The sequence below is a fragment of the Lactuca serriola genome, chromosome 7 (genome assembly GCF_051521515.1).
Source record: "Lactuca serriola cultivar US96UC23 chromosome 7, Lser_US96UC23_V15, whole genome shotgun sequence".
Taxonomy (NCBI): domain Eukaryota; kingdom Viridiplantae; phylum Streptophyta; class Magnoliopsida; order Asterales; family Asteraceae; genus Lactuca; species Lactuca serriola.
Genome location: NC_136414.1, coordinates 58,567,444 through 58,711,622, shown reverse-complemented (window position 1 = coordinate 58,711,622; position 144,179 = coordinate 58,567,444). Strand labels below are relative to the sequence as shown.

General features: G+C 37.0%; 3 protein-coding genes and 1 long non-coding RNA gene across 6 annotated transcripts; 1 reads left to right on the top strand and 3 right to left on the bottom strand.

Annotated features, from left to right (window-relative positions):
• Nucleotides 1-42,281: 42,281 nt before the first annotated feature.
• On the bottom strand, nucleotides 42,282-43,729 carry LOC145064880 (uncharacterized). Its single transcript, XR_013688124.1, has 2 exons — nucleotides 42,838-43,729; nucleotides 42,282-42,583 (listed from the first exon to the last, which is right to left on the bottom strand). It is a non-coding gene; the product is annotated as an uncharacterized LOC145064880 (long non-coding RNA).
• Nucleotides 43,730-45,051: 1,322 nt separating this feature from the next.
• On the top strand, nucleotides 45,052-50,834 carry LOC145063590 (protein unc-13 homolog). The gene is made up of 5 exons (XM_079011186.1): nucleotides 45,052-45,817; nucleotides 45,926-46,795; nucleotides 47,036-47,500; nucleotides 49,549-49,738; nucleotides 49,817-50,834. Exons 1-5 carry the CDS (start codon nucleotides 45,401-45,403, stop codon nucleotides 50,692-50,694), a joined length of 2,820 nt encoding a protein of 939 aa, XP_078867312.1. The 5' UTR covers nucleotides 45,052-45,400; the 3' UTR covers nucleotides 50,695-50,834.
• An 8,253-nt stretch (nucleotides 50,835-59,087) lies between these two features.
• On the bottom strand, nucleotides 59,088-61,055 carry LOC145064799 (uncharacterized). Of its 3 annotated transcripts, none has more exons than XR_013688088.1 (2): nucleotides 60,699-61,055; nucleotides 59,088-59,822 (listed from the first exon to the last, which is right to left on the bottom strand). XR_013688088.1 is itself a non-coding variant. In XM_079012167.1 (2 exons), exons 1-2 carry the CDS (start codon nucleotides 60,444-60,446, stop codon nucleotides 59,301-59,303), a joined length of 528 nt encoding a protein of 175 aa, XP_078868293.1. In that variant the 5' UTR covers nucleotides 60,447-60,665; the 3' UTR covers nucleotides 59,132-59,300. The 3 variants fall into 3 exon arrangements, 1 of the variants encoding a protein (XP_078868293.1); XR_013688089.1 differs by having other exon boundaries at nucleotides 59,088-59,819; XM_079012167.1 differs by lacking the exon at nucleotides 60,699-61,055 and adding an exon at nucleotides 60,441-60,665 and having other exon boundaries at nucleotides 59,132-59,822.
• A 12,072-nt stretch (nucleotides 61,056-73,127) lies between these two features.
• Nucleotides 73,128-77,515, bottom strand: LOC145064005 (uncharacterized). Its single transcript, XM_079011536.1, has 3 exons — nucleotides 77,318-77,515; nucleotides 73,706-75,007; nucleotides 73,128-73,289 (listed from the first exon to the last, which is right to left on the bottom strand). The coding sequence occupies exons 1-3, from the start codon at nucleotides 77,513-77,515 to the stop codon at nucleotides 73,128-73,130; spliced, it is 1,662 nt and encodes a 553-aa protein (XP_078867662.1).
• Nucleotides 77,516-144,179: the final 66,664 nt, after the last annotated feature.

The following is a 144,179-nucleotide window of genomic DNA, read 5'->3' as shown; positions in this document are numbered from 1 at the left end:
GAATAACATTCATCTTCTTTTTCATTACCGAAACAAAGGTAAGGATGGAAATGAACAAAATGAATTAAACTGTTATAGGCCTTTACTACCTTTCATAGCTACTCATGCTTGTCCCAAGAATTGCCTTGTAGTCCCTAAGTCATCGTACAAGAAATTTATGTAGTAATTTTAACTCATTGGGTAGTGTAACATAATTAGGGATTGTATTACTTCTTGAAATACATTACAGTTTTATTCAAGTTCGCCATATATTATGCCTCTTTTATAAGGCTACATCACAAAATACTAGCTATATGAGATGACTATTTTATATTTTAAACACTCAAGATAAGCAACTTCCTTTTGTTGGCTTCCTAAAGCTACTTCTGCTTCTTCCTTTACACTATCGATAAACAGCTTCTTTCTTGGGCAGTTACTCTTGAATAGCCTTGCTTCTCCACACTTGTAACATATGCTTTGGGTATAGTTGCTAGAGTAGTGACCAATCATTTTTTGGATTAGGTGCTAAGTCCATAACTATTTTGGTATGTACTTGACCCGATTACGAGCATGGTCCTTTTGGGTTGCCTTCGCCATAGCAACTGATAGGATGAATTAAGGAGAAAGGGGATTAATCATGATTTATTAATATATTATGTGAATAATATATTAAAAGAGAAATCATATTATTTAATTAATATTGATCAAGAATTAATCTAGAATTAATTTTGTAGTCAAAAGAGATTAATTAAATTAAAGGGACTGATACTGTAATTATAAGATAGTTACAAAGTTGGGCTTAGGATCCATAAGGATGCAATGGACGAATTCTATATGAGAGTCCATATAGAAATCGTCCAAGTGCCTTCTGGAAGGATCCATTGGGTTGATTAAGGACTAAGCAACTAGATTAGGGTTTCCAAGTTGATAACCCTAGAAGCCTAACTATAAAAAGAACCCTCTAGGCCACCAAATTTGTCCCTAACACTTCTAAGAGAACCCTAGACGTTTTTGGTGCCTCCTCCTCCCTCTCCTAAGTCATCTTGTTGCTAGTGGTGTTTGTGACTCCATTAGAGGTGCAAAATTTGAAGCACTAGGCTTTCATAAGTCAAGATCAAGGAGGTTTGTGATTGTTATTACTACATAACAATCAAGGTAATATTCCTAACCCTAATTATATGTGTTTTTCAGATTTGTATGCTAGTCAATTAGGGTTTATTTCTTTGGTATTCAATATTGTATGTTTACTTAGAAAAACATAGATCAAAGCAATTAGGGTTGCATGTACACCATAGGATTGATGTTATACACATAATCCATTAGTTGTATCAGAGACTAGGTCGTTTTTCTAGTTGAATACATGCAAAAGTGAACTGCCAAAGGATCAAAAAGTCGAATTTTTGTTGTCTACGAAGCCGACTCGGCGAGTCCATCAATGGACTCGACGAGTTGCATGAACTCGGCGAGTCCAAGGTGCAGTTGACGGGATTTTCGATTTTTTGAGCAAGTTTTGTTAAGGATAATCACCAAAACTCGTTTTTATTGCCTACAATCGATTTTTTATGTTTGGAATGATTATCCTTATCAAAATTAATGGTTTTAGTTAAATTTGGATAATATAGGATTATTATGAGTTAAATATTTGACCTAGTAAGTTTGAAAAGTTTCAAATTACACCCTTTAGGTTTTATAGTTTAAATTTGAACTTAAAAGTTTTAGTTTTTGAAAATTAAATAGTTAAACCCTAATATTTTGAAAGGTTTCAAAATTAGTCCTCAAGTTTTGGAATTTAAAATTTAATTAAAAGGTATTAATTTTGAAATATTAAATTCTAGAACCCTAGTATTTTGAATAGTTCAAACTACACCCTTGTGGATTTTATTAAATTAATTAAAGAGTTTAATTAAAGGAGATAATTAATAAATCCATAATTATATGGATCGAACACAACCTTCCATTATAAGTATAATGAAGTACGAAGTAACTAAACACTCTTATAAATTCCTAAATCTTAGTTACTTTAAGAAAAATGTGGAGTTTGTGCTAATCCATGAAATTGTACATTGCACCTTGTTGGTCGTGTAGGGTTTTGAGCATTCTAACACTCCTAAGGTGTACATACTACCCTAGAAACCTTGGATCTATGTTTTACTATGACACATGCAAAATTGATTTTCCAAGGTCCTTAACCTATCTAGCATACCATGGGGAACTTTTAAACATAAATGCTAGAAGAAGAACATACCTTTTGTAGTTTGGATTCCTTGAGAACCTTGTGAGCCTGGAACCTCAAGTGTGATGCCTCAAATGTCTCACACAACACTACAACTCTTGGAATAGACTTGAGAGAAGTTCACTTACACCTCAAAATCAGCTAGCCCTCTATCTTGTACAAGTAGTGCAAAATTTTCTAGACTAGGGGTCTTTATATAGTTGTGGCACAAGTAGGGTTACACCATGTAAACCCTAATTGTCATGGCTTTTCATATTCGATGATCCATGGGTTTGTAACCTCCATGGATTATCCATGGAGCACCTTATAGGTTTTATCCCAATCCATACAAACCATGGATCATTAGCCCACTATAATAAAATAGATTATTTACACAATCAACCCCATATATTTAATTAGTCTCTTTTTGATCACTTAATTAATTCCAAATTAATTCTTTGAACAATACTAATTAAATAATATTATTAATATATTAGAACTTATAATATATTAATAATCCTTAAGTGTCCTTTCTCTCATTTAGTCTATCCAAGTGTTGCAATGCCATGCAACCCAAATGGACCATGCCAACCAGGTCAAGTACATCCCAGAAATAGTTATGAACTTAGACACCTAATCCAATAGTCTCCAACTTGGATAAGTCTAATAACTCTATCTGCAAGAATAACTTCAGGAACCAATCAGCAATCGTAGCTCTTTCAAGGTCTCACGAAACTGAGATGATGACGATACGCCATTTAAGATAAGTGATCATATAATCCTCTATTCTAGATATCAGTCGGACAAATGCATGGAACAATGTCTTACTTATTGTCCAACAGTTTGTTTCCCGATTTCCGATTTGTTTGACATATAACTTAGTTGAATAGATCAACTTAGTTTTGACCGGGCCCGTTACATGGGTCAACACAAAATCATCGAAGGGCCCAGATATAGCTTCTAATCCAAGAAGGAACAGATAAACTTCGACTCATATGCTTGTTCTACTACTTGTTGAATTATACACAAAGGCACATTTTATAACATCGAGTTACTAATGCGTTTTCCTACAATCAATGTATAACCAACTAATAGGCAACAAGTCATATATCTAGGTTTGAAGAATTATATGATATTACCGTCTCACGATCACTCGAGATAAATTCCATGAAGTGATACCAGTGAGCGTGGGTTGAATCCAATACTCAGAACTTATGAGCACTCATGAATGTTGCGGCAACTCGTGTTATGTCCCATACCTTGTACATCTATAATCCAGCTTCATGACAGTCTTGATTCATATCTACTTCCAACATATGACCGACTGTGGATGGTTTGAATAACTTAGTCATTCGGGAAGAATGACCTAGTTATTCTGGAAGTCAAAACATGCAAAGAGAAACACAAGAATAATTGAATCAAGTATGGTCTCAGAACTTATGAATATAAATAGAACATCTTTTATTTATCATCATATTGATTACACACTGTTTCAAACTAGAAACTTTATACTTGAATTAAAACAATAGTTGTCCCATGCTCCAAGCATGTACACTATGGTTTTTTTCTAAACACTGGAGACGGATGAGGAGAATGGATTGGACTTTTCCAAGGAGAGGGTTGCAGTAAGGGTTGTGGAGTAGGAACTTTTTTCATGAATGATGGGAGAGTACGGATGAGAATTTTGATGAGAGATTTGATTCGAGTTTCGGTCTTCACTTCCCCCTCTTGAGGAAGGACCTCCAGGTTCCTCCTCAAGCCATTGCTTAAGACCGTCGATTTTGTCGCAGACATTGTTAAACTGAGCTTTTAGGATGTCCGCAAGCTGTTGATTGTTGGGAATTATGGTGTTGAAGAGTAATTTGTGGATGTCCTTGGTGAGGTTGAGGATTTCTTGACTGTGGAAGTTGGAGGATAATGATATACGGAGGCTGTTGATGGTTGATTGTAGGACCGAAATGGCAGATTCATATGCATTGTGCGTTTCTTCAACAAATTTCTGGGACTGAGCAGATTGATCTAAAGTGATGGAGTGAAGATCAGATTTGATGGAGGATACCTCAAAGATAAGTTTTTCGGCGGTGGTGATGAAATGTTGATGATCATCCTTATGATTGTTATCCAGGGCTCGGATGCCCATTTCCACTTTAAGAAAGATGTGTTATGTGACAAGACACTCTCTGGCTTCAAGTCTTTCGACATGGTCAATGAGAGACTGCGGGCCAGGCAAGTCCTCAGATTGCGGTTGAGAAGATTTCACCGCAGCTAGAATCTGATCCACTTTGTCTTGCAGAGACAATAATTCTTTTCTGGAGATGGCAAACTTCTTTTTCTTCTTCTTCTCCTTGGGCTTAGAAGTTGAGTGCTGGGAGCCACTTGATTCATCCTCGTCAAAAATCATCATGGGATCATCCGAGGGATCTGGTTGATTGACTTCTTGGATATCAATATCATCAAAACCAAATGTGGGTGCAGAACTGACCTCGATTGCAGTACCATCCTTTTGAGAATCCTGGATTGGAGGAGGCTTGGATGGACCAGCATTATGTTGAGCAATTTAAGAATTACGGACGGTCTCGGCCATTTCATCCATCCAGTTCTGGACCTTTAGAATTGTAGCTACGGTGTTGTCATTGTTTATGGCGTCGGCCCAATACTTGGCCAAATTCTGAATTTCTTGTTGTTTTTGTAGAAGTTGCTTCGTTTGTTGATCTTTCCTTGCTTGAAATGCCCTACGGAAAGCAGCATACTTCTTGGCATCGGATTCATTGGTGGGTTTGTAGTGTGCCCATGAGTTATTAGAATAAGTACCGTCAATTCCTTTGAAACGTACCGAGGCGTCCCTCGGGTTCACAGATCCTTGTACATTTGTGCTCACTGTGCCTAAACCACCTGGAAAAGATATAAGCAGAATAGGATTTCCGGAGTGTCCTTGGTCTCCTTGACCCATGGTCAAGTATGGCCTCGACTAAGTTCTGGCATGGGCTGAAGAATCTCCCTGTGGGGGGTAGGTGTATCGAGTGTTTGGATTACAAAGTTTAGAATGGAGCCCAACTCCAGTTCTTGAAAGAAATGAAGTTTGGAATCCCTGGAGACCTTAGGGAGAGAAGAACCAATTAAATCCTTTTGGGATCTAGTTGGGGGTGAGTCTGCACGTTGAGATGAAATGAGCACACTTGTTGTGCTTGATTAGCTGGATAGGGTAGAAGCAAATGGGTCTACGGGAACCCCATGGACTACTGGAGCCTGTAGAGAGGCTACGGTATCAGTCCGGTCACACATTTGGCCAGAAGATTGATTGGACTCGGAGTCATCATCTGATGATACAACATGTTGGAGTTTTTGCTTCTTCGAGGGTTCTGCTTGCTTGGGAGCTTTGGATTTCTTAGATGCTTTACGTTTCCTGTGAGTTTCACCCGTTGTATGTTTTATTCCCTTATTACGGGGGGGCTTGATTTGGAGAAACCAACTGTTGAGCCTTGAGGCTAAGGGAACATGGGTTAGGAGTAGTAGAAGATGGAGCTGCGGATCGCTCTGGTTGATTGGGTGTGGTAGAGGCTAATATGTTTTGACTTGGGAGAGGCAGGGTATGGGTCAATACCTTCCATATCCTCAATGTGATCTGTGACTATTTGGGTCTCAAGTCCAACCGTAGTCAAGATATGAATGGGTAAACGTCTGATTGGTCCAAAGATAGATTGATCTTAGAGTAAGCGTACCTTTTGAGATCGCGTGTGATAAAGAAGTTGATGTCGTTGTCCATAATGAGGTTGGCGTTTTGATGAAGATCTGAGATGTAGAGTGCCCAAAACCTTGCAAAAGTAAGCTCAGTTGGGTTTTCCTTTGGAGTCTCCTTAGGGATGTACTGGAGAAAATCATCCCATAGGATTTGATCGTAGTCTACATCATGACCCGTGAAGATGCTTCATACTAGCTCAAGTAATTTGAGGTCCATATTATCAGTTCCTCTGGTCCTTCCTGATAAACTGAGGATCACAAAATGACACACAAACTGCCATACCCCAGGAAGCTGGTTCTTCTTGAACTCTCCAATACCCTTGATCTTCTTCTGGTATCCCATTTGATACAGAGTGGAGGTGATGTCTGTGACACTTGGTGAAAAGAACTTGGTCGAGGGATGCACCAGGAGATTGATCGCAGTAAGAAACTTGTCTTTGGTCAAGATGACCAAAGAGTTATCTACCAAGTTCAGATGAACTTCTTGTAGATTATTGAGAGGGCGATATGCTGAAAATGCACATTTGAACAATGTGGAGATGGGAATCACATCAGTGAATGCATCGAATGGACCAAAGAGTGGATGATTGGAGATGAACTTGATCATGAGACGAATCGAGTCATTATAAGAAGAATGATCATCGAAAATTGCCCTAAAATTGCTAGATGCAATTGAAGGCGATTGGTTCCGTGTAGCAGAATCGGAACCAGTCTGATGAGCAGAGGCTGATGCCTTTGATTGTTTCTTTGAGATTCTTGATTTCACCATTTTTGAAAAAACTTGAAGAACTTGCAGAAAACTTTGAAGTGCAAGAGGGAAGAAGATGAAGTTGTTCGTCTTTGAGGGATCAGATAGCGTAAAGCTTTCTTGGGGAGGATAAAAAACGTTTATGTAGTGGCGGATCTAAAGAAAATTGTTTTTACCCTAAGTAAGAGTAAAAACCCTTGAATTCTTATGGTAAAAGCGATCATTATTAGCCACACAAAATATTAATGAACAGTTTTTTTAAAAAAAAATTATATATATTTTTTTAAAATGACATTTAATGAAATGTCAGAACCAATACCCCACGTATGAAGAACGTGTGGAGAGGGGCGATAGTCCATTGAATAAAGGTAGAATTTGTAACGGATTTGACATCTTGGGGTAAAGAAGAAAAGACAATTTAAGGAAAAAGATTTCCTAAAAGATTTCTTTTATTAGAAACTATTTTATTTTGGCATCACACCTAAAATAGGTCTGACAAAAGGTTTATTTGAAAAGAAGAACTGAAACGATCATATGCTATACAACGAATATTTTTGAGAATGTTTTTCTTATTTAATGGGGGGTCATTAAATAGCACACAATGTTTCAAGATTTTATGAAGTAGTTGAAAAACAATAAATGTGATTGCGGATGGATCACTTATTGCGGATTGAGACATCATTGTGGATGGATGGTGAGATAACTGCGGTAGAGGAAACTAAGAGAAACACTTGAACAAAGTTAGAAAACGCAAAAAGAATAAGGACCTCGAAATAGAGGTATGATATATGGTTGTGGTATATAATATATATATATATATATATATCGAAACTATGTGTGATACTTATATTTGAGTAGGACTGCAATGGGGACCAGAGAAGGTCTGCGGTACCTAACAATTCAAAAAGAATTTCGGGTCCGGATTCATCATTCCTAACATTTGTAAGAAACTGTTGAGTTTTGTAGAGTCAAGTGCCTTTGTGAATACGTTAGCAATCTCTTCATGAGTGTTTACAAAAATTAGTTCAATATTACCTTTGAGAATGTGGTCTTTGATGAAGTGATATCGTAGTTCAATATGCTTTGTCTTAATGTGATGAATAGGATTGTGAGAAATCGCTATTGCACTCTCTGAATCACAGTAAATTGGTATCCACAGCATCCTGTATCCGTAGTCCATAAGTTTGTTTTCATCCACAGGACTTGTGAACAGCAACTGGCTGCATCCACATATTCAGCTTCAGCGGTAGATAAGGAGACACAACTTTGTTTCCTTGATGACCAGCTGACGAGCCTTCCACATAGAAATTGACATCCACCTGAAGTGTTCTTTCGATCTAATCTACATCCAGCATGATCAACATCAGTAAATGCTTGAAGACTGAAGTCGTTTCCTGCGGGGTACCATAGACCGAGGGCTTTGCTGCCTTTTAAGTATCTAAGAATTTGTTTAACTGCAGTAAGGTGAGACACTTTCGGATTAGCTTGGTATCTTGCACATATGCTTGTGGCGAAGACTATGTCTGGTCGACTTGCGGTGAGGTACATTAATGAACCAATCATTCATCGATAAGTTTTTTGATCTACGGATTCGCCGGTAGGATCAGCAGAGATCTTATATCCGAAGGCCATTGGGACCTTTGCTGAGGAACAGTTGTTCATTGAGTATTTCTTCAGCAGTTCAGGGGTGTATTTCTCCTGATAGATGAATAGTCCTTGTGGAACTTTTTTTATTTTAAGACCTAGAAAGAAATCAATCTCTCTATTCATGCTCATTTGAAATTTACTGGTCATGAGCTTTACAAATTCATCCATCATCCCTTGATCTGTAGATCCTAAGATGATATCATCAACATAAATTTGTACGAGCATAAGGTGGTTACCGTTTGCTTTTCTAAACAAAGTGGGATCAATCACTCCTCTTTTGTATCCGGACCAGACAAGAAATTCTGAGAGAGTCTCGTACCATGCTCTTGGAGTTTGCTTTAGACCATAGACAGCTTTTTCAAGCTTATAACAGTGATCTGTAAATTCAAGACTTTCGAAGCCAGGAGGTTGTTGAAGATAAACCTTCTCTTTCAATTCACCATTGAGAAAAGCACTCTTCACATCTATTTGATGTACTTTAATGTTCTTGTGAGTTGCGTATGCTAAGAAGATGTGGATGGCTTCCATTCATGCTACAGGGGCATATGTTTCATCATTGTCAATACCTTCAAGTTGACTATACCCCTCGACGACTAATCTCGCTTTGTTTCTGACGAATGCACCTGATTCATCCAATTTGTTCTTGTAGACCCATCTTGTACCAATAATAGTGTGACGCTTTGGCTTCAGAGCGAGTTTCCATACAATTTTTCTTTTGAATTCTTCTAGTTCTTCTTGCATTGCAGATATCTAGTCAAGTTCCAATAGGGCTTCGTTGATAGTTCGAGGCTCGATCGATGACATGAATGTTGCATAGTGACTGTGATCAGATAAATCCTTTGAAGATCGAGTCTGTATACCTACGGATGGGTTGCCGATGATTTGACCAGGTGGGTGATCCTTTGTCCATACATGAAGACGAGGTTGCAAATGGTCGGCGGCTGCGGTGGAGGGAATGTCTTCTATGTCAAAGGATAGTTCGGTTAGGGACTGCAGTCCCCCCTAGACTTGAGAACAGCCTACAGAATTATCTTGAGCTAAGGGAGTTGGGTCTGTACTTTCTTGGACAGTTGAGAAAGGTTCCCCTGGATTGTGGATGTTCCCCCTAAACCTGAGAAGGTTTCCCCTGGATTGGAGGTAGTGGAGAAATCCTTGAATACGTTCGTGTGTCAATTGTCTCTATGTCGCCATCATCTGAGTCTGAGGATACCTTCGAAGGTAGTGTTCCTATGCGGGGTGAGACCGGAACTACTTCCTCAAGTATTGGAACTTCAATGGTTGTTTCTTGATCCGGAGTGGAACTTTCTCCTTCAGTTGGCAGTGTGGAGGTATTGAGTGAAGCTTCATCAGATTGAGTAGGACCATATACTTCGACATGTTGTTGTTGAGCTTCAAGAGACACAGGAACTTCGGATAGTTGAGTAGTCTGAATGGAGTCAAATAGATCATCATAATTGACTTCAACTATATTGAGAGGACCCAAAGAGGATGGAATATCACTTTCCATGATGACTTTAGTTTCATTAGATGGAACAGTGGCGCGGACGTAATACTCATCAAATTTGACATCGAAGCTTTTGACTATTAGTCTTGTACGTCTTATGAGTACGCTATAGGCTACTTTATTTGTTGAGTAGCCAAGAAAAATGTCTTCATCAGACTTTGGTGCAAACTTGTTTAAGTGATCCTTGTTGTTGCTCACAAAGCATCTACACCCGAAGATGTGACAGAACCAGACATTTGGTTTACGGTTGTTCCGACCCTCATATGGAGTTTTGTTGAGACGCTTGCATATTATGCTTCGGTGTTGAACAAAACATGTTTTGGCCACTGCTTCGGCCCAGAAGTAGAGAGGAAGGTTGGCAAAATTAAGCATAGATTTGGCTGCTTATACCAGAGTTCGATTTCTTCTCTCTACAACTCCATTCTATTGCGGTGTGTAAGGAGCTGAGAAATTGTGGTTAATGCCCTTTTAAATCAAGAAACTATTTAGGATATGATTGGTGAATTCAGTTCCATTATCACTTCGGATGCGGCGAGCAGGTAACTTGACCTGTAGTTCAATCTCCTTGATGAAATTGATTAGAACCTGCGGTGTTTCAGTCTTTAGTCTTAAGAAAAAGACCCATGTGAAGCGAGTAAAGTCATCTACTATAACCAGTATGTACTTCTTATGATGGAGATTAGCTACGGTAGATGGACCGCAAAGATCAATGTGTAAGAGCTCTAGAGATTCAGAGATTGAAGAATCAATCACCATTGGATGACTTGCTTTTAATTGTTTGCCACATTTGCAGGCGGGACACAGTGTATCATTGCTGAATTTTAGAATTGGGAGACCTCAGACGAGTTCTCCGTTGAACAGATTGTTGATATATCTGAAATTAAGATGAGCTAGCTTGCGGTGCCATAGCTAGCTGAATTCAGTTACTGCTTTTGAGAGAAAGCACAACTACGGTTTTCCAATGATCAGAGAGAAATCCAAAGGGTACATGGTCCCTTCGGATTTGGATTTGATTAAACAAGTGCTTCTATCACTTGTCATTATGTAGCAGTATTCATTGTCAAATTCAACTATGTGGCCTGCTTTACATAGTTGGCCTACACTGATGAGATTGTGTTTAAGGCCTTCCACATAAGCAACCTTTTGAATAGAGAAGTTTCCTATAGTAAGGACACCATAACCTCGGATTATCCCATTTGCGTTGTTACCGAAGGTGACATTTCCACCATTTTTTATTGGCCTGAAGTCCCAAAGGTATTCTAACCTTCTGGTCATGTGCAAGGAGCAGGCACTATCAATTAATCATTCCACTTCTTGTTCCTCCTTGCACAATGCCTGAGAATTACACGGTTAGTTTAGGCATCCAAACAAGTTTGGAGCCCGGGGCTACAGATGAATTTTTTATGGATGCATGAGCCAAGGTTGCAGGGACAGATTTAGTGTCAACCATGAGTCCTAGATCTGGGTACTTGTGAGTTTTAGGAGTGTTGTGAGATTTTAAAAAGTTATGAGGTCTATGATAGATACGAGGTTTCTGAAAAGTATGTGAGTTTTGACAAGTACAGGTTCTTTGAACAATGGAAGTTGTTTGAAAAATATGAGGTTGAGCTCGAGAAAACCCCTTTTGATGAAAATCAGATGAGTGTGTTTTAGCACTTGCCCTGACATTGTTCATAGTCAGCGGTCCGTTGGATGTGAGATTATGTTTAGGACCGGTCTGATGATGAGATCTGATATTTGTGCCTTTTCTTTTTGAGTCAGAGTGCCTTGTCACAGTGTGTGCACGTGACTGTTTCCTAGGATGTGTCATTGCAAGAGACTGACGTGATTTGAGGTGGGTTGGTGTAGGCAAGATTCCTTTCCATTTTGGTTTGTCTAAGGAATAGATGATAAAATCATTGCTTCGAAAAAACTTTACTTGCTTTTGGGGTTTGTCAGATTTCTTTGAACAAGTTTGAGGAACTGTACATTCCTTTTTGCTTGATTTTCTAACAGTCGAGATTTTAGAGAGATAGTTTGAAAAAACTGGTTTTTCTGGACTCTTGAAATTTGAAACATCGACTTGTCTTTTCGAAAAACTTTTCTTCCTTTTGTTGCAGAACTGGAGTTCCCTTTTGAAAGCCATTTTTGCTAAAGTTTTTGGTGTACCACAGTCAGTGAGATTCAATTGCGGTTTCCTTAAATCCTTAGATTGTTTTTGAAAACAAGGACTTGACTCATCCGAGCTGGATGGTTTAGGATTCTGGGAACATTGACCGTATTCAAAGTTTTCTATGAGCAGTTCGTGATGAATTGGCTGAAGGGTTACTGAGCTTTTGACTGGAGACTGTGGTAAGAATGATTGGACTACCACACAATAAGATTGAGTTGTGGGACACTTTATAAGGGGCAGTTAGTCAAACTGTGGTGTAGAACTGCAGTTGGCGAGACTGCGATCCGAAGGCAATGAAGGAAAGTTTGTGAAATCTACTGGGTTTTACATAATAATTTCTTCATCACAAACAGATGACACCTGAGAGTTGGGATTAATTGTTCCTGTGACAGGTTTAGGTGTGATCTGAGGATTCAGGAAGAATTTCCTCAATGACACAATTATTGCTTAGATCATGAAGGCGACCGAAGTGCGCTTTGATGTCCTCATGGAAGGTTTTATCATTGACAGGGTAATGGAACTCTCGATCTAGAGGGACATAGGGACGGTCCTTGTTAAACTGAGGTGATGAGTCTTTTGCGGTATTGTACCCATTGGACCAACCCGAATTATAAGTGTTATCAATGGTTCCATTATTCACAAGCTTCTCAATAGCTTCACTTTCATTAAAGAGTTTTTCTATTAAAAGATTTAAACGTACAATTTCACTCTGAGCTAAATCTCTTTGATTCAAAGCTATCTCTAACTGTGTTTCACTAAACATCCTTGCATCTTTATCTAACACTAAGTCCTTCTCTAACATAGCTACTTTGAGTCTTTTGTTATCCAGTCGTCCTCTCACGTGAAACATCTCTTGGGACGCAATATTGTTCTCATCTAGAGCTTTGTTATAGTTTGAAAGGACGGCATCACATGTGTCATTTAAGTTGTCTATGAATGGTTGACAATCATGCATGCTATAATTAAGAGTTTGGATCATGAGTTTTACCTGCTCAACGATGCTTAGAGTTCCATCTTTAGCCATGTAGCAATAATTCTTTTCCAGTTTGGTTGATCCATCCTCATCCGAAGTTTCCATCATGTAGATCCTGTCTTTTCCCTTAATGTTGTTATTCTCATCTTCATCTTCGGATGACCACACTTGATGGTCTCTCTTGACTTGGGCTACATATGCTCTAGCTTTCTCCTTTTCCTCCATTTCTTGAGCCATTCTAATGTAGAATGCTCGGTCTTTTACTACATTGGCTTTGAAATCCTTGGCAAAGTGCTTCTCCTTGTTACACTTGTGACAGATTATAACATCAGATTTGTCTTCATTTGAGGTACCAGGGTCATTTTTGATAGGTTGCGGTGTCTCTTTGGGTTGAGTGTTCTGAGGTTATGGAGATGGGTGGGATTTGTTTAGAAATCGAGAGTGGTTGTTTTGAGAATTGAAATTGCGGTTAAAGGGAGTCTTAGTGAACTATTGATTCTTGCGGAACGATGGAGGTGGCAGCCTGTTAAACTGTTGACTAACAAGAGCAATTGCATACTGGAACTCTTCTTCATCATCATACTCTGAGTCAGCTTCGTATGACTGTGGAGGGTTGTCATATGAGGGATAGTAAGATTGAGTATGTGATGCTTATGCTACGAGGGCAAGAGGTCCTCCGAAGTCAGCACAGTCTTTGAGTACGGTTGATTCTTGAGCTTGCAATTCACCATAGAGCTTATACAGAGATAAGGAGTGAATTGTTCTGTCTCCTTAGACTATCATCTTAGTAGTAGTCCAATGTCTGCGCAAACCATTAAGAAACTGAAGATTTTTCACATGGTTGCTTCGGATGGTGCCTGCATTTGACAGTTTCCTGACAATCTGTAACGACCGAAAAATTTCAACCAATTTAAACTTTTCAAAAACAACCCGATTTCATTAAATTATTACAAAAAGGTTTTCAATACAATTTATTTAGAGTATTCCCAGAACCACGTCACAACATAAACATGAGGAGCGGTACGATCACGCCTTCGCCTTGCCACAGTCTCCTGAAGAACCTGAAAAACATTAAACCACAACTGTAAGCCCGAAAGCTTAGTGAGATATCCCCAAAATACCAACCACATATACCATACACGCATAACATGCCATATCACATCCGAACACAAAACAACCATGCACTTCGATCTACTGTGTGACTGGTCCGCCGCACCGGACAACAGTCCACCTGGTCCACCCTCCGAGTCTAGCCATATACATCGAGTCTGTAGTGTGATTGGTCCGCCCGCACCGGGCCTTCAATCCACCTGGTCCACTCTCTGAGTCTACGGTATGACTGGTCCGCCCGCACCGGGCCTTCAGTCGGCCTGTTCCATTCTCCGAGCCTCGGCACGTCTGGTCCGCCCTCTTGGGGCCTACAGCCTATCCGAACCGCTCGCTGGGCCTTCGGGACAACCGGTCCGCCCTGGGTATCTTGGCCTACAGCACAAAGCAGGACCCGCCTCAACCCAACTCCAGTCCAACAACCATGTGCACAAAAACATACAATCATATAACAATTCACAGTCAACAGGCCGATCAAACAGATCACATAGCATATCATCATCCTAACCATGATCCCGACCTAACCGGTCCCTAACATATACCATCCTAACTACCAGGATGCAAACATATCAAAGCAGTAACATAACAACAAATACCCGGACCTCAATCCGATAAAGGGCCGGCCTTGGTGCCTTAGACCCTATTGATATAGTGAGGATAACTCACCTCGAAACTGCCGACTGAACAGATAACCCAAGCTGCTCCGATCACTGATACGATCTCCATCACTGGCCAACCACCAAAACACTGAACTCAAAACAATATCCAACAATTACCAAAATGCCCCTGGAAGTCAACTGGTCAACCCTTGGTCAAATTCAAAGTCAACCCCTAACTGACTCTACTCGCCGAGTCAACCCGATGACTCGCCGAGTCCCCATGCTCAGAACTTTCCCCAATCCGCGACTCAACTCGCCGAGACTCGTCGAGTCCAACAACTCTGAGTCCTTTCACACTCGACTCACCGAGTCATCCCTTGACTCACTGATTCACAGCTCAACTAGAAGAAAGGATAGGACCTCACGACCAGACTCGCCGAGTCCAAGAACAGACTCGCCGAGTCCAAGGCTATCTTCAACCTACTTGCCGAGTTGTTCTGCCAACTCGCCGAGTGCCTCTAGATCTCATTCCAAACAGAACCTTCCAGGCCATGCAATTGATCCAAAACGTAGATCTAGCCTCCTACAACCCATCCATCACGTAAAGTGGCGAACTTTACGTGAATCCAAAGAGATCTAGGCATTTTACACTTTAGGGTTTGGGTTTGGGACAGGATAGCTTCACCAATCACTTATCAATAGAAACTTTATGCATTTTTGGATCATCACTACTCCAGATCTGAGGTAGCATCCTCAGATCCGTCTTCCAATCCCGAAATAACTCATGAAATACTCCAAAAACCCCAAAACAACCACCATGGATGACAATAAGGGAAAAAGGGGTTCAAGACAGAGGATTCTTACCCCAAAGATGAGCCTAAACTGTTGTAGACTTCAGATCCACAAGTCCTCTTGATGCTATCCTCGAATTCCTCCAACTTCTCTTCACAAATCCCTTCTTCCAAGCTTCAATCCTCTCAATAATGGAATTTCTCACGATTAGGGTTTTCTCTGGAACTCTCAGCGTAAAATAGAGGCTGAAGAGAAGGTATAACATCCTTTAAATAGGGGCAAACCCCGAAGATTAGGGTTTTCTTCACCCAGCACCAACTCGCCGAGTCCAGCCGCCGACTCGCCGAGTTGGCCACTTAACACGCGACCAGAATCGCGACTCTACTCGCCGAGTCCACCCATGGACTCGCCGAGTTGCCCTTATACATTTTCACTTTGAACCCTGAACTCGGGGTGTTACAATTCTCCCCCACTTAAATTAGGCTTCATCCTTGAAGCCTGCGGCAACTCAACTCCAGAAATACTCCCGCCACGCACCACCTGGCATTAACCAAACCAGGTTCCTCAAAGCACAACCATAGAAACCAGAAACTCACTTTCTCCTTTCTTGCGGTGTCCTAACCACCGTCTCAAGCCGGCCTCTGGCTTTACCCTCTGATAACCACACTTAGCAACTAAGTACTACCCATGATGCAACACTGATCCAAATCACAACAATCACTCGACCCATATGAGCTAGAAATAACCATGAACCACCGGATTCCCGATCCGAGTCCAACTCTATCCATTCCATGCTGACAGAAAGACACATTCTTCAGAGCAACTCCCATGAGTTCTCCTCTTGCAATCACATGCACATGCTGAACTAGCCCTAGCACTCTCGGGTTGGGGAAAACCAGACACCCTGATGACACCTCCGAACATCCCCCCCCCCCCCGGATGAATCACCATTACATACACAACTCCTTGATCAGAATCAAGCTGGGAGTCCAAGACTCCATCCCTGCATCCCTTCCAAGTCTCTTGGCTCTATACCCGCGGAATCCCTTCCGTGACCTCAGCAGACATCCCATCCGGATGTGATTCCATGCCACTATCGCAATCACGCTGCTCAAAGATCATAATTGGACCACTCCCATCATAACCCTGCGCTACTGCTTTCACTTCCGTGAATTTTTACACTCCCCCCTCATAGCAACATTCCTCTCTCTTTCCTTACCAAGGAAATTCACTTGGCCGCCTTGTCACTACGACAAGTGCCACGGTGCTCACCCAATATTACACCATTTCTTATAGCATAACCACTATCCCATGCACCACACATACTCTGAATCTGATCGCAAGGACTCTCGAGTCCATGCACTACCTCCACTAATCGAGATCAATATCCGGGGCCAGACCTTCTGATGTTATCACATCGCGACATACTCATTCCATAACCTCATACAGATCTATCAACACATGCAGAGTCTTCAGCATGACTGGACCGCCTTACCAGGCCTTCAGCCCATCTGGACCACTCTCAGAACCTTCAACAAGTCTGGACCGCCCTCCAGGGCCTTCAGCCTGTCTGGACCGTTCTCCGAGCCTTCGGCCTGACTGGTACGCCCACCGGCCTCCATTCTATTCGGACCGCTCAACTAGCATTCATCATCCCGCGTTATCCCTCCATAAAACTCTCCCATGCATGCCGTTCTAGCCCTCTAGGGGTTCCGAAATCTATCTCCACCCTACATACTCAAACCCGGCCTGATCCCAGGCCTTCCACAATCAATCACCCTTAGCCTGTATCCCGACCCGCATGCCTACCACTTACTCATATTAGCCTACGCTCTTGGCTGACAGAACACTGTTGAATCCCGAACAGCTAAACAACCTCACATGCTCATTCTCCCCCACATATAGCACTGACTATCAATCATCGGTCGCCATCACCGACCTCCCTCAACAACCTTACACAACACAACACTTACACGCGAACTGCGCCCCGCAAGCATAAACAACCTTAAAAAAAATCACATTTCCACACTGATCAACCCGAGCTCGAAAGAACTCAATCTGCAGTTAACCACTCCTCATAAAGCAGATGCTATCTGGCATTCAGACCAACGCCAGATTCCCACTAATAAACCCCACGAATGATAACCAACGAAATTCCCATCACTAACCCATAACCATACCATAACTCTCGAAGAACAACGAATACCTCACCGAAAACCACACAAGGAGACTAGCATATAAACAATACTCCACAATAATCACAAGATAAACAAGACATCAAGAAAGAAACATACCCGCGGCTGCATCCGACACTGCTTTGACCTCCTCTGCTGTAAGCTGAAAAGCACGACCCTGAGCCCTTGGGGGCTCCGCTCCACCCTGACCTCCACCCATGATCCTCAAAGTGGCCGGTGCTGGAGCCTGCACCGGTCCTGCAGCAAGCTGTGGACAGTTGACCCTCAAGTGCCCCACCTGATGACAATGATAACAAATCCTCAAATCTCGAACCGACGCTGACTGCCGACAATCCCTCGCATAGTGCCCCTCCTTTCCGCACTTGCGGCATGCACCACCGGACCTACAAACTCCGGTGTGACCCCTCCCACACTTCCCACAAGCGTGGCTGCTCTGATCTCCCACCTTATAATCAACGGTCTTGGACCGTTTCGGTGCCAGCTGCGACTGCACCGGAGCCTGCCTCAGCTCACGCAACTGCAACTCAATCTCTAACTCACGCCGCCTGGCGGCCTCCTGCAACTCCAACAAAGTCTCGCACCTCTGTGTAGACACAAACTATCTGATATCCCTCTTGAGCATGCTCAGATATCGAGACATCTGAGCCTGCTCCGAAGCGAACTCAGGGCAGAACATTGCCCTCTCAGTGAACATCCTGGTGATCTCAGTCACCGACTCCAAACCCTGCTTCAGCTTTAGGAACTCCTGAGCCAATCTCTCTCTCTCTCTCTCAACCCACGAAACATAACAAGCGCTGAACATCTCTCTGAACTGATCCCATGAAACCACAGCCCTCTGCGCATCCGAATATGACCCCGTGGTCAATCTCCACCAATCCTTCACCCCGAGCCTCAATAGGTTCAGAGCACACCTCACCCTCTGATCAGCAGGGCATGAACACGTGAAGAAACACCCCCCCACGTCCGATAACCATCTCATAGCAACAATCGGGTCCTAAACTCCATCAAAGGTGGGAGGCTTCGTATTATCGAAGTCCCGATACTAAAAACCACGACCAGCTCCTCCCCCTGCCGCTGCTACAGCCGCTGTAGCTGCCGCGGCATCCGTCTCTGTGAGGGCTGCATAACGCTCATCAAAATACTCAACCATGGCGGTCTTGATCGACCCAAACAGTTCCGGCAACTCAGCCCGGAACAATGCAGCAACCTCATCATGCAGGATCTCACGAATCCTTGCATCCAACTCGCACGTGCTCATCTGACCAACAACCTCGGGCGGTACTGACCCGCCCGGAACTCCCTCTCCTGCTCCCGATCTTGACCCGGATCCACTCCCAGCATGCTTCGGAATCTCCATACTGAAAAACACCACAAAAAAATCTCAGGGACTTCCCACTAACCTGGGAACCAACTCTCAACCCAACCCTAGAGGTCATGGTTTCCCTGATACGCGTATGGGTCCTGTGCTTTCAGTAGTACGGGCCCATACTACCTTCCACACCTACCCATATTTATATGAAGTACTACCACAACACCCTAGTGAAAACATACAAAACAAGTGCTCAACCCTCACTACTAGAGGAACACTGGAAATCTCCCACAAGGAAACCCTAGGCTAACATGCATCATGAATCAGGCAACATTATCATGAAATCCTGAAGATCCCTAGCCTAGCACTAGCATGCTGTTCTATCAATGTTCAAAAATAAGTATCATGTATGGTATTTTGGGGTTACTTACTGGCTCCGGCTGATCGTACCTCCGCGTCCTCCTTTACCCATTTTGAAAACCATTTTAAATTCTCTTTTGAAAACCCTCCTCGATTTGAGACTGGAGTCACACGAGTGTTCCTCCATATCACTCAAACCAAGGCTCTGATACCAACTTGTAACAACCGAAAATTTTCAACCAATTTAAACTTTTCAAAAACAACCCGATTTCATTAAATTATTACAAAAAGGTTTTCAATACAATTTATTTAGAGTATTCCCAGAACCACGTCACAACATAAACATGAGGAGCGGTACGATCACGCCTTCGCCTTGCAACGGTCTCCTGAAGAACCTGAAAAACATTAAACCACAACTGTAAGCCCGAAAGCTTAGTGAGATATCCCCAAAATACCAACCACATATACCATACACACATAACATGCCATATCACATTCGAACACAAAACAACCATGCACTTCAGTCTACTGTGTGACTGGTCCGCCGCACCGGCCAACAGTCCACCTGGTCCACCCTCCGAGTCTAGCCATATACATCAAGTCTGCAGTGTGATTGGTCCGCCCGCACCGGGCCTTCAATCCACCTGGTCCACTCTCTGAGTCTACAGTATGACTGGTCCGCCCGCACCGGGTCTTCAGTCGGCCTGTTCCACTCTCCGAGCCTCGGCACGTCTGGTCCGCCCTCTTGGGGCCTACAGCCTATCCGAACCGCTCGCTGGGCCTTCGGGACAACCGGTCCGCCCTGGGTATCTTGGCCTACAGCACAAAGCAGGACCCGCCTCAACCCAACTCCAGTCCAACAACCATGTGCACATAAACATACAATCATATAACAATTCACAGTCAACAGGCCGATCAAACAGATCACATAGCATATCATCATCCTAACCATGATCCCGACCTAACCGGTCCCTAACATATACCATCCTAACTACCAGGATGCAAACATATCAAAGTAGTAACATAACAACAAATACCCGGATCTCAATCCGATAAAGGGCCGGCCTTGGTGCCTTAGACCCTATTGATATAGTGAGGATAACTCACCTCGAAACTGCCGACTGAACAGATAACCCAAGCTGCTCCGATCACTGATACGATCTCCACCACTGGCCAACCACCAAAACACTGAACTCAAAACAATATCCAACAATTACCAAAACGCCCCTGGAAGTCAACTGTTCAACCCTTGGTCAAATTCAAAGTCAATCCCTAACTGACTCTACTCGCCGAGTCAACCCGATGACTCGCCGAGTCCCCATGCTCAGAACTTTCCCCAATCTGCGACTCAACTCGCTGGGTCACCCCGAGACTCATCGAGTCCAACAACTCTGAGTCCTTTCACACTCGACTCACCGAGTCATCCCTTGACTCACCGATTCACAGCTCAACCAGGAGAAAGGATAGGACCTCACGACCAGACTCGCCGAGTCCAAGAACAGACTCGCCGAGTCCAAGGCTATCTTCAACCTACTCGCCGAGTTGTTCTTCCAACTCACCGAGTTCTAGACCATCTTCAAGCAACTCGCCGAGTACACCCTTGTGACTCGCCGAGTGCCTCTAGATCTCATTCCAAACAGAACCTTCCAGGCCATGCAATTGATCCAAAACGTAGATCTAGCCTCCTACAACCCATCCATCACGTAAAGTGGCGAACTTTACGTGAATCCAAAGAGATCTAGGTATTTTACACTTTACGGTTTGGGTTTGGGACAGGATAGCTTCGCCAATCACTTATCAACAGGGACTTTATGCATTTTTGGATCATCACTACTCCAGATCCGAGGTAGCATCCTCAGATCCGTCTTCCAATCCCGAAATAACTCATGAAATACTCCAAAAACCCCAAAACAACCACCATGGATGACAATAAGGGAAAACGGGGTTCAAGACAGAGGATTCTTACCCCAAAGATGAGCCTAAAATGCTGTAGACTTCAGATCCACAAGTCCTCTTGATGCTATCCTCGAATTCCTCAAACTTCTCTTCACAAATCCCTTCTTTCAAGCTTCAATCCTCTCAATAATGGAATTTCTCACGATTAGGGTTTTCTCTGGAACTCTCAGGGTAAAATAGAGGTTGAAGAGAAGGTATAACATCCTTTAAATAGGGGGCAAACCCCGAAGATTAGGGTTTTCTTCACCCAGCACCAACTCGCCGAGTCCAGCCGCCGACTCGCCGAGTTGGCCACTTAACACACGACCAGAATCGCGACTCTACTCGCCGAGTCCACCCATAGACTCGCCGAGTTGCCCTTATACATTTTCACTTTGAACCCTGAACTTACACTCATGAACTTGGGATGTTACACAATCAGATGGAACCTTTTAAAGGAGTCTTCCAAGTTTTCACCAGCATGAGCTTTGAAGTTGTTGAATTCATTGAGTGCGGTTGTAAGCTTCTTATCTTAAGCTTGTTCAGTTCCTTCATACAGGTTTTTGAGTACATCCCAGATCTCTTTATCTGACTTTCAATTTATGATGATATCGAAGTTATCAGGAGCAACTCCGCATGATATCTCATAAAAGGCAATCGCATCATTTTCCATTTTATCAAGATCATCCTTTGTGGGACGATTCATGGCCGGTTGACCGCCTCCAAGTCTGACTGTGGCACCGTCGGTTTTAACTGGTGTGAAAACAGGGACATGAGGTCCTTCTTCCACAGATCTCCATACATATCTTCTAATTCTTCGTAAATACCTTTCCATTCTTTGTGACCAGTGATGATATTCGTTTTCCACAAGTATCGAAGCTTTATTCAAACCACCAACATTGTTGGAAACATTGAGAGATAATACTTGTTCCATATTTCCAAGATTGTGTTTTTTGTTTTTTTTAAGAAGTGAGCTTCAGTGGTATAGAATGCTTTTTAAAGAAATCCGAGTTATTCTTCAATAGGCAACCACTTTGGCTCTGATACCAATTATTGAGAGAAAAACTTGAGTCACACTTGAACAAATGTTAGAACAAGTAATAATGCGGAATAAAGTTTAACTCAAAGTATCATTAAAGCTCAACAATAATAATGAGTTAGAGTTAGAAAGTTAGATGTGGAAATATAAATGACAACAAGTATTATATCAAGTATACACATAAGTTGATACTTAACGAGAATTGCAGGCAATCCAAGTTAGTGAGTGAGATGAAACTTAGTGATGAAGTCTAGAAAGACTTGTTCCGAAGAGAGATTTCAAACAGTTGAGATTATATTTAATTGATGAGTAAGAAGAGAGTAAGATGATCTATAAGATTCAAGATGTGTAAGAGATGTATTTCATTCTGAAAATGAGAACTCCGTTTATAGAGTCTCGAAGATTACAAAAGTCCTATCTGTTAAAAGTTACCACGTAGGGCACCTTGGATAAAAGAGAGTACTTCTAGAAAAATAGATAAAAGACTAAGACTAAGTGCTGATGATGATGACAGTGATTTCGGTACTTGACTGCAGTGCGGAGCTTTACTACGGTTCTTGATGACAGCTTCGGATCTCTTTTAAGTTTAAGAAGGTCACTTTTATGTTTCAACAAATTAAATATATTAATAAATGTATCACGTTTTAAATGTACAATATGTCTTAAAAATTTAGTTCGTGAAATAAATCTAAACCATCAATATCTAAGCTATTATCATGCTTTAATGATTTTTCAAGATTTAAACAATGTTTTTTTAAAGTATTTTCATCAAATGATTTTAATTTTTTTATACTAAATAGAAAACCAAAAATATTTTTGAACTCATTTAATTCCTCAAATCTACTTTTAAGTGAAATAATAGCTTTATCTACTATAGATAAAAAGTAATCAGTTTAAAATAATTGAAGAGGAGTTTTAATAGTTTCATTAGCAATATTTTCATCATATCGTTTATTTCCTTGAATGATACGTTTTTCATGAAATTCCAATTTTACTTTCATTTCTAAAGCCAATTCTTTTGCATAATCTAAAGCCTTTTCAAATCCGTTTTCTCTATATTTTTCAAAGAAACACAAAAGTCCATTTAGTTGATTTATAGCTTCATCGATACACATATCATTTGATTGCAAACTTTTACTAACAGTGATAATAGCAAACAAAACATCATACCAAATAATCATTCCTAATAAAAATTCATAGTTTTCAACTTCTTATGAAGCTAAACATTTAGCCTCACTTTTAATTTTTGGATCTCCACAATTTTTTGGATAATTGTAAAAGTGCATTTTTTAATTGTAAAAGTGCATTTCTTAATTGTGGTGCATTTCTTATTAGTTTGTTCGTTATCATTTTCAATATTAGTTTGTTCGTTATCACTTTCACTATTAGTTTATTCGTTATCAATATCAATATTAGTTTGTTCATTATCATTTTCACTATTAGTTTATTTGTTATCAATATCAATATTAGTTTGTTCATTATCATTCTCGATATTAGTTTGTTCATGATCATTATTATCAACATTAGTTTGTTCTTCTTCATTATCAACATTAGTTTGTTCTTATTCATTATCAACATTTTTGTTTGATGTTAAAATTTTTAAAAATGATCCTTTTTGTGATTCAATAAAAGCTTCTTGTTGCATTTTCCTTTTCCTTTTTAAAGCCCCTGATTCATATTTTCTTTTTAACATGATTATTAAGTATTTTATTAATAATAACAATGAACAATCACCGAGACAACTACTCTAAGTATAGAATATATGAATTAGAGTTATACCACCCTTGAGATAATGGAAATCTCAAATCTAGAGAACTGAAAACACAAATTCTTTCAAACCTGATTCACTGAGTGTATATTATGTATGTTGTAATCAATGAACAATGGAAAAAAATAGATAAATGAACAAATAAGAAACTAAAATCTAAAAAGTATTAACTAATAGGTAATAATTATTAACCCTAACGAACTTTAAGATTAAGTATTAACCCTAATTAGATAATCATATGACATCATGACAATGGAAAAATAAAAACTGTATCTTTACAAAAAAATAAAAACTCGATCCTGATGGCATGAAAACAATAGTTATTACTTATTAGTTCATACATTTTTCAGTGAAATTTGAAAACGATTTCATGACATTTGACTATAAGACTACAAGTCTACAATACAATTATATGACATGGAAACAAGTTAACAAGATTAGAAGAATAACATATGGATCATGGAACTTAGAAGAAGTTGTATACTATCATTTATGGAGAAGGCTTCAATGGAGAAGGAAGAAACGACTTCAATGGAGAAGGAAGAAGCCGAAGAACAGATGGAACTTGGAAGAAGCCTTGTGTCGTGAATCAGAAGAAGAAGAAGAACAAGATCAAACCGAACACAGAATCTGTATACAGAAATCAGAATTGAAGAATGGAGAGGAAGAAGATCAAGCGTCGTTATTATTATTATTATTATTTTGCGATTAGTTTAGCCGTTTAGTGCCTTAGCCGATTAGGGAATAGGGATATACTACATGGACTCCTTGGTTTGTGGGGTCCTCTAGATGTAGGGGCCCTAAGCCCTAACTTTGTTTCAGTAAGCATAAAGCCGACCTTGTATACATACCCAATAAAAAAGAAGGGAAAATGTCACTGTAGCCCCACCAACTTTCACATTTTGGTTTAAAAGGTCCCTATTGTTATTTTTTTGGCTTTATAAGGGCATGAATTTTCTTTTTACCGGCTTTTAAGGCCATTTTCTAGAAAGTGAAGGGGTCACCCGGTCACCCCTTTCACAATCAGCCAGTTATCTTGTGCACATCATTAAAAAAAAAGCCAACTCATTTGCCAGATCAAATGCCACCTAATGTATACGAACAGGAGAGCACGAAATTGAGGGAGAACAACCATGTGGAATCCATCGCCATTATCATCACTTCCCCTCAAAATAGCATTCATCATTTCTTTCTTTCTTTCTCATTGCTTCTTCTTCGTCTTACTCTCCCCCAACCCCGGTTATCATTCCATTTCAATTCCGAAAGTCAACTCCAAGAAACAACGACCACTTCCACCGTTGGAGACATACTCGCACTCCTTGGCACACCTCAACAGGCTACATCCGTCGACCCCCAATTGAGAATCTGAGATAAGCCAATTATCCAACAACGAACCCATTCGTCCAAATCGATCAAACACAACGCCAATTCCAAGCCGAACGTTCGCATGTAACATAATTTTGAATTTCCCATTGACCCGTAAGAACATCTGTTCAATTTCCAATGGCAGATGAAAGTTGCGCTTCTGATATATGTACTTCAAATCCGATTACACCGTTCACAGATCAATAATTCTAATTTTGACCTTTTTATTTTGACTCACAAGAACACCCTTACAAACGCAATTTCATTCCATTGAGTTCCTGTCACGATTTCATTTGCTGGTATGACACAACCTGTGAGTTAAATTAGCCATTCGGAACCTAGCACATCATAAACACCAAATCCCTTCTTCAAATCGATTTTAAGATCAAACAGCTCATCAGTCGAGTTCATTACCACAATTATCTGTATTTTCAAAACTTTAAAACATCGAATCTTCATATCATCATTAATTTAATCGAATGACATAAACAATAAACTAAATTGATGTTGAAACGAGAATGAGTAGATAGAATTTTTTAAACAAAGAATCAATTGATAAAATCAAAATTGATGTCGATAATGCCATTACTCACAAAGATCGATTCCAAAACAAATGAGCAAAAGATTTAACAATCATGGATAAGAATCGTCAATTGTTGTTCGTTGGCCCCGACTTCTGCCCTCGGCCCTAGATGCCCTTTCCAACATTTCGATGGCGAGAGCCAGGTCAAGGACTTCATCCATACGCTTCTGCATCATCCAAAAATCCCTAATTCGATTTCATGTTAGGATACAATGAGATGGCTGACAACCTGACATTTTGGTGAATCTCACAAATTTGGCAACAAAAAAGGGTGATGAATTGGGTGACCACTATACCCTTAGGGCCCAAGCAAGGCAACTCGTTAGTGAGTCGTTGATGTGTCATCTGAGTTGGGTGAGTTGACTCTGTAACTGAGTTAGGTGATGACTAGGCAAAGAAACCGGTTAAATTGGGGCAAATCCCTAATTAGCCGGTAAAAAGAGAATTCATGCCCTTATAAAGTCAAAAAATAACAATATGGACCTTTTAAACAAAAATGTGAAAGTTCGTGGGACTACGGTGACATTTTCCCAAAAAAGAAAAGGCAACATATTTCAAAATTGTTATGTGTATTACTCGCAAGGGTTAAAGGTATTGGAAACAAAAGTTGTTATTTCCTAATTTTTGGCTAACTATAAATTAAACAACTACTTAAATAGCCTAAATACAACAAAACACACACGACAACTCTATTACTTGTTTAACTACACTAAAAAATGAAATGTTATATACTAGTTCATCGCATTCCGAATCATCCATATTTCGAACGATTACTTGTTTAACTACACTAACTTGGAAATGAAATACGTAGATTCAATGGTTATATCTATAAAATGTGAATTCTATATTACTTTGTGTAATACTAAAAAAACCACGCCTTATTTATGCAAATATCCCTTTATATATTTCTAAGTTGATTTGATTATGTTTTAGACTGTTCCCATCTATTCTAACACTAATAATTTGACAACTAAAACAATATAAAAAGACTTGTACTCTTTCATAACCTACCCGTACAAACTGTGTAATACGTGTGTGTCTTGGCGGCAGCTAGCCGGAACAATGCCAAAGTAGTGTAGGGCCCGAAGCGCCTGCCACCGCCCGACCACCCTTTATCCGTCCGTATCAATGAAATCTTGCGAAATCTTTGACTATTTTATTATCCCTTTCTTGGTCAACTAAATTACAACTCCAATAATCGAGTATATATAAGTATAAATGTCTCTTTTATCACATCCCAATAATTATAATATTTTACATCAATATAATATAAAAACTACTTTTTTATAGTTACACATTTATTATATAATTTTATTCTCCACACGCGTTGCTCGCGTTTGTTTAATATATAAATAATGGAGATAAAATAAGTTATAATTTTGGTCTCCGTACTAGAAAGACAACCTGCATGAGTGAGTGCACGTGCAGCTGGACTCCAATGGACCAATAGTACGAATCCTCTTTTTTCAATATACGGCGAAGGATAAAACAAAATTTGTCTTTTGGGTCTTCGTCGGCAGATCTACAGATCATTCGGTCAACCAGGTAGCATAGCAATTATTAACAAATTCTGTCGACACATAGAAAAAGATAATCGTATAGTAACAAGAACTTCATTTTTATAGCTTTTTCAATATAAACATGTAAAATAATGATCATAAGCTAATATGAAACTAGATATTTCATAGATCGATAGAAGCCTTAAACAGAAAACAAATAATTGTGTTCGTGTGGTGCACAGATTTGTGTGAGCAAAAATGGAGTAGAAATTATGCATCAAACATATTTATTTGACCAAACTTATGTTTATTTTATTGTTTTGTAATTTTTAAGTTCAGATCAATTTTTTCTTAATTTTCAACTACGAAATGTCGATCTAGACTTATAATTTTTGAATTAAACAAGCTCAAGAATGTATATTAGCTTATTATTCGATTTGGGATTAAATCAGTTTAAATTAACTTTATCAGGTTTTGATTTCATTGTTTTTGTTATATAGTAGGTGTGAGACACATATACTACATGGATTAATTAAAAAAAGTTATATATGAAGATACTAGGTGTAAAACCTGTGTATTATACGGGTTGATTAAAAAAATTAAATATTAAAATTAAACATTAAGTATTTTTTTTAAATAAAATTTTGAAATAAGGAAAGAAAAAAAAATGTATTAATTACAATTACTATTATATTTATTACATTTTATACTTTGCATACATAACTATTATGTGAATTTTTAATTATAAAAATTAGAAAAACCTAGAAATTGACATTAGGATATTATTTAATTTCAAAAATATAATAAAAATAACAAGTGTCAAAACTTATGAGAGATTGACATGTGTCAAAATAGATCTTCATTTATTATAGTTGATAAGAGTTGATTATATATTTGGTCAATGTGGTTGGTATAATGTCACAACTTCAGTCTAATTTTAAAAAATTTAGCACGTCAATTCTTATGATTTCAAAAGCCCATATTTGGTTATTTTCAGTAGTTATTACTTTAGGGATGAAAGTAGGTCTAAATTTGGACCGATTTACCCAGACCCTGAAAACCTGGAAACAACAATTGACGATTTATAAGAATCGAAAATTGAACCAGTATATGGTAACAAATTCCAGCTCGGTTCCAGATATCAAACCGGGTAAAGTGAATATGGAAACGGAAACTGATAATTGAAACCGGATTCGTGTATTAAACCCGAAAATAACTGGAAACCTGGAATTTTGGAACAAAAGAAAAAAACAATCTCTTGGAAAAAAATAAATCAAAGAATGAGACAAAATATTCATTAAGATTTCATGTAAACCTTAATATACTTTTTGTTTTATAAATAAAAAACATGTAATTGTAGATTTTTGATAAAAAAAAAAATAATTTGTATAATGCTTTTAACATTAATATACTTTTTGTTTTATATATTGTTACAAGGTGTGAGACCCATATATTACATGAGTTTATTTAAAAAAAACTAAATACAAAATTCTAAACATTTGAAAAGTATGAATTTATAAGAAAAGTAAGAAAATATTAAATTATAAAAGTTAAAATGTTTTTTTTTCTCTTTTAAATTTAAACAAATACTTTAGATTTAGATAAATAAATAAAGAAAATTAATGAATCTTTAATTTGGTAATTTTGAACTTAGAAGGAAAGATCATTAATGAAATTGATATGCATTTATTATTGAATATAAATACTATCTACAATTTAATAAAATGAAAAAACCATAAAATGACATGTGGAATAAAAATTAATTTGAAATAACCACAAAATTACATGTGGCAAAATAAAGGAGAATGTGACATGTGGCAAAAAGATCTTTATTTATTAGGGAGGATAAATTTTGAAAATAACAATGAACTTTAAAATATGCATGTTGATTTTGAATTATGTATATTAAAAGAAACATATTAAAATTTGAAAATATAAAGGAACAAATTAATGACACATTAATTACTCTTTATAACCTATAAATTATTATAGTTAATTAAGAAAATCAAAAATTACTATAAAATGACAAGTGAAAATTAATTTTTAAGAATTAACAACAAAATTACATGTATCATAAGGCCAAACGGTATACGTTTGACGAAGAGTTCCGTGGTCGAGCTGGCCACGAACAACGGGCGTGCACACCACCCCATTGTCTCGTGGTGGCTCGTTTTCGTGGTGGCTCGTTATCGGGGCAACGAAGTCGCACGACCAATGAGATTAAGATGCAAAAATTTGACCATTGTCTAGCCGTTGAACGGCTAGTTTTGTAAAAAATAAATAAATAAATAAATAAACAATTTATTTACCTATAAATACCACATTTTTACTTCTTATTTTTTACACCATTCTTTTCTTTCTCTATACACAAACTACACACTACATCTTCACAACCAAAAATCATGGATCCCAACCAAAATACCCCTCCAAACTACCGAAATCGCAAACCCGATAACGCTTTTGCGTTAGATACAACATCTCGACAATTCCCGACTATGGAGTCACCTCAAGGCGGTTTTATCAATCTACTTCAAAGTGGTTCCCCTATCCAACAAACACCACTTTTCCAACAACAATATCAACCTTTTCCGGCTTTCCAACAACAACAAATGCAACAACAATACCAACAATTTCAAGGGAACGTTTTATACTTCAGGAACAAGCAGCCTAAACAAATTGATCACCCTTTTCAATAATTTTTTAAATAAAATAAAAAGGGTACTCAAAATACTTAATAGCATGGCGATACATTTATACAAAACTTCTACCCCGAGCACACGCAATGGAGCCGTAGACAGTAAAGTGAAATCCAATCCACGAAATAATTTGATCTATGGACAGCATCATTGTGGTAAAGGTCGTAATGCCAGAGGAATCATTACCGCAGGGCATAGAGGGGGAGGTCATAAGCGTCTATACCGTAAAATAGATTTTCGACGGAATGAAAAAGACATATATGGTAGAATCGTAACCATACAACAAGTCTAACAACAATCGTCACAACAACAACCACCACCAATTTCACAACCACCAAGCTCACAACCACCACTTTCGCCGGATTTTGTTCCGGAAACGCAACCTTCACCACCACCTCAACCAAAAAAGAAAAAAGGAAAAAATCGGCCCGACCCACTACCACCCAAGAAAGGGTCCCATGGACAAAAGAAGAAAAAGAAAAGTTAGTGGAGGCATGGGTGGCATCTTCCGAAGATCCAATTGTAGGAGATAGCCAACCTTACGGAAGTTTTTGGGAAAAAGTCCGAGCCATTTTTTACGAGTTAATGGAAAGTGAAGCTCGAAATGCCGATCAAATTACGTCGAAATGGCGAGATATTCGATTAAAATGCACCGATTTTGGAGGAATCTACAACAATCTTCTAAACATACGCAAAAGCGGCTCGAACGATTTTGATGTTTTCAAGGCGGCCATGGACCAATATGAAAAAACAACGCCTACACGCAAAGCTTTTCCGTATATGAAGCCGTGGCTAAAATTGAAAGACTCCCCAAAATGGAAAGAGCAAACGGAAGGAAGTTCCCAATCTTCCGGTTCAAAGCGTTCGAGAAACCCCGATGGAGCTTCTCAACAATCGGACGGCCGAACACACATCGACATCAACGACGCTCCGATAGATCTTGAAACCGACCAACCTCTTCCTCGGCCCGTTGGAAGAAATAAAGCAAAAAAAGCGGCGTCAACATCTTCGAATTCTAGTGTTATGGATATGTTCGGCGATAAATTTGATCGATATGTGCAGCTTCAGGAAACGAAGGCCGAGGTGATGACTCGGATGGAACAAAAAATGATTGAAGCACAAACATCATTTCAAGAGGCACAAGAGACACTCCAAACAAAAACCGATATGGAAATCTTGAAAATGAAAGCGGACGACCTTGAGGGCGAAGACTTGGAACTTTTCCAAGCAATGAAAGAGTCGGTTCGAGCCCGACGTAGGCGTAGGGGGTAGTTTATTTTATTTATGGTTGGAATTTTTAGTTTTTTTAATGTTTTTTTTAATTTTTTTTAAATTTAACTAATGTAATTTTTATTTTGATTGTTATTTTTATTTTATTTTTTAATTTCAATTAATTTAGTTTTTATTTAATGTAATTTGTATTTTAATTTAATGGAAAAACTAGTATTAAAAAAATGTTTTTAATGTATTTTTGAATTAAATTTAAATAAAAAAATGAGGTGGAGTGGTGTGTTTAGTGGTAAGTATCACATGTTAGTGGTAGTGGAATGTGGTGCTGATGTGGCACCCACCACATATGTGGTATGTGGTGGGTATAAGGCCATCCGTTATACCCACCATATACCACATATGTGGTGGGTGCCACATCATCACCACATTCCACTACCACATACATGGGGTACTTACCACTAAACACACCACTCCACCTCATTTTTTTATTTAAATTTAATTCAAAAATACATTAAAACACCACGCCACCTCATTTTTTTATTTAAATTTAATTCAAAAATACATTAAAAACATTTTTTAATACTATTTTTCCATTAAATTAAAATACCAAATTACATTAAATAAAAACTAAATTAATTGAAATTAAAAAATAAAATAAAAATAACAATCAAAATAAAAATTACATTAGTTAATTTAAAAAAAAAAAAAAACATTAAAAAACTAAAAATTCCAACCATACATAAAATAAACTACCCCCTACGCCTACGTCGGGCTCGAACCGACTCTTTCATTGCTAGAAAAAGTTCCAAGTCTTCGCCCTCAAGGTCGTCCGCTTTCATTTTCAAGATTTCCATGTCGGTTTTTGTTTGGAGTGTCTCTTGTGCCTCTTGAAATGATGTTTGTGCTTCAATCATTTTTTGTTCCATCCGAGTCATCACCTCGGCCTTCGTTTCCTGAAGCTGCACATATCGATCAAATTTATCGCCGAACATATCCATAACACTAGAATTCGAAGATGTTGACGCCGCTTTTTTTGCTTTATTTCTTCCAACGGGCCGAGGAAGAGGTTGGTCGGTTTCAAGATCTATCGGAGCGTCGTTGATGTCGATGTGTGTTCGGCCGTCCGATTGTTGAGAAGCTCCATCGGGGTTTCTCGAACGCTTTGAACCGGAAGATTGGGAACTTCCTTCCGTTTGCTCTTTCCATTTTGGGGAGTCTTTCAATTTTAGCCACGACTTCATATACGGAAAAGCTTTGCGTGTAGGCGTTGTTTTTTCATATTGGTCCATGGCCGCCTTGAAAACATCAAAATCGTTCGAGCCGCTTTTGCGTATGTTTAGGAGATTGTTGTAGATTCCTCCAAAATCGGTGCATTTTAATCGAATATCTCGCCATTTCGACGTAATTTGATCGGCATTTCGAGCTTCACTTTCCATTAACTCGTAAAAAATGGCTCGGACTTTTTCCCAAAAACTTCCGTACGTCTGGCTATCTCCTACAATTGGATCTTCGGAAGCCGCCACCCATGCCTCCGCTAACTTTTCTTCTTCTTCTTTTGTCCATGGGACCCTTTCTTGGTTGGTAGTGGGTCGGGTCGGTTTTTTTCCTTTTTTCTTTTTTGGTTGAGGTGGTGGTGAAGGTTGCGTTTCCGGAACAAAATCCGGCAAAAGTGGTGGTTGTGAGCTTGGTGGTTGTTGTTGTGACGATTGTTGTTGTAGTTGTTGTAGTTGTTGGAATTGTTGAAATTGTTGGTATTGTTGTTGCATTTGTTGTTGTTGGAAAGCCGGAAAAGGTTGATATTGTTGTTGGAAAAGTGGTGTTTGTTGGATAGGGGAACCACTTTGAAGTAGATTGATAAAACCGCCTTGAGGTGACTCCATCGTCGGGAATTGTCGAGGTGTTGTGTCTAACGCAAAAGCGTTATCGGGTTTGCGATTTCGGTAGTTTGGAGAGGTATTTTGGTTGGGATCCATGATTTTTGGTTGTGAAGATGTAGTGTGTAGTTTGTGTATAGAGAAAGAAAAGAATGGTGTAAAAAATAAGGAGTAAAAGTATGGTATTTATAGGTAAATAAATTATTTATTTATTATTTTTTTTTTTTACAAAGTTAGCCGTTTAACAACGGCTACTAACGGATACAAATCAACGGCTACACAAGAAACGAATTCGATTGGACGTTTGGGTTCGTTGTCCGGGCCACGAATGGCCACGACCACGAGCCAGCACGAACCATCGGGGTGGTGTGCACGGCCGTGGTTCGTGGCCAAGTAGACCACGGACCGATTCGTGCAATGTACACCGGATGCTCTAACGGATGGTCTAATGTATGAGAATGTGAGAAGTGGCGGGAATGATTTTTATTTATTTTTTTGTGCACAAAACTACAACTTATAATCGGTCAGTTTTGGGCACCTTTTTTTTTTTGGGTTTCAAATGTATGGGCTTTGGGTAAACTAGTTAGAGACCAATAAAGAAGCCCATGGTAATGTAGAAGCCAGCCCAATAAAACTTTGTATAAGGTTTCTAAAAAGGTTATTTATAGAAAATCACATGATGAAGGCCTTCTTTGTTAATTTGTTATAGATCGTAATTCGTAATTAAAAAAAAATAAAACAAATGATAAGCCCATATATATGGTTATTTATAGAAAAACCCATACGTTATTTTTTTTTTCTTTCTGTTGATTGTATTTTTTTTTTTAAAACAATTTTGGACTTTGGGTTGACGGTGGAAATCATGCCAAATAGTCGGTTTTGTAACAATGTCGGAGACTACATGTTTACCTGTAAAAAATTATTCTTATTATGATAAAAATTGTTGAGTAGGATCGATTGACTTATTACTAAGGTCAAAACCGACACTTAATTAACGAACATTCGATCATATTCTTTCTCTTCTTCATGAATTCTTCATCATATATCAAGGTACAAAAATTCATTTAACATAAACGGAGGTAGGGAGGTGATTAAATGTGGATGTCATGATGTGATGTCGAATCTAGGACATCCATTTTGAAGGATTAATCATTTTGTGAAGGAAGAAAAGGTGTAAAACTCTTTAGGAAAGTGGGAGTCATTCCCTTCCAATCCACTGAACCCACTGTCACATTAATTTGTGTCTCTTATTTTTCTTCATCTTTCCCAACCCATAATATACCGAAATTCTATCTTTCTCAACCCACTCAATTAAAAAATACAAAACAACCAAGGTACAAATTTTAAAAAAAAAATGGTACAAGAGAAAACGAGAGGGAGAAAGTAGAGAGATGATGAAGTGGGTCAGTGAAACCAATTAAACAACCGCTGAACAGGGAATGATACTGGCGGTAACTTTATTGTTAATTAAGACGTTACATTGATTGTTTTGTATTTTTTTTTAATTGAATGGGTTGAGTGGGTTGAAAAAAATAAGGTTTCTGTGTGTTGTGGGTTGGGAAAAACGAAGAAAAATGAAAGATAAAAATTGGTGTGAGAGTGGGTTCAGTGGTTGGGAGGGAATGACTCCTCCTCCCTTAGAACTCAATGAGAGAGTTTTCAACCAATCATTTTATTAAGGACGAAAATGTAAAACTCAATTTTGGAATGGATATAATCACGTATAACACATGTCCATTTGTTAAAGTGAGCGCTCGAATGAGATACATTCATAATCAAAGGCGGTTCAATCAGTTTGGGGCTCTAAACGAACCAAAATTTGGGGTCATTTGGTATTACTATACTTAATGTTATAAATTAAATCCTTATCTTTTATCCAGCATTAGGACCGGCAATAATAAACTAAAAACGTTTTATCCGATCTTGGGACCGGCAATAATAAGCTAAAAAAAGTTTATAAATGGCGGAGTTAAATTTTTATTATTATTATGTATATGTTTTTCTAGCCCGTTTAAATGCAAAGTCTTTAATGAATTTTTTATAATCAATTTCTTTTACTAAATGTTTTATGATTGACAAAATAGTTAATCTGTTTAATCAGTCTTGTGACAACATAGATCTTAAATAATTTTTTAACAATCTTAATTTTGAAAAAACTTCTTTCTGCAAACGGTTACAGGAATAGTTAATATAATTTTTTAACAATTTTAATCTAGACATGATTATTGATTATTTGATTAATAATAACTCTCACCAAGACAAAAACAAATGAACAAAAAGTAAAGTGGAAGTAATAGATTACAGATTAATGGAAATACCTACTTTGCCTCCTTGGCAAAGTCTTGGCAAAGTGAGTTCTTGATAGCCTCGACCTTGAGTTCCAACCAATTGACCTTGAGTTCCAACCAAAATTGTTCCAAAATCTAAACATGATTTAATGATAATTCAAACCTGATTCTAAGATCCAACTTGACAAAATGAATATTAAAAAAATTAAGCCTTGTTAACCGTAATAGATAGTCTAATTAGAAGAACCAATCAAGACTATTTTGCAGTCTACATCAAAGTTCAAAAAACTTATTTCTTCTTTCTTTTGTGTAGAAAATAAAAAATAGATTTCTACACAACTACATCAAATAGATTTCTATTATGTACATCAAACATAACTTCATATAAATAACAAAAATTATCAATTTGCATAGATAATAGATTATCGGATTATCAGAAATTCACAATCATCGATAATAAGCAATGGAGAATGGACTGATGGAGTTATCAGGTATGGTGAAATAGAAAATCAGAGGAAGAACGGAAAAAGAACAATAGAACATACCTTTTAATAATTCAACCTTTTAAGTTTCAGTATTCAGGAATCGCCAAATCAGTTGACCTAATCTTAACACTTGTCAACCTTTTCAAAAAGAAGAATCAATCAACTTATTAAGAATCGCCAAGAAGAAGATTAGAATAAGAATAGAGAATCAGAGAAGTAATGTGTATGCGGTTCTGAATAGAATCAATAATGAAATCACTAAACAATTAATCAGATTTAGAGGATACGTAAAGAATGAGAAGAAGAAGTGAAGAACAGTTGCTGAGTTACAGTTTCTACCGAATGGTTTTTGCTGAGTGTTAATGTGCATGAATGAAGAATACGAATCACCAATCCCCTAATTTAATTTGGGTTAAGTGGGGGCCCTTAGAGTTGGGGGCCTTAAGCAAGGGATTAGTTTTTATTATAGTAAGGTCCGCCTTGTTCATAATATATTTAGAGTGGATGCTCAACATTTTAACATTTGCTAGAGATACCAAATTGTATTGAATTGCTTTAAATGTTGGCTTTCTTCTCACCAACATAAGTATAAAAATTAGGTGTTTTGAATGTACAAAATCCTTGACAAATGCTTCTTTATGATAGAACACTATTAACACTTTAGTTTCCTCGGTATCTAAACAAATAAGTTATTGTTCCAAAATAGACCCTATATTTATAGGTTTTTTCTATTTAAACCAAAAGTTCTATTTTTTTTCCCCAAAAGACCACATTTTTTGGTTATCCTTGTTATTTAGGTGGTATAACCGGTTGACTAAGTCAATAGTCGGTAATCAAAAGATACGAACGATAATCAAAAGGTACGGACGTTGTATCCTTCCAATCCATGAAGACGTACGCAAATGATTCCTTTTATTCGCTAGGTTCTTAACATCAGGTCCAGGTTCCATTCGCTAGCTGCACTTCAAGATACCCAAGTAGATATGCAAAATTAGGGCTTTTCTAGAAATCACACAAGAAGAAGGTTATGGCATCCAACAACGATGTCAAGAAGAAAACTAAGAAACACAAGAAAAATACACTGATTATGAAGATTCCGAAGATGAAATTCTCGTGTGACATGCCCATGGACTAGATCTCTCCTTCCAATATGTTAAAGATCCTATTCTTACCAAACTTTTTGAAGATTAAACCAAGTTTTCAGGTGAAAAAGATGAATATGTAGATGATTTAGTTCATCTAGAAGATGACAATAATGACATTGGTGGTTCCCGTTCTATCCATGATTCCACCATAGAGTGGAATCTCATGGAACGGAAGGTTGTAGAGAAATATCGAAAATTTTCTCAACTGAAAAATTGCCTTATTAACTACGTTGTGTCCCATGGGTACCCCTTAAGGTTTGAGAAACTTGAAAGTGTTAGGTTGGTTGCTAGATGTGGTAGAGATATAGACCAAAAAATGTGATTTTCATTTGTATGCATCATGGATGAACACGGAAAAAACACTCCAAGTAAAGTCGATGAAAAAGAAGCACTCGTGTTCAAGAAAGTTTAGTTTTTGGACACATTGTATCCCCTCAGTGGATTGCCTCTCATATTATGAAGGATATTGTTTTCAACCGATCTATTAAACTTAAAGAATTGAGGGAACTAATTAGGAGAAAAATCAAGATCACCCTATCTATCAGTAAATGTAACATGGCTAAACATAAGGCAATGGCGATAATTGAAGGGAAGGCTAGTGATCATTAGAATTTGGGACTATACTGCAGAAATACAAAGATCCAGCCCTTGTAGTACTATGCAAGTGTGTTTAAAAATTAATCATGATGGAAAACATTACTTTCATATATTCTATGTATGCTTTCATGCATTGAAAACAAGATGGATTGTTGAATTTAGAAGAGTTATAGGATTAGATGGGTCCTTTTTTAAAGGGCAAGTAAAGTGTGAACTCCTAACAACTATAGGAAGGGATGCCAATAACCAAGTATATCCTATATGTTGGGTTGTGGTAGACATTGAGAACAAGCAAAAGTGGAAATGGTTCTTGGAGCTTCTTACTGAGGATATTGGAGTACAAGAAGGTGGAGGTCTTATAATTGCATCATACCAGCATAAGGTATATTGTTTCTTGTCCCTTGTTTCATAAAAAAGGTGTCAATTCACAAATAACAATGTACTTTGTTATTCAAAGGTGTCAAATAACAATGGACTTTGTTATTCAATTTATTTTGTTATTCTTGTCCCTTGTTTCATAAAGTACATTGTTATTTACAATATATTGTTATTCTTGTCCCTTATTTCATAAAGTACAATGTTATTCTTATCCATTTTTTTTTCATATAAAAGGTGTCAATTAACATTTTTATTCTTTTAAGGGCTACTTAAAGCAGTAAGGAGGTCCTTCCAAATGTAGAGCATAGACAATGTGCTCGCCATATATACGTAAACTTTAAAAAGTCAAACAAAGGAGAAGAGTACAAACATCTGTTTTAGACTGCTTTTGGTTGCACTTAGTTTATATATCACTCGTACAATACCTACTTCTACCCACTACCAAGGACACATCTCAGGAATGTTGTCAGAAACATTGAGAATAGTCCAACAAAGCGTGAAATTATTAAGTATATTTAATATGTTGGAATACAACTAGCGATGACTATCATTACTCACTAGATCATTCTTTGCCATGCAACAAAATCATGTCTTCACAAGGAGGAAACCAACCAACAAGCGAGGCACCTATTCTGTAGATAGACTCCGCTACTTTTCAGGTTGCGGTCACAGTTGCCGTGACAACCGTCATGGCGCAGTTCAATGCTAATAACGCCAGCGGAAGCGGTGTTGGTTATGCTAATCACAATAACAATCAAGGGAACTCGCAAGTGTCTGCTGATAAGGACACCCCAGAACACAAACCTAAGAACAAGAAACGAAAGTTATGGGACAAAATGGGGAAAAAGTCGGCTCAAGGTCCTACCAAGAGACGACAGTCTGTGACTACCCCTACGGTCACAACATCTGACACTTCATCTGCCACTACAACCCCCGTCAACCGATATGCTGGAAATCTTCCAAGGTGCGACAAATGCACCTACCACCACAACGGAGCTTTCCGAGAGATGTAGTGCACAAATTGTCGCAGGAAGGGACACACCCCGTTTCTGCAGGGTGACGGCATGACCAATCTCCCAAGTAAACCTGGCTTATTTCAAGTGTGGAAAATCTGGACACTTCAAGAGGGAATGTCCAACAAAGAGAAATGACGAAGGAGCTCGCTTATGTGGAACTCCGACTCAACACATCACTTCAACCACCATTGCTGGTATAGTTCAAGTATGCCATGCATGTGGTGAAATGGGACATGTCAAGAGAGACTACCCAATAGAGAGAAATGATGAAGGAGAAGGAGAAATCTAACGACAAGACACAAGGGAGCAACGAGGAACCCCTCTTTTGAGATTTTTGGTACGTCTTCTAAATAAAAATTTCTTTAAAGATTTAAGTTTATATTAATATTAAGACTTATGGAAAATTTAAAAGTAATTATAAATTATTAACTCGTCTGAACAAGTCACAACATTCATAAGAGAACTAAAGATTCGTACAGGTAAGCTATAATGGCTTAGCATGTACATCAGGGTTGTGCATAGCTAAGATTTTGCAGATTAAGAGTGATTGATTCTGCCTTAATTCTTGTTCCTTGTTTGGTTGTGGATTTAGGGCAGAGTCACTCAGTCGACCGTCTTATTCGTCTTAATTATACATAACTTGTATGTGCCAAGCGATTATAGTGGTACTGAGGAGGATCATAATATAAAGTATCGACACTAGTTATCAAAACACTTTCACTGTTAGTACTCGCTCATCGCGGTACGATTTGTAGCAGTGGTTTTATCAAGGAGAAAACTGAAAGCACTAGAAAGTCTTCACATAATACATTGTCGAGCACACTCGGGATACACCATCGTATAACAAACGTTTCTTTCAAATTAGCCTAACATTTGTTTATGTAAAGAGTCTGTTGTCATCATTCGTCATGGATGGGCGTGGTCCACACCATACCAAGTTCATGTGTTTCGAAAACCCAACGCCTTAACCGACAAATTAATGAAACCCTCGTCATTCGTAACGACAACCCGACCTAGACCTCAGTATTGTCTCTTGTCTTCTATACCCCGAAGTACTCATGTGAGGAGTACCTTGACCTCCGAGACCTTGCCACCGTATACTCAGCAGACCTTCCCAAACTACCATTCGTCCAACAGATCAAGTTCAAGCACAGAGGCTAAGGACGAATACAGCCCACCTATCACTATTAAGTGTATACGCGGGGGTGGTATGTAATTATGATTATGCGGATTTAGTATGTGTGTTTCCGCCCTATCTCCTATTCCTTGTTTGGTTGTGGACCTGGGGCAGAGTCACACATCCGATCGTCTTACTAATCTTAATTATATACGACTTGTATACACGAGGTGAGGATAGATGGACCAAGTAGGAATCTTATCATGAACTTCGGGACAGAGTTGCCCGAGTCTACAAGTGGGTATTCTGCCATTCGGAGGAGCACGACCCCAGGAGTACTACTAAGAAAGCTAATTTCGGGACGATATTCCATCTAACGGGGGGATGATGTGACAACCCGAAATTTCAACTTGTAATTCAAGTCAATCAATCGAGAGTCATACTTGTTTTTGCTACCTTTTAGCCTTATTAAAGGTCATTTTAAGAGTTCTAAGCCTAGTACACTCAAGGATTATGTGTTAGGAAGTGAACCACATAAGAACCAAGAGTCTAGAACAACGTTTGAGCCATAAAACCTCAACAAGTGAGGTTCACGGCCAAGGTCCATGTTCACAGCTGTGAACTCCCTCTTAGGTCGTGAACTCATTGAATATAGATGAGTTTTAGCCACTTTTCCTTCACTTCTTCTTCTCTTGGCCACAATCACTCCATTCTCTCTCTCTCTCAAGTATCATCCAAGAAAGGCTATCATTTCACTCCAAAAACGTAAGTGTCTCATCTCTTCTTGTTGTTCCTTAAAAGCCCTTACATTTCCATATTAATTCATCACTTTTCCAAGATCTTCAAGTGTTCTTCATCAAGTTGGGTCGTGAACACTTCATAGTCTCATCATTGGGCCGTGAACCACTCATCTTTGGGCCGTGATCACACCATAGGACTGTGATCACTCCTTCAACCTCCTAACTTGCTATTTTGCATTAAATTGAAATTAATAATTTAACTATTTTGCATACAATCATAAATTATACAAAATTTGTGATTTTAAAATGACAATTGCTCACATACGACAACATTTTCAAACTAATAAGTTAACTATAATATGTTAAAAAGTTAAAGTCATAATTTGACAAATAGAAGTAAAATATGATATTTAAATATTGTAGCTTAGTTAATTTATGATTAGAATTTATTTTTGTATTAATCTAATACTATTAACCAATTTATAATAATTAATAAAAAGAAATTAAAAGGTTATAGAAATTTCAAATACATGTGGTGCAAGTAAAAATCTTTATTCTATAAGTATCTATATAAATAAATAGGTACAGATAGATAGATATAGATATACATTATTTTAAAAAATTTATGATAATCTTGATATAAACTCTTTGTCACACACATGGGATGAGACTCTCACATATGTCTCTTTAAATAATGGGGTTTATTTAGAATTAGGGAAGAATCCTCGCTTTGCGGGGTTGGGTGCGCCAAAAAAATGGACAACTCCCTGAAAAGAATCTTTACTAAAGTGCAACTAACAAACCATAGATTAATGAAATTCAGGAAATAGAGGTTCCCTCAAGGTTTCTATGATACTTGCACACATAAACATACTTACACATTTACAGCCACCAAGAAGAACCAATATGAGAATTTCTCATGTCTCTCAACCTGTTAACTTCTTTGTATTAACCACTCTAAGGAAGTTAACAGGTTGAGAGACATTAAGGGATAATCTGTCCAAAGCTAAACATCAATCACATGAGAAATTAATAAAAAGAATTTCTCATGTCTCTCAAAATGTGAGCATGATCCATAAGGAGTGATTCAAATAATTTAATAGATGTTTCACATTCCTTCATTGATAATTTCAAAAGCTAAACATCAATCACATTAAATAAAAAGTATAAATAAAAAACAGGCCGCTATTAACTATAAATAACAGTTACCATAGTTCCAATGTCAACTAAATGTTCATTATGTGATATCAAATACAATTTTAGTTGCCGCTGGATTTAAGCAAAAAAAGATAGAAAATATGTTAAAAGTACAACTACTAATAGAAATCAACACCTGCTTTTAGCTACTACAATAGATTGCACTTTAACTCAAATGGCAAAGGTCGAACCACATGAACCCCGATGTATTCTAGGGGTTTCCATGTGCTTGATTGACTCTCTAGACCCATCGCTCGATTGGCAAGCAGTCAACCATTCTGACTGATTGGAAGGGAAGAATAGGTAGAATGTACAACTGAAAGGAAAAAATGATAAACTGTAGAGTAAATTACACGAATGGTCCCTATGGTTTGAGGTAATTTTCATATTTGGTCCCTAACCTTTTTTTCTAACTCGGACAGTCCTCATGGTATGTTTTTATTACGACAATGGTCCCGACATAAAATGACTATATTGCCCTTAATTATTATTGTTATTTTGTTATTTTTTTCAATTATTATTAAATAAACTAAACGTATTAAATATTGTTATTAAAGGGACCCACCCCACCTTAATACTCTTCCATTTACCGACACCACCTCCGGTCACAATCTCCGACTCCGACACCGCCTCCTATCATCATCTCCGGTTCCATCTCCGGCTCCGGTCATCGTCTATCCGCTATAGATCCATGGAAATCACCGTAAACATAACACAAACTACCTACTTGACCTTCAACAACAAATCAAAAAATACATGTACAACAAAAGCTTTAACTATAATCCAAAAGGCAAAATAAAACCTGAAAATCAAATCTAAAAACAAAAATGGAACATACGATTCAAATCCAAATCCAACATCGAAGTTGCAATTCAAACAAAAATCAAAAACCAAAACTTGTGCAAAAAACTCTGATATACTCACAAAATCAAAAATCCCAAATACAGTCCCAAATGCAAATCGATTAATAAAAGCAAACCTAAATTCAGGTGAATCGACATCAAAGACCAGATTTGAACATTGAGACTCGATTATGTATCCTACAATTCCTAAATCGTACCCCCCCTCTCTCTCTCTCTCTCTCTCTCTCTTCGTAGCACCAGACTCCTTTATTCATGGAAATCAGAAGCGAAATCTCTCAAGAACCAAGCCAAATGGAATCAAATAAACATGTAAATCTCACTCCTAAACAAAGAATAGAAAGATGAGGGGCGATGCAGGTGGTAGCATAAGAACATGCGATGATGGCGCAAAAACAGGAGGAGTTGGCATAAAAACAGGGCACAAGAACAGGAAACGATGGCGAAGAAGATGATCAGACCAAAGCCAGCGACAGAGAGTTTTTTTGACGAAAGAAGCAAGTTAAACATTTGTTCAGGCAAGAAAGGGGATGGGTGATGCAGCCTCCGATGAAGACAAACGATGGAGGTGGAAGAAAGGGGTGTGTGGAGGTTGTATAGAGCAAAACGTGGGTAGGTTAGGAAAGAAATAATGGGTCCATATTATATTCTTTTTTTATTTATTATTTTAGTTTGTTTAATAAATTAACAAATACAAAATAAAAAATAATTATTAAGGACAAAATAGTCATTTTATATCTGATAGGGACCATAGACGCAACTAAAACATACCATAAGGACTATCCGAGTTAGAAAAAAAGGTTAGGGACCAAACGTGCAAATTACCACGAACCATAGGGACTATCCATGTAATTTACTCTAAACTGTAAGCTTATTATAATGCACGATAAACCCTATTATAAAAATCGAAATCTATTTCAAGACCAATCTCGATTCAATTCAACATTTTTTTTATGGCAAACGTATTTATATTTATATGGAAAGAGACAAAAATCATACGGTGGAAGAAACGTGAAGAACTGACTGCAGAAATTAAGCGAAAGTAGTGGTAAACGATGATTCATGTATGCAACATCAATCATACTTTGAATCAACATACAATAGCCTTCGTCTTTAGATACATAGCGGATAAGTAAACCGATGTACCTGTGGTCCGGCAGAACGTTGGTAGTTCGACGCTGCCAGGTAAGAAATTGATTAAATATAAACGATTTAAGAGACATGGTTTTTAGGGCTTAAAGATGGATGATGGTGCCGATGGTGAGCGCCAAAGCCTGCTCTCTGCAGGAAACTAAGGAAGGTCATCGATGAGTACTTGATTGAGATAGTGTACAGGCGACGACATTGTCGCTCCTAACAGGTGGAGAAAGCGTCGTTGCTTTTTTTGTAACAATGAAGAAGGAAAGCCGCCAGCGATGATATACGTCGGTGAGAATGAGGCGGTGCAAAAGCTAAAACCCGGTTGGAGACAGTGGTTTGGAGGAGCGTATGAGGAAGAAGCAACCAACATCCGATCGAAGACAAAAAAGAGAAAGGCGATGGATTGGAACGCATCCTTGAGTATAAAAATGGATATATGAAGCGGTGGCGGTGGATAGGAACACTAATGTTATTATTATTGATTAAAATAGCGGTGAAACATCTTGTTGGGTAACAGAGACGATAAAATCCTATAAACATACATGTGTCCAGACACTAATAAAAAAAAATTGAAGTGGTCCAATAAGAATCAACTCCTGTCACTTCAAAATTAGTATATATATATATATATATATATATATATATATATATATATATATATATATATATATATATATATAATTGGTTACTAATATTTGATTATTTCATTTTTAGAGTTTAGATGATACAAGTAAAAATATGTACTTTTAAAATGAATAAAGAAAACTTTTGGCGGTTGTAATTTCCCGGGAAGTTCTCAAATGAAAGAACGTCAGGGGAAGAGGAAAAGGATGAACGCTGGTCGTTGGTCCATGGGTCCGACTTTCTCCGTCTGCACGGCGTTCCTCCTCCGTTCCACCACCGATTTTTCTCCGTCCACCACTCGCATACCTCCTTTGAGTCCCTTTCATGTTCGTCACCTTTTCTCAATGGATTGTCGATGTTACTGCGAAGAATTATACAAAAAATTATATGCAGAAAACCCTTGATTTTGCTATTTTGATTTCTTCCCCCAAGAGGCTGCCGGAGAAATCATCCATCAACAACAAGCCAACAACGAGGACGACGACGAACAACAATAGCAAACTGATTATATGATTCCTGTACCACCCTCCGATGAACCTTTTAACCCTTTTGGCCATTTGGATTTGGATCTATCCGACTCCGAGTTCCGTGAAACCGCCTACGAGATCTTCGTCGGGGCTTGTGGAAGCCCCGGCGGTGGTAGGCTGCTGAGTTACGTTTCTCATTCAGGGAGATTATTCGATTGGACGCCACCGGGGCCTTCTTTTCAGCGGTCATTAACATTCTCGAGCGGAAGCAAGGTGAAAAGATCATTGGGTTTAAATTCTCCGAAGAAGAAAAAGGGTTCAGGTTCTGCTCCGGTGAGTCCAGTGAACAAGACAAATCAGCATCCAACAATTGGTGAGATGATGAGAATTCAGATGAAGATTTCGGATGAAACCGATTGTAGGGTTAGGCCTGCGTTACTGAAAATCGCTTCTGAATTGGTAATCAATTCAATTCCTCGAACTACCTTCTTCTTTCTTTCTTGCATCATATACATTCATCTTCTACCAATTTTCGAGATTCAAGTTAATAAAACCAACATTTTGCAGGTTGGCAGGAGAATCGAATCAATAGTTTTACCCGTAGAACTTTTACACCAGTTCAAAGCTTCCGATTTCCAAACTCAAAACGAATACAACGAATGGCAAAGAAGAAATTTCAAAATACTTGAACTCGGATTATTGCTTCACCCCAAAATACCCCTCGACAAGAAAGATTCATCTGCTCAACAACTCTCCAAAATCATACACACTGCTTATGAACATCACATACTGACTGGAAAACACAGTGAAGAAGTTAAAACCCTTCGTGGTGTAACAAATCAGCTTGCTTGTAGATCATTTCATGGTGATGATTCCGAAATGTGTCATTGGGCAGATGGGATTCCATTAAATCTTCGGCTTTACCAATTCCTTCTTGAATCTCTTTTCGACATTGAAACCCCAACAATTATAATCAACGAAATTGATGAGATGTTAGAGTTCATAAAAAGGACTTGGGGTATTCTCGGAATTAATCAGAGGTTCCATAATCTTTGTTTCTTGTGGGTTTTATTCAACCGTTTTGTTTCCACAGGGCAAGTTGAAAACGATTTGCTTCTTGCTTGTGCTAATTTGTTGTTGGAAATTAAGGAAGATGCAGATTCTGATTCTGGTTTTAGTACTCAGTATTCCAAGATCTTGAATTCTACTTTAATGTTTATTTTTAAGTGGGCTGAGAAAGGGCTTTTTGGGTATCGTGAGTTTTTTTATAGAGGCAATGTTGAGTTGATGCATATTGTTTTATCGATTGGGTTATTAGCAGATGAATTAATGGTAGAAAAAAGTTCATGTGATGATGATATGAGGAAAATAGTTTATGAAACAAGTGGGAAAGTTGATACTTACATCCGATCATCAATGAAAATGGCTTTTAGTCAGGCAAGTTTTCGCCTTTTCACAATATTCTTGAAAGATTTGTTTATTTGTCATGTTAGAATGCTTACATGTAGAGGTGGCAAAATGGGCGGGTTGGATAACGGGTCAAACGAATCAGGATGGGTTGACCCATCAACACTATTTGCTCCATATTCAAATAACTAACCCTAAGTTGAAAAACATCAATCATTTTGATCATACTGATTATATCAATCTTGACATGATTTTATTTTTTTAAAGCAGATAAGGGAAAAGTTAATGACAAGTAGAAAATCAACAAAAAGACAACAAACTAATTTCAATCAACTTCCCGCTCTATGTGTAATCGCCCAAGAAATTACCGATTTAGCCTTCACTGAAAAGGAGATTTACAGTCCAATACTAGCGAAACACCATCCCCTTCCTGTCGGTGTGGCAGTGGCAACTCTTCATTCTTGTTTTGGTCAACAAGTCAAAGCATTCATTTCAAATATTACCGATTTGACCCCAGATGTTATACAAGTCCTCATAGCTGCTGATAAGATGGAAAAGTGTTTAGTACAAATGGCTGTTGAAGATTCTTTTGATAGTGAGGATGGTGGAAAGTCAATAATTCAAGAAATGAGTCCTTATGAAACTGAGATTGTGATTGGTGATTTGGTCAAATCTTGGATTCAAACAAGAGTTGAAAGACTTACTCAATGGGTTCATAGCAATTTAAAAAAAGAGGTATGATTTCTTTTTCTCTTAGTTGACTTTTGGCTCACAAAATGTTTATGAAGGAATTGGAATCCAATTTCATATTCTGTTTGGTCGGCAGGAAATGAAATTTGAATCCAATTCCATATTCTGTTTGGCTGACAGGAAATCAAATTTCATTTCTGTTTGTCTGACAGGAAATGAAATTTAAATCCAATTCTATATTCTGTTTGGCTGACAGGAAATGAAATTTGAATTCAATTTCATATTCTGTTTGTCTGACAGGAAACGAAATTTGAATTAAATTCTATAGACAAAACTGCAAATTTAGTCCTTGTGGTTTGCAAAAAACTTTGGATAAGGTCCAAAAAGTTTCCGACTTGCATGGAAGGTCCAAAATCAAGGTTTTTCTGAGTTTTTGGTCCAAAAAAACTTGAAATGACGGTTATACCCTTTTAATTTCTTTTTTATATATATATATTTTTAATTTTTCAAATACTATTTTAATTTACAAATAAAAAGAAAAGAAATTAATTATCCCCAACACTCTCTCTCTTTCTCTCTCACACACACACACAGAAACGCAAAGTGAAAGGGGACATCCTTCTTAGTTCTTCATTCAACCTCCATCTTCTTCTTCAACGAATTCACACATGTATCTTCATATTTCCTTCTTAACAAACATCTTTTGAATCGATTAATATGAATCGATTTCTGATGCGAACCCTAAACCTAAAATCGATCTGTGTATATATATACGACTAACTAGATGAAATCCTTTTCATATCTTCATCTCAAACCAAAATTATACAGATAGATATAACGATGATGTATTTAAATCGAATTTCTTTTGATCTGGAAAAAGAAAAGGATGATCAATATGTATGAACAACAACAAGAATGAAGACAAAAAAAATACATTAAATCCAGAAATCGACATCAATCCACATTCAACGAATCCACACATATATGGGCGGTTGATGCTCCTCCACCACCGGGATCACCGAAGCTTGGATCTGAAGTTGTTGATGTGTCGTCGGTGGTGCTCGTCGATTCTCTGGAGGTTGGAGATCCATAGTGTATGTTCACTAGTAAGGACAACGTGTCCAGGTGCCTTAAATCGCTTGATGGACAGATCTAAACCAGAAAGCCCTAAAGGAAGAACGATGAAGAAGACCCGGTTCATTACATATCAAAGGTTGGTGGCGTCGGATGCTAGGGTTTTTCCGACAAACATAACAGATCTTCATCCACCTTCACCATGAACACAAATTGCAGGTGGAGAAGACCCAATTCATCGGTTCTTCACTTTTCTTGGAAAATAAACATTGTTATTGGACCTGCGCGGAGGGGAAAGAAAGGGGGCACATCTTGGTTCTTAAAAACTTCAAATCAATATCAATTTTGAGATTGAAAAACAATCACATTCATGTTTTCCCTTTTTCTTTCCCTGATTGTCAAGTTGAATATAGAAGGGGAAAAAGATGTTGAAGAAGGGAAACAAAGAATGATAAAACCATGGTGCAGAGAGAGAGAGAGAGAGAGAGAGAGAGAGAGAGAGAGAGAGAGAGAGAGAGAGAGAGAGAGAGAGAGAGAGAGAGAGAGAGAGAGAGAGAGAGAGAGAGAGAGAGAGATAATTAATTTTTTTTTTATTTGTAAATTAAAATAGTATTTGAAAAATTAAAAAAATATATAAAAAAGAAATTAAAAGGGTATAACCGTCATTTCAAGTTTTTTTGGACCAAAAACTCAGAAAAACCTTGATTTTGGACCTTCCTTGCAAGTCGAAAACTTTTTGGACCCTATCCAAAGTTTTTTGCAAACCACAAGGACTAAATTTGCAGTTTTGTCAATTCTATATTTTGTTTGGCTGACAGAGGAAATGAAATTTAAATCCAATTTCATATTTGTTTGGTTAGCAGAAAATAGAATTGGAATATGTAAAATGACAAAATTATCCTTCTTGTTTTTTTTGCTTAATTTTAATTTAACAAGATATAGCAACCTAACTTATTTGTGTATTATGAGATACTACTTTAAGTTATTTGACTATTACTACTCATTTCTTCTTTATATAGGTGTGGAACCCAAAAGTAAACCAAGGGCAATTTGGTCAATCTGTGGTGGAAGTTTTAAGAACAACTAGTGAAACATTGGAAGCATACTTTTTACTACCAATACCCCTCCATGCAGCTTTACTACCAGATTTAATAAATGGTCTCGATAAATCCCTTCAAGATTACATTTTCAAAGCAAAATCCACTTCTGGTAAATATTTTTTACCAAAACATTTCAATCTTTATATCCAATTCATGTTCTTAACAATTTCTTTCCACCACCTTACAGGAAGTCGAAACAAATTTCTTCCAAAAATACCCTCGTTGTCACAAATGGCTGAAAATAGAACAACAAAAGACAATTATGATTATGATTATGATGATGATGATGATGATTCTTGTGGTATACTACAATTATGTGTTCGTGTTAATACTTTTATTTATATTCGTAAAGAATTACAAGTTTTCCAAGAAAGGGTAGTCGCACAATTGAGAAGCACTGGAAGTAGAACTGACGAGGGCAATATTGTCAATTACTATAAAATTAGCTTCAACCTATCTTTAACCGCTTGTGAAGACGGGATTCAAGAACTCTGCGAGGTAACCGGATATAAACTCGTATTTCATGAATTAAATCATGTTTTTTGGAAGGGTTTATACATCGATGGAGCTTCATCTTCAAGAATCGAACCTTTTTTAGAAGAATTGGAAGAGAATCTTGAAAAAATAACAGGAATTGTACACGACGATAGTGTTAGAACAAGGGTAATAACGGAAATTATGAGAGCTTCGTGTGACGGGTTTTTGTTGGTTTTGCTTGCCGGAGGTCATTCTCGTAATTTCACTCTTCAAGATTCCTTCAACATACAAGAGGATTTCCATCTTCTCGTCGATCTTTTCTGGTCTCATGGCGATCGATTGCCGACGGAATTGATAAGCAAATTCTCGGCTCCGGTGGAAGGTATTTTACCCCTTTTTGCAACCGACACCGAAACCCTAATCCAGCAATGTAAGGCTTTAGCGGTGGATAAGGGTGGCCGTTTGCCGGAGTCCGGCGAGTGGGATCGGAACGACCCGAATACGATCTTGAGAGTGTTGTGTCATCGTGACGATAGGGTTGCTTTTAAGTTTCTTAAGAATAATTTTCATCTCCCGAAGAACGTTTGATGTATAGATGATTGTGTTGATTAATGATTCTGATAGGTGGCGAACGGCGGCAGTTGTACATATAAAGTTACCGGATTTGTGGTGGTTCTGGTGAACCACCGTGACAGGTTTATTGACTTTATTCCATTATTGTTTTCTTATTGATATAATCTTATTGATCGTGTATTCTTTTGGCAACAAGGTTGATGCTTACATTAATCATTAATGAAGTAGAAAATGTTATTAGTGTATAATTTATCTGGAACTTCCATAATGGAGTCCAAGTATTCTCGAAGGCCTTTTGAAATGTACTTTGAAGATAAAGACTTTGTTTCTTACTTTTCTTAAGCCAAGATATAACTTCATTCACCATGAGTCCTCAAATTAAAGTTGGTTAAAACAACCATAGAAGCTGGAGAGTCATCAAATTTGATAAGGAAAACTCTTCCCGGGAAATTCTTGTTGAAAACATCGATCGTATTGAAAAAGTGGTAGAAACTAGACCATTATCAAATCAAGAAAAACATTACAATTTGGCTTGGAATATATAGATATCATAATCCTATTCCTTTATAGACATTAAAGTGTATCTATCTCAAATAAAATGGACAATAAAAGGGGATGGGAATTCACAATTTTTTTTTCATGGTTTTATCAATAACACATATCGAGTCAGAATGAATAGCTTGATGATTAACAAAAATTGGGTCACCGACACCATCCAACATTAAGGATGAAGTACTTCGACTTTTCTCATCAAAACACAAGGAAAAATCCATCCTCGAGACCCAAATTGTGTAGTTCTTTATTCAAAAGTGTTTCGCCTTGTGATGCCTCATTCCTTGACTCATCCTTCTTGGTTTTGGAAACAAAAGAAGCAAGATGGGTTTTATGGAAATAAAAATGCACTTGGTCTAGAAGGATTCACATTCAAATTCTTGAAACACTTATGGGAACTCCTTCAAGAAGATTTAGTTTATGTTTTCAATGAATTTGGATTCAATGGGAAGATTAGTAGGGGTTGCAACTCGAAATTTATAACCCTCATACCTAAGGTAAAATATCATCTTACACTTATCAACAACACCAATTAGTATACTTAGATGCATATACAAAAATAATTGTATACGACTTCAATAGACTTAAAAGCTAATGTGGTCGGATTGTGAGTGGTGTAATTGACCTTCATCTACAGTTGCAACATCCTAGATGCCTCCTTACGATGGATTTTGACAAAGCCTTTGAATATATACAATGGGAGTTCCTAAATTATTTGATGTCACAAATGGCGTTTAGTTCTCTTTGGAGACGTTGGATTAGAGGTTGTATCACCACGGCTTGAATGTTCATTTTAGAGAACGGGTTCCTCAACAAAAGAATTCAACCACCCATGGGCGGAGCTTTATAGGGGCAAGGGGGGGGGGGGGGGGGGGGTTGCGGCCCCTATGATTTTTTTATTAGAAATAGTCCCTCAACTTTAATTTTATACATATTAGACCCAAAAATATAAAATTTTGGCTATGGTCCCTCCTGCTTACCGACTTTTATACATATTATATTTCCGGCCCCCCAAATCAAATGATGAAGCTCCGCCCCTACAACCACCAACTAGGCATTTGATAATTCTATCCATTCCTCTTTATCATATTCATGGAAGGCCTCTATGTAGTTATGTCTAAAACATGTTCACGTGGTATATTTCACGCCTTCAAAAATCCTCAAAATGTCACCATTATAGCACACATTTTCTATGATGATGATGCAATTTCTATCGGAGATTAGACATATATTAACTTCTCCAATCTTGCTAGGATCCTTAGGTGCTTTTAGTTGACCTTGGGTTTAAAGGTAAATTTCTTAAAAAAGCAAGGTGTATGGCATTGTTGTCATTGCTATTGAAATGACCTCCATGACATGTGTATTATTGACATCCTTCCCATTCACTTATTCAGGATTCCTCATTGATGCTAACATGTCGCTTGCCAAAAATTAGGAGTCCATCCTTATACAATTCAAATATAGAATCTAGTCTTGGAAAACAAAATCTTTTATATAGGGTGTTGACTCACTCTTATCAAATTGGTATTTGATAGCCTTCCGAACTACTATTATTTCATATTTAAAGCATCTATAAAAGTAACATAGTCCTTAAAAAAGACTAGGCAAAACTCAAATGATCATGTGGGGCGGAATACCACTAATAACAAGATTTATTAGGTGTATTGGAATAAAATTATAAGTCCAAAAGTAAATAATGGGCTTGTCGTTGGAAGCTTGAGATCAACATATTGGAACTTCTATTTAATTAGTGGTGGCAAATAAAACGTGAATCATCACACACTCTTTAGGCTAGATTCATTAAATCTTTACACTTTACAATCCGAATTAAGAAATTCGTGACTATCAAGCTAGGACTAAGCATCACTTTGAGGTCTATTACCAATGTTGGCTAGGAATTTTTCTATCTTGACATAAATGTGATTAACATGTTCGATAAGAAGGTAGTTTGTGGAGATAGAATCTATTGTGGCAGGATTGTTGAATTAGTTCTATCCCACCTTTCCAAAAAATCTTGAGCACCTCTACACTTGAGATGGATGAAATATCTATTTGAATAAAGGAGTGCTCCATATTAGATTTGTAAAATACTCTCGTATAAATGATAAAAATATGTAGTTAATATTGGGAATAAGGGATGCCTCTCAAACTTCTAGATGTGTTTCTCTATTGCTTAATGTGGATTTTATATTTTTATGGAAGGATAGAAACGCCAAAATCTTCCAAAACAAAGTATCTTCACCTCCTTTAATTCTAGAGGAATTAAAAGCAACATCATACATGTGGACCAAAAATCAGGCAAAGAAACCTAACTTATACATGTGGTGAATATATGTTCATGGTACTCTAACTATGTGTGTGATGTCTTTGTTCAATTCATACTCACTCTTAGGTTGTTGCATTTAGGTACTTCTTTGGTTATAGTCACTTTCTTTTTGGTGTGTGATTTTGTTTTCATGAAATAGATTATTGAATACAAGGTTTTTTTTTCCAATTCTATATAACATTATTTTCAAGGAACCAACTAGAGGTAAATCGTTAAGGATTGATGTTGACATATCCCTACAATAGTTTGGATATTTTTTGGTGCATACTTTTTGTTCTTCTGTGTTGTGTTTGAATCAAGGATTGAGGATGTAACTTAGTGTTATGTTATCTTTTCTTGTACAATGCCATTATTGCATGTAATGTAGTGATCGATTGGGTTGGATGGGGGTAGGTATGTGATCAATCAATGTACAAATTATATACCATGTGCTCGTCATTTTGGATTTTTCTAGTTTGGAAGTTTTCCACAATTTATTCAAGGCATGTTGTTTAATTTTCATTTACTATTTAACACTATTGGGTGTCTTCTTTCTCTTTCTATGTTATGTTTCATACTATTGCCAGTTACATGTTGGCCTTTTAATTTCATTAATATCTCCTTGTCGTTCTAAATAAGTATGTTGAAATTGATGAATCTAATGACGTGTTTTTCTAATCTACAAAGAAGTAGAGATCTAACTTTATTTATGGGGATTCCATCACTATGATCAATCCAAAAATCAGTAAATCACAATCCCATTTCTATAATCGAATACAATGGAGTCAGGTATGTCATCTTAATATATATGTTTTTAAACAATGATCTGAAACTGACATTTTCCAGAATAACATTAACACATTTAATTAAACAAAAAATATCAGTTAGCAATATGCATCTACAGATCTGTGGATTATACAAAACATAGAACTAAAATCCGACAAAAGAATACAATTAGTTCATGGTTACTAAATTCATATCATATAAAATAATTATAAAATATGATATTGGTTATGCGTAACTTGTCGAATCATGCACCGAGGGCCTAAAATTTTTAAGGGCCCATAATTATTTTTGTACAACTAATATATATGTATACATATTTCTTGGTCGAACCTAAAAAATCCATAAAAAAAAAATAGGGATATGAACATAAAGGATCTTAATTGAGCTCTTCATCTAGATTTTTAAGAAAAATCTCAATATTTATTTTTTTCTTATACCATAAATCCTGACACTACTCAGCCCTTGTGGCTATGGAGGTTCGCCTGCAGTGACTCTAGGGCATGAGGCAAAGCCTCATGTTTGCAGCGGGGGATTAGTCGGTGCGTGAAAGCTGGCTTGGAAAACTTCGTTAGGGAAGTTCCCTTTCAAAAAAAAAATGATTATGCCTACAATTGAAATTATGGAATGTTATCTGAATGTTATTGGGTATGAACATTGCATTAAGGTTCTTATTGACAATTGCATTACGGTTCTTATTGACAACTCTTTGTTGGAACTTTGTAAATAAGAAAACAAACTATTTGTGATTTGTCCTCGTTTTTCTTACATACTCATGGAAACATTGTATTGATTCGTCATAATCAAGATCACAGATTAACTGACTGTTGTATCCTTATGGCAGACCTAAACCAAGGAAGTCTCGATCTCTACACAAATTTATGGTTGTAACATGCTGTAATTCTACATTTAAATATGTTTTTTTTCTTCTAAATTGTGATTCTTGTAATACATCTATTTTAATTTTGTTTGTTTCAATTATGTATTTTCATAATTTTGTTGTTAGGATGACTCTAGGGATGATCAAAGTTTTTGATGACACATGGCCCCCAAAAAAAATAGGGTCCAAAAATATCCTATTACCTTATTAACTTTAGAGAAATTAAATTGTTTTTTACTTTTTCTGCCTATAAATGTTCATACCCAATAAAATTATGACAAATGTCATCATTCCATATTTTTTTTAACAAATTCATTAAGACTATATTAGAAATATATCAAATACCATTAAATTGGATGGTGATTTATCATAATTTTAATGAATAAAAATAATTATAGACATAAAAGATATGAGTTAATTTAATTTCTCTTTAAGTTTATATTACATAAAATGTTATTGGCATCTTTTAAGAAAATAGTTTTAATGCGACACTCGGTATCAACATACCCATTTTCAACTCTTTCTATCTTGTATTTTTTATTTTTTTTAGTGATTTTTGTTGGTGATATATATGCATATAAACTAATAGGAACAATTTTCTCTACAACTCTTAGTGTAGCTTGATTGGTAAGTGTTTATTTGCTTTTAGGATGACACCTAAGTTTGATTCTTATTAGGCTTTATTTTGTTGTACTCTTTTTTTAATATACTCCAATAACATTATATATAATATTCATGATTTTTCAATATAAACTTATTTTTTTATTTTTATTTTATTTTATTTTTTATTTTTTACACAGGGCATAAGATAAAACTAACAAATGCGAAATTAACTTTCATTTGCCAAAATTTTCCCAGACTCGAATTAACCTTTAATTAAGGGTATTATAAATACTTCTATAATCAAAAGTTTTAGATAACTTTCAAATTAGCCTTCGTAACAAGTAGATGATAAATTTTGTTTCAGATAGTTTATGTACTACCAAAATCTTCAGGTTTAGATTAATACATGAAAGCCTACGAACAAAGTTTACATTTTAAGGAAATCTACTGGCTTTGAGAAATGATGATAACAAGAAATATATTAAATATAACCATATTTAGGGTTGACTCAATAGTTAAAGGACTTTTGATAAATCATTTCAAAGGAGTTTCTCAGGTTATATTTCTATCAGTTTCAAATCTTGGGTAGTAGTACTCACGTATTTTGCAGGGTTTCGCATGGGTCCGGGTCAATAAAGTTGGTTCGTGTGGGATTTAGAACATATCAAAATGGGCCGGGCCGGGTTGTGATGTCTAACATATTTATTATAAATTAGTTGTGACATTGTATATTATACGGGTTGATTAAAACAAAATGTTACTGGAAGTTTATTTGAATATGAAATTTGAAATAATTAAAAAATTATGTAAAAAAACATGCAAAAAATTTAAAATTATGTGTTTAATTAGTTGTCGGACACATGTATTAAACGTATTAATTATAACAAAATATTAAATACAAAGGTTTAAACTATAAATTTATTTAAAATTGAAATTGAAGTTTGGAATTTGGAATTTGAAATTTGAAATTAGATAAAACTTCAAAAATGGTCCCTATGGTTTTCAAAAATATCAAGTTTAATCCCTAAGTTTAAAAAACCTCACAGATGGTCCCTGTGGTTTCAAAACTTTTAACAAATGGTCCATTCCACTAACTCCGTTAGCTTTTGGCCGTTAAGTGAAAGACATTTCCGCCAATTCACAAAAGAAGGACCATTTATGAAGTTTTTTGCTATTTAAAAAAAAATAAAAAAATATATAACTATTTAAATAAAGGGTCTCTCTCTCTCTCTCTCTCTCTATATATATATATATATATATATATATATATATATATATATATATATATATATCCCATCGAACTGAAGAACATATATCACTCTCTTCTGCAACCTCTATCGGACCAACATACATTGATGATTCACTCTCCCTCCCTTTCACATACACACATTAATGATTCATTCTATCTAGTTCAATCGATGGATTAGGATCTAGCTCCACCTCTAAAGTCATTGCTATCACAACCAGATTTGGCCTTCCGTTAAGAACCTATTATGTGAAAGAAATACCCAACTCCCATTTATATGAAAGAAAAGTATCGACATCTTAATTACATCAAGAAAATACATAACAGAAGAAGAAATTAAAGCATATATCCCCTTTTTATCCCCCTAATTGAATCACATACAACCACCCTCAAATCAATACAAGAAACATATAACAGGCGGTTACAATTCAAAAGGTGGTCAATTCACAATGTCTACAAATTCAAGCTTCGAAGGAAACAAGTTATGCGATTACACTTGCTATAAATCAAACAAACTCTTTCCACAATCCCAAAATAGGAAATCCAGGTAAAGCAAAGGTGCAATTGCAGGTATAGAAATCGGAATCGGAATGGAACATTATTCATTCTTCTACTCATGTTCTTGATCATTTTTCGCGTAACAACCAGACAAGAAGTCGATCAAGAAAAAGAAGATGAAACCGATAGCAACAAAGAAGAACACAAATCGAGACTAGTCGTTCTTTTCCAGAAATCGAACGAAAACAACAAAGATCTTTCCCTCAATGATCGTTGAAATCAACTAACGGTTTCGATCAAGAAAACATAATCAGATGTGGAGGATTTGGTCTCGTCTTCAAAGCCACCCTCGCAGACGGCCAGAAAGTCCCTATTAAACGGTTGCCCGTTGACATTGGTCAAGTCGATCGCGAATTCCAAGCAGAAGTGGAAATCCTCTTGCTTCTATGAAAGAACCGAGAGATGTTAAAAGAGGGTCGCCATGTAACTGGTAGTTTGAATTGGAGATAGATGGTTTAAGCGATTCGACGCCTGAAAGAAGAGAACAGAGGTCATCGAAAGCCATTATGAAGTCCTGATAATGGACCTTGCAGACTTCTTTGATCTCAACCTCTTTGGATCTACAAAAATGATAGAGGTGGTGGAGTCGGGTTTTGGGCTTACCCAAGGCGAAGGTTTTGATGATGAAAAGGGGTAAGTCTTCTTCGATTGATATGGCGGAAGATGAATTCATTGACGAATTGAAGATCCAGTTTAAGAGAGAGAGAGAGAGAGAGAGAGAGAGAGAGAGAGAGAGAGAGAGAGGACCCTTTGTTAAATAATTATATGTTTTTATTTTTTTTAAATAACAAAAAACTTCATAAATGGTTCCTCTTTTGTGAATTGACGAAAATGCCCTTTACTTAACGACCAAAAGTTAACGGAGTTAGCGAAAAAGACCATTTGTTAAAAGTTTTGAAACCACATGGATCATCTGTGAGGTTTTTTGAACTTAAGGATTAAAGTTGATATTTTTGAAAACCACATGGACCATTTTTGAAGTTTTGTCTTGAAATTAATATAATCATTATGGTATGTTTAATGTATGGAAACTAAATTAATGATATATTAAAAAATAAAAATAAAATAAATGACAAGTGGAAAATAAATATATTAAAATTATGATAAAATATGGCAAAAATTATTTTCATTTATTAGAAAATGATCATTAATGTTATTAAATATGATTAGAGAAACCATTTTATCAAAACAATAACCTCTTTCCTTTTTAATTAAGTAGGAGACATTGTTTTTTTTAATTCAGATACAACTTTTTTTTAAAATTATTTTTTTAGAAACTGAACAATTAAAAGACAAAAATTAAGAGGCTATCAAACATTTTGCCTCTTAATGAAAAATATTAAAGGCTACCAAACAGCCCTGTAAAAATATTGTAATAAACTAATAATGCTAATAAACTTACATAAACACACTAATATAAAGAAAAATTTTACTTAAAACAAAACAAGATTTTCTTAAAAACGAAACCTAAAACCTTTCGATTTTTCAATACTAAAACACCCAAAACTTTATCATAATCTCCCCATTAGGCTACAAATCAGGCTCGTTATTCCATCAACATTTCATTCATTTCAATACCTTTTTACTTTGTATTCATCTAAACGAAAACCAGTAAAATCAGTAGCATCTACTTTTTTTACCTGTACAAAAAGAAAAAAAAAACAAAAAACCAAACCTACAAACAATGCCACCTGTCAAGACTCTTGTAACGTGACATTGCTTTCATTTTCGTGGCCCACACCAATCACACTTTGAATCCCGACAAACTTGTCACGAATATGTTGTGGCATCCCGTTTTCATCCGGATAGCTAATGTTTGACTTTGCCACGGTCAACACAAGGGCATTATCGTCATTTCCCTCTTTTACGGATCCCGCCTTGCTCCGAAACTCTACTTCCTCGATCCCTTTCGAATACCGGGCAGCAATCTCGCCTTCTTCACCGGGGTTTGTTACGTCTTCTAGAGTCAAAGCTGAGAGAGAGACAGGGGTTGACTTTGATATTCCGAAACTACCCTTTCGGCCCAAGAAGTTGGAAACATGGTCGTTGCTGACGTGGCGCCCACGTGGCATGATGTCGTTGTTGGGTTGTCGGATTTGGTATAGTACCCAAAGGCTGAAGGCAGCAAACAATGCAAATTGAAGCACGTATTTGAGCACAAGTCCACGAGGGCGATTGCTTCGTGGAGTCATCGCCAAAATGTCTATAATACCCTTCTATAATGACAAAAATAAGAGAACATTATTCATGGAAACCAATTATAATTAATATTTTGGAGCTATGTATATGTCCAAATAGGTCATTTTACCTACAAAAATGAAAATGGATGCATCTTTAACATTGCTAACACTCGATATGAAATCAAGCATGGTTTATCACATTTGAGAAGAAGGAAATAAAATGAGTAAATGACAAAAGTAGCCCTCCAAACGTTGTTGATGGAAAAAAAAATGATGCAATGAAAGTGAATTATAAGAGATGAAATGAAATTGCAAATAAAGGGGTTCAAGATTTGTTGTTAATGCACATTTCATTTAATCTTGGATTTTTTTCATCAAAATTGTATTCCCCCTTTTTACTCATAACCAAATTTTGTTTCTGAAAAAGCGTACATGGAACCATTAACTCATAAAACCACCATTTTCACAGCATAAATCACTTTCTTTATTCATTGTTCTTATTTCATTAATCCATCGACGTGTTTTTACAAGAAATGAAACCAAAAAAACGAAGATAACCCATATAATATGCATACATGCTTGTACATTATACACACACATGCAAGTAAATGAACAACAAACTGATGCAAGAAGCTAAAAGATCATCGCAAAAACCTTCATCAAGCATAGGGTATTAAGAATTGAATCAGATTTGTATAAAGTTTCAATTCAGCCTCGATTTCTATAGAACTTTCCAAGGAATTAAACCAAAACCCTAGACAGAGTATACGCCGATACAGCAAAACCCCGAAATGAAAACCAGAAACAACACATACCCAGTAATATTCGAACAAAACCCAGCATAGCGATCACAGAATCTTGAAAACTAGACGCTGAAAGTATTAAAAAGCTGAAGATTGAAAGAAACTTTACCTTTGGACTACGAATCGAATCGAATATGATCAGACGGTTGCTTCTGAAACCAGAGGTTCTTCTCCCAAAACCCTAATCGAAATTCAATCAAGAATACTTGGTATCGATTATCAAATCTTTTGGGAAATTGGTGTTCTCGATTCCTTCCCTTTCTTTTTCTTTCGTTTTGAATTGAGAGTGAACTTTTTTGAGATTGACACTTAAAAGAAAATGATGGAGGCGTGAAGGAAAGGAAAAAATGGTGGAGAAGTCAGCGGTTAGGCAGTTGTTACTGAAAGTACGAAACTACCCCTACGAGGATTTTGGATTATGAAGAATTCAGGTGCAAAGATTTAAAGATGTAGAGGGTGAAATGGGAAATGTATGAAACGACGTGACTGAATTGTGCCGGCGGTGATGGCTAAAAAGAGGGGTCATGGACGTTGACTTTTTAAACAAGTAGGCAAATTTTGACTAAATAATAAATACATAAAATTGGAAGTTGAATTTTAATATTTTTATAATATATAGAAATATATTTTTATTAATATATTGTTTTAATATAATTATTTTGCATTAAATATTTTGATTAGAATTGAGTAGAAAATAATTTAGCTAAAACAGTATAGAAAGATAATTATCCACCATCTTTTTTTTTATTAAACTATAAGCATAACGTAGATAAATGTTACTTTAAGTATAGAGTGACCAAAATATCTTATCAAAACAATTAGAAAGGATGAAATGTGTTTCATTAAAAAAAAAGTTTTCTTATGATTTGACATGAACATAAACTACGACAATAAAATAGAAACAATAAAAACGTGATTACAACAATAATCGTTGCAATACTTAGAAAACCGAATTAAATGTTTGAGCTTTATTGAATAATTAATTATGTTTTAATATAATTAAGAATTTGTAATTAGTAAATAGGGTATTTTAAGTTATGTTTCAAAAATCGGTTTTTAGTTGAACTGGTATGATGACCGATTTTCGGTTTAACCAGGTCGACATGATAATACAATATATGTGTATATATTATATTCTCAAAGATGTATATGGTAATTGAATATATGTGTAGCATATATTACCAAATTAACCCAACACACAGACACATACATAATATAGATATTGATTCATGAAAAGTGAACCTTTAGTAATCACATGTTATCAAGTTCTGAAGTCAATTGAGTCCAAGATAAGAAGAAATTCCGAGATGAAGGCCAATTTCGAGATCAACAAGTTGTTCAAGCATTTAATGCATTTTGTCTTATTATTGATGTAATATTTCATAGGACTTACTTTAATGTATCTTTTAGATATTAGTTTGTCAAAGACTGATTATTATCCAGTTCTCTTTCCATCAAAGCAATTACACCCTTAATTCACACTCATTCTACTCCACTCACAACCCGTTCAGGTAACGACTCTTCACTAGTCAAGAGTGCGGTGGTAAGAGCGGATACTCATTCAATCGCCATTTTATATGCAATTTTCTTAAACACCCCTTATAGATCAGCTTCGTGAATGAGACCTACTAACGATAAGACTGACATTTACTTATACATATATAATATTAAACTTTTAATTCTATATAGTATAAAGGTGTATTTTACACTTTTAAAATACTAGGTGATCTAATTTAATTAAAATTAAACCATATCATTAATTCCACATTTAATTAATTTAATAAAGTCATAAGGGTGTAATTTGCACTTTTCAAAATACTAGGGTCTTAGAATTTAATATTTTAAAGTTAATACCTTTTAATTAAATTTTAAATTCCAAAACTTGAGGACAAGTTTTGAAACCTTTCAAAACATTAAGGTTTAACTATTTAAATTTCAAAAACTAAAACTTTTAAGTTCAAATTTAAACTATAAAACTTAAGGGTGTAAATTGGATCTTTTTCAATCTTACTAGGTCAAATATTTGACTAATAATAATCTTATATTATCTATATTTAACCAAATCCATCAATTTTGATGAAGATAACCATTCCAAACTTTAAAAAATCGGATTTTGGCAAGATAAACGAGTTTTGACAATTATCCTCAACAAAATTTGGCTAGAAAATCAAAATTCCCGGCACCAGACCCTTGGACTCATCGAGTCCACTATGGAACTCGTCGAGTAGGACCTACTCGTCTTGTCCATACATGGAATCGGCAAGTCTGCCAGTTAGAAACCAAAAAATTCGATTTTCAAGATCTTTGGTGGTTCACTTTTGCATCTATTCACTAGAAATATGACCTAGGCTCTGATACCACTGATGGGTTATGAGCATAACATCATTCATATGGTGTTCATGCAACCCTAATTGCTTTGATCTAGGTTTTTCTAATTAAATACACAACATTGAATACCAAAGCAATAAACCTTAATTGACTAGCATACAAATCTGAAAATCACATATGATTAGGGTTAAAAAGTTTACCATGTTTGTTATGTAGCAATAACAATCACCATCCTTCTTGATCTTGACTTCTGAAAGCCTGGTGCCTCAAATGTTGCACCTCTAATGGAATCAAAAACACTTAATGCAACAAGATAACTTAGAGAGGGAAGGATTTCGGTTAGGGTTTCTCATAAAACTCATGGGGCTGAAAATCCTATGTAAAGGGTTCCTTATATAGTTGTGTGGGCTGCTAGGGTATCTGAAGAAAACCCTAATTCCTGCTTAAGGCATAAGCATGCCATGGATTCCTTCCTTAGAGCCCTTAGACGAAACCTTATGGGCTTCCCCATAAATTTCGTCCACTCCACTCTATGGAGTCCATCAGCCTAACTAGCAACTAGCAGTTAATTGCAATATCAGTCCCTTTTATTTAATCAATCTCTTTTGATCACCAAATTAATACCAAGCTAATTTATGATCAATACTAATTAAATAATATGATTTCCAAATAATATATTAAACTTGTAATATATTAATAAAACCATTTTCAAGTACCAATTTATTATTCATATAATAAATTCTACTCTCTCCTCTTGTCATCCTATCAAGTTGCATGAGTGAAGGAACCCAAACGGACCATGCTCATAATCGGGTCAAGTACATACCAAAATAGTTATGGGCTTAGACACATAATCCAACATGCTGAAGCATACGGTATACGTTTCATTCTTTTGATCTCATCTTCAATACTAAGGTTGTCATTCTTAGAAAGAATGGTACCAGGCAGTACAAGAATAATTCCTCGTTTTGAGTTATCCATTGAAAAACGTTTCAAGATTTTGTCAATGTATGTACTCTGGCTCAAACCAATGAGTCTTTGGTATCTATCTCTATAGATCCTAATATCGAGTATGTATGTAGCATCCCCTAGATCTTTCATTTGAAAGGATTTACTAAGGTAGGCCTTAGTCCCCTTCAATGTAGGGATATCTTTCCAGATCAGTAATATGTCATCAACATATAGAATTAGAAAAACAATATGGCTCCCACTCACTTTAATGTATACACTGATGGGTTTTGAGCATTCTAACACTCCTAAGGTGTACATGCAACCCTAGAAACCTTAGATCTATGTTTTACTAAGATACATGCTAATTTGTTTTTCCATGGTTCTTAACCTAACTGGCATGGCATGGGGAACTTTGAAACATAAAAAGATAGTAGAGTTACATACCTTTTGATAGTGGTTGATTGATTGGAGTTTGAGAGCCTAGCACCAATAACGTGGATGCCTCAAACGAAAGTCACAAATCACCACAAACCTTGGAAACTTGAGAGAATAGTAGAACACTTCTTGAGATCGGCCCACCCTTGGTCTCACACAAAAAAAAGTGCCATTTCAAGTGCCAAGGACTCATTTATATAGTGTGGTGGATTAGGGTTACATCCATGTAAACCCTAATACCCATGACCTTTCATTTCCATGAAATCCATGGGTTAAAGCTCCATGGACTATCCATGGACTTACCATGCAAGCCTAGCCCATTCTAAATAAGCATTAGCCCACACTATATAAATACAAGACATATTTAATTAGTCATACTTTTGATCACTAAATTAATTCTAAATTAATTTTAGATCAAGACTAATTAAATAATATGATTTCATATTAATATATTAGAACTTATAATATATTAATAAATCATAACTTATACTATTCTCAAAATATTATCCATATAAATTGTTCGGGTGAAGTGCAACCCAAATGGACAATGCTGGGTCGGGTCAAGTACATCTCAAATATAGTTATGGACTTAGACACCTTATCCAACAGTCTCCCACTTGGATAAGTCTAATAACTATAGTTGCAATTATGACTTCAGGAACCAACTGACAATCGTAGCTCTTAAAACTCTGTTGAACTATGAAGTGCCATTTTAGATAAGGGATCATATAGTCCTCTGTTCTAGATATCAACCGAACAAATACATGGAACAATGACTTACTTATTGTCCAACAGTTTGTTTCCCAATTTCCGATTTGTTTGACATAGAGCTTAATTGAACACATCAATTTAGTTCTGACCGGGCCCGGTACATGGGTTAACACAGAATCATTGAGGGGCCTAGATATCGCTTCTAATCCAAGAAGGAACAGATAAACTTTGACTCATATGCTTGTTCTAATACTTGTTGAATCATACATAAAGGCACATTTTATAACATCGAGTTACCAATGCATTTTCGTACAATCAATGTATAACCAAATCATAGTCAACAAATCATATCTCTAGGTTTGAAGACTTATATGATATTACCATCTCACGATCACTCGAGATAAATTCCATGAAGTGATACAAGAGAGCGTGGGTTGAATTCAATACTCATAACTTATGAGCACTCATGAGTGTTGTAGCAACTCTTGCTATGTCCAGTACCTTGGACATCTACAAGACAACTTCATGATAGTCTTGATTCATATCTACTTCCAACATATGACCGACTGTGGAGAATTTGAATAATATGATATACCATAACATAATTATTCTGGAAGTTAAAACATGCAAATTGAAATGATAGTAAATGATTGACAAAAGATAGCAACACTTATACTTATAAATAAACAACATCTTTTATTTATCATCAAATGTCAATTACACTTTACACATTTCAAAAACTATCTAATTACCAAAACTAATATCATCCTTTAGCCCTATGCGCCTCGCATGCTGAAGATGCTTAACCCTACTCAGTCCCTTCGTGAGGGGATCTGCTAGGTTCTCATCCGATGATACCCTCTTTGCCACGAGGAGTCCTTCTTCTATTCGATGTCTGATGAAGTGGTATTTTCTGTCAATGTGTTTGGATCTGCCATGATCTCTCGGTTCCTTGGCTAAGGCAACCGCACTATTTCTGTCACAGAAAATCTCCATAGGCTCCTTTATAGCTGGTACAACTCCAAGGTCTCCGATGAATTTGTTCAGCCATATCGCCTCCTTTGCTGCCTCGCTTGCTGCTATATACTCTAATTCGCAAGTTGAATCAGCCATTGTATCTTGCTTGGAACTTTTCCAAGTAACTGCTCCTCCGTTTAAGGTAAAGATCCAGCTTGACTAAGAGTGGAAATTATCCCTATCAATCTGGAAGCTAGAATCACTATACCCTACAACTCTCAAGTCATCACTCCCACCAAGGGTAAGGACCCAGTCCTTAGTCCTCCGCAGGTACTTGAGGATATTCTTTACCATGGTCCAGTGAGCCTTGCCAGGATTCCCTTGATATCTGCTAACCATGGCCAAAGCAAGGGCTACATCAGGACGAGTACAAGTCATAGCATACATGATCGAGCCTACAACAGAAGCATAAGGTATTCGACTCATTTCTACTATCTCAGCCTCGGTACTCGGGCTTTGAGTCTTACTCAATCTGGCGTTACTCTGGATGGGTAACTCTCCTTTCTTGGAATCTTGCATGTTGAACCTCTTCAGCACCTTATCCAAATTGGTACTCTGACTAAGTCCAATTAGTCTTTTACTCCGGTCTCTCAGAATCCTTATCCCTAGAATATAGGCAGCTTCTCCTAGGTCTTTCATAGCAAAATATTTCCCAATCCAGGACTTCACTTCCTGCAAGGTTGGGATGTCATTTCCAATGAGTAGTATGTCATCCACATCCAGTACCAAAAAGCTAACTATACTCCCACTAGCCTTGACATATACACAAGATTCATCTTCACTCCTTGAAAAGCCAAACTCTTTGACTTTCTCATCGAATCAAAGATTCCATCTACGAGGTGCATGTTTCAATCCATAGATGGATTTCTCAAGCTTACACACTCTATTAGGGTATTCTGTACTGACAAAACCCTCTGGCTGACACATGTAAACATCTTCAGCCAAACTTCCATTAAGGATGGCAGTTTTGACATCCATTTGCCATATTTCATAATCATGAAATGCAACAATGGCTAAAGGACCCTAATGGACTTAATCTTTGCTACTGGTGAAAAGGTCTCATCATAATCAACCCCTGGAGTTTGAGAAAAGCCCTTTGCAACCAGTCGCGCCTTATACGTGTGTACATTACCACCCATGTCGGTCTTCTTCTTGAAGATCCATTTGCACCCAACTGACTTACGACCTGGTACACTGTCAACCAAGGTCCACACTTGATTGTCATATAGACTGTATCTCACTGTCCATTACCTCTTTCCATTTAGCAGACTCGGGGCCTGTCATGGCTTCCGCATAGTTGTTAGGTTCATCTAGACTTGCCAGTGTCTCATCACTGATAAGTGTCTCACCTTCCACAGTAATATGGAAACCATAGTAATGCTCAGGTGCATTCCTAACTCTCGTGGAATGCCTCAGAGGTACAGACTCGCCAATTGGATCAACAGGAGTTTCCTCCTCAGGTTGACTGCTAGGGTTTGAAGTTCCTTCACCACTCGACTCTTTAATTTCTTTGAGGTCGATTTGCCTCCCATTGTTTCCTTGGCTTATGAACTCTCTTTGTCTCTCTCGAAAGACACCCCTCCTTTCTACAAAGACCACATTCTTAATGGGTCTGTAGAAGAGGTAACCAAAGGATTTATGTGGGTAGCCAATGAAAATACACATCTCACTACGAGGTTCGAGTTTATCATGAGTCTCACGCCTCACGAAGGCCTTGCAACCCCAAATCTTGATGTGGTCTAGATTACGAACTTTTCCAGTCCACATCTCATGAGGAGTTTTGGCAACTTTCTTTGTAGGGACTAGATTAAGGATATGGGTGGCAGTCTCTAAGGCATAACCCCAGAATGAGATTGGTAGCGAAGCTCGACTCATCATGGAACAAACCATATCCAAAAAGGTTTGATTACGCCTCTCAGCCACACCATTCAACTGTGGTGTTCTGGGAGGTGTCAATTGTGACACAATCCCACATTCCTTAAGATAGTCGAGGAACTCTGTACTAAGATACTGACCACCACGATTGGGTCGAAGCTTCTTAATGTTCCTGCCCAACTGATTCTCCACTTCCTGCTTGAACTCTTTGAATCTTTCAAAGGTCTCTGACTTATGCTTGATTAAGTAGACATATCCATATCTACTATAATCATCTGTAAAAGTCACATAATAACGATTAGCACCCCTTGTGGCAGTTTTGAAGGGTATACACACATCTATGTGCACTAGATCCAACAAGCCTTCACCCCTTGCACAGGAACCAGTAAAGGGTGACTTTGTCATTTTTCTAAGTAAGCATGATTCAAAACTATCATCTGACTTTAGGTCAAATGACTCTAAGACTCCATCCTTTTGGAGTTGGGCTATACGTTTCTTGCTTACATGTCCAAGACGACAATGCCATAATGATGTTTTATCCAAGTTATTATTATTAGAAGAATCAATACACAACACATTATTTCCTAGGTTATCTACAACAGACACAACTTCATAGACACCATCACAAGGTAATGCTTTAAAATAAAGAACATTATTAAAGAAAGCATTTATTCCACCAACTTCATTATCAAAAGAAAAGGTAAACCCTTGTTTATACAAAACATGAAAGGAAATAATATTTCTTGCCATTTCAGGCGAGTAACAACATTTATTCATATCTAATGTAAACCCACTACTTAGTTGCAAAGAATAAACTCCAATCTTGGTGACAGGTGAAACTTTCCTATTCCCCATGATCAAGTTTATCTTTCCATGCTCCACATTCTCACTTTTTCTTAGTCCCTGCAAATCAGAACATATGTGAATTCCACATCCTGTATCAAGGACCCAAGAGTTAGAATAGGGTGAGTTATTAGACTATATTGTGTAAATACCTGCATGGGTGGGTTTCACTTTCCCATCCTTAATATCTTGCTGGTACTTTGGGCAGTTCCGCTTCCAATGTGACTTTTCATGGAAATAAAAGCATTCAACCTCTTCTAGATCAGAAGAAGGAGTGACGAAACCTTTCTTGGTTCCACTTGAAGAGGATCCATCAAGGGTCTTACCCTTGGTACCCTTCGAAGGGTTCTTCCTCTTTTTCCCTCTACCTTTCCCGATTGCCAGGACAAGGGTGGAGTTTGGAGTAGGAGTAGGAGTGGTAACAACCGACTTACCTTTAAGACCTATTTCAGCGGTCTTTAGGAGTCCTTGAAGCTTGCCGAGGGTAACTTCCTCCTTGTTCATGTGGTATGTCATGCAGAATTGATCATAACACGATGGTAAGGAGTGCAAAATGATATCTATTGCTAACTCCTTGGGGAAGTTCACATTTAGCTTTAGCAAACGGTCCACATTCCTTTGAATTTTCTGCATGTGGCCCGTGATGGGTTCACCATCCTTCATTCGTGTTGTTATCATGGAGGAGATGATTTCATATCGCACTTGACGAGCACTCTGATGCTAGCGGTCCATCAAATCCTAGTGCATCTAAAAAAGGATAGTAGTCCTCATAGGACTTTTGGAGCTCGACTTTCATAGTAGCCAACATGATGCATTCCACTTTGGTAGCATCTCTTTCATGTTCCTCATATTCAGCGACCTCCTTAGGAGAAGCAGACGGCTCGGGTACCTTAAGCTCCTTGTCGAGGACATATTCGTTGTCCTCATACCGAGTGACCATCCTGATGTTCTTGATCCAATCCATAAATTTGGATCCATTAAAGATGACTCTCCCACAAAGGTTCATGAGAGAGAAGGAGCCGGTAGGGTTTGAGCCAGAAGCAACATTGTTGGTTGACATCTGAAAAGAAGAAAACAAGTTTAGTTTAGATAAAAGGATAGTCCTTAATAAAACACCCAAATGTAATATTAAGGCTAGGATCCAATCACAATATATCATAACTTAGAAGAAGGATGCCGTAATCTAAGCTATTACATATTTGAAAGGTAAGTGAATGACGATTCACCAATTTCCACCATGAAAAACGAAACATAAATTATTAGGTTTTAACTGGTTTTTGAAACTCCTAGATTCTTTGAGATTCATTGAAATTTTCAACGACATGTTTCAATCTCGAGTGTGCCCTTCATGTTTTGTGACTGGGATGCCGAGGATCACAAAACAAGGTGTGAAGTAACCATGCAAATTACTTGGTACCCTTAATGTTTTTCACTCAATCAATGTGCCGGTTAACCACACGCGCTCCATCAACCTATGAAAAACCTTAAGTCACCCTTTTCCTACCTTGTTAAGTCCAAGTTAGTGTGCCGGTTAACCACACACGCTCCACTAACGACTTAATCAAAGTGCAAAGTGTAATTTCATGGGTTAGCACCTTATTCACATTTTTCCTAAAGTAACTAAGATTGGGAATTTATAAAAGCATTTAGTTACTTTATAATAATCGTTATACTTCTAATGATAATTTTTTAAGTCATTGTCCTACCCGTTTGGCTAACGACCCTCCACCGATCAAGGAAGCGGTGGGTGAGAGTGGACACCCATTAAGCTGCCATTTAATAGGCAACAACCTTATACCCCCTTATAGACCGACTTCGTGAATGAGGCCTACTAATGGTAAAATGATTTGATCTTATACATATATATATTATTAACTTATAATATTATAAAGTATAAGGGTTGAATTTTAACTTTTAAAATTCTAGGCGTTGGAACTAAAGTTTACTAGATGACTTTACATGTTCCAAAACTTGAGGGCAAGTTTTGTAACTTTACAAAACCTTTCAGTTCATAACTTATGAGTTATTGTTTATTAAAAATGATGACTCTTCATTTTTTTGTAACTTATGTGTTCTTTTAATGAATTTTTTACAAAGTGACTTTTGGTTATCCATAACTTGAGGACAAGTTATGGAATCCTTTAAAACACATCATGATCATGAATTAACTACCAATAAATAGCACATAACTCTTATGATCTTGCAAGAACTCATAAGAACATGAATATTCATATCAAAATTTCAAGAACATATGAACACATATAAACATGAAAATTTTGATATTAGCCATTGTAAATGGATTAGAACAACCATTATACCATCTAAAACAAGTTTTAAGAAACCAAAACAGTTTAGGGTAATGTTTCTAGTCCATTTCCTGCAGCAAAAATCGAAAATCTGCACTCTGCCTGGCCAACTCATTGAGTGCAAGAACTAACTCGTCGAGTTGGTTGCAGATACGCTTGGACTCGTCGAGTCCCCTCCATGGACTCGGCGAGTCTCCTGTGCAGACAACAAGTATTTTGACCTTTTGAGCTATTTGCATCAAGTATCAAACAAACAAGCCTAGGCTCTGATACCACTGAAGGTGTTTGAGCATTCTAACACTCCTAAGGTGTTCATGCAACCCTAGAAACCTTGGATCTATGTTTGACTAAGATACATGCAAAATTGATTTCCATGGTTCAAAATCCTATCTAGCATACATGGGGAACTTTTCAATATAAAAGTTAACTAGAAAACATACCTTGTAGTAGTTTGGATTCCTTGAAAACCTTGAGAGCCTATCACCCCAAGTGTGATGCCTCAAATGTATCATACAACACCAAATGCACTTGGAATAAACTTTGAGAGAAATGTCACACTACTTGAAATCGGCTAGCCCTCTTCTTTTCTTGCTTAAGTGCCAGTTTTGGTGAACATAATGATCCTTATATAGTGTGTTACAATTAGGGTTACACCATGTAAACCCTAATTGTCATGACCTTTCATTTCCATGACCCATGCGTTCAATAAACACCATGGAGCATCCTATGGGTTTTACCCAACTTGATAATCCATGGAGCATTAGCCCATTATACAAGTATGAGTGATTTACACAAGCAACCCATATATTTAATTAGTCTTCTTTTGATCACTTAATTAATTCCAAATTAATTCTTGATCAATAATAATTAAATAATACTATTAATATATTAGAACTTATAATATATTAATAAACCATAAGTGTTATTTCTCTCATTTTAGTCTATCCAAATGCATGATGCCATGCAACCCAAATGGACCATGCCAAACCGGGTCAAGTACATACCAGAAATAATTATGGACTTAGACACCTTATCCAACAACCATACCCTAGATGCTTGTTTTAATCCATAAATGGACTTATTTAGTTTACACATCTTCTTTAGGTTATCCGACTTAATAAAACCTTCAGGTTGTTCCATATAAACATCTTCCTCAAGATATACGTTAAGGAAAGTAGTTTTGATATCCATGTGCCATATCTCATAGTCTAATATGCAGCTATGGCCATGATAATCATAATATATTTATTCTTAGAAATTGGCGAGAAGGTATCTTCATAGTCAACACCTTGAATTTGACTATATCCTTTCGCGACAATTCGTGCTTTGAAAATTTGTACCTTTTCGCCCATGTCGATCTTCTTCTTGAAGATCCACTTGTTTCCAATAGCCTTGCTGTTAGGAGGCAAGCCAACCAAGTCCTATACTTGATTGTCATTCATGGATTGAATTTCAGTTCTCATGGCTTCAAGCCATTTTTCAGACCTTGGTTCTGCAGTAGCAACCTTGTAGTTGATGGGATCACATTGATCCATCAAGAAGACTTCCTGTTCAGGAATGATAAATCCAAATCTGTTAGGTTCCTGACGAGTTCTACTAGAGCGTCGTACAGTTGGTGTGGTTTCCAACATCTGAATGATAATTTCAGGTTCAACAATGTTTTGTTGATTGTCGTTCTTAAGTAAAGGTTGTGTATCTCGAATTTCTTCGAGGTCAATGGGGCTCCCACTTACTTTATGCGAGATAAAGTCAGTTTCAAGAAACATTGCTTTACGAGCTATGAACACCCGGTTTTCATCTTTCCGAAAGAAGTAATAATCGACGGTTTCTTTTGGATATCCCACAAAGATACACTTATGAGATCTAGGGTCAAACTTGTCAGTAGTTTCTCTTTTAACATATGATTCACAACCCCATATCTGTAAGAAATACATTGATGGAACCTTTTGATGCCATAACTTGTAAGGAGTCTTACTAACCTTTTTATTTGGGACCATGTTTACAATTTGGGCTGCGGTTTCAATGGCATAACCCCAAAATGAATGTGGAAAGGAAGTATGACTCATCATTGATCACACCATATCAAGTAGAGTATGATTTATCCTTTTCGAGACACCATTATGTTGAGGTGTTCCAGGTGGATTGAGTTGTGATACTATGCCACACTTCTTCATATGTTCATCAAACTTATAGCTTAGATGTTCACCACCATGATCTGATCGTATGGCTTTAATCTTTTTACCAAGTTGATTTTGTACTTCATTTTAGAAAAATTTGAATACATCGAATGATTTATATATGTGTTTCATGAGATACACATATCCAAATCTACTGTAATCATTAGTAAATGTAATGAAGTATCTTTCATCGCTTCTGGTCATTGTTCTAAAAGGTCCACATACATTAGTATGTATGAGTCCTAATAGATCTGAAGCTCTTTCACCAACACCGGTAAATAGAGCTTTGGTCATCTTGCCATATAGACATGATTCACATACATCAAAAAACTTTGAGCCTGTTGACTCTAGGATCCCATCCTTTTGGAGCTTAGCAATGCGATTTTTACTTATGTGCCCAAGTCAACAATGCCATAAATAAGTTTTATTTGAGTCTAACTTTGTTATCTTATTTAAGTTGAACATTGAATTACCTTTGTGTATGAACCATTTAAATTGATTTCATATATTCCATTTTTGGGACTAGTCTCAAAATAGAACACATTATCTTTAAATACAGAAATGTTTTCAGAATCAAAGTCAAACTTATAACGAAAACCTTGTTCATATAAGTGAGAAGTAGAGATAATATTCCTATTTATAGTAGGTACATAACAACAATTATTCAAAATAAGATTAAGTCCATTTGGAAGCAAAAGATGATATTGTCCTATGGCTTTCATAGCTACATGATTGCCATTGCCAACATGAAGTTCCAAATCGCCATCTCTTAGTTCTCTCTCATTCCTTAGTCCTTGCAAATCATTGCAGATGTTAGTACTACTTCCAATATCGAATACCCAAGAATTAATACAGAATGCATGTAATTCAATCACATATATACCTGAGGTGCCAACCTGGTTGGTTTTGATATTCTTAAGTTCCTTTAGGTATTTGGGACAGTTGCGCTTCCAGTGTCCCTTTTCATTGCAATGAAAGCAATCAGCGTGAGCAACATGTTTAGTTTTAGGAGTTGGGTTAGTGGAAGGAGGCTTCCCTTTACCCTTTCCTATGAACTTGCATTTCTTGGCAGCTTTGTCTTTCCCCTTACCGGTATTATTACCGGTTTTCTTCTTGGAGATTTGACCCTCACGGATCAACAACACTTGATTGTTCCCAGACTTCTTGATGTTTTCCTTAACATTTTTGAGCATGTTATGAAGCTCATTAATTCTCTTCTCCCAATCATTCATTGTGAAGTTCATCACAAATTGGTTAAATGACTTAGGTAATGAGGCTAGGATCACATCAGTCGCTAGCTCATCCCCAAATGGGAATCTGAGGCAGGCAAGTTGCTCAACATAAGCTTTCATTTTGAGTACATGTTCACTCACATAAGATCCTTCGGCTATCTTGCAACCAATGAAAGCATTCAAGGTCTCAAACCTCTCTTTCTTAGCCTGAATTTGAAACATGACTCTCAGTTGTTCAATCATTTCAAACGCTTCATGAAACTCAAAAGTTTTTTGAAGTTCAGGAGTCATAGTTGCAAGCATGATGCAAGCTACTTCAGTTGAATCATTAACATGTTTCGCCCGATCATCTTTCGATGCTTTGGGAGCATTAGCTGGGAGCTCTTCTGGGATAGGTTCATCAAGGACATAGTCCTTTTTCTCAAGCTTGAGGACAATTCTCAGTTGTCTGAACCAATCAAGAAAGTTGGGTCCACTTAGTTTTTCTTTTTCGAGGATGGATCGGATGATGAGTGATGAGGTGGTTACAGTTGGGGTAGTCATCTACAAAATAATAAAATTCATTTTAATATCTTCGATATGAATTCTTTTAAAAAATAATTACCCTTCAAATTAAATTTTGAAAAGCTAAGATCCATATCACTCAAAATAACTTGAGGAGGTGACCCACTACTCAAATGATTTTGTTGATTAGTGGGTTATGATAACCAATTACAACTCTTGTGTAATTCTTAGATTTATGGGATCCAAAAACATTACTTTGTTTTTATATGGCATGTTCATCCCATCTATGCATCAAAACTCTTATGCTTAGGTGACCTTTATCACATAAGAAATTGATCAAATCATCCATTTAAAAAACAAGTGAGTCTTATGTCACAAATCGTTAGGTTACCTTTATCCCATAAGCAAATAGAAAAACACATTGACTATTTTTGACAACTCATATGAATAAGGTGACCCTAAAATCCACATGAACCGCACAAAAATCCCAAGCGATTTTTTAATGGATTGCATAGATTTGAAATTTTGTAAATAAAGGCTTTTATCAATGTTTTATTATTCTAGCATTTTAAAACATTTTGTATTATGAATATTTCATGCATAAAATATTTCATGATACATTTAAAGTGTTCCAAAAAATCATAAAGTGGAATTTATTTCATATAAAATTTTACCGGTTAAAATTTATATTAAATTTTAACTCGACGTTATACGGATTGGAACTGGTTTCTAACTTTGTTAATAAAACAACCTTTTATTATTAAGTTATGGAGTTTAGATTAAGTTTAAAAATATTTTAAACTTTTTATATCTTTAAAAGTTTGGCTACTTTAGAGTTTTAAAATATTTAAAACTTTTTTTTTAACAAAAAATCAATTTTGACATCTTATGTTGAAACTTTTATATAAAACTCTAAACTCCAAGTTTGATGTTAATTTTTTAAAAATGTTTTAGCATGGAAAACATATTTTCAACATTTTATAGCAACAAAAATAAACATCACAAGCATGCATTTTAAAATGTATAAACAAAACCATTTTCTAGTAATATTTATTGTGAGTCATCACAAGTCATAACAAATATTAAGTCATTTCCTAAATGACTTATTAGGACACTTCAAGGTCTTCAAAAGGCACCAGGTCTTCATAAGAACTTCATGCTCCATCATGTTACATTTTATAAAATTAAAATACAACTAGTATAAAACTAATTTATTACATATTAAATGAACAAATGAAATAATACCTATTTATCTATTACATCTACTACTAGAAAACAGCCCTTTAATGACACGCAAACAATGACACGCGCTGATAGAGGACACACATTTGCGTGTGCCCTAAAAAATATTGTCAGTTTCGCAAAATTTGAAGGATAGAGGACACACATTTGTGCGTGCCCTAAAATTAGCGTCCAATAAAAAAATTACAAACACGAAAGGCGCTTTTATTTTAAGTGTGTGTCGTCTACAGATGTCGCTTTATAATTTTTACTCAAGCGCGCGTTTCTTATTACACTATTAATTTCTTGGGTTTTTTTGAAGTACATCCAAACACTTACTCACACGTTACGTGCTCTCTATAATCGATTCGTTGCCGACAACCTTAGGCTCACTTCTTCTCCTTCTTCGACAATCTTAAGTAAATAGAGAACATTTCAGAGCTTATCATCAGAATAGGAAAGTAGGGAGAAGGAGGGGAACAGAAAAGTACAAAATCCACTCTCCTCTCGCCCCTCTTGTATCTCTATTTTGTTCTCTTATATCTCCTTTCAATCTATGTCTCTGTCTCCGCGTTCCTCATCCACATCCACCGCCTCTAACCCTCACTGCCAGAGCCGACAAAGAAGATGAAGAAATGCATTTCCTAGCTTCTATCCATTTGAGTGTGAGTTGAGAAAGGCATAAACTAGGGCAGATGAAACGCACTGGGTTCTAATGAGATGCATGGATAGATTGAGAAGGTAGTCACATTGGGGTATTACTACCATGAACCAGATTGATTTGCCACAACATCCCAAAATTCTCATGTAAGAGAATCGATGAACTGGGGTTTCTCGTTCACAAAATCTCACCTCACGCTCTTATAGTTCTGTGTTTTTTGTGACTCGTTTCAAGGAGGCTCTTTTGCTAGTAATGATGATGTCTTTCAGTTGATTCATATTAATGCTTATTTGAAGAGTAGAAGTGTACACTTCTACTCTTCAATTTCATCATCAATTACTATTCTATTTCTACACGTCTACTCTTCAATTGCATGTTTTTTTTGTTAGTTGTAACTAATTCTTGCTTCAGAAATTTTGAAGTACTCTCAAGGTTTGTCTAATTTGACTTTTTTACATCTTGTATACAGAGATTTGTGAAAGTTTATCTATCCAGTAATGGGAAAGAAAAGCAATAGATGATGTTGGAGTCAACTTTTCACCAATCGTCTCATCTTTCACTGCGTTCCTCATGTTGTACACATAATTCTCCAAAGCATTCTTTGCCTCCAAATTCTTCTTGTGCTCCTCTTCTTCAGACTCATACTTATCAACTTCTTGAACCATCTTCTCAATATCCTCCTTTGAAAGTATCCCCTAGCGACAATCCCTCATAGATCTTCACCTTGAAATTTTGTTTAATCAGTTTTAAAATCACATGATTTGGGTTCTAACAGGTAGGGTTATCAAACTCTAACAGATCCAATATCACGTGAGAACTTTGAAAAATATGGTCATCCTGATGGCAGACAGGTACCTTATCTTCCCTGTTTCCCGTTCTTAAAAATACCAAATTACCCTTGTAATTTAAATGTTGATTTTGGATTAGGTTTCTTGGAAAATTGGTATTTATTGGTTCCTATGTTATTTAAATCCTTATTGTTTTCCTTGTTGAAGCACAAATTACTTACTTGATACTATATATTTGGAATATACTTGGTTGGTTTTTTGATGCTTTTGTGGTTTGCACTGTGACAGGTATACATTGATGAGTATAACAATGTTTGCAGTCAACTCAATGTAATTAATAGAAAGCAGCCTGGAAGGTAAAAATCTATTAATTACCCACCTAACTCGTTGGACTAGTGCATCTATAGGAATCAGCTAAGCTTAATGAATAGAAAAATACACAAGAAAGTTAAGAAATTGTTGTTTTATTACATAAGAAATGGTACATTGATGTCACATCTATTTTGAACCAATATCAAATAAATTGACATCTTTAATTAGTTACAGACTGGTCTTTAAAAGTTATTCTATAAACCTAAACAAAATACCAACTATATATGCTTTCATATTTACATCAAATCAAGATCAGTGTGTGTGTTGTGTACACTTCTTTGCTTACACTAAAAGTTTTCTTATACCAAAAAATCAGATAACAATTGGGGTTCTTCACCAACCTATATTGGTCTGCCATATCTATATACCTATGTGTTGGAGACCTGTTGACTTCTATTTCACTGAAAAAGTCAAGATTTTGACTTAAATCTTGACCCAGTTCCACTTCTTTCTCTTTATCTTCCTACATATAGTAATAATTAAGTGCATGCACTATTTACGTACAGACGGAGTTAATTCATGAGCGGCCACCAAAACGTTGTGAAAGCATATATGCAAAGTGTTTCAGTTTGGACTCTTTTTGTATTTAATTTTTGGGTCAGATAGACTTTCCGGGTTAAAAGAGTAAATTTACAACTAACTAAGGGTAAATTATTAATTTATTGTGAATACTGGTTAATTTACTGTGAATATTGGTTATATTGGTGCCTAGTACTTAACCTTTCTATATATATCATTTTGCTAGTCAAAAGTCACATACATTATTGTTACTGTTTCTTTATTCTTGTGCAGAGTCTGAAACAGGGAACATTTTGTCAGAGATAATCAAGTCTAAGTTCAATCATTCTATAACAAACAAGATTCAAGTTGATCAGAGTGACACCAATGTCGTAAATATGCCTGCTGCATTGAATGAGGCAAATAACAATGAAGGAACCAAAACAACCCACACAGAGCCTTTATACACTCAAGAAACACCAACTACTCCTACAGTGAATCCACCTGTAGACGTAACTCAAACACATGGTAGCTAAAGTGCCTTCACTTAAAAAATTGTAGCTAATATGTTCCTAGGAACAGTAATGACAACATGGTAAATGTTAATCTATATAATAGAGTGTTTTCATCTTTTACATTAATGACTATAATAGAGTGTTTTCATCTAGAGCTATGAATGAAATGAATGGTCAATATTGTTCAAGTCGACCTATGAGAATTGGTGTTGCAACTCCTAAGAAGGCGTCTACTTTACAACAATATGGACAACAACAACAACAATAATATTCATCACAAGGTGTGTTTTCTTGATTTTTTTCTTGTGTTTTGTTTGATTTTCTTGATTTAGTTTGATGAGTATAAAAATTTATACTCATATTTTATTGATAGATATACCTAAAAAGCAGGTCCAATGGGTTGATCTAGCATACCTTTACCTGCTATTTATAACCTCTTAAATTGTTTTTTGAACCCAAAAAAACGACCAGGGATGATGATGTATTTTTATTATAGCATCCTACTTTCGTTCCTTTGTGTTATAAATTTTTATTTTAAAATTTTTACCACAATGTCATCCAAATGGAAAACATTTTTCGTACACAGCTAAAGGATAAGGTCCTAATAAGAAGCTGAATGTACAATGCTAAAGATGAATAAGAAAAAAAAAGCTCAAAGTAGATTGTGTTAATGATAATAAAAATTGAAATATATAAATCTGTATTTGTGAATAATATGTAATTGTTGTATGTATGGTACAACAGACAACAAAATGAAGAGTTAGATGAACTAAGTGCAAGTGTAGAAATGATCGGATTTGTTGGGCTCACCATACATGACGAACTCCTTTCACAGGTGCACATCTGCTTTATGCATGGATATCATCTTCTTTTTCTTCTTCACACTTCACAATTCACATAGATAGATAGATAGATAGATAGATATATTATTTGATCACCAAAAATAAGCTTAGCTGTTTATTTCCCATTGCAGGAGAAAATTATAGAGGATTTGGGTTCAGAAATGGAAAGTACATCTAATCGTCTTAATTTTGTTCAGGTTAGTCTTCTCTCATTTCATGATGTGTTTGATACAACATAATAGGTGATAGATGGGACAAGAATGGACCTCACCTATAAATAATAATTAACAGAAGATAGCTTACTTGTACTACTTTGACGTCCATTGAGACCAGACAAAAAAGTTTGCAATCTTTTCTTTTGTCAAACCCAAAAATTGAGCCCATTATGTTTGGATAGCCAGAATCATACATGTCTTTCCGCTCATCCATTATACTAATACCTAAGAAGCAGAACCAAACCTTTCTTTCTCAATCTCGGGTAGGTTTTTCTATTTTTTTTAATTGCTTACTGTCATATGCTTTACTTTTTTCATTTAACATGTGCAGTGGTTAATTTGTTTGTGCTTAATATAGTTTGATTGTCATTATATATAACAAGTGAGTTGTCCTGTTTGAATCTGAAGTTTATTATTGATACGAAATAGGGATTTCATCATTTAGATACTGGACACTGTCAAAGGAGAATTTAGTCATGGGTTTCTTTGAATGTTGTACATGTTTTGTTTTCTATAATAACTATTATGCAATATTAGCAATGTGTTACATTTACTTACTATTTGAATGATTATTTTTATTTGACATACCAGTGCAATGAATTATCTTTATTGTTTATGGTATTTTATTTTGTATTATGAGACTTTTAATGTGTTATTTAATTTGAAAATTAGTAAATGTATCAAAAATATATAATTTTAAAAACATTTAAAATTATGACACGCAAAAATGCGTGTCGTCTTCCTTTATGACAGGGGCTTCCTTGATACGCATTGCATGTTATAAAAACGCGTGTCGTAAGGTTACGACACACAAATGCATATCGTCTTCCTTTATGACAGGGCCTTCCTTGATACGCATTGCATGTTATAAAAACGCGTGTCGTAAGGTTACGACACACAAATGCATATCGTCTTCCTTTATGACAGGGCCTTCCTTGATACACATTGCGTGTCATAACTGCGCCTCGTAAATGCGTGTCATAAATACGCATCATAAATGCGCGTCGTAAATAGACGACGTGCAAAAGCGTGTCGTCTCTCGTTATGACAGGGTCTGAGCATTTTACGACATGCATTGCACGTCGTAAAAGACTATTTTTCTGATAGTGATCATCATATGAATAAATAAATACCAACCACAAATGTCATAATGGCTTGTTTATACATAACAAACATATCAACATATCAACAAACAACTATTTGTTTTTACTAAGACAACTTTTATATAACTAAAATGCACGAAAATTGGTTATATAAAAAATAAGCACTTTTAACAGCAAGTTGCCAAAGAAAACAAATATGGACATTTCTTTAGCCAAAAAGAAATTCATGGTTGTTTTCCAAAAACCAAAGATTATAATAACATAAAAAATCATTCTAACATTTAAAAGATGGCTCTATACCACCGAAGGGTTTTTGTTGCGTAAAATAAATAGTTTTTCACAAAAACCGACAACGGAAACTTTAAAAATTTCTTATAAATTTTAAGCGTGACAACAAAACAAGCCAGGATCCTTTTAAAGAGGCCAGACAGATATTATAATAACCATAGGGTGTTTGGAAAATACAACCTTTGTAGCCTTTGGACCCTCTCGGATTTGGGGTGTTGAAGTAGATGGCAAGAACACGGAGCTTGATCTTCTCTACAAATAATCCACCACCAATAATAAGGTACCAAAATTGCTGCATTTCTTCTTGTACAACTTTGTTCTTTAAGCCTTAAGTTCTTAAACAATTAAGCACTAAAAGGAAGACACAAAGTAAACACCAAAAGCTAGTAATGTCTTCAAAAGAGGAAAGAGCTCCAAACTCTTTGTAGCTTACATTTTTAGAGAAAAAGGGAAGAAGATTTTAGAACAAAAACTTATGAATCCTCCATGTATAAGACCCTCTATTTATAACCCCATCCAAGCATGGCCTTTTGAACATTATATTCAAAAGTATGTTGGAGGTTGACAAGTAATCTTCATCCTTCTTACAACTTTCGGCCATGTCTCCTAAAGAGGACAAAAACTGTCTAATAGTCTTTTAACCATGGTAAAGTAAGCCTCTGATTTAATCATGGTCAACCAAAGTTTCCAAAACTTTGTACATGACTTATTTTATGACACCTTATCATATTAAGGCTATTTTTCTACTTCTTAAATTATTGTTTTCATAAAACAATAATTTTCTCTAATTAAATACAAGAGTTGAATTTATTTATTAACATCAAATACATAAGAAATCTTCAATAAGTACCAACTTGATAAAGGTGTGACCCTATAGGATCATATGTCATTAGTAATGTCACTCAATAGTGATTTATAGGCATACAGATCCAACACAATGTCCCTTATCTATAACATCTCCTTCATATGTTCTCTCTGAATTTTCCAATGAAGCCCTAGATTTAAAGTTCATCTTCAAGAATCTTCCACCAATCTATCACTGGTATCCCCTTTGCTCAGCCTCCCGATGATCAAACTGCCACCGTTACAGTCAGTTATTTAGTGATTCTCGAAAAACCAGAGTAAAGCATGAAGTCGAAAAAGGGCCCACTGTTCCCTCCTCTCTCTTACTCGAAAAATCATTTGAGAATTTTAGTCTCTACATTAGTGACAACGATGAAGAACTAAAGTGATTAAGCTATGGTGATCAGGATTCCGAGAACCCAAAATAACAGTAAATATGTGATTTTATTGAGTGACTTCGAATAAAAAAAATGAAGGGTTTGCTCATGTGAAATCAGGGAAGACAGGAGAAAAATAGAGTGAGAATGGTACAAATCGAAGTGAACCCAATGAGTTTTGGGGTGGTTCATGGTGGCAGAAGAAGCAAGCAGGGGATAGTGTCGACTGGATTTTTTAATAGTTGATTGAACTATCGACGATGTTAGATGGAGCAAACGACGATTAGACTACAGAAACGAAGCAAGCACCGACGACAATAGGTGGCAATGATTGTTCACACAGTTGGCGATGTGAAGCAAGCTTCACAGTTGGTCCGCAGGCTGTGTATGTGCATAAAGAGAGAAGGTGAGACAGATGAAGAATTTGAAATGTCAGAGAGAGAGAGAGATGAGCCCATTATTTTCTTTTTAATTAGTAAGAGATTAAAATAAATATGAAGAAATACAACAAAAAAGAGTTAAAAAGGCAAAACGGTACTTTCAAATTTTTCAGGACCAAAATCACAAAAAAAAAAAAAATTATGATTTTAGATTTTTCATGCAAATCGAAATTTTTTTTGGGTCTTATCCATGGTTTTTACAAAACCATACGGACCAATTTTGTAGTTTGTCTTTTAACTTTTTTTTTTGAAAAGAATAAACAAAATCATTAAAAAAAATCAATACTACTCCTTGATGTTTGTTAATGAACTAATACTAAACTAATACTTGTGTGTGTGTGTGTTTTGAAGCAGGTGGGGTGGTGGTGATTTAAACGTCAATCGCAGATATCTATCTCTATCTTGTCTCTTTCTCCCTCTATATATATAGACTTTGATTATCAGAAACAACACCTAGATCTCTCTTTCATGGCCCAATACCAGATCTCAGTTATTGATCATTCCTTTGATCTTGACTTATCTTTGACCATGGAATATCACCACCAAGCCACCACCACGACTACCATCCCCAAAAGCCACGAACCGCCATCACCGGAGCAAGCTCAGAACCAAGTTTTTGCGATGCCGACCGTCATGGGTCCATCAAGTGTTTGTATCGTATGCATGGAAGGTTTCCAATCATCATGTAAAAGTAATAAGCAAGCTTCTTGTGGACATATCTACCATTTTGATTGTATTACAAAATGGCTCTCCCTGCATAACTCTTGCCCCCTTTGCCGGTGTAAACTTTCCGGCCACCAGAAAAGTTACGCAGAAGGAAATTTGTTGGATTTGATGAAGTAAACTATGTGTGTCATAGTTGAAATAAAGTAATATTTGTCTATTTGTTGTGAAACAATATCATAGAACTTCACGTGTTTTCTTTTGGCTGTTTCTTTAATTTGGATGTATTTAATTATGGGGTTTCTTTAAAAAAAAAAAAACCCGCCCTTATATTCCTTCATTCATTCTTTCTTTCTTTTTTAATTTTTATTGGTATAAGAGTGTTAAATATAATAAAATAGTATTATAACATTTAATTCTTTGAAATAATTAGTCTAATAGATAATTGAAGATATTTTGGACGTCTGTAACCAGTTTCTTTAGCTATCTTTTACGTTACCACCATGTGATCACTACAACCATGTTCTGGAGAACTTGATTATAATTTTATACCATAACATGTAAATATGTAAATGTTAAGTTTGATGAAGTATGTTTGCTAAATTAACAAAACAACTAAAATTACTTTTATTGTATATGCAATTTACGTGTGTAACACTGATAAAAGTTAAATACATAAATAAAATAATTGAGGACATTTTATTGTATATTGTATTTATAGTGGTAGAGAATTTCATTATTGGCTAAATGTTTGTTTAGGCAAATAACATTAGTACACCTTTAAACAATAATGTTTCACCTTTTTCTCAATTTATATTTCATAAATCATAAAGTTTTTTAGAACTTTTATATCATGATTAGAAGAAAATTCGATCACTTTTTTTCTAAGTTTTGCAATAAATAACTTTTTTTTTTCCGGATTAAGCTTTTCTCAAATTGATAGTTTAATTTTAGGGAATTAAGAAATCTAACCATTACAAGTGAGTTTTTCTATTTTAAGAAAATAACTATTATTTTTTAGTTTTTTTTTAATAACCACTTTTCCCAGGATGATTAATTTCGAAATACCGTCCAGAGTTTTTTTTTTTTTTTTTTTTTTTTTTTTTTTTTTTTTTTTTTTTTTAAATCTCTCTATTTAACCGAAATATCTATTCGAATATATAATGTTCTTTTTCTTTTTCAATAAATATATGATTTCATGTACTAATATTGTGTATATATTATTTTTATCTTTTTATTAGATTTATGTAAAAATAAAAATTTTTTCTTGAAATTCTAAAGTTGTTCATTTTATTTTGTTCTTGAAATTCAAGAGTTTTATTATTATTATTATTATTATTATTATTATTTTTCTGAAATCTGAAATTTTAGCCTAGAATTTAGAATGTTGGTCTAGATTCTGAAATTTACCTCTTTTAATAGAAAATTTGTTTTTTTGTTGGTCCAAAATATCTATTCCCGACCAAATGGTTATTTTTACTAAAACAATTTTTTTTGATTATTTTATTTTCAAATGCATATTAAATCGTTAATTTTACCAATGATATATTGCATACTAGTATCATTTACATACAGGCGGTTTTTTCCATTTAAGAATGTTACGTAATGATTAAATATTACAAGTTTTCTAACGTTTTATATTTGATACAACTAAAGCCATGCGGCATGATCCACCAACCATAATCTATACATGTAGCATGAAAATGAATTGCATTACTTTTTCAATTTCCAATCACAAACAGATTATTAACAATATTTTTAGTTTCTTTTACGTTATTTAATTCTTTTTTATGAAAAATAGTGTTGCAAAACTCGGTGTAGATGACCGAGTACTTGGACTCGGACATCCGAGGGGCGAGGCGCCTAATTAGAAATCGATTAAAAATATTCGGAATTGGTCGAAATCGGTTAAAATCGTTCAAACTCGGTTCCAATTCGGTAAAACTCGAAGATAATTGGTCAAACTCGAACAACTCAGTCAAATCGGGCAACTCGGAAAAACTTGGAAAATTTTGAAAAATTCAAAAAATCCATGAAATTTTGAGTTTTTTTTAGAAAAAACATATAATTGTTATTGATATTTATCTATTTTGTTATAAATTTTAATAAAAGTATGATATTTGTTATATATATAATTTTTCTAAAATTTATTTCATATAATTTGTTCAATCTGAATACTCACCCATTAGACTGAATACTCGCTACTCGCTAGACAGCCGCCCTAGGAAGGCCTAACGAATTTTGCAACATTCATGAAATATAATTTGTTTGCAAAATCTAGAGAACAATGATTCGACACTTCGACTGAAATATCAATTTTAACTAGGAGTTGTGCAAAACTAGTCGTGCTTAAGCATGCATGTAACAAGTAAAGCTACATACCAGTCGAACTTTTGTGGTGTTATTTAATTTTAAACTGGACTTAAGCATCGAGCCTTTTTAATTGAATCCGACTTTTAATAAAAGTTTTTCAAAGTATTCGAGCTCGGACACTTATCAAATTGAGTTACAACTTAGCCTTGGCGGTGTTGGTTAAATTTACATATATCTATTATCCCATTTATTTTGTAATAAATTCAAACACATTGATTTCATTTCAGTGAAAGTCATGAAACATACTTGAAGGATTACCAATTTTCAAATGCATGTTTGTATAGAAGATATCATCATGGACCGTGATGATGCCCAAATTGATGAAAAATTACACAAAAATTTAATAGTGTTTTTAGGGATTAGTTTTTGATATGATGCATTAGAGTGAAATCTCGTTTCCTTGTGTGTATAAAAGGAAATCAGTTTTCCTCATACAGATACTTATAGCTATTAGATATAGAAACAAACAAATTACAATTATATAAATGGTCCCATGGCCACAATGAAATATTCTGATATTCTTTTTCATTTGGCTAGTAATCATTTATGATGAGTATTGATAAGTTTGACCAATATTATACCTATCAAGTTTCATATTAAAACCATAGTAAAAACTAAAAAGATACAGTCATTTGTGTTATTATTAACACGAGATGTCCATAAATCACACTAAAACCTCAACGTAAAACACTTAGAAAATTTAAAGCCAAAATGAAGAATAATATATAACATTAACTGTATAGATTTGTCTACTGGTTAATAAGTGCATGTATACATTAGTATAGATAGAGCAATATGTTATAATGTAAGGTCTCTAGTAAAGCCCATCTTGGTTACTAGATCTTGGAAAATTTAGAGGGTAGACCTTTTGCCGTCGGATCCACAAGCATATCATGAGTGCTAATGTACACAATACAAATATTGTTTTCCTTTACTCATTCACGTACAAACAAGAACTTTGTATTAAGGTATAATTCATCCCCACTCAAGCTATTATGTTCGAAAAACTAACGACAACAGAATTGTCACAATAAATCTATAGTGGTCTCAATATGGAGTTCACGAATTTGAGTCAAATAATAAGATTTCTCAACAACATCATGTTGCAAGTTTCATTATAAACCGCAATGTTTTATGTCATCATTGTCGAGGCCGTCGTTAGTTGTTGCTTATGACTCGTCCAAAAGATAGGCCAGCCTGTTAACATAAATGATGTGTCGTGAAGTTGACTTGTTATTGTCTTTGCATTTATCAAAGTTGTAATTAGAAAAGCCAACCACTTTTAGGTTATCAGTTCTTCTATAAGTTAGTTTGTAATATTTTTCCTTTGAAGATATCGTAACACATTCCAGTGATCTAGGTCAAGATTAGATTAATATCATCCTAACATTCCAACAATCTAAACGATATCAAGACGAGTACAAACTTGAGAATATATTAGACATCCTACTATAAAATCATTAGGTATCAATCTCATTTGTTTCCTTTTTACCTTTCTTTTCTAGAATTGAAAAGAACCAAAAAGTATCCTTTAACTACAGGAGCAGCAAGATGAAGCATTGTTGCATGTTATAATGTACACGAACACGCTCAATATAAACCATTTGAGGCAATTATAATGTCTCATTGGCCAGATCTGGGTGTATTCCGCATTCTGATGTCGATCACATAAGAGGCTTACCCAAAATCTTTCATGTTGAAATGGAAACAAAGTAATTGTTTTGACCCATGCAACAAATTCATATTGTTACTCACTAAAAGAATGTCATCAACATAAAGGACAATATAACATCCCAAAAATCATAAAAATTTAAAAATTTTCAAAAACAACCATTATCTATAATTGCTTTACAATAAAAGTCATTGTTTCAAAAGTAAAATTATATCATAGTGTCCTAAAAGTCAATATGATGAAAATAGGAAGATATGCACGATCAATTCTTCTCTTTCCCATGATCCTCAGAAGTACCTAAAACAATAAATTAAAAATGTAAGTCAAAGCTTAGTGAGTTCCCCCAAAGTACCATCACACAACATAACAAACAAAGCATGCAAATATGAGCCTTCAGCCTGACTGGACCGCCTCGTAGTGTCTATAACCTATCTAACCGCTCTATAGGCCTTCGGCCAGACTAGACAACCTCGAAGGTTTTATAGCCCATCTGGACCGTCCCGGATGTCTTGGCCTTCAGCACAAAGCAGGATCGACTCAACCCAACCACAATATGTCGACATATGCAACAAACAAACATAAACATTAACCAACAAATACTGATAAACATACATATCTACTAATTAATCATCGTTATCCTATAACCAGGATACATAATCTAGTGGGTTGGTATTGGTGCCTACGACGTAGGAGTACAGTGAGGAAAACTCACCTCTCATTCGGAAAAAAAAAGTTGAAGAAATCTTTGCTCTGAATACCGTCTCTACTTGTCACCTATTGTTCAAATCATTGTTCAACTTAAAACAAATATCAAATTACCTAAAATACCCTTTGGGCAAAATTGGTCAAACTCAACAAACCAGTCGAGTCAACCCAGCCGAGTACATGGGGCGTACTCAGATGTACGTGGGGCGTACTCCGCTTGACCGAGTAGTCAGGACGTAGACCGCGTACGCGCAGTATACCATTTGGTACGCGTAGCGTACGTACCTGGTCAGCTACCCTTCTCAAAAAGAGCATAATACATTAAGTCTTTTCAACCAAAACCAGATCTATGCCGAAAATAACATTATAAGTCATAAAGTTTCCAATTTATAATTTTTCATGGATAAAAGTGCTTAATACCAACAAACCCTAACTTCTTAATCCATTAGGACATCCTAGCACATGCATGGGGAATAACTAAGAGCCAATATCACATTTATATACTTCTAGACATCTCAAAACATCTAAAAGGATATCTTATATGGGCTAGAGAATGCCATACTCATAAAGGTCAAGACTTGGGACCAAAATGCTTCATTAATCAAGACTAACAAGATCTAAAGATATGCAAGCCAAGTTCATGAATTTATACCTCTAAATGATGCCAAAAAATGATGTTATTCTGGATCTAAAGATTCCCCGTCCTCCAAGGTGTTTTTCTCTTCTTCCTTTCTCCTTCAAGGCTACCAAATCACACAAGCAAAACCCAAAAAGGCTCTAGATGGATTAGGGTTCGGTTTGGGAGGTAAAAGTGGGTTAGAGGCTGATGAGGGAATGAGCCTTGGGGAGATAATGATGTATATAAAGGGTCCAAACCCTAAAAATTAGGGTTTGAGGATCATGCAAATATGCCCTATGTATGCCATGTACGCCCAACGTATGTGGGCTCGGGCCAAAATTACAAAATGCCACTATGGGTCACTTTGCAACATTTCTCATACACAAGGGCTAAAATGCAATTAATCTTCATACATAAGGTTAAAATTGGAAATACCTCATCGTCAGAATGTTACAGACAAGTATGGCAAAGTTCCTCCCACTCGTTTTAAGTTAGATACACTGATCCACTTGATTTTTATTGAACCCATTTATTTTCATGACTTCATCAAATTTCAAGCACCAACATCGTGATTCTTGTTTCAACATGTATATAGAAATATTTCGTTTGTATACTAGATGTTTTTTTTACCTTTATGCTTAAAGCCTTCCAGTTGAATCATGAACATATCTTTATCTAAGTAGCGGAAACAATCAATGATTTGCCTAAATGTACATGCATCCTAGGATATAAGTTTCATGCTATTACTGCTACTCTACTAAAATATAAAACATAAGGAAGAATAACATACCTCTTATGTAGCCATTGATCACCATGTTTGAGATCTTTTTCTCCTCAAGGTTGCTTGGATGAGAGGACCAAAACAAGAATCTCTCTAATTATATCACACCCAATGACACCAAAGAGTGCACTAAATATAACTAGGAGAAAAGTCAATTTCATAAACCCTAAAAGGGTTAGAATAAATCGTCCCAATAGATAGAGGAAAAAGGATTGACAAATTTGTCAAGCTAAGGTTCAAGGAATAATGAGATCCCTAAGACATTATTTATAATCTTAAATCCCTTCCTTGGATTTGTCCTCCATTCCATGTGGGATGGGAGTCAAATTCAAAATTAACCTCCACCCCCATGTGGGATTTAGTGATTTTTATCCAACCCTAGTTCCCTTAAGGGTTCTGGAATATTCCAACCAAGCAACTATTGATTAATTAATATCCAACACTTTTAATTAATTAAAACTATTTAATTAGTTCCTAAAATAATTTTACAATTAGTTTCTAATTAATTTTTAAAACATAATAATTAATAAACCAATTTCTTCTTTATTTATTTTACTCAATTTGGGTCATAAAGGAAACCCAAAACGACTCTGTTATATTTTAAATATTACCAACACTTTATGTCATTTGACACTCTTTCCAACAATCTCCCACTTTACAAGTCATCAACTATATGAGGTCCAATACTGAAAGATCTATACGCCCAAGAGTCATTATAAAATGATATTGCTAGATAATATATGATCCTAAAGGTCACACTAACAACAACTTGATACAATTGATTATTTAGATAATTTCATTTTAATAAATATTCAATAAACTCTTATAAATAATTGGAAATTATTTATTTCTTTGAAATAATAATTTTCATTAACAAGTAACATAATATATCATAAGGTATGATTTATTAAGTCATTTATATATTTTTTGACTAGAAAGACTCTTTTGTCTTTTAGCTAAAAGTTTAAGTTTATATCTTATAAAGAGTACGTTATAAGAATTTTATAAAATCCTCTTCTCTTTTTATACAACAGAAATATGGGCTAGCTTCTAGAAAACAAGACATGGTCTTTTGAATATAATAAGAGAAAAGTAAGCATGGCTTAAGAGGCATGGGAGACATGTAGGCCTTAGGGTATGTAGTGTTTAAACTTTAAAGTGTTAAGAATTCTTGGGTAATGATTTAGCTTTATGAAGGCTTTCATCCCTTTATTTTTTCATGAACAAAACCGTAGCTTATCCTTCCTCTCTCACGTTCTCTCTTGAAAAGAAATGTTAGAAGATTACTTGCTTGCATTTTGCTCTCTTTAAGTAATATTTGGATATGAACTTAAATCTCAAGAGTTTTGGCTAGCATCTTCATCAAGTTGATTCTTTTTGGTGTTTCCATCAAATGTGAAGTTCTACTTTACATTTTACATCAAAATTCAAGCCTCCCTCGAGGATTTAAAGGCTACAAAGATTTTCATCTTCTTCTTCCTTCTTTGGTTGATGTTTCCCTTTCCAAATTTTGCAAGAAGATCCTTGGTGGGTTTAAACTAGTTATATGTTATTCAAAATTTTTAAGTCTTCCGTTTGCTAAATCTTGAGTTTTTATAACTAATTTTTGAATAAAAATACAAGAATTGATATCAGAGTCATCCTTGCAAGTTTGGTTGGAGTTTATGATTATTAGGATAATCTTGGTTTTTGGAAAATATAGATAACTTGTTTTTGTTAGAAAATAAGTTAATACATATTTTTTATGACAACTTTATAATTATTATTTTTTGTGACAAAAATTTTCATGCATATTTTGTCATTAAATTTTTCTTAGAAAAACAAAGGTTGTTTTGTATGCTAGATGTATTTTAGAATGCATAAACAAGCCATGGACCTTATTCGTGTTGTTTTTTTTATATGGACTTTTAAAATGGTTTGTAATATCTATTTTTTCGTACTTGTTATTTTATGTAACATATTAGTTTTAGACTAGATTTATTTTATGCAAAATGTAACAAGATGAAGAAGATGGTCATTTTTGAAGACCTTAGAGGTGCCCACGGTTTTACGAAGGTTTTATAAAAAATTTTGTAACTTTTATAAAATCTAGTAAAAGTTGCTACAGAGTTGGTTGTTATTGCAAGTGAGAGCTTGGAGTCAACATGAAGATTATGTTGGATTAGGTGTCTAATCTCATAGCTATAATTGGTATAAACTTGAATTGATAGTGGCACGATCCTTTTGGGTTGCGCTCAAACCTAACAATTGGACATGATTATTTTGGAGAGAGAGAGAATGATTTATTATTTGATTAATAAATTGAAATAAATAATTTCTTAATATATTATGAAAATAATATATTAATTAGAAATAGTAATATTTAATTAATATTTAATCAGAAATAAATTGGAATTAATTTGATGATTAAAAAAATTAACTAAAACTGTAGGGACTGGAGTGCAATTGTTTAATAGTTGAGCAAGAGACATTATAGAACCATCCATGAGGCTATGGACAGTTTCTAGGAGCATTAGGGTTTCTAGAATTATTCTTGGTGGATAATTAGGAAGCTGGATAATTACCGGTTCAAGATAATATTATTATATTAGTTTTGAGCTTATATAGGGTTTCCTAATTGCACTATAAATAGGCCCATAGGGCTATGAATTTCAGCACTCATAATCCTAGAGAGATCTGGCCGAAATTCTCCTCCTCCATCTCCATAATTCTTAGTTGTTAGTCTTAGGTGCGAACCATTAGAGGCACGCCGCTTATGGTGTTAACAGCCAAAAGATTTGAAGAAGGATTCAAGGTTGTTTTCTATAACAATCTTCATAGTAAGTTTCTTAACCTATTGATTTCGTTTTCATTAGAAAAGTTTTGTAGGATGATAGTTCATAGTATGTTGCCTATATGTGAAAGACATAGATCCTCACAAGGTTTCATGTGCCCTAATCCTTTGAATTGTGTGCATGTTTTCCACTTAGTGCATAGAAATTTTGTAACCTACATTTCCCATTAGATTATTTGGTTAGTTTGTCCCTTCAGGAAAGGACTTGGCACTTTTGTGTTTGTTCACAAGAGTGTCAACAAGATCATGGCTTGTTTATGTCTTAATGCACGTATGTGTTGTTTATTATAAAGTTGATTATTATATGTGGTGATAAATTAGTTTTTCACATGACAAAATAATTTTTAAACAAAATAAACATCACATAGAGTTTAGTTTTCAAAGTTTATAATGTGAACATGTGATGTAACAAGTTATTGTTTTAACATAAAAACCAGTTTTATATAAATGTTAATAACGACGAATTTTGAAATACAAAATTTATAAGTATAAAAAATGTGATTTTTGTCACTTATACAAACTCCAAATATCTAAGTAATAAAAGGAAATATTATTAAAGATATAAAGGTTATAAAACACTCAAACTCAAACTCAATAGTGGATTTAAATTTAAAATTGAACCATGTCAAATTATATGAAAACTATCTTTTTATATGGAACTTTTAAAAGCTATTTTTTGAAAATTGATGTCATGGCTTATAATATGCATGTAATAATAATGATACTAGGCAAATGTCCGCGCGTTGCGCAAAAGCATCTATATAATTGAAATCTTAACATGTTTTTTTTAAATATAACAATAATGTTATTGTGAAATTTGATATAATAATTCGTATACTAAGGAGATATAATATATTGATTATTTTGAAGAGTAAATTACACTAATGGTCCCTAACTTATTTTTTTAACTTGGAAGGTCCCTACTATTTATTTTTGTTACGCGCTTTGTCCCTACTGTTTGTTTTTGTTACGTGTTTGGTCTCTGTCTTACCTAAAAAGACTATTATTTAAATAGAGAAAATTTATGGGGTTAGTAAGGTAAGGTGAATGAGTAGGGTTGGGGGTGTGCTTATTTAAGTAAATTAGAAAATCAAGGGAAAAAATAGTCTTTTTAGGTAAGACAGGCACCAAGTGCGTAACAAAAACAAATAGTAGGGACCTTCCGAGTTAAAAAAAGTAAGTCAGGGACCAAACACGTAAGTTACTCTAAACCATAGGGACCATTCATGTAATTTACTCTATTTTGAATTATATGATAATATATACATCTATTAAAAATGCATAATCTCAATCTTTTGAATGACCTCTACTCACGGGTTACACATAAATAAAATATAATATAATATATAGTTTAATGTTATTTATAGTTGTAGTTATTATTAATTAATTTTTTAAAATTTATTTGCTTAACGTTTTAATTTCTACCATTGTAATTATTTAAAACATCAAACAATTTTTATTTTTTATTTTAAAAGTAACAATATAATCATTTATATAGAGTTATTTTTAACTATTGTTATTATAAGTTATTTTAAGCTAATTATTTGAAAACTTTTATCATTTATTATAAAAATATTTTAGTTAAATTGATATTACAATTTAGTTTTAGCATTTAGCACTACAATTTATCATTTTTAACTATTCACAAAATATTCTTTGAGTTTTTTAAGTGCATCTGAAATTTATATTGAAGTTGATCCTGTAATTTTATATTTAAATAAACAATTTAAGTATTTTGTCTAAATTGTTCAAAAATTGTAGCTTTAAATTGATAATAGTTAAATACAACAACATATTAAATCTAATAAATTAAGTATAATATGTTAAAAGTTAATGACATAACTTTATAAGTAGAAGTAAAAATATTATTTTAATATTGAAATTTAGTTTATTTATGATTACACTTTAGGTTTGATACTTATTTAACCTTATTAACCAACTTATAATCATTATTAGAAAGACACTACAATTTATCTTTTTTAAGTTTTAACTATTTACAAAATATTCTTTAGGTTGTTTAAGTTGAACTAAAATTTATATTTAAGTTGATCTTGTAAGGTTATATTTAAATTAACAATTTAAGTATTTTATACAAATTGTTCAAAAGTTGTAGCTTTAAAATGATGATGGTTTACATACAACAGCATATTAGACCTAGTAAATTAATTATAATATGTTAAAAGTTAAAAACATAACTTTATAAGTAGAAGAAAATATATTCTTTTAATATTGAAATTTAGTTTATATGTGATTACACTTTAGGTTTTATATTTATTTAACCTTATTAACCAAATTATAATCATTATTAGAAAGAAATTGAAAAGTCATGGGAGTTTCAAATGAATGTGGTGAAAGGAAAAACGCTAGCTTTATAAGTATATAATGATGATAATATATATATTTTAAAACTAGAACTATAAAACATCAAAAGACCCCTTATAAACCTCAAATTTATGCAATTCGTTTTAAAAACACTCCCACATCTCTTGATACGATAATGGGATAAATGTCACCTAACCGTTTAGTGTTATACTTTGATGGTCATGGTGTGTTTGCGATTTCTATAACCAAGTTATAGACCGTTTTTTTTTCAAACAAAAAATTTATTTAAAGCACCGAATTAGCAAGAAACTAGTCAGGAAAAAGAAAAAAAAAATACATAATAGCAAGATTCGGATTTCGCAACCACCTACCCAATTACTATCCTTCTTACACCTACCATTACACCAAAGAAAAGATTTTGTAACTATATTATCAAAAATAAGGGAAGCCTTTGGTTTTGTAGCTCCAAAAAGAGTAGAATTTCTGTAATCCCAGATCATCCACCAAGACACATAAAAAACACCTTCCACGACCCGTTTAGCGAAAGCCGAAAAATGCAAAGCCTTGAGCCAAATTAACTAATCTTTGTAGGAAGACAAACATGGAGCTGGAAAACCTCACCAACGAAAGACTTGAAAATTAACATTATCTGAAAGAGAGCAGTAAAAAAAAAAGACGAGAGGAAGATTCCACAATGCCTTCACAAATCGGGCATAATAATCTAGGAAAATAAATACCCCTCCTATCAAGCACAACTCTAGTTGGAAGTCTATCAAGGGATAACTTCCAAGAAAAAATATTAATTTTAGTAGGGACTTCCTTACTCCACCTAGTAGGAGTACTTACGATCAACAACATCTTCTCGTCAATATAAGAGCAAGCTGAAGCCACAAAAAATTCTCCCAACCCTGAAAGAGACCAAAACCACCTATCTGGAGTTGAGGACAGTGAAACTTAGTCTATAAGCGAAATAACCCCCTCCCATTGAATTCTCTCTTGTCCTCCTCTAGGGTGTCTATGAAGAGAATAGGAAATAGAATCATGACTCAACTTTTCCTTAACCGTTATATGTTTATAATTCTCCAAATTATAAATTCTATGGAACTAATGTTTAAGCATCAAACCACCTAACCACACATCATACCAGAAAGAAGTAAGAGCGTCATCCTCAATCTTTTTAGTACACAGCCGTAAAAGATACACATCAACATCCCTAAGTTGATTTATAGCTTTGACTATATCCACCCAATTCGAGCTTCTACTAGGAAGAGTGGTCGCGCCAACATAACCAGAGTTACCAAACATGGCCTTAATAAATGAAACCCAAAGATCCGAAGGACTAGATAAAAAACGCCACGCCCATTTGAAAAGAAGATCACAGTTAACGACGAAAAGACTACTAACTACAAGACCCCCATGTTTTTATGAGCTACAATCTTTTTCCAATTGAAAAGGGATAATTTTTTCTCATCCACCTCCATCCCCACCAAAAATTGTCTCGTAAAGCTTCTATTTTAGATAAGATATCTTTTGTAGCTTTGTAAATCGACATAAAGAAAGTAGGAATTGTGCCTAGAACTGATTTAATTAAAGTAAGTCTTCTGCCAATAGATAACGTCTTAACTTTCGAATTAGAAAGTTTATAAGTAACCTTATGCATCACCTCTCTCCAAGAATCCAAACGGTTCATATTACCACCAACTGCAAGGCCAAGATAACGGAACAAAATCTTCATGATGTCATATCCAATCCAAGTAGCAACCACCTCAATTGACGAATTATTAACACAAATTCCTAAAAGTTTGCTTTTATTGAGATTCATCTTCAAACCAAAATCCAAATGAAAATAGTGAAGCACTCTAATGAGATTTTGAATATTAGAATCTTTCCACACCCCTATAAATATCGCATCATCTGCATAAAATAGGTGAAACACAATAATAGTGGGAGTTAAACCAAATTTAATACTAGAAAAGAGGTTACGATCAAGAATACCTTGGAAAGAAACATGAAGGCTCTACATCACCAAAATGAACAAAAAGGGAGAAATTACGCCTCCCTGCCTAAGGCCTTTGTGAAAAGTGAACTCATGTATAGCAGAGCCATTAACTAAAACTGGACCTCTAGAAGAATACAAGCAACCATGTATCTATCTCCTCAAGTTATCAACGAATCCCATACGCTGAAGATTATCATCTAAACAATCCTACCGAACTGATTCATAGGCTTTTTCAAAATCAACTTTAAAACCATAGTGGGATGCTTCTTTGCCATACACCAAGTTAGCACCTCATTCATAATGAGGGGACCAACAACGATCTATTTGCCTTTAATGAAAGCATATTGTTCTTCACTAATCAAGTTATCAATAACAAAAGACAACCTATTAGCGAGGATTTTACCCAAAATCTTGTATATACACCCAATGAGGCTAATATGTCAGAAATAATTTACATTTTTTGCATCTTGGACCTTAGGGACAAGCGCTATGAATGAGGAATTACACCTAATAGGAAACTCACTGGAAGAAAAGAGTTCCACAACCACATGAGCGAAATCCTTTTTAATTAGATACCAAAATCTTCTAATAAAACCAATGGGAAAGCTGTCAGGACATGAAGATTTATCGAGACCACAATCCCACACCAGCTTCTTAATTTCATCAAAAGTAACATTATTGTCCAATGTCTCTGACTGGTTTAGAGAAAGCCTTCTCTGAAAATTCTGCAGAATCCAAGGCGGAGATATAGAAGGTTTAGAAAACCGATTTTTAAAATGAAGTAAGAATTCAAATTTAACTAAAGAAGGATTATCAAGCCACTCACCATCCACTTACACACCCTAAAGCGCCAACTTCTTGCATTTTTTATTTTACATACCATGAAAAAAGTTGGATTTGTCATCTCCTTCAATAGCCCACTTGATCTTAAGCTTTCTATGGAAGATCAACCCTTTCAATACGATTAAAGTCTTCAATCTTCTTAAGAAATGTAACCATTTCATCCAACAATGAAGGGTACCCTTCACCTCTATCAATTTTCGAGTCTAGATCAACCGAAGTGAATAAGCATTGATTTTTAACTACATCCTTTTTATTTCTAAGTTCAGAATTCCACACCCTCATCATTTTATTTAAGCGTTGCAAATTCTTTTTTAAAAGCACCAAAGCATTTGAATGTGTAATCCTATTATTATTCCAAGAATATTCCACCATTTGAACAAGTCCGTCCACAGAAAACCAAGAGTAAAACAGTCTAAAAAGAGAAGGGTCATAATCAGTAGAAATCTATTTAATAAGGATGGGGCGGTGGTCAGATAAGTGTCTTTCCAAAATGAAACATGTAAAATTTGGAAGTATCTCTAAAGTACCTTCCGAAACGAGAAATCTATCCAATTTACTCATCTTTATGGCAGCTCTGTGAGACTAGGTAAAAGAATATCCAAGAGGAATATCAAAAAGCCCCGCATCAGAAATGAAATCATTAAAAAGATTAGTCGCATGAGGGTGAAAAACCAAAACATATCTTTTGCTAGCAACTCAAACTTCATTAAAATTGCCCATGAAAATAGTCTCACCCTCCTAATTACTTATTATACGATGCAACTAATTCCAAAACATCTTTTTAATATTGATGTCTTAAGGAGCGTAAATAGAGACAAAAAGCATACTAGTTTTAAACGGGAGCCGAGAACCCTCCATTGTCACCAAGTAATCATCCAAATACATCTTGCTTTTATGAAACAAATTCTTATCCCAAATATAAAGAATTCCACCTGAAAGATCTTTAGAAGAGGAATAAGCATAATCAAATTGAAGATTGCCCCAAACCGATCTAACAACATGAACATCCATACACCTCATCTTAGTTTCTTTTATGGTTAAAAAATTAATTTGATGTTTACTACACAATGTTTTCACCCAAGCAATCTTCCCCTCCTCCTTGAAAATTAAGAGAAAGTACATTAATGAGAAACCTTCCACACCTCCTTGGTTATTAATAAGCTCTTGGATGTTTTGAGTACAACCTTCCATTACGTAACCTACGTCTTACCCATAATCGATAAAAGCACTCAGTTCATTAATAAAGGAAAATCCTTATCTCTTCCTCAAAATTTTGATAGAATTGCCTAATAATGAATGTGAATCACCATATACTTCATTTACATCTTTGGAATTTATGTTTTCAACACCCTTTTTAACCCATTGTATCGAAGCATAAATTTTAGAATACTAATACATTTGGTACAGTTTGTTGCTGATCACCACTCTCCAAGTTAATTACTGGAGAAGAAAAAGGAAACATGCTCTTATGATGCATGTTTTTTTTGGGGGGGGGGGGGGTAATTCGGTTTTGCGTTTTTATGAATGCACCAGAAACAAAAAAAAGAACAAGAACAAGAATAAAATAAAAAGGGATATATTTGATTTGCAATCCAGACCTATAGATTGAATATCGGGTGAAAACAAGTTAAGAACTATTAACTAGAATTCTATCAAGATCAGGAAAACATTTGTCGAATGATATTTGATGACAAGCCAAGACCTATTGACTTGAAATCGAATCAATGTAGAAAACACGTCCTAGAATTGACAAAGGGGCGAGTAAGCAATTCAACATAACAAAAGTTCTACAATCTCAAAATTCGGCAAGCTACCGATTATGTTCGACAAAGGGGGCTACTTATACCCTTACAATGATTAGAAAAAAGAAATAAAAGGAAACTACCTAATAAAGGCTAACTGAAAACTAAATACGGAAATAAATAAAAGTCTAAAATCATCTCCAAAAATAAAAAGAATCTTCCAGATGTTAATCCACACAATTAACCTTGGAAACCCTCGTGCTTTGATCCTAACATGTAGTCTTCATATCCCTCTGTAAGCACTGTGGAATTGACACGTCATTCGGAATTCATAGTCATTCTAAAATGATAGTACACATCGTTTGGAGTCAAACATGCATTCGGAATTGAAAACTAGTTCGGAGCCTAGTACAAGCGAGTCAGTGTTCCGAGATTCGCAACTGGCTTCCGGAGTTCACAATCACAAGCAACCTCGTTCCGAGATTTGCAACGGATAACTAACGACTACAATGGCTTACGACTATTCACATCTAGTTGTATCTAAGACTTGGTATGGAACTTGAACTCATTTCTGAATGTAACCTCATATTCGTATCATTCCCTCCTCCTTTGAAAGGAATTGTCCTAAATTTCGAGGGGCCATTATCTTTTCCTTAGTGATCTTTGAATGAACTTTGTTGTTCAACAAATACTTTCTTTTCTTCAACAATCTTGTTTATATCAGCAAGATTGTTCTCTTTTGCACTTGCTTCAACCACTTCATCTCAGACCATGAAATTAAGTTCAATTTTTCAACAAATTAATCTTCCCCATCAACATCATAGATAGGAACAGAATCTTCAACAATTTTGTTCAGATCAAAAAAATCGATTTCTTCCATAATTGCTTTGCCATTTTTGTTTTGGAACCATGAAATCAATTTCTTCAATCACTTTTTCATTCGTATCAGCATCAGCAGCATCAGTAACATCATCTTGTACAACTTGGGTTTCAAGAGTTCCAAGTTCCAAAGCTGTATCTAACACTAGGGTCTCATAACTTTCCTCTTCAGCGTCATGTGCTTCTTCAAGTACGAATGTATCACTCAATCTATCTTCTAACACTTCCTGTCGGATCTCAACAACCTTTGTTATCATCACCACCCTTCTATTTGGACAAGCATTTTGATAATGCCTAAGCCCTTGTTTCATATAAGTAATCTTCCTATAGGTGGTTAGCGCATATCTCCTCTGGATTTTGCATTTCAAGGATTCCCTAGAAGAGATTTTCAATTTTTCCTTCACAAACTCTCCAGGTTTTGTTGCCTATTAAACCACAGTGAAGCTCATCCACTTAATTTCAGGATCGCATACTTGTAATACTCCTCATCACCTTATTCCTTGAATTAAAAAATTATTTTAATTTTTTCTTTCCTAATGCAAATAACTTTGTGGATCAAATTCACCAAAAAACTTAGGTAATTATTTCACATTGATGTCCTCAACCTTCTTTGGCTACTATCGCTTTCCTTCTTCTTGCAACTCACGTAGAGCTTCATGCAATTTGATTGAAAAACTTGGATCGTCAAAATCCATGGCCTATGATGTGACTTCAATTAAACCAACAACAAAATATGGAAAGCGAACTTGTTGAATCACAACAGCAACACGAAAATCACAACCACAATTTCGTCTCTAACAAAACTCGACTGGAACTTTTGGGATCTAATACCACTTATGATGTGTGGTCGGGTGAAAACAAGTTAAGTCCTTTTAAACTGAATTCTATCAAGGATATGAAATCATCTGCCAAATGTTATTTGATGACAAACCTACACCTATTGACTTGAAATCGCATCAACCTAGAAAACACATCCTAGAATTGACAGAGGGGCGAGTAAGCAACTCAACAGAACAAAAGTTCTTCAATTTCAAAATTTAGCAAGCTACTGATTATGTTAGACAATGGGGAATACTTATAGCCTTACAATGATTACAAAAATGAAACTATAAAATAAAAGGAAACTAATTATAAAAAAAACTATCTAATAAAGGCTAATTGAAAACTAAACATGGAAATAAATAAAAGTCTAAAATCGTCTCCAAAAATAAATAGAATATTACAGATGTTAATCTATGCAATTAACCAAGAAAATCCTCGTGCCATTGATCCCAACAAGTTGTCTTCGTATCCCTCAGTAGGCACTTCAAAATTGACATGTCTTTTAGAATTGATAGTTATTCGGAATTGATAACACAAGCCATTAAGAATCAAATAGGCATTCGAAATTGAAAAGTAGTTCGAAACCGGGTGCAAGAGAGTTAGTCTTCCAAGATTCACAACTGGATTTCGGAGTTCGTAATCACAACCAACCTCGTTCTGAGATTCGCAACATATCACTAACAATTACAATGGCTTGCGACCATTCACATCCTATCGCAACTATGACTTGGTATGAAACTTGAAATCATTACAGAATGTGAATTCATATTCATATCTTTCCCTCCCCCTTTGAAAGGAATTGCCCTGAGTTTCAAGGGGCCATTATCTTCTCCATATTGATCTTCGAATGAACTTTGTTGTTAAGAAAAAACATTCTTTTCCTCAACAATCTCGTTCCTAAAATCAAAATTGTTCTCTTTCACACTTGCTTCAACCACTTTGTCTCGGACCACGAAATTAAGTTCAATTTCTTCAATAAATTCCTCTTTCCCATCAACATCCTAGATTGGAAAAGAATATTCAACAATTTCGTTTAGATCAACGAAATTGATTTCTTCCACAACTGCTTTATCAATTTTGTTTCCAACCATGAAATCAATTTCTTCAATGACTTCATTCCTATCGACATCTGCAACATTAGTAACACCAGCTATTACAACTTGGGTTTGAAGAGTTCCAAGTTCAAAAGTTGTATCTATTATCAAGGTCTCATACTTTTCCTCTTCAGCTTCATGTGCTTCTCTAAGTACGAATGTATCACTCAACCTATATTCTTCCAACAATTCCTCTCAGATCTCAACAACCTCTGTTATTTTCACCACCCTTCTATTTGGACATGGATTTTGATAATTTACATACCCTTTTTTAACATCAACAATCTTCCTATAGGTGGTTGGTGCATATCTCCTCCAGAGTTAGTGTTTCAAGGACTCCCAAGAAGATATTTTCTTCATTCCTTCATGAGTTGTCCTGCTTTTTAGCCCTTTAAACCATAACGAAGCTCCTCCACTCACTTTCAGGATCGCATACTTGCAATACTCCTCATATAACTCCTTGAATTAAAAAATTCTTTTAATTTTTCTTTCCCAATCCAAATAACTTTGTGGATTGAATCCACCAATAAACTTAGGTAAGTCTTTCACATTGACGTCCTCGACCTTCCTTGGTTGCTACCGTCGTCCTTCGTTTTGCAACTCATATAGAGCTTCATGCAATATGATTAAGGAACTTGGATCGTCAAAATCCATGGCCTATGATGTGATTTTAATTAAACCAGCAATAAAATCTGGAAAACGAACTTGTTGAACAACAAAACAACACAAAAATCACAGCAACACTTTTGGATCTAACAAAACCCGACTGGACCTTTTGGGCTCTGATACCACTCATGATACGTGGTTGCGGGGGTGGTAATTTGTTTTTGAGTTTTTGTTATTGTAGTGGAAACAAAAACTAGAACATGAACAAGAATAAAATAAGAAAAATGATAGATATGATACACAATCAAGACCTATAGTTTAATATCGGGTGAAAACATGTTAAGACCTATTAACTTGAATTCTATCAAGATCAGGAAAGCATCCATGAAATGTTATATGATGACAATGATGGGTTTTGAGCATTCTAAACACTTCCTAAGTGTACATGCAACCCTAATAACCTTGGATCTATGTTTGTCTAATTATCATGCAAAGTTGAATTCCAAGGTTATATTCCTATCTAGCATACATGGGGAACAATTTTAACTTGAATCATAGATAGAATAACTTACCTTGTTGTTGCTTGTGTTCCTTGAAACCTTGTGAGCCTAGCACCCCAAGTGTGATGCCTCAAATGCTTCACACAACACCAAATGCTCTTGGAAATACTCTTGAGATAACACACACTTCTCAAAATCGGCCAAGCCCTCTAGTTTCTTAGTGTTCAACTTGTGTTGCCAATTTTGTGGAGAATGGGACTCTTATATAGTGTTGGCACATCTAGGGTTACACCATGTAAACCCTAATGTGTCATGACTCTTCATTTCCATGACCCATGGGTTTGTAACTCCCATGGAGCATCCATGGAGCATCCTATGGGTAGAACCCAACTTGATAATCCATGGAGCCTTTTAGCCCACTATACAAGATATGGATGATTTACATAACCAACCCATATATTTAATTAGTTATCCTTTGATCACTTAATTAATTCCAAATTAATTCTTGATCAAACTAATCAAATAATATTATTAATATATTAGAACTTATAATATATTAATAATCTCCAAGTGTTATTTCTCTCATTTAGTCTATCCAATTGCATGGTGCCATGCAACCCAAATGGACCATGCCGGGTCGGGTCAAGTACAAGCCCGAAATAATTATGGACTTAGACACCTTATCCAACAGTCTCCCACTTGGATAAGTCTAATAACTATATCTCTAGTACTTCAGGAACCGACTGGCAATCGTAGCTCTTTCAAGGTCTCTCGGAACTGAGAAGATGATGATACGCCATTTAAGATAAGTGATCATATAATCCTCTGTTCTAGATATCAGCCAGACAAATACATGGAACATGTCTTGCTTATTGTCCAGCATTTGTTTCCCGATTTCCGATTTGTTTGACATAGAACTTAATTGAACACATCAACTTAGTTCTGACCGGGCCCGGTACATGGGTCAAAACAAAATCATCGAGGGGCCTAGATATCAGCTTCTAATCCAAGAAGGAACAGATAAACTTCGACTCATATGTTTGTTCTACCACTTATTGAATTACACACAAAAGTACGTTTTATAACATCGAGTTACCAATGCGGTTTCGTACAGTCAATGCATAACCAACTTGTAAGTAACAAATCATATCTCTAGGTTTGAAGACTTATATGATATTACCGTCTCACGATCACTCGAGATAAAATTCCATGAAGTGATTCCAGTGAGCGTGGGTTGTGTCCAATGCTCAGAACTTATGAGCACTCATGATTGTAGCCTTGTCCAAGACCTCTACAACCAAACATGACAGTCTTGATTCATATCTACTTCCAACATATGACCGACTGTGGAGATTTGAATAATATGTTATACCAAACAAAATTATTCTGGAAGTCAAAACATGCAAAAGAAATATAGTAAACGATTGACAAGAGATAGCAACACTTTACTCATAAATAAAACACCTTTTATTCATCATCAAATGTCAATTACACTTTACAAATTTCCGGGTTATCTAACTACTAAAACTTATATCATCCTTCAGCCCTATGCTCCGAGCATGCTGAAGATGCTTAACCCTACTCAGTCCCTTCGTGAGGGGATCTGCTGGGTTCTCATCCGATGATACCCTCTTTGCCACGAGGAGTCCTTCTTCGATCCGATGTCTGATGAAATGGTATTTTCTGTCGATGTGTCTGGATCTACCGTGATCCCTTGGTTCCTTGGCTAAGGCAACAACACTTTCACTATCACAGAAAATTTCCATTGGCTCTTTAATAGCTGGTACAACTCCAAGGTCTCCAATGAAGTTCTTCAGCCATATCGCCTCCTTTGCTGCTTCACTAGCTGCAATATACTCTGATTCACAAGTAGAATCTGCCACTGTCTCTTGCTTGGAACTCTTCCAAGAAATTGCTCCTCCGTTTAGGGTAAAGACCCAGCCCGACTGAGAGCGGAAATTATCCCTATCAGTCTGGAAGCTAGCATCACTATACCCTACAACTCTCAAGTCATCACTCCCACCGAGGGTAAGAACCCAGTCCTTAGTCCTCCGTAGGTACTTGAGGATATTCTTTACCGCAGTCCAGTGTGCCCTGCCAGGGTTCGCCTAATACCTGCTAACCATGCTCAAGGCAAAAGCTACATCGGGTCGAGTACACGTCATAGGATACATGATCGATCCTACAGCCGAAGCGTAAGGTGTTCGACTCATTTCTGCTATCTCAGCCTCAGTGCTAGGGCTTTGTGTCTTACTCAGTCTGGTGTTACTCTGGATGGATAACTCTCCTTTCTTGGAATCCTGCATGCTGAATCTTTTCAGCACCTTATCCAAGTAGGTACTCTGACTAAGTCCAATTAGTCTTTTACTCCGATCTCTCAAGATTCTTATCCCTAGAATATAGGCAGCTTCACCAAGGTCCTTCATAGCGAAACACTTACCAAGCCAGGACTTTACTTCCTGCAGGGTTGGAACGTCGTTTCCTATGAGTAGTATGTCATCCACATACAATACCAAAAAGCTGACTATACTCCCACTAGCCTTGACATACACACAAGATTCATCTTCACTCCTAGAAAAGCCAAATTCCTTGACCTTTTCATCAAAGCAAAGATTCCATCTGCGAGGTGCTTGCTTCAACCCATAAATGGATTTCTCAAGCTTACACACTCTATTAGGGTACTCGTTACTGACAAAACCCTCTGGCTGACTCATGTAAACATCTTCAGCCAACTTTCCATTAAGGAAAGCGGTTTTGACATCCATCTGCCATATTTCATAGTCATGAAATGCAGCTATGGCTAACAGAACCCGAATAGACTTAATCTTGGCTACCGGAGAAAAGGTCTCATCATAATCCACTCCAGGAATTTGAGAGAAGCCCTTTGCAACCAGTCTAGCCTTATAAGTGTGTACTTTACCATCCATGTCGGTCTTCTTCTTGAAGACCCATTTGCACCCTACTGTCTTACGACCTGGTACATTTTCAACCAAGTTCCAAACTTGATTGTCATACATGGATTGTATCTCGCTATCCATAGCCTCCTTCCATTTAGCAGACTCGGGGCCTGCCATGGCTTCCTCGTAGCTGTTAGGGTCATCTTGGCTTACTAGTGTTTCATCACTAATAAGTGTCTCACCTTCTGCAGTAATATGGAATCCATAGTAATGCTCAGGTGCACTCCTAACTCTCGTGGAACGTCTCAGAGGTACAAATTTGTCAATTGGCTCAACAGGAGTTTCCTCCTCAAGTTGAGGGCTAGAGTTTGAAGTTCCTTCACCGCTTGATTCTTGAATTTCTTCAAGATCAATTTGCCTCCCACTGTCTCCTTGGCTTATAAACTCTCTTTCTCGAAAGACTCATCTTCTTGCTACAAAGACCACATTGTCACTAGGTCTGTAGAAGAGGTAACCAAAGGATCGTTGTGGGTAACCGATGAAAATACACCTCTCGCTTCAAGGTTCGAGCTTATCATGAGTCTCGCGTCTCACGAAAGCCTCGCAACCCCAAATTTTGATGTGGTCTAGTTTAGGTACTTTACCAGTCCACATCTCGTGAGGAGTTTTGGCAACTTTCTTTGTAGGGACTAGATTAAGAATATGGGCGGCAGTCTCTAAGGCATACCCCCAGAATGAGATTGGTAGCGTAGCTCGACTCATCATGGAACGAACCATATCTAACAAGGTTCGATTACGCCTCTCAGCCACACCATTCAACTGTGGTGTCCTGGGAGGTGTCAATTGTGAGACTATCCCACATTCCCTTAGATAGTCGAGGAACTCTGAACTAAGATACTAACCACCACGATCGGATCGAAGCATCTTAATGTTCCTGCCCAATTGATTCTCGACTTCCTGTTTAAATTCCTTAAACCTCTCGAAAGTCTCTGACTTATGCTTGATCACGTAGACATATCCATATCTACTATAATCATCAGTAAAAGTCAAATAATAACGATTAGCATCCCTTGTGGCATGTTTGAATGGTCCACACACATCCGTGTGTATAAGGTCCAACAAACCTTCACCCCTCTCACACGAACCTGTGAAGGGTGACTTTGTCATTTTTCCAAGTAAGCATGATTCGCAACTATCATCTGACTTTAGGTCAAACGACTCCAAGACTCCATCCTTTTGGAGTTGGCCTATGCGCTTCTTGCTTATATGTCCAAGACGACAATGCCATAATGATGCTTTATCCAAGTTATTATTAGTAGAATCAATACACAAAACATTATTTCCTAAGTTATCAACAACAGATACAGCTTCATACACACCATCACAAGGTAATGCTTTAAAATAAAGAATATTATTAAAGAAAGCATCAATAGAACCAACTTCATTATTAAATGAAAAGGTAAACCCTTGTTTGTACAAAGCATGGAAGGAAATAATATTTCTTTCCATTCCTGGCGAATAACAACACTTATTCAGATCTAAACTAAACCCACTACTTAGCGATAAAGTATAAACTCCAATCTTGGTAACAGGTATAGCTTTCCTATTCCCCATGATCAAGTTTATCCTTCCTTGCTCCACATCCTCACTTCTTCTTAGTCCCTGCAAGTCACAACAAATGTGAATACCACACCCGGTATCAAGGACCCAAGAATTAGAATGGGGTGAGTTATTAGAAATGATAGTGTAAATACCTGCATGGTTGGGTTTAACTTTCCCATCCTTCACATCTTGCTGGTATTTTGGGCAGTTCCGCTTCCAATGAGCTTTTTCATGGCAATAGAAGCATTCAGCCTCTTTTGGGTCAGAAGAAGGAGTAATGAAACCTTTCTTGGTTCCACTTGAAGAAGAGCCATCAAGGGTCCGAGCCTTGGTACCCTTCGAAGATCTCTTTCTCTTCCTCCATCGATTCTTCCCGATTGCCAAAACCGGAGTAGAGTTTTGAGTAGGAGTGATAGCAACCGACTTCCCCTTAAGACCTGATTCTGCGGTCTTGAGAAGTCCCTGAAGTTTGCTGAGGGTGACTTCTTCCTTGTTCATGTGATATGTCATGCGGAATTGATCATAGCACGATGGTAAGGAATGCAAAATAATATCTATTGCAAGATCCTCCGGGAAGTTCACATTAAGCTTCAGCAAACGATCCACATACCTTTGCATTTTCTGCATGTGGGTCGTGACGGATTCCCCATCCTTCATCATGGTTGTTATCATGGAGCAGATGATTTCATACCTCTCTTGTCTTGCACTTTGATGGTATCTTTCCATCAAATCTTGGTGCATGTCATAAGGGTAGAAATCCTCATAAGACTTTTGGAGTTCCGCTGTCATCGTGTCCGTCATGATGCAAGCCACTTTCGTAGCATCCCTTTCATGTGCCCGAAATTCAGCGCAGTGGACTCATCAATCTCCTTAAGCTCCTTGTCAAGGACATATTCTTTGTCCTCGTAGCGGGTAATCATCCTGATGTTTCTGATCCACTCATTGAAGTTGGATCCATCAAAGGTGACTTTCCCACACAAGTTCATAAGGGTAAAGGAGCCATTAGGATTAGAGCCAGAAGCATTGTTGAAAGACATCTGAAGGAAAGAGGACAAGATTAGTTTAGATATAAGAGAGTCCTTAATAAAACACCCAAATGTAGTATTAAGGCTAGGATCCAATCACAATATAATATAACTTAAAAGAGGTATGCCGTAATCTAAGCTATATCATATTTGAAAGGTAGGTGAATGACGATTCACCAATTTCCACCACGAAAACCGCAATATTTTAGTATTAGGTTTTTGAATGGTTCTTAGAAATTCCTAGATTCTTTGAGATTCAATGAACTTTTCAAAGGCATGTTTCAATCTCGAGTGTGCCCTCCAAGTTTTGTGACTGGGATACCGAGGATCACAAAACGAGGTGTGAAGTAACCATGCAAATCACTTGGTACCCTTAAAGTTTATCACTCAATCGATGTGCCGGTTAACCACACACGCTCCATCGATACTATAATAAACCCTAAGTCACCCTTTACCTACCTTGTTAAGTCCAAGTTAGTGTGCCGGTTAACCACACACGCTCCACCAACGACTTAATCAAAGTGTAAAGTGTAATTTCATGGAATAGCACCTTATTCACATTTTTCCTAAAGTAACTAAGATTGGGAATTTAATAAAACATTTAGTTACTTTATAATATTCATCATACTTTGAATGAGAATTAATAAGTCCTTGTCTTACCCGTTCGGCTAACGACCCTCCACCGATCAAGCAAGCGGTGGGTGAGAGTGGACACCCATTAAGTCACCATTTTATAGGCAACGACCTTATACCCACCTTATAGACCGGCTTCGTGAATGAGGCGTACTAGCGGTAAGACGACTTTGTTCTTATACATATATATATAATTATTAAATCATAATAATATAAGTATAAGGGTTGAATTTTAACTTTTAAAATTCTAGGGGTTGGAACTAAAGTTTTAACTTAACTTTACTTGTTCCAAAACTTGAGGGCAAGTTTTGTAAACTTTCAAAACTTTTCATTTCTTGTAACTTATGAGTTTAATAGAGTAATAAAATGAGGTCTTTTCATTTTTCCTAACTCTTGTGTTCTTTTAATGGTTTTTAACCCAAGAGACTTTTGGTTTTCCATAACTTGAGGACAAGTTATGGACTCCATTAAAACACATTATGATCATGAATTAATCTACCACATAGGTTACAAATAATTCCTATGATCATCTAAACATCATAAGAACAAGAATATGAATATGAACACTTTCAAGAATCAAAATCACATTTAATCTTTGTAATTTTGATAACTAGTTGTTGTAAATGAGTTAGAAAAGACATTACACCTTCTAAAATAAGTTTTCAAGTACCAAAACATTTTAGGGTAATGATTCTAATCCATTTCCAGCAACTCAAGTCGAAATTCTGCACTCTGTCGACCCTACTCGCCGAGTGCATAAACCTACTCGCCGAGTAGGTTGAAGATACACATGAACTCGACGAGTCCTCCCCATGGACTCGCCGAGTCCATCAGTCAGACAACAAGATTTTCGACTTTCTTCAACTTTTAAGCACAAATAACAAACAAACAAGCCTAGGCTCTGATACCACTGATGGATTTTGAGCATTCTAAACACTTCCTAAGTGTACATGCAACCCTAATAACCTTGGATCTATGTTTGTCTAATTATCATGCAAAGTTGAATTCCAAGATTATATTCCTATCTAGCATACATGGGGAACAATTTTAACTTGAATCATAGATAGAATAACTTACCTTGTTGTTGCTTGTGTTCCTTGAAACCTTGTGAGCCTAGCACCCCAAGTGTGATGCCTCAAATGCTTCACACAACACCAAATGCTCTTGGAAAGACTCTTGAGATAACACACACTTCTCAAAATCGGCCAAGCCCTCTAGTTTCTTAGTGTTCAACTTGTGTTGCCAATTTTGTGGAGAATGGGACTCTTATATAGTGTTGGCACATCTAGGGTTACACCATGTAAACCCTAATGTGTCATGACTCTTCATTTCCATGACCCATGGGTTTGTAACTCCCATGGAGCATCCATGGAGCATCCTATGGGTAGAACCCAACTTGATAATCCATGGAGCCTTTTAGCCCACTATACAAGATATGGATGATTTACATAACCAACCCATATATTTAATTAGTTATCCTTTGATCACTTAATTAATTCCAAATTAATTCTTGATCAAACTAATCAAATAATATTATTAATATATTAGAACTTATAATATATTAATAATCTCCAAGTGTTATTTCTCTCATTTAGTCTATCCAATTGCATGGTGCCATGCAACCCAAATGGACCATGCCAGGTCGGGTCAAGTACAAGCCCGAAATATTTATGGACTTAGACACCTTATCCAACAGACAAGCCAATACCTATTGACCTGAAATCGAATCATGTCACACCCCCAAACCATAACGGCGGAAAGATCTGGGGGAGGATGGAGTGACTTCACGTACAATATCATAAAAGTTGAATATCATTGAAACATAGCAACATAAACATTCATACATTGAGATTTCAAGTATTACATTGATTACAAATCTTTGTTTGTTCAAAATTTAAATACAAATAACTGAAAAGTAGAAAGCATGAAACATCGACGCCGACCCTTAAGAATGGGTGGATACATGTCTACTGATTTCCTGAGAATACAAGTGATTTTGAAAAGTGTCAACAATTAAGTTGGTGAGTTCATAAGCATTTTTGTATGAGAAGGATTTGTAACGTTTTCGTGTAAAATGATCTATATACTTCTAGAAAATCCGATATTTATTTAATTTCAACTATAAATGTATGTATTTCCTTTGTATCTGTTCCTTGTAAATGATAATGTATCTTTCCAGAAAATCCAATATTTTCTGAAATGAGCTATAAATGTACGTATTTCTTTTGTATCTTTCCTTGTAAAATGATAATGTATGTTTCTAGAAAATCCAATATTTTCTTAAATGAGTTGTAGATGTATGTATTTCTTTTGTATCTTTCCTTGTAAAATGCTTATGTTTTTTTCCAAAAAATCCAATATTTTCTTAAATGAAAACAGTAGTCCTAAACCCTAAGACCAAAAATGTGTAAGTATTTGCTGTACTGAACAATAATATGTAGTTATATCTTTTTATAAAACTAATGAAGTGTAAGTTACTCTATAAACCAAATCATTTTTTCAATCCCTATGTGAGTTATTATAACCATGCTTAATATGACCGATAAGCCTGAACGACGTTCTTCAGGCATCAGAATTGGTAGACTTTTGTCACCCTCGACTTGCCGGTCTAACTTTAGAGAACAACTGAGGTGTAGGGTTGTGAATCCTGTACAGATCTATACATAACGGTCTCGCTCTCCCTCCATGAGACTCTGGTTATAATGCAGGAGTTAAGGTGTACTTTAGGTAAAGTACGTGAAGAGAGTGTGTCTCACAAGAGCATTAGCTGATTTACGTGAACTATGACTCTTTTTTCTTGTAAAGCAAAATAATAATATCTTTGAATAATTATATGTATCTTCAAGAAAGAAGGTGTGGTTTGTGACTTCCAAACTATATCAATCATAGTTTATCTTGTTTGTTTGAAACTATTTATATAATCTTTTATATATATATATTATTATGTATTTTGTTCTAGTATTAAAATATGAAATCAAAACATAATAACTTTGGGTTGTAACCCACCAAATTAGTGCATGACTGTAACAGAAAAACTATCTTTTAAATAAAAGTTTTCAAAAACCATGGAGCTTTACAAATCATAAATTTTTTTTAGTTAGCTTTGCAATTCAAACTAATATATATATATATATATATATATATATATATATATATATATATATATATATATATCATGATGGTGTGAAGATTTCCAAGCCTAACCACTTGAATGGTGTTGATGATTTCTTTTGGAATGATCTTATCCTAAGAGTTTTAACACATAATAATGTGTGTAAATGTGATGAATCCTACATAAAAATGTATAAAAGCACTAGATCCACAAGGAAAACTTACCAAAATTCTAGGAATAAACTTGAAGGAAGTAATTTTTTGGAGGATCTTGGACTTGTTCTTGAGAGGATTTGGAGTTAATTAGGAAGAAGACATGAAATGGTGGAATGATTTAAGGTGAATGTGTTCAAGATAAAGAGGTACAATAAGTTGATAATCGCTTGGTAACCTGGTGGTTATTTGCTTGGATATACGATGGGTATTAATGTGTATGGGAAAATGGTGGTACAACACTTCTTAAAGTCAACTATCCTTACCTAAACACATAGAAAACAACCCACTGGAAACTCACTAGAAACCACCCAAAGTACATGAGATTTCGGCCATGCTACAACCGAAATCACATGGTGATTTCGGTCTTGTGTAAACTAAAATCCCATGTGCTAGGGTCATAGGCTTATGATTTCAGTCCTACACTATTCCTTCATGGTGTTTTTAATTTTGGTATTACTTAAAAATGGGTGATTTCGGTCCTAGCCAAACCGAAATCACTAATGTGGTGGGGAACTAGGCTTTTAACACTTTAAATGTAAATGGAAATCTTTGAAATTCTTGGTCCATGTTGTTGATTTTCAAGTGTTTATTATGAATGTGATTTTCAAAGTGTGTGTGTATATATATATATATATATATATATATATATATATATATATATATATATAAACACAGACACACAATTTTATATATACTAATACAAATAATGCCCATTTGACTTTCAAGGATCTATTGCAACAAGGTTACATTATGAATTCACTTGAACACGGTTACAATTTAAACCTTGCTTGATCCAAATTTTTCGGGTTGTCACATCATCCGCTTGTTAGAGGGAATTTCGGCCCGAAATTTGTATCTTGAACAGGTTCTTGGTAAATCTAGGCAAAAGTTGTGAGTATTTTCGTCTCATCTAATTCTCGTTCCCAAATGAATTCGGGTCCTCGCTTGGCAATCTAACAGATCTTCACTTTTGGTATGCAGCTTTGTTTTAGTTACTCTTACTATTTGTTTTAGGGATGGCAAGCTGGACTCCAAACGAGTTGGGTCTTAAAAGACTCCTGTAACGACTGTCAGGGGTGCGAGGCGAATCGATTGTCCCTTAGATGTGATAATTGATAGTGGTATACTATGTAGTCTCACCACCTCTTTGTGATATGATCCTGTCAGCTTCTCGATTTCATCTGTTGCTTTGATCGGTAGGGAGTGTGTGAGTTTGGTTTATTTGCATACATTTACCCAAATGGTAACATGTCCACTAGTAGACCTGGGCAACTTTGCTCTGAAGTTCGTGGTAGGACTCACGTCTGGTTCATTTATCATTGCTCTATGTATACAATTCGTATATAATCAAGATTCAAAAGAAAGTCGAATAGTTGACTTTTCCCTAACCCACAACCAAACAAGGAACAGGAGTTAAAGTGGAATCACACATCCTAAGTCTGTAGAATCTTAATTATATACAACCCTCACGTATACACCTAGTAGTGATAGGTGAACTGCATGGGTCCTTAGTCTCTATTCTTGAACTTGACTTGTTATATGAGTGGCATTCCCGGGAGGTCTGCTGGGAAGACTTCGGGGAGGCTGCAGACTTCCAGAACTTCCTAGAAGTTTTTTGCTTGTTTCTCATCTACCGCATGGGTTAGGAAGGCATGGTACGCCTCGTGTGGGTACTTCTGGGTCTTGAAGCGAGAGATAATTTGGAGGTTTGTGTCGGGTTGTCGTTATAGATAGAAAGGGTTTCGTTACTTGGTCGGTTAAGGCAAAGGGTCTTTTCGTAACACATGAAATTGGTATGGTGAGGACCAAGCCAATCCATGTCAAATGATGATGTTGGAACTTCTTAGTGTAACAGGTGTTAAGTCGATTTGGAAGGGGGTGATTGTTTAGAACGATAGTGTATTATATGTATATGTCTTTAATGCATCCATTTTTATCCTTGTTACTACTACTGCGAATATTTTGTATCGTAATTAGTGAGTACTAGCAGTACGAGTGCTTTGATAAATAGTGATGAAATTTCATAGTATGGTCCTTACTAGGTTCCTTTATAATTGTTTGGTGTAAACTAGTCGTATATAATTAAGATTGAAAAGACAATCGAATGAGTGACTCTTCCCTAAGCCCACAACCAAATAAGGAACAGGAAATAAGGTGGAATCACACATTCTAAGTTTGTAGAATCCTTATCATATATGGCCCTAATGTTTACACCAGCCACCATAGATCACCTATAAGAATCGATAGTTTTTATATGAATGATGTGATTTATTCGGGTGAGGGGGCAATTTATGACTATGATTTGTCGCATTTCAGAATCTATTGTTGATGAAATTTAATTGGCACTAGTTTTAGTGGAAATTCGAGGCTTAAATATTGTTGTTTGGAGACATACCGATAACCACTGGTGGTTCCGGGAGAGTCTCACCTGCAGTGTTCATACGTACCCTTCCATTACTATCAGGATTTGTGTCCCTGGCTCTTGGTCACTCCCTTATGAAATGCCCAGTCTCGCCACAACTGTACCAGGTTTGGCTCGCTCTAGCACTAGCGGCTTGGGCGGCCTGTCGGGTTGGCACTCTACAAAAGCGAGTTGTATGCCCTTTTCCGTTGCAATTCTTGCAATGCAAACCTCGGCAGGATCCTTTGTGATGGAAGTTACATTTGTAGCATTTGAGTAGGTTTCCAGCATATGATTTCATTGACACTGAGGCAGTAGGGATAGTGGTGGTATGGGCTGTCTCAATTCGTTGTCTTTTGGCGGGTTCCTAAGTCGAACGACTCCTTTTCTTGTTCCAACACTTTCGTTTCTTGGGTATTGCCCCTCGTTTGTCGCAGGAGTTCTTAGGTTTGTGATTTGGGGTGTCCTTGTTGGAACACACTTGCTGCTATCCTTGGTTGCCACCGGGGTTGGTACTGTTGGCACCTCTCCCATTTCCGTTTGCGTTGTTAGCGCTAAGTTGTACCACGATGGCTGTCACGGCGGTTGTTACAGCGGCTTGAAATGTTGTGAGGTCCATTTGTAGAATGGGTGTTTTGCCGGTAGGCTTGTTACTTTCGTGTTGCGGCATGGTTTTGTTGTATGGTATGAAATGGGTTCGTAAGTAATTATGGTTATGGTCGTTGCTAGTTGTATCTCATATATATATATATATATATATATATATATATATATATATATATATATCACACACACACACACACACACACACACACACACACATATATATATATATATATACACACACACACACTACTAGAAAAACAACTTTTTACGACGTGCAATGCGTGTCGTAAAACGCTCAGACGACGCGCAAATACGTGTCAAGGAATGCCCTATCATAACGAGAGACAACACACTTTTGCATGTCGTTTATAGACGACGTACATTTATGACACGCATTTACGACGTGCAATGCGTATCGAGGAAGGCCCTGTCATAAAGGAATACAACACACATTTGCGTGTCATAACCTTACGAAGCGCGTTTAGGACACGCATTGCGTATCATTAAAGCCCCCGTCATACATGAAGATGACACACATTTGTGTTTCATAAACTTCATCAACCATTTACAATATGCATATACAACGTGCCTTTACGATACTCATTTATGCATAATACAAAAATATATAAACAAATATATACCAAAACAATATATTTAATCCAATAACATAATGTCAAAAAATTGTAATACATTGATATTAAGAGGATCTGATTGTACATTGTTACTAAGAGATTTTCCCTAACTATATAACCTAATACTACATTCCAATTAAGGGGCACCTTCTTTTTTCCAAATATCATGTCCACATCATAAGCTTTATTGCTCTTTCCTGTTTTAACAATAGGCGCCACAATAATTAATGTATCTCTATCTCCTCCTTCCTTTGTAGCTTGGTCAAGAGCATCATCTCCACCCTACAGAGTAATGAAACAAAAATAATGTAAGAGAGAAACATGTAGTCTAAATGATTCAAATAAGTACAAACAACTTAATTTTCAACAAATTGTGTATGATAAACACAAATGGTCCTCTACTTAACAAATTGTAGTATTAACTGTTAGGTAAACTAATGAAGAAAATCATAATACCACACTAGCTACAGAGAAAGCGGGACAAAACTATAAATGGGCCAAAACCGTAGGGACCAATACTGTTGCAGGGACTAAAATTGTACCAGGACAAAATGCAGGGACCGAAACTGTTACAATGATCAAAACCGTTACAGTGACCAAAACTGTTACTTGTTATGTTGTTTCTGAATTCTGAGAACATAAGATGCTGATTCCAATCTGAATTTTCTGCCACGTTTGGAGGATTTAGTGATTCCAATGCAACTCCTTTGTCCACCTGATGATGGGATGTCTACAAAAAAGGAAGGGCAACTCTTAAATAGAACATAAAAGAATCATCTTAAGAGAGGCTTAGAATATTCTATAGCAGGTGGTTGAAGAGAATCTATGGCTTCCAACAAACTACCTCCCTTATACTTGTATTATAACAACCGGGAAAGCAATTGAGCATTAGAAGGAGGTGCAACCATGTTTTGATTTTCCATTGCACTCATAGGGACCCACGTGACATTACAATCTCTAAAATTACAAGAACGAAGAAAAAGCCCAAGTTGAAGTTTAATATTATCAAACCTTTCCTTGGAATATTGAATATCGTCCATTTTATTGACAGAAACAATTATTTGATCAACACCAAAACTTCTAATCAGTTGTGCATGCTCCCGTGTTTGACCTCCTACACGATTGATACCTGCTTCAAAGGCACCGAGTGATGCATCAATAACAAGAATTGCAAAACCATCTTGTGTTGCCCTTGATATCATGTTCGGGAAAAAATCTTTATGCCCCTGGTGAATCTAGCACCACAACATGGTAAATTAGCCTCCTGAGATATTTGTCCCAAAAGGTGTAGTAGCCTTCCTGAAAATGTTGACTTTCCGGAATCTACATGCCCAACCTGCAAATGTCAAATAATTGTTATTAGCAACTTACCATCACAATGGCAAATTTTTTATTATTATGTGCACCAACAATAAAAAGAAGGATTAAAAGAATGGATGGTATTAATGTATTATACCTTTGCTATTGCTACAAAATACAATTATAATTGAATGCATAAATGATCAAGACTAATCTTACAAGTAAATTCTATGGTTTGATGTCATGGTGACATATCCTAATACAATTATGAATATATGCAAGTGCCTACATATCTGCACCATAAAGTATAAAAAAGATTCAGATTTTTTGAAATTGGAGCCACATTCTCCTATTATGTTTGTATCTTTAATCTGAAAATAGTTATGTCCCATATATTACCATAAATGAGGTAGCACATGTACATGCCTGATAGGTATACAATATGACATAATAACAATATAATAATAATAATAATAATAATAATAATAATAATAATAATAATAATTAAAAAAAGTTTTATAATTGAGCGCAATATAAATGTTTGTATCTCTAACAACATCCCCAACCTGCAACCACAACTTCTTCCAGGAATGGATTCCCACCTTTGATCTTGAAGCACCTCGATATCAATTGAACATTTAAAAAACTCCATCAAGTTTCTTGTCAAAGTCCCCGTTTTATCAGAAAAAATGTACTCCACCTGTCACATTCGAGCATATCAGTGCCTTAGTAATAAGCTTAAACACTAAATACACTTGCAAAATAAATGAGGGCAAAATAGTAATTTTACACAACTAAGAAAATTATTACCTGTCCAAGTTCCTCATTTAGATTTAATGTGCGTGCTAATGCAGGGGTATTTGTTTCACTATGGTACACCCGCAAGTCGTTGTTAGACCTATATGGGGTGTTCGACCTACCCTTCGGTCCTATCAACCAAACTTGGGGACTATTCTCCCCCCACTACCACTATCACATATAACATATCATGCTAGCATATAAACATATCAGGTAATAGCAAACCTAGATGAATATCACAAAGACAATCATCTAACATACAACTCCTACTGGTGGGCCGGCATTATAGCCGTAGACCCACCGCTACTGGAAGGTAACTCACCTCGTATGAATGAATGCTGATAAACTGGGTGAGAAACCTCTGTCTGCTGCTGCTCCGATGACTCTCCGACTATAATTTCCATAAAGACACTTAATCAGAAGCTGATAACTAATCTTAGGATAAAATGACCATTTTACCCCCTTTGACCCAACTGGACATACCGATGTCCCAATTCTAACTTATTAAGCCTAACTCTCCTATGGCCCTTTAAGGATCCCTAAGGGCCCACAACTGACTATTTACGGAATTGGGCCTTATTTCCTAAATGGGTCCAAAATATCCAAGCCCATCATAATAATCCTCAAGGGCCCAACTTGGCCCAAGAAGGCCCAATACTCGAGTCCTAAGTCCTTTAGTCTGAAATCTTGCTTCACAGTGGGCCATGAGGCCCAAAAGTCCAGGCCCATTTTCTTTAGGCCTAAAAGTCCATTAATCCTCAAACTGTAGGCATACGTGCGACCTAGCTGGCATGTACGCCCAGCGTATGTTGCCTTGACCAGAAGTCGAGGTTTTGACCCAGTACGCGGCACGTAACGGGGAGTACGCCCATCGTACTGGCCAGTTCCCTAAAGGATTAATTTTTGACTTAATCCAGTAAGTCCTTTCGTCCAAACTGTAGATCCAGGTCTTTTAAGACATCATAAACCATAAAGTCACGAACTTTATGTGCTTGCATCCAAGGTTGGGGTCAAAACATGACTTTGGTCCATCTAACTAGCCCCAAAACTCACTAACCCTTGCATGGTTGTTGCTTAACCATCAAGATCCGATTTTTATGACTCCTAGTGCCTCTAGGAGCCCAAAAGGACAGGTATTATGGTCTGAAGTCATCAAGATGCAAGAACTCTCAATAATGGAATCCAAAAGTACTTTAAGCACTCCTAACAACAAATCTAAGAAGATAATAGTCAAGGTTGGAATTTGATACCTCAACTAAGTCAGAAATGATGCTACTCTTCTGGATCTACAAGCTCTTGGTGGATCCTTTCTCCTTCTTCAAGTTCCTTTCTCTTCTGATGGCCCAAAACTACACCAAATGCTCTCCAATGGCTAAGAACACACAAAAGTAGGCTAGGGTTTTCAAGATGATTGCTTAAGGGAGTTAGGGAGGCTGGTCCAAGGTCATAACATCCTTTATATAGGGATAAGTCCCAAAATTAGGGTTTAAGACACGACGCACGTATGTTGCGCGTACCCTTTGGTACGTTAGGCGTACGCAGTTAAGCCCGCGTCTTGGATCCTTGATTACGCTGGGCATACATGGGGGTTACGCCCCACGTTCGTTCATCATCAGCCCTATCGTGAAGGCCCAAAGGCCCAAGTACGAACTTATAAATCCATTTTCCTTATATAAATGCAAATTTAATACCTCATAAATCTTGTGCGCTACAATAACGAGCATAACAACAAAGACATGACATACCCACGAAAATCCCAAAACTCCTTTAGAACGCTTGGAAAGCTCTATCGCATGAGTCTTTTGATAACTGGCACCCTGAAACTTCTCCTTTTGGAGACACTTTCTAGAATTTTATTTTACAACAAAATGTTATTCAAAACTGGCGAACTAGAGAGAAACTAGAGAGTTACAAGCAATCAAAATTCATACAAGGGTGTCAAACTTTGTTTTACTACACCTAATTTATATCCATTTAATCGAATTCGAAACAATGATGTTAAGTAATGGCTCATTTAATGGATCAAAATATTAAAAGATGAACGGATTACAAAGCTATCAAACATGCCTTTATACTAGGAGTAAGCAAAACCAAACGGCTTGAAGCATAAACGGACGTTTTGGGTTTAGATTTTACAAAATCCGAAAATTTTGGTTAGGGTTCAGTTTTTGGATTTGGTAAAACCAAATGAAACCGAACTAAATTGAATATATATATAGTGTTTAATATATATATATATATATATATATATGATATAAATATGTTTTGCGAATTAATAACAAAAGTAACATTTAGTTCATGTGGTTAGCACCCTGGCACCATGAAGTCAAGGTCTCAAGTTTGAAACACGACATATATTCTCTTCTTGATTTATTTTTCCAAACAAATTCAATATATATCTCGTGACTTATAAACAAAAACAAATACTCGGTTTGGTGGGTAAGGTGTTGGCTCTTTGAAGCCAAGATCTCAGGTTCGATTCTCGCTCCTTACTTACCTTACCCTTTGTTTTATTTTCTCAACTCATAAGTCCATCCCACATTGCTACAGACATTGAAACTCATCAATTATCATATGTTATATTAATTAGTTAACTTCATGCTTTATTTGATATCCAGTTTGAGTCCCACATTGATTCAAGAATCAAGACATACTACAACTTTAGGTTTATGTAAGAAGACTTGAGGTGAGTTAAGAATTTGATTGAGGTTTAGGTTTAAAACTGAAATCGAATCGTAGAAACCGAAAACCGAAACACCGAAGCGATAGGGAAACCCAAGTAGAAACCGAAAACTAGTGGGATCATTTAATTCACAATATTATTCCAAACAATGGCATGCTTATTATTTGAATCAATACCTTCAAAATCCCCATGAGGGCCATGAAAATCAACTATGATATTGACCCAAAATGCTTCATTTAAGAATCTCTATCGTCTTTTCACAATGACATGTTTAATTCAAATAATCTTCCAACCTCTAAACCACATTACTCTTTTGACATCATAACCTTCTTCCTTTTAGGGGTGAGCTTCGTACCTAACCAGCACTGAACCAAAATGGTCGAGAATAATATATTGAAGCCTGAACTAAATAAGATGTAGTGGTACTGGTACTTCGATACTATTATCGTTCTATACCATAGTTTAGATAAGTCGTAAATATCCATGTTTGAGGATCTATAACACAACCAATACTTTTCAAGTTAATTTAATTTTTGAGCATAAATTAAAGCCAATACAATGTGTGTGTGTGTGTATATATATATATATATATATATATATATATATATATATATATATATATATATATAGGGATTGTTCAAATAAAAACAGTAAATAATGTGAGAACATAAAAACACTATTTTATGTTATTATTCTGCAATGAATTTTGTATCCACGGTTTTATGTAATTATTCAGCAATGAATAAATGAATACTCATAGATTAAAACTAAAATTAAAATTTACTACAAAATACACATACATAAATTTATAATAGAATAATAACATTCTAATGAATATATGAATAATCAAACGTTAATATTCATATTAGAATTACCTCAACAATACACATAAACAACATTTATTACAACATAATAACATAAACATAGTGTTTTTACGTTCTCACACTATTTACTGTTTTTATTTGAACTTACTTCCCTCACGCTCTCTCTCTCTCTCTCTCTCTCTCTCTATATATATATATATATATATATATATATATATATATATATATATATATATATAAGAAAAAAATCAACTCATTCTGAGCTCGTACGAAAAAAGTTATGAGGGTGAAATATGGTAAAAAAACAATCATAAATGTTGAAACAACCCCGACTTCTCATTTTTTAGGCTCTGTAACTTAGTCAATACTTAATCAATTAAGTTTATTTTTGAACCTCACTTATAGCCAAGACAACAAAGAATATGGACAATAAAAGACCAACTTATTCTGAGCTCGTATAGAAATTTATAGGTGTCAAAATATGGTAAAAACAATTAAAAAAAAGTTGAGAAAACACAAACATCTCATGTTTTAGACTAAAGTTAAACCAATGTATATCCAATTTAATGGACTCTTGAGTGTAACTTGTAGCCAAGACATAGAAAAATGTGCTAGAAAACAAATTAACACATTCGAAGCTTGTATGAAACAGTTATAAGAATCAGAATCAGTACCAGTATCATGTACCGAATTTCCCTAACCCGATGGTATCAGAAATGAAAGCACCAAGAATCAATTTTGGTTATTTGGAGGATCTGAGTACCAAAATGATTTACCCTACATTGTAATGGTTCAGTTTGGTACCAATGGTACTTTGCTCGCCCTTACTTCCTTTTGACCCAACATATTTTACATTCATTAGTCTCACCACCCTAAAAAAATCTGACTATGAGAAGATTCTAAAACATTAAGAACCAGAATAGGAGCTCTAAAAATAAAAAGAAAGTAAATACCAATATTTTTTAGTACAACTTTCAAAAGTGTAAGTATACCACAAATGAGTAACGCTTCCACCTTCAAAGATGAAAAATATTGTAGAAAATATCAATAATATTTTCCCAATTATAACTCTTTCACCATCCTAAACAAATATTAATAGAATTTCCCTTCTTGATATTCCCTTTTAAACCCCTTTTGGATCTTGTCTTCTATAGACCAAATTATTGTAACATCCCAAAATACGACCCAATTTTTTTGTTTAATCATTACTAAATCATTAGATCAATACCATAAAATAAAACCCATACGTCAATGTATCCAAAACCGTAACAAAGTATCACAAGAAAACTGTATCAAGACTGTATCAAATCATGTCGATGAAAAGCTAATCAACTCCCAGGACAAAAACTGAAGCTGTGGTATGTGCGATGCCATCATCCCGAGCTCTTCCCTTTACTTGCGGAAATACCTGAGACCAAAACTGAAACTGTAAGCATGAAGCTTAGTAAGCTCCCCCAAACTACCGCATACCATACAATAACATATAAACACATACTGGGCCTTGCCCACTGTATCGGACCGAAGTCCGGAAACTGCATCGGACCGAAGTCCGGAAATTGCATCGGACCGAAGTTCGGAACTAACCAGGGCCCTGCCCACTGCATCGGATCAAAGCTCGGAAACTGCATCGGACCGAAGTCCGGAATTAACTGGGACCTTGTCCCCTGCATCAGACTGAAGTCTGGAACTAACTGCATCGGACCGAAGTCCGGAACTAACTAGGACCTTGTCCCCTGCATCGGACCGATGTCCGGAAACTGACTGAGCATAACATGGCATAGCATAAACATATCAACTGGCATAAGCACATATACTACATACTGCATCGGACCGAAGTCCGGAACACATAATACAAAACATACTTGAATCACAAAGACATCAAGCAATCTAACTACTGCATCGGACCAAGGTCCGGAACTACTGCTAACTAAACAGGCCGGCATTGTGGCCGTAGACCCGTTCCTACTGGAAGGAAGACTCACCTCGTAGTCTAGCCGCTGAATGAACTGCTCTGGAATCTGTCTGCTGCGGCTCCAGTTTCACCCCAGCTACAATTTCCATAAGTACACTCAACCAAATACTGATAACCATACTGAGGGTAAAATGACTATTTTACCCCTAGTCAAAGTCAACCCTCTGGTCTCACTCAACATACAGTTGACCTGACTTGTCGAGTTGGTCCGCCAACTCGTCGAGTCCCTATTCTCATCTCTCAATCTTTCCCGTTACTACTCGTCGAGTTTGGCATAGACTCGACGAGTTCCTCTTCGATACTAGCATTCAGTCAATCTGCATCTGACTCGCCGAGTTGTATGAACACCTCGTCGAGTTCTCCTTCATCAGATGAACACTCTGGCTGTGACTCGCCGAGCTGTATGAACAACTCGCCGAGTCTGTTCTTGAGATATGAAGATTGTCTTAGACTCGCCGAGTCAGGGCATTGACTCGCCGAGTCCCTCCATGAATGAGTCTGATCTCCGACTCACTGAGTCCATCTACAACCCACTGGTTCCACTCGGCATAACTCACAAAGAGAAACATCAGGGACTCGCGACTCGACTTGACGATTTCGAAGAACGACTCGCCGAGTCGGTTGCATGCAACTTCGATACAGTCGATTCTGCTCGAATCTAGTGCATCCAACTTATAGATCTGGGTTCCTAAGGCTTGATTAACACATAAAGTTTCCAACTTTACGTGTACATAGGCATCCATAAAGGTTTAAAGGTTCAAAATTCACTAAAAGGGGTAGATATAGGGTCCTCATGCAAAATGGTTCAATAAAGGCAATAGATCTGAGCTTCTAGAGCTCCAATCTTGGTAGATCCGAAGGCTATTCGACACCACATGTTCTCCATAACACTATTAAGCCAAAATGGCAAAAACAAGCTACTTATGAGATCTACTTGCTTCTCCCTTGATTCCTCCTCTTCTCTTCTCTTCTTCTAATTCACCAATGAATCACAACTTCACCAAGTGAGGGAAATCATACCAAAATGATAAGGGGGCTAGGGTTTTCGTGTGAGGCTTTTCTATAGGTGAGAGGGGCTAATGAATGCCCAAAAAGTTGTTTAAATAGGGTACAAACCTGCGGATTTAGGGTTTCTTCCAGACTGGCGGACTCGCCGAGTCCCGAATATGGACTCGTCGAATCGCCTAACTACACGTGCTCGGAAACCCGTCTCTACTTGACGAGTCGGGCTACTGACTCGCCGAGTTCCTCTTAAAAAAATTGACTAAAACATAATTAAATAGCATACCATAATTGGGGCGTTACAATTATGGAGGCTAACTATGTGCACAATCTTAAGATCTCGATAGCTCAAACTAAGGATGATATTAGGACATATATAGGTGATCCCAGTCTCATACCTAATTATAAAACCATATTTGAAATTCAATTATGTCTCGTTAGATACCTAGTTAGTAAATACTCATAGGGTTTGCGGGTGTATATATGATGGGGGCATCAGGCTTTCCATTTATGATCATAATAAGTTAAAAATTACTCTTTGAAAATTTTCTTACCGAAAAGATGATCACAAATCATCCAATAATTGAACTGATCCTTCTGTTACTTCCAATTCCTAACAACATCACCAAATTTAATACCAAACAAATTGATCATAAATATAACGATTAAGATAAAAAAAATTAAAATATCTAAATTGCATGACAAATCAATCCAAATCATAACATGAATAATATAACAAATACCATTAATCTTCATTTTGGTATGTGAGTAGTAATATTTAATGCTTAACCACCTGCGTAGTGGTCGATCAATGAAACACTCCAGGGAATGTGAACGGTATCCCATCTTCTCGTGTTGTAATCTGGTTGTTCCTTTTTGCTCCTATGGCAATGGATGTTTGTTGGTGATGACTCCAAATCATTATGCATAACCTCATGTTCACATGAGGGACTAATCGTGGTGCGTGTAAGCTGGCTCGGACACCCTCGTTAAGGGATACCTTCTTTCTAAAGAAGAGAAACTTTTAAAATTATAACATCCCCTATAATACTATAATATGATTTTAAAATAATATATATATATATATATATATATATATATATATATATAATAAAAATATACGACCCATTTTCACAACCAATATTTTTCATTTTTATTAAGGTAAAACTCCATATTATAAAGCCCGTTTTAAGAAAAACCATTTGTTCCAGATTACATTTGTAAAATCATAGTAATATTATAATCCGGAGTCTTCATTCCTGCTGATGAATGTGTACAGTCATACACTTGCCTTCCCATGATACCGATTATACCTGAAACATTAACATTTGGTTAAGAGCAAAGCTTGGTGAGTTTTCCCCAAAATACCACACATAACATAACATATACAAGCATGCATATCGAGCCCTCATTCATTGGACTGGAATACCTCTGGCCTAATCAGTCATAGGACTGGAATGCCCTACATTTGTTGGCCTACCGCCTCACCCCAACCGCTCTCCCTCGAGGCATCGTGCCTACCGCATACATCTGGCCTGCACCTGGTATCTCCGCCTACATCACAAAGCAAGATCGCTTGAACCTTATCCATCACCATATGTCGACATATAAGCAATCAAGGATCAAGTAGGCACATAATATAGGCAATATCGATCATACAATTCACTACCACCTACTACACCTCTCACAGTACACTGCTCCGCTACCATTTAACCTCCATGGAATGTGTAACCATAAGTAACTAGAGCTAAGATAACCACCTGAACATATAATCCAACTCTAGAGCCACAAACAAACTAGGAACAAACAAGAAAGTCTAGATCATGATTTCTCAGGCTATCCTACATGACTACATACAGTCCCTAGGATACTTCACTAGATGACAACCTGCCTAATGGTACTCTAACCAGTATACCAACACTGCTGCCTCCTATCACAATAGGACATACATATAAACCTATCAGAGGCACTACAACATAGGAACATACTATACAGAAGGATACGTGACTAACTCTGCAAGGAATGTGTAACTATATGTATTCTGATGTGAGATAGGCACCCGGAAAGATGATCATACTCTAGATCCACAATCAAACAAGGAACAGATAGGAAAGCCTAGATGAAGAGTCCTCAATTTATCCTACATGACTACATACAGTCCCTAGGGCATCCTTCTAATAATTGATAACCAAAACTAGTGGGCCGACATTGGTGCCTTTAACCCACGGGTACAATGAGAAGAACTCACCTGAAATGAAAAACCATGAATATTGAGACGCGCTTCCCTTTCTACACTACTTGCTCCTGCGAATCTACTAATCACCAAAACCAGGTAAAATCTTAATCAATAGTCCAAAACCATTATATATGACCCAAAGTCAAACTTGGTCAAAAGGTCAAAGGTCAATGAAAGTCAAAGAAAGTCATAGTCCAAGGCAGGCTGATTACGCCCAGTGTACTCTAACCTACGCTTAATGTACATGATTCCAGCCTAGTACGTCCAACATACTCCAAGGTAGGGGTGAGCATGTGGACCCGTGGACCGGACCGGACAGTTTTTTTAACCCCCGGGTTGGTTCTCGGTTCTAGGATTTAGATCCGGTCAGGTATGGGTTTTTTACCAGTCCGGTTCGGCCAGTTCTGGGTGAAAACCGGTTATGGACCGGCTTATTTAAAAAAAATTGTACTTTGTGAAAAATTTTAAACAAGCATATCTCATTCGTTTTAAGTCGGATTGACATGCGATTTTTTTCAATGTATAATTTAGAGTTTGTAGATGATTTTGTATTATAATTTTGTTGTTTTTGTTGTTATATTTGACGAGTTATAATCCTTCAAAGATGAGATATCAAAGCTAAAATATTTTAGCTTTTTAGCAATAAATTTAAACTTTGGTATTCTATGAAATTCTTTAAACAACCATATCTCATTCGTTTTAAGTCAGATTGACATACGATTTTTTCTAACGTGTAATTTAGAGTTCATAGATTATTTTAGACTATAATTTTGATGTTTTTGGTGTTATATTCAATGACTTACAATATTTCAAAGATGAGATATCAAAGCTGAAATATTTAAGCTTTTCAGCAAGAAAATTTAACATTTTGTATTCTGTGAAAATTTTTAAATAAGCATATCTAATTCGTTTTAAGTCGGATCGACATGTGGTTTTTTCCAATGTGTAATATAGAGTTTGTAGATGATTTTAGACTATACATTTATTGTTTTTGGTGCTCTATTAGATAAGTTACAAACCTTCAAAGATGAGATATCAAAGCTGAAATATTTCAGCTTTGAAACAAGAAATTTAAACTTTTGTATTCTATTAAACTCGTTAAACAAGCATATCTCATTCGTTTGAAACAAGAAATTTCAACTTTTGTATTCTATTAAACTCGTTAAACAAGCATATCTCATTCGTTTTAAGTTGGATTGACATGCAGTTTCTCCCAACATGTAACTTAGAGTTTGTAGATGATTTTAGACTATATTTTTGTTGTTTTTGGTGTTATATTCAATGAGTTACAATCAATCGAAGTTAAGATATCAAAGCTGAAATATTTCAGCTTTTCAACAATTTATTGACTGTAATTCTGAATTTTATGTATGTTTTGACAGATAAATCATATGAAAGGGATCTTGATAGAGTACTAGAAAATATTGACTTCGAAATTGTAATGGATATGGTGAACTTCTTTGAAAAATTCAAGACTAAAACAGAGCTTGTTTTGGCTACATCAAAACCTTTAGTAAATCTTTTTATTCGGGAAGTCTTAGATGTGGACATACATCTAAGAAAGTGGTCAACCAAACCAATGTTTCTCAAAATGGTAAAGGGCATGAAGACAAAACACGATAACTTTTTTGGTGCCTACAACAAGATGAACGATTTTACGTACTTTTCGGTTTTACTTGATCGTACCACCAAATCAACTTTTTTGTTACATGCATTTACAAAAATGATCGGGTACATGGAACCATAATTGACCTCCGCATGCATTTTTTGGTAAACTTGATATATATGTTAGTTGGTAAACATGTTAGATTTAGATGGCAATATGTGTATGTTTATGTTAAATTGTTACCGGTCCAAACAGATCCAAGAACCAGAAAACCCGGTCCTGGACCCGGACATGGACACAGACACGACTCATCCGGTCCGGTCCACGGTCCACAATATTCTCCATAACCGGACCGGTCCAAGAGCCGGTATGGTCTGGTCCTATCCAAATGCTTACCCCTACTCTTAGGTACGCCCAACATATGCAAGCTGGATCCAATTCCTCCATTAAGCACTTTTTCCCTCAGGACCCTTCGTCCAGAGCTCAACTCTATATCCAAATGACATCCTAATTCAAAAACTTTTCAACTTTATGAATTTGCATGCCTATAAAGGTTCCAAATCCAAAACCCTAACTTATCATAAGGTTCTAAGCTTCATTACTCATGCATGAATGTAAAGAGACCAAAATTGCATTTTTATGACTTGACACCCTTAAATACACTTAGAAATGCTCCTCACAAGCTCTGGAACAACTCACACTCAAATGGACCAATTTTTGGGACAAAAAGAACATAACTTTCACATCTAAGCTAAATCTATCAATGGATGCTTAAAGCTACAAACTTTATAACCTTCCGGAGATGAATGAGGGAGGAGAACTTCCTGATCCAAATTTGTTTCAAGCTTCCAAGCACTATCACCACCTCCTTCTTCCTTCATAGGTACCCAAAAGAACACTCTTTGGCCCACAAGGCTCAAACTAGGGTTAAGGTTTCAAGGAAGGACATTGGAGAGATGGAGGTTGAGAATCGAAGAGGTTTAGAGGAGTTAAGATGCTTAAATAGTGCTTAAAACCCTAGATTCAGGGTTTAGGTTCTGATCGTGTACGCCCAACATACTAAATGGTATGCCTAACGTACTCCCTTATACGCGCTTTTTTATCAAATAGTACGACCAACGTACATTGAGTACGCCCAACGTACTACCATATCTCATATCCAACATAAGATTCAACCTGCTATAACTTCTTCGTTTCAACTTTGATTTTGGCGTTCTTTACATGCTCGGAAAGGTATTAGAGAGCCCCACAATCAAACCTAGTTATTTTACACTAAGAACTTCTCAAAATAAAATATGTATTTCATGCCAGAGACCCAGTCTATGACTTTTCCCACTCGACCCTTCGGCCCAAAACACAATTGAAGGGTTAGATCTCTTAACCATCATTATCACCTTCCAAAAGGTCTGAAATTTACCTCCTCAAGGTCCAAAGCCTTTACACAATCTACTTCCGGCTCACGGCCCTGAAATAAGAAATGACAAGAAATAGGATTATATAATTCTCCCCAACTTCAATTATATTTAGTCCTCGAAATCGGTTCTCGCTTCCACTCTCCGAGTAACTCCTTGATTGGTTGACCACCTTTCGACACCTCTGTAGTCTTAACGAGACACAAGTAACCTATTTAAAACACTCCCTTACACCACACCCCTAATCCCGCAAGATGGTAATCCACTTCTTAGCCCGAGATGAGCAGATCCCGAAATTATGGACAACCTTTAGGTAAACGAGATGACCCCATTTGTCTCCCATGATGACAAAACTCCCAACTTGATCCGACCCAAGTCTCCCAAACTTACATCGCTCATTGGAAATCCAGAATAGGAACTACATCTTATGCCACAGTTACCAGCCCCACATACTAACACTTCAGTAAGGAATTGTTACAAAACTCAACAGAAAAGGCTAAGCCGTCCTTTTTATCACTTATGTTGACCGAAATTTGCAGATCTAACTAGTCCTAGATCTTCTTGGTCATATACCGTCCTTCGGAACAATGAATCCTTGAACTCTCGGCCGACTACTGATACACTATCCCTTCATAAAATGCACCAACACAAAGAGACCCAATGATCACATACTACACTGGACTAGGCTCCTATTTGGATCTAACTGCTCGTTATGCTATCTACTGCCAATACTTGGGCTCAACCTTACCTGCTAACCCTTAACTACACTTGCAAAATATCACTATCTGAACTAACAAGAGTTTACTAACCCTACCTGGTTCTTAGGCCATGTCTCAGACTTCTAAGCCCCAATCAAACTGTAATAGGCAAGTAAGCCCTCCACACAACCCTCGACCCATATCCTAACGTCTTAGAGCGTAAAATACGAGGATGCCCCATAGATCACTAATACTACCAAAACTAAGATGATTCGAAAAAATTCAACAACCAACGATGATCCCGATGTGAAAATTAGAAGATTGAACAATCCAACAAAAATTATAAATTAGAAAGAACCGAATGAGATCTCGACCTAGGCATCAGCTTCTCTTGTTTTGAGTTTCCATTCTCCCCCACTTGGGATATGCTAGGTCCTAAGAACTTCGACATCATTTTGAAAGTCGAGGCCACTTAAACTCAACTAATTAATCTATACACTTAACATTCTGGTGCTCAAGAAAAATCTACAACCACAATAACATTCACAAATTCAAAAATGCAAACAACAGTCCAGAGAATAATAATCAGCCCATTCGTAATAAGATATTACATGAAACCATAGTTAAATATGATAATTTCATTCAATTAATCATTCCACATTACAATTGAACTTGCAGAACAGAAATAGAAAATACAACGATACCACAATACAATACCAAACCAACACGAAGAACTGGAAATTCAAATCTCGGTCTCTGAGACTCCAACCGTCCCACGACGACCATCCGGAGCTGCCATGCTTGGGTGCAGGATCCAACACCTCCCTAAACACGAGAAAAGGACAAAACACTCTGATGTAGCCCCCTTGGCCACAATGGAAACAAACTCACATACTTCGCCTACAATTTGCACCAAAATGACCCTCCTTGCCACACCTGCGACGTACAAAAGATCGGCATCTTCCATCATGAAACTTCTCGTACCTACCACACACATAACTCCTCCCCTCAGCTGATCCTAAACTCGGGTTGGTAGATTTGAACCACTTAGCTACTAGCTGATATTGTCTTGAAGCTGGCCTCTCCTCCTTCTGTTGGATATCTAACTTAATGTCTCTCCTCCTTACCCTTGAAACTCTTGAATCTCCATCTTGAATATGTTGAAGTATCGAGACATTTATACCTACTCTGAAGTGGCATACTCTGGGCAGAAAAGAGCAATCTCCATAATGTTTGCTTTAGCGACAAATAATTATGTGCCAGTCGCTCTCACTCCATAAGAGGAACATACTCTGCGCAAAACATATCTAGAAACTGCTCTCAAGTCACCGCAGCTCGCTCGGCCTGCGTAAAGTCTTGAGTCACAAGCTCCCACTAGTCCTTCGCATCCCAATGAAGAAGATTAAGTGCAAACTTCACCTTCTGGTTCTCTGGACATAAACATGTGAAGAAACATCCTTCCACATCAGGAATCCATCTCAATGCGATCATCGGTTCCCTCTCTCCTCTGAACTTTGGAGGTTTTGTATCACTAAACTCCTGGTACCGCATCGCCTCGCCTCTTTAAGATCCTACGATGGCGACAGATGGTTTGGCTGTGGAAACAACTACTTGCGTGACGGTGGCATAGTGCTGGTCAAACTCCTCGATCAACGTGGTCTTCACCAACCCAAACAACTCTGAAATTGCCTCCATGATCACCTCAGCCACTCTAACAACAATGATCCTGTGAATCTCCTTCTCACTTAGACCTGCTCTCCCAGTGCCACCAGCACCTTATCCTGAACCTCCAATAGCTACCATACTGAAAATATACCATGGAAAGATCAGACATCAGAACACACTACTCAACACACTAGGACACACTCTTATTAGTTCCTTAGTAGCCTCAAGGTTCCTCCTGAATCTCATATGAATCTTGTTCTTCCAGTAGTATGGGCCCATACTACCTTCCACCCCTATTCGTAGTCGACTCTGAATTCATACCAAGGTTCAAAGTCATTGTAATAGACCATTCCTCGGTGTTCTAACACCTACTCTCTCTATAACCACAACTAACTTCCTAAGTACTCCTCTTAGGATTATCCTCACTCTCGCATTACTGTTGCTTTTATGCATGCTTGTTGTACCCAATACGGGGTCATATAGATTGTCGAATAATTGAATTTACCCTAAGTCCACAAACTAACAAGGAACATGAAATACATCTAAGTCAATCATAGAAATCAGGCTTACTATCCAATACACGTAGCAATCACACAATCAAGCAACATTTAAAAAGCAACTCCCTATATAATAAGGTATCAAAGAAATCAGGCTTACTATCCAATAGTCCCTCAAAGAACCTTAGCTTATCCACTAGCATGCTTTTCTAATCATTCACATATCAACAAATTCATAATCAGCATAAATAAAAAGTATGCGTATTTTGGGAACCACTCTCCTATTCGGGCTCTTGCTGACTGTATACACTACATCATCTAGTAAAACCAAAGTTAAGTAAAGGTCCACATTCCTGATCCTAATCCAACATTCAAACAAGAACATGACAAGAGACCGAGCCAATGTTTCTAACCCAACCATTTCATTATTTATTCTTTCTCAAAAACGCCTTGTGAAAATTCTCGGATCCTAGTTTGACTCTGGATTCACCCAAGTGTTCCTCCATTTCACTCAAACTGAGGCTCTAATACCAACTTGTAACGTCCCATTTTCACAACCAAAAATTTTCATTTTTATTAAGGTAAAACACCATATCATGAAACATGTATTAAGAAAAACTGTTTGTTCCATATTACATTTGTAAACTCAGAGTCATATTATAATGTGAAGCCTTCATTACTGTTGATGAATGTGCACAGTCACGCCTTAGTCTTCCCACAATAATTGATGAAACTTGAAACAATAACAGTTGGGTAAGCACAAACCTTAGTAAGTTTCCCCAAAATACCTTACATAACACAATATATAAAATCATGCATATCGGGTCCTCGGTCTTCGAACTGGAATAACCCCAACCCAATGCGTCAGAGGCCTAGAATACCATGGGTTTTTTGGCCTACCACCTCAACCCAATTCCTCGAGCCTCTGTGCCTATGGCTTACAATCGGCCCGAACCTGGTATCTTGGCCTACATCACAAAGCAAGACCGCCTCAACCTCATCAATCACCATATGTTGACATATAAGCGAACAAGGATCAAGTAGGCACATAATACAAGTAATTTCAATCATATCGTTCACTACCGTCTACTGGAGCTCTCAACACACTACTCCACAACCATCTAATCTCATGCATGAATGGAAGGATACGACCAAGATTGCATTTTTATGACTTAACACCCTTAATTACAACTGGAAATTCACCTCACAAGCTTTGGAACAACTCACACTCAAATGGACCATATTGTGGGATAAAAAGGACGTGGCTTTCACATATAAGCTAGATCTATCAATTGAGGCATAAAGGTACATACTTTATACCTCCTAAAGATGAATGAGCGAGGAGAACTTTGAGATACAAAGTTATTTCAAGCTTCCAAGCATTATTACCACCTTTTTCATCCTTCAAATGTACCCAAAAATACACTTATTGGCTCACAAGGCTCAAACTAGGGTTAGGGTTTCAAGGGAGGAAGTTGGAGAGATGGAGGTTGGAAATGGAAGAGGTTTAGAGGAGTTAAGGTGCTTCAATAGGCCTTAGAACCCCAGATTTAGGCTTCGGATTCTAATCACATAGGCCCAGGGCCGGTCCGAAGATATAGTGGGCCCAGGGCAAAAAGAAAAAATAGACCCCCTCAAATCATAAATATAATAAAAATTAATTCAAAATAGACACACCATTATAAAAATCACAAAATTCAATATTCATATTAAAAAACACACATATGGCTACAACGTTACAAAAACAACTAACTTAAAGAAGAATACTTCTCTTAGCACTTTTAGATACAAAATCATTAATAATACTATCAAGATCAATTTTATCTAACATATCTTTCACTATACAAAATATTGCCAAACCATTTAAGCTTTCTTGCGACATCGACGATTTTATATAATTCTTCCATAACTTCAACTTTGAAAAACTTTTATAAGCATATGAAACAGTGACAAAAATGGTTCACAAAATAACATTGTTAACCACTTTTTGATTGACAATAAGTAAAGACTAATGTAAGAAATAAATAAACCTGATTTCTTTGTTAATTAAGTCAAGGTCCACATTCTTGCTCTTAAACCAACAATCAAACAAGAACATGACAAGAGACCGAGCCAATGTTCCTAACTGTAACAACGTAAATTTTCAAACAAATTTTTCATTTCAAAATATAGTATTTCCATTCTAAACAAGGCATAAACATTTCAAGTGTCATGTCAAAATACAAATCATCTAAATCCCAAGATCACAAAACATCTTTCAGTGTGTACAGATCACGCCGGCGCCTTCCCACGGTCCTCGCTAGTACCTGAAACACATACATAACAACTGTAAGCATAAATGCTTAGTGAGTTCCCCAAAATACAACTTACGCACATACGCCTTTCCAGGCCCTGACCTTCCGGTCCATGTGTCTCAGGGGACTTCCGTCCCTGCTGGGTAAACCTTCCGGTCCTACCCACGCCGACCTTCCGGTCCACAACACAACGCCTTCCGGCCCATAACATAATCGCCTTCCGGCCCGTAACATAATCGCCTTCCGGCCCATAACATAATCGCCTTCCGGCCCATAACATAATAGCACGTATAACAAATAACTTACCACATATAGCACATATATCACATATCATATCTGACCTTCCGGTCACACAGTCAAACCCTTCCAAGTACAGTATAGTGAGAAGACTCACCTCGTGAATGTCGAAAGCTAGCAAATCCCGAAGTCACTCGTACTCGATCCGCCGAGCTACAATCTCCTTATAACATCATACATCTCTTATTAACACTTTTATCTTCTAAGTTTGGCTATCCCTAAGAGATCAAACATAGGTTAACTCTGGTCAACGGTCAACGGTCAACTTGACCTAACTCGGCGAGTCTAGACGTCCTCACCAATTCTCTAAGATTCCCTTTCTACTCGTCGAGTATCCTCCTTGACTCGACGAGTTTCTCCTGGAAGAATCGCGGGGCCACCCCGACTCAACTCGCCGAGTCTGAAGAACAACTCGACGAGTCCCAGTAAATCTTCAAGCTACTCGCCGAGTCTGTTCATCGGACTCGGCGAGTCCATGCCATGCAACCGCTCAAACTGCTTTCTAAGGTCAGAACTGCTCCGACCATTCATAGGTCTGGCCTTCCTAGACTGATTCATCACGTAAGGTCCTCATTTCGGTGCTCATAATACACCCCATGACTCATAATTTACATTTTGACCTAAGGCATAAGGATTCCAATCCAAAACCTCCATTGATTCCCGAAATGCTCAGGCATGGGACATTCTGGACTTCCAAAGATCCCAATACAGGGTTCCAATCGTTTGGGGGACTAAGGTAACATTCAATCTAGCCACAAAAGGGTTCAATAAACCCTAAATCCGTATACACATCAACATAGAAGAATGCAACTCGAAATATTACCTGAATAACGTGCTCTCTGTGTCCCCAATCCTCAGAACGTGGCTTCTCTTGTTGTTCTCTTAACCAAGCCTCCTCTTCCTTGCAAAACAACACTTCCAAAATCAACAATGATCTTCTACCTTGCTCCAGATGCTCACAATCGAATTAGGGTTTCTCTCAGAGGGCTAGGGTGAACAATGACGGCCATAAGGTCCCTCATATACGTCCCAAACCTGAACGGTTAGGGTTTTCGCTAAACAGCGCAGACTCGCCGAGTCCATATCCGGACTCGTCGAGTCCAGTCGCGAACCCGCGACCAGATCCGCGATCCTACTCGGCGAGTCTAGGCTCCAACTCGCCGAGTCCCCTCTTAAAACACCCAAAATCATAAATATAAAAATACCTGAAATTCCGGGCTGTTACAACTCTCCCCCACTAGGACTAGACTTCGCCCTCGAAGTCTCACTCTAAAAATAGCTCCGGATGCTGCTCCCGCATCTCACGCTCCGACTCCCAAGTCATTTACGATCCCTTCCGGTGTTGCCACTGAACCAACACCAGAGGTACCTCCTTGTTCCTCAGAACCTTGATCTTCCGATCCCTGATGGCCACTGGTCTCTCGGCATAATTCAGGCTCGCATCCACCTGAATATCCTCTAATGGAACCACTGCCGACTCGTCGGCTATACACTTCCTCAATTGCGACACATGAAAAGTGTCGTGGATTTGCCCCAACTCTGCTGGCAACTCCAAACGATAGGCTACCCGGCCTATCCTTACAATCACACGAAATGGCCCAATATACCGGGGTCCCAACTTGCCCCTCTTCCTGAATCGAATCACTCCTTTCCAAGGAGAGACCTTCAGGAGAACGAAGTCGCCGACTTGAAACTCAAGCTCGGATCGGCGTCTGTCTGCATAACTCTTCTGTCAGCTCTGGGCGGTCAATAACCTCTGTCTAACCTGCTGAATCTGCTCTGTCGTCTGAAGCACGATCTCTGTACTGCCCATCACTCTCTGCCCCACCTCTCCCCAGCAAATGGGAGTCCGACACCTCCTACCATACAACAGCTCAAAGGGTGGCATACCAATGCTCGAATGATGGCTGTTGTTGTAGGAAAACTCTGCCAAGGGTAAATACGCATCCCAGCTACCCCCGAAATCTAACACACACGCTCGAAGCATGTCCTCCAGCGTCTGAATCGTTCGCTCGCTCTGACCGTCTGTCTGGGGATGGTATGCGGTACTAAAATGCAATTTAGTACCCAGCTCCTCATGGAATTTCTTCCAGAATCTGGAAGTGAAGCGCACATCACGGTCTGAAACAATCGAGATCGGCACCCCATGCCGAGATACCACTTCTCTCACATATGTCTCCGCCAACTTCTCCGCTGAAGAACTCTCACTGATGGCAAGGAAGTGAGCGCTCTTCGTCAACCTTTCCACAATCACCCAAATTGCATCGACTCCTCTGGCAGTCCTTGGCAATTTGGTGATGAAATCCATAGTGATCTGTTCCCACTTCCACTCGGGAACCTCCAATGGCTGCAACTTGCCATGCGGTCTCTGGTGCTCGGCCTTAACCCTACGGCAGGTCAAGCACCTCTCCACGAACCATGCGACGTCCCTCTTCATACAGGGCCACCAATACTCTTTCCTCAAATCCAAATACATCTTCGTAGCCCCGGGATGGATCGAGAATTTCGATTGATGAGCCTCTTCCATCAAAGTAATACGCGTACCACCCACGAACGGTACCCAAATCCGACCCTGAAACGTCATAAGCCCTCGTCCATCCGTAACGAACTCTGAAACCAAACCAACGACCCGCTCTCTCTTCTGCATCTCTGGTCGCACAGCCTCGGCCTGTGCCCCACGAATAGCATCCAATACTGGAGCTATCACAGTCAATCTCAAACATACATCTCGCAGTGGAGTGCTCTCCGCCCTGCGGCTCAATGCATCGGCTACCACATTAGCCTTGCCTGGGTGGTACAGGATCTCACAATCATAATGCTTGACCACATCCAACCACCTCCTCTGACGCATATTTAGGTTAGGCTGATCCATCAAATACTTCAAGCTCTTATGGTCCGTGTATATCGTACATCGAACCCCATACAAGTAGTGACGCCAAATCTTGAGAGCGAACACTACTGCCCCCAACTCTAAATCATGCGTGGGATATCTCGCCTCATGAGGCTTCAGCTGCCTCGACGCATAAGCTATCACATGACCCCTCTGCATCAACACTGCACCCAGCCCCGAAATCGATGCATCGCAATATACTACAAAATCCTCCATCCCTTCCGGGAGAGCTAATACCGGAGCTTCGCACAACCTTTGGCGAAGTGTCTCAAAGGAGGTCTGCTGCTCGGGTCCCCATGAGAATGCAACCCCCTTTCGGGTCAATCTAGTGAGTGGCACTGCAACTTTGGAGAAGTCCTTAATGAATCTCCGATAATACCCTGCCAATCCAAGGAAACTCCTGATCTCAGAAGGTGACTTCGGCACCTCCCAACTCATCACCGCCTCAACCTTGGCCGGATCGACCAATATCCCTTCCTGATTAACAACATGTCCTAGGAATTGGACCTCCCGCAACCAGAAGTCACACTTGGAGAACTTTGCATAAAGCTTCTCCGATCTCAAAACCCCAAGAACCTCCCTCAAATGTTCTTCATGCTGCTCTCTAGATCTCGAATACACTAGAATATCGTCGATAAATACAATCACTGACCGATCCAACATCGGCTTGCATACCCTGTTCATGAAATCCATGAACACAGCCGGGGCATTGGTGAGCCCGAAAGGCATCACCACAAACTCATAATGCCCATATCGCGTCCTAAATGCTGTCTTCTGGACGTCCTCATCCCGCACTCTCACCTGATGGTATCCCGACCTCAGATCGATCTTGGAAAACCAAGATGCTCCCTGCAACTGATCGAATAAATCATCGATCCTCGGTAATGGGTAACGGTTCTTGACCGTCAACTTGTTCAACTCCCGGTAATCAATGCACATCCGGTGTGAACCATCCTTCTTCTTGACGAACAGAATAGGTGCTCCCCACGGCGAGCTGCTCGGCCGGATGAATCCCTTCCCCAGCAACTCCTGAAGCTGCGAGGACAACTCTTGCATCTCTGGAGGTGCAAGACGATAAGGCACCTTAGCGATAGGCGCGGCTCCCGGAACCAGATCGATACCAAACTCCACTTGCCTCACAGGAGGTACTCCTGGCAGCTCCTCGGGGAACACATCTGGAAACTCACGCACCACTGGGACCTCCTCAACTGATCTCAGTCTCTCGGAAACCTCCCGCGTATCCATCACATACGCCACAAAACCCTTACAGCCCTGCTGTAGACACTGCCTCGCCCTAGCGGCCGAACAAAAAGCTGATCCCGAACGGGTACCCTCGCCGTACACTGAAAGAACTCCCCCACTAGGGTCTCGTATAGTCACCAGCTGACGCTTACAGTCGATGACAACGCCGAATCGGATCAACCAGTCCATGCCCACAATGACACAGACATCACCCATCGCAATAGGAATCAGGTCAATCGGAAACTCAACCCCGAAAATCTCTAACACACATCCCCGGAGAACCTCCGTGGCACAAATCACTCTCTCGTCAGCTATAGAAACTCTAAGAGGCCGACTCAACGACTCACGACTAACGCTGATATGCTGACTAAAAGCTAAGGATACAAAGGACCTACTCGCACCCGAGTCAAATAACACTAAGGCAGGCACAGAGTTCACAAGGAAAGTACCTACGCATATCATAACATAAGCATAACATCTCGACATCAAAATAAATACATGAAATACAACATACCTGCCACAACATCGGGCGCAGCGCGGACCTCCTCCGCAGTCAGCTGAAAGGCTCTCCCACAAGCCCTCGGGGCCTCGGCCTTCACCGGTCGAGTCGCAGTAGCTCTGGCAGTAGGTGCAGATCCCTGAAGAAGCTGAGGGCACTCGGCCTTCCGATGGCCTGTCTGGTTGCAATGAAAGCAGACCGTAAACCCCTTGGGGGCACTCCCTAGCAATGTGCCCCTCCTTTCCACACTTGTAGCAAACACCAGATCGACATGCCCCATCATGACCCTTGCCGCACTTTCCGCAAGTGCGGCCCTTCGGACCTCCCGTCCTCGAATCGGCGGACTTAGTCCGCTTGGCTGCCGGCTGAGACTGAGCCGGCCGCCGGTCCACCCGCTGAGACTCGGCCTCCTCCCTGGCCTGGGTCTCCAACTCAATCTCGCGCTTCCTGGAATTCGCCTGAAGCTCAACAAAGGTATGATAGGTGGAGTTTGACACAAACTCCCGGATATCCCTCCTCAAAACACCCAAGTACCGGCTCATCCGAGCCTGCTCTGTGGACACCAACTCGGGGCAGAACATCGCCCTCTCATGAAACTTCCGCGTGATCACCGCAACCGAATCAGTACCCTGCTTGAGGGTCAAGAACTCCTGAACCAATCGTTCCCTCTCCACCGGGGGTACGTATTCCTCTCTGAACATAGAGGTAAACCCCTCCCATGTCACTGCTGAAATCTCTGCCAAAGTGAAGTTCGCCGTCACGAACTTCCACCAATCCTTCGCTCCCAGACGGAGCTGGTTCAAAGCGAACCGTACCCTCAGATGCTCCGGACATGAACAAGTGTAGAAGCACCCCTCAATATCAGCGATCCACCTCATCGCAGCAATCGGATCCTGCGTCCCATCAAACTCAGGTGGCTTCGTGTTGCTGAACTCCCGAAACAGCAACGAGTCACCCCCCTGTGGCCTGGCAGCGGCCACAGCTGCGGTAGCTGCAGCGGCTGCAGCCTCAGTCAATGCGGCGTACCGCTCCTCAAAAGTCTCCATCAAGGTGGTCTTAATAGACCCAAACATCTTCGGAATCTTAGCCCGGATCGCCGCAGCCACCTCCTCGTGAATCATCTGACGAATCTCCTCGTCACTCACACCGCTCGTACTCGCCCCGTGGCGTGGTCTAACCATGCTGTCTCTGAAATACAACATAAAACTATCAAAGACTCCATCGAGTATAATTGCACTCGATAACGCAACCCTACTCAGTCTCCGATGTCCAGGGATTCTTACTTGGGTCTCCCACTGACCCGATGTCTTCGGTAGTACGGGCCCAATACTACCGACCACACCACATCAGCATTCATCCCAAATCTTCCTCCCTAAACCCTAGATAGTGAGTACTCTACCTCTGATATGCACTATCTATCTGCACGCTATCAAAGCATCTCATATCGGCAAACCACCCTAGACTAAGGCATCACAAATCAGGCCACTCTAGTCCTATCATGAATACCTAGTCTTCTAGCATGCATAACAATTCATATCATAACTTATCTCATAACATAACATTGTAAGGTATTTTGGGGATCTTTACCGTTCGGGCGCTGACTGATCGTACACACTGCTTCTTTCTTGTTTACCACAAAATCATTTATAAAAGTTTATGCCTTTATCTTTAAAAGTTTTCCTCAAATCCTCGGTTTGAGTTCAGTTACGCCCGAAGGTGCACCCGAATCCCTCAAACCAAGGCTCTGATACCAATTTGTAACAACGTAAATTTTCAAACAAATTTTTCATTTCAAAATATAGTATTTCCATTCTAAACAAGGCATAAACATTTCAAGTGTCATGTCAAAATACAAATCATCTAAATCCCAAGATCACAAAACATCTTTCAGTGTGTACAGATCACGCCGGCGCCTTCCCACGGTCCTCGCTAGTACCTGAAACACATACATAACAACTGTAAGCATAAATGCTTAGTGAGTTCCCCAAAATACAACTTACGCACATACGCCTTTCCAGGCCCTGACCTTCCGGTCCATGTGTCTCAGGGGACTTCCGTCCCTGCTGGGTAAACCTTCCGGTCCTACCCACGCCGACCTTCCGGTCCACAACACAACGCCTTCCGGCCCATAACATAATCGCCTTCCGGCCCGTAACATAATCGCCTTCCGGCCCATAACATAATCGCCTTCCGGCCCATAACATAATAGCACGTATAACAAATAACTTACCACATATAGCACATATATCACATATCATATCTGACCTTCCGGTCACACAGTCAAACCCTTCCGGGTACAGTATAGTGAGAAGACTCACCTCGTGAATGTCGAAAGCTAGCAAATCCCGAAGTCACTCGTACTCGATCCGCCGAGCTACAATCTCCCTATAACATCATACATATCTTATTAACACTTTTATCTTCTAAGTTTGGCTATCCCTAAGAGATCAAACATAGGTCAACTCTGGTCAACGGTCAACGGTCAACTTGACCTGACTCGACGAGTGCTAGGGCGACTCGGCGAGTCTAGACGTCCTCACCAATTCTCTAAGATTCCCTTTCTACTCGTCGAGTATCCTCCTTGACTCGACGAGTTTCTCCTGGAAGAATCGCGGGGCCACCCCGACTCAACTCGCCGAGTCTGAAGAACAACTCGACGAGTCCCAGTAAATCTTCAAGCTACTCGCCGAGTCTGTTCATCGGACTCGGCGAGTCCATGCCATGCAACCGCTCAAACTGCTTTCTAAGGTCAGAACTGCTCCGACCATTCATAGGTCTGGCCTTCCTAGACTGATTCATCACGTAAGGTCCTCATTTCGGTGCTCATAATACACCCCATGACTCATAATTTACATTTTGACCTAAGGCATAAGGATTCCAATCCAAAACCTCCATTGATTCCCGAAATGCTCAGGCATGGGACATTCTGGACTTCCAAAGATCCCAATACAGGGTTCCAATCATTTGGGGGACTAAGGTAACATTCAATCTAGCCACAAAAGGGTTCAATAAACCCTAAATCCGTATACACATCAACATAGAAGAATGCAACTCGAAATATTACCTGAATAACGTGCTCTCTGTGTCCCCAATCCTCAGAACGTGGCTTCTCTTGTTGTTCTCTTAACCAAGCCTCCTCTTCCTTGCAAAACAACACTTCCAAAATCAACAATGATCTTCTACCTTGCTCCAGATGCTCACAATCGAATTAGGGTTTCTCTCAGAGGGCTAGGGTGAACAATGACGGCCATAAGGTCCCTCATATACGTCCCAAACCTGAACGGTTAGGGTTTTCGCTAAACAGCGCAGACTCGCCGAGTCCATATCCGGACTCGTCGAGTCCAGTCGTGAACCCGCGACCAGATCCGCGATCCTACTCGGCGAGTCTAGGCTCCAACTCGCCGAGTCCCCTCTTAAAACACCCAAAATCATAAATATAACAATACCTGAAATTCCGGGCTGTTACACTAACCCAACCCTTTCATTATTAATTCTTTCTAAAAAACGCCTTGTGAAAATTCACAGATCTTAGTTTCAGTCTGGATTCACACAACTCTT

Excerpts from the sequence above, each read along its gene's own strand:
- LOC145063590 (XM_079011186.1), top strand. The coding sequence starts at position 45,401 with ATGATTCCTGTACCACCCTCCGATGAACCTTTTAACCCTTTTGGCCAT. Across the intron at positions 46,796-47,035 it reads TGAAAATGGCTTTTAGTCAG|ATAAGGGAAAAGTTAATGAC; the intron begins GCAAGTTTTCGC and ends TTTTTAAAGCAG. Across the intron at positions 49,739-49,816 it reads CAAAGCAAAATCCACTTCTG|GAAGTCGAAACAAATTTCTT; the intron begins GTAAATATTTTT and ends ACCACCTTACAG.
- LOC145064005 (XM_079011536.1), bottom strand. The coding sequence starts at position 77,515 with ATGGTTCAAGAAGTTGATAAGTATGAGTCTGAAGAAGAGGAGCACAAG. Across the intron at positions 75,008-77,317 it reads ATAAACTTTCACAAATCTCT|ATGACTACCCCAACTGTAAC; the intron begins GTATACAAGATG and ends ATTATTTTGTAG. Across the intron at positions 73,290-73,705 it reads TAAATGGTTCATACACAAAG|ATTAAAGCCATACGATCAGA; the intron begins GTAATTCAATGT and ends CTTGGTAAAAAG.